Genomic DNA, 139,944 nt, shown 5'->3' with positions numbered 1-139,944 from the left:
AGGCTTTCCCACAGGGCTATCCCACGTGCCACCGTGGTGTGAGTGGATCCTCGGCGTGAAAGATGAGCCAGTGCAGGGCAAAGAGGTTCCTCTGGAATGGACTGAGACATCTGGGGGACTCTTGGAATGGTGGTACGACCATGGAGTTCCTCTCGCCTTTCCTGTTGAGAGTGCCTCCTCTTGAGATGCGACGGGAACGCCGGGAATTCTTTCCCGTTGAAAGCAGGGAAAGGATCCCTCATCTCGAGCTACGAGGGGGAAACGGGGCTCCTCTGGATGTGGGCGGGACCGTCGTGCTTCCTCTCGAGTGGACACGGGTATGGCGGTGAACTTCTTGAGTTGCAGCAAGGGTGTGAAAGACCCTTTCGAAGTTCCAGAGGTTAGGTGTCATTAGTCTCCAGACGCCTCATCGGAAATAGGCCTCATCTCGCCTGGAAGGGAGAATTTCCTGGATTTTCTCGAGTTGCGGCAGGTGTCCTCGAGTTACGACGGGGACCTCAGGGACCCGCCCTGGTGGCCTCAGGAGACGCCAGTCCCCATGCGAGTTGCTAGGGGGCCTCTCGGGATTCCTCTCCCGTCGATACCGTGGCCAAAAACCTTGTGTGGAGTCAGGGCCGGAACCGAGGATTCCTCTCAGGGTCTGATATGGATCTTTGGGTACATCTGGAGTCTCGCCAGGGGAGACAGGCCTCGTCTCGAGTCGGGGCATGCACGTGCACTTTCCTTCCAGGCTGTAGCAGCAATGTCACGCTTCCCGTCGCGTGGATCAAAGGATCTGTGGTTTTCCCTCGAGGCTTTCCCTCGAGGCTTTCCCACAGGGCTGTCCCACGTGCCACCGTGGTGTGAGTCGATCCTCGGCGTGAAAGATGAGCCAGTGCAGGGCAAAGAGGTTCCTCTGGAATGGACTGAGACATCTGGGGGACTCTTGGAATGGTGGTACGACCATGGAGTTCCTCTCGCCTTTCCTGTTGAGAGTGCCTCCTCTTGAGATGCGACGGGAACGCCGGGAATTCTTTCCCGTTGAAAGCAGGGAAAGGATCCCTCATCTCGAGCTACGAGGGGGAAACGGGGCTCCTCTGGATGTGGGCGGGACCATCGTGCTTCCTCTCGAGTGGAGACGGGTATGGCGGTGAACTTCTTGAGTTGCAGCAAGGGTGTGAAAGACCCTTTCGAAGTTCCAGAGTTTAGGTGTCATTAGTCTCCAGACGCCTCATCGGAAATAGGCCTCATCTCGCCTGGAAGGGAGAACTTCCTGGATTTTCTCGAGTTGCGGCAGGTGTTCTCGAGTTACGACGGGGACCTCAGGGACCCGCCCTGGTGGCCTTAGGAGAGGGCAGTCCCCATGCGAGTTGCTAGGAGGCCTCTCGGGATTCCTCTCCCGTCGATACCGGGGCCAAAAACATTTGGTGGAGTCAGGGCCGGAACCGAGGATTCCTCTCAGGGGCTGACATGGATCTTTGAGTACTTCTGGAGTCTCCCCAGGGGAGTCAGGCCACGTCTCGAGTGGGGGCATGCACATGCGCTTTCCTTCCAGGCTGTAGCAGCAATGTCGCGCTTCCCGTCGCGTGGATCAAAGGATCTGTGGTTTTCCCTCGAGGCTTTCCCTTGAGGCTTTCCCACAGGGCTGTCCCACGTGCCACCATGGTGTGAGTCGATCCTCGGCGTGAAAGATGAGCCAGTGCAGGGCAAAGAGGTTCCTCTGGAATGCACTGAGATATCTGGGGGACTCTTGGAATGGTGGTACGACCATGGAGTTCCTCTTGCGTTTCCTGTTGAGAGTGCCTCCTCTTGAGATTCGACGGGAACGCCGGGAATTCTTTCCCGTTGAAAGCATGGAAAGGTTCCCTCATCTCGAGCTACGAGGGGGAAACGGTGCTCCTCTGGATGTGGGCGGGACCATCGTGCTTCCTCTCGAGTGGACACGGGTATGGCGGTGAACTTCTTGAGTTGCAGCAAGGGTGTGAAAGACCCTTTCGAAGTTCCAGAGGTTAGGTGTCATTAGTCTCCAGACGCCTCATCGGAAATAGGCCTCATCTCGCCTGGAAGGGAGAACTTCCTGGATTTTCTCGAGTTGCGGCAGGTGTTCTCGAGTTACGACGGGGACCTCAGGGACCCGCCCTGGTGGCCTCAGGAGACGCCATTCCCCAAGCGAGTTGCTAGGGGGCCTCTCGGGATTCCTCTCCCGTCGATCCCGGGGCCAAAAACCTTGTGTGGAGTCAGGGCCGGAACCGAGGATTCCTCTCAGCGGTTGATATGGATCTTTGGGTACATCTGGAGTCTCGCCAGGGGAGACAGGCCTCGTCTCGAGTCGGGGCATGCACGTGCACTTTCCTTCCAGGCTGTAGCAGCAATGTCACGCTTCCCGTCGCATGGATCAAAGGATCTGTGGTTTTCCCTCGAGGCTTTCCCTCGAGGCTTTCCCACAGGGCTGTCCCACGTGCCACCGTGGTGTGAGTGGATCCTCGGCGTGAAAGATGAGCCAGTGCAGGGCAAAGAGGTTCCTCTGGAATGGACTGAGACATCTGGGGGACTCTTGGAATGGTGGTACGACCATGGAGTTCCTCTCGCCTTTCCTGTTGAGAGTGCCTCCTCTTGAGATGCGACGGGAACACCGGGAATTCTTTCCCGTTGAAAGCAGGGAAAGGATCCCTCATCTCGAGCTACGAGGGGGAAACGGGGCTCCTCTGGATGTGGGCGGGACCATCGTGCTTCCTCTCGAGTGGACACGGGTATGGCGGTGAACTTCTTGAGTTGCAGCAAGGGTGTGAAAGACCCTTTCGAAGTTCCAGAGGTTAGGTGTCTTTAGTCTCCAGACGCCTCATCGGAAATAGGCCTCATCTCGCCTGGAAGGGAGAACTTCCTGGATTTTCTCGAGTTGCGGCAGGTGTTCTCGAGTTACGACGGGGACCTCAGGGACCCGCCCTGGTGGCCTCAGGAGACGCCAGTCCCCATGCGAGTTGCTAGGGGGCCTCTCGGGATTCCTCTCCCGTCGATACCGGGGCCAAAAACCTTTTGTGGAGTCAGGGCCGGAACCGGTGATTCCTCTCAGGGGCTGATATGGATCTTTGGGTACATCTGGAGTCTCGCCAGGGGAGACAGGCCTCGTCTCGAGTCGGGGCATGCACGTGCACTTTCCTTCCAGGCTGTAGCAGCAATGTCACGCTTCCCGTCGCGTGGATCAAAGGATCTGTGGTTTTCCCTCGAGGCTTTCCCTCGAGGCTTTCCCACAGGGCTGTTCCACGTGCCACCGTGGTGTGAGTCGATCCTCGGCGTGAAAGATGAGCCAGTGCAGGGCAAAGAGGTTCCTCTGGAATGGACTGAGACATCTGGGGGACTCTTGGAATGGTGGTACGACCATGGAGTTCCTCTCGCCTTTCCTGTTGAGAGTGCCTCCTCTTGAGATGCGACAGGAACGCCGGGAATTCTTTCCCGTTGAAAGCAGGGAAAGGATCCCTCATCTCGAGCTCCGAGGGGGAAACGGGGCTCCTCTGGATGTGGGCGGGACCATCGTGCTTCCTCTCGAGTGAAGACGGGTATGGCGGTGAACTTCTTGAGTCGCAGCAAGGGTGTGAAAGACCCTTTCGAAGTTCCAGAGGTTAGGTGTCATTAGTCTCCAGACGCCTCATCGGAAATAGGCCTCATCTCGCCTGGAAGGGAGTACTTCCTGGATTTTCTCGAGTTGCGGCAGGTGTTCTCGAGTTACGACGGGGACCTCAGGGACCCGCCCTGGTGGCCTCAGGAGAGGCCAGTCCCCATGCGAGTTGCTAGGGGGCCTCTCGGGATTACTCTTCCGTCGATACCGGGGCCAAAACCCTTTGGTGGAGTCAGGGCCGGAACCGAGGATTCCTCTCAGGGGCTGACATGGATCTTTGAGTACTTCTGGAGTCTCCCCAGGGGAGACAGGCCTCGTCTCGAGTCGGGGCATGCACGTGCGCTTTCCTTCCAGGCTGTAGCAGCAATGTCACGCTTCCCGTCGCGTGGATCAAAGGATCTGTGGTTTTCCCTCGAGGCTTTCCCTCGAGGCTTTCCCACAGGGCTGTCCCACGTGCCACCGTGGTGTGAGTCGATCCTCGGCGTGATAGATGAGCCAGTGCAGGGCAAAGAGGTTCCTCTGGAATGGACTGAGACATCTGGGGGACTCTTGGAATGGTGGTACGACCATGGAGTTCCTCTCGCCTTTCCTGTTGAGAGTGCCTCCTCTTGAGATGCGACGGGAACGCCGGGAATTCTTTCCCGTTGAAAGCAGGGAAAGGATCCCTCATCTTGAGCTACGAGGGGGAAACGGGGCTCCTCTGGATGTGGGCGGGACCATCGTGCTTCCTCTCGAGTGGAGACGGGTATGGCGGTGAACTTCTTGATTTGCAGCAAGGGTGTGAAAGACCCATTCGAAGTTCCAGAGTTTAGGTTTCATTAGTCTCCAGACGCCTCATCGGAAATAGGCCTCATCTCGCCTGGAAGGGAGAACTTTCTGGATCTTCTCGAGTTGCGGCAGGTGTTCTCGAGTTACGACGGGGATCTCAGGGACCCGCCCTGGTGACCTCAGGAGAGGCCAGTCCCCATGCGAGTTGCTAGGGGGCCTCTCGGGATTCCTCTCCCGTCGATACCGGGGCCAAAATCCTTGTGTGGAGTCAGGGCCGGAACCGAGGATTCCTCTCAGGTGCTGACATGGATCTTTGGGTACTTCTGGAGTCTCCCCAGGGGAGTCAGGCCTCGTCTCGAGTGGGGGCATGCACGTGCGCTTTCCTTCCAGGCTGTAGCAGCAATGTCACGCTTCCCGTAGCGTGGATCAAATGATCTGTGGTTTTCCCTCGAGGCTTTCCCTCGAGGCTTTCCCACAGGGCTGTCCCACGTGCCACCATGGTGTGATTCGATCCTCGGCGTGAAAGATGTGCCAGTGCAGGGCAAAGAGGTTCCTTTGGAATGGACTGAGACATCTGGGGGACTCTTGGAATGGTGGTACGACCATGGAGTTCCTCTCGCCTTTCCTGTTGAGAGTGCCTGCTCTTGAGATGCGACGGGAACGCCGGGAATTCTTTCCCGTTGAAAGCAGGGAAAGGATCCCTCATCTCGAGCTACGAGGGGGAAACGGTGCTCCTCTGGATGTGGGCGGGACCATCGTGCTTCCTCTTGAGTGGACACGGGTATGGCGGTGAACTTCTTGAGTTGCAGCAAGGGTGTGAAAGACTCTTTCGAAGTTCCAGAGGTTAGGTGTCATTAGTCTCCAGACGCCTCATCAGAAATAGGCCTCATCTCGCCTGGAAGGGAGAACTTCCTGGATTTTCTCGAGTTGCGGCAGGTGTTCTCGAGTTACGACGGGGACCTCAGGGACCCGCCCTGGTGGCCTCAGGAGACGCCAGTCCCCATGCGAGTTGCTAGGGGGCCTCTCGGGATTCCTCTCCCGTCGATACCGGGGCCAAAAACCTTTGGTGGAGTCAGGGCCGGAACCGAGGATTCCTCTCAGGGGCTGACATGGATCTTTGAGTACTTCTGGAGTCTCCCCAGGGGAGTCAGGCCTCGTCTCGACTGGGGGCATGCACGTGCGCTTTCCTTCCAGGCTGTAGCAGCAATGTCACGCTTCCCGTCGCGTGGATCAAAGGATCTGTGGTTTTCCCTCGAGGCTTTCCATCGAGGCTTTCCCACAGGGCTGTCCCACGTGCCACCATGGTGTGAGTCGATCCTCGGCGTGATAGATGAGCCAGTGCAGGGCAAAGAGGTTCCTCTGGAATGGACTGAGACATCTGGGGGACTCTTGGAATGGTGGTACGACCATGGAGTTCCTCTCGCCTTTCCTGCTGAGAGTGCCTCCTCTTGAGATGCGGCGGGAACGCCGGGAATTCTTTCCCGTTGAAAGCATGGAAAGGTTCCCTCATTTCGAGCTACGAGGGGGAAACGGTGCTCCTCTGGATGTGGGCGGGACCATCGTGCTTCCTCTCGAGTGGAGACGGGTATGGCGGTAAACTTCTTGAGTTGCAGCAAGGGTGTGAAAGACCCTTTCGAAGTTCCAGAGGTTAGGTGTCATTAGTCTCCAGACGCCTCATCGGAAATAGGCCTCATCTCGCCTGGAAGGGAGAACTTCCTGGATTTTCTCGAGTTGCGGCAGGTGTTCTCGAGTTACGACGGGGACCTCAGGGACCCGCCCTGGTGGCCTCAGGAGAGGCCAGTCCCCATGCGAGTTGCTAGGGGGCCTCTCGGGATTCCTCTCCCGTCGATACCGGGTCCAGAAACCTTGTGTGGTGTCAGGGCCGGAACCGAGGATTCCTCTCAGGTGCTGACATGGATCTTTGGGTTCTTGTGGAGTCTCCCCAGGGGAGTCAGGCCTCGTCTCGTGTGGGGGCATGCACTTGCGCTTTCCTTCCAGGCTGTAGCAGCAATGTCACGCTTCCCGTGGCGTGGATCAAAGGATCTGTGGTTTTCCCTTGAGGCTTTCCCTCGAGGCTTTCCCACAGGGCTGTCCCACGTGCCACCGTGGTGTGAGTCGATCCTCGGCGTGCAAGATGAGCCAGTGCAGGGCAAAGAGGTTCCTCTGGAATGGACTGAGACATCTGGGGGACTCTTGGAATGGTGGTACGACCATGGAGTTCCTCTCGCCTTTCCTGTTGAGAGTGCCTCCTCTTGAGATGCGACGGGAACGCCGGGAATTCTTTCCCGTTGAAAGCAGGGAAAGGATCCCTCATCTCGAGCTACGAGGGGGAAACGGTGCTCCTCTGGATGTGGGCGGGACCATCGTGCTTCCTCTTGAGTGGACACGGGTATGGCGGTGAACTTCTTGAGTTGCAGCAAGGGTGTGAAAGACCCTTTCGAAGTTCCAGAGGTTAGGTGTCATTAGTCTCCAGACGCCTCATTGGAAATAGGCCTCATCTCGCCTGGAAGGGAGAATTTCCTGGATTTTCTCGAGTTGCGGCAGGTGTTCTCGAGTTACGACGGGGACCTCAGGAACCCGCCCTGGTGGCCTCAGTAGACGCCAGTCCCCATGTGAGTTGCTAGGGGGCCTCTCGGGATTCCTCTCCCGTCGATACCGGGGCCAAAAACCTTGTGTGGAGTCAGGGCCGGAACCGAGGATTCCTCTCAGGGGCTGCTATGGATCTTTGGGTACATCTGGAGTCTCGCCAGGGGAGACAGGCCTCGTCTCGAGTCGGGGCATGCACGTGCACTTTCCTTCCAGGCTGTAGCAGCAATGTCACGCGTCCCGTCGCGTGGATCAAAGGATCTGTGGTTTTCCCTCGAGGCTTTCCTTCGAGGCTTTCCCACAGGGCTGTCCCACGTGCCACCGTGGTGTGAGTCGATCCTCGGCGTGAAAGATGAGCCAGTGCAGGGCAAAGAGGTTCCTCTGGAATGGACTGAGACATCTGGGGGACTCTTGGAATGGTGGTACGACCATGGAGTTCCTCTCGCCTTTCCTGTTGAGAGTGCCTCCTCTTGAGATGCGACGGGAACGCCGGGAATTCTTTCCCGTTGAAAGCAGGGAAAGGATCCCTCATCTCGAGCTACGAGGGGGAAACGGGGCTCCTCCGGATGTTGGCGGGTCCATCGTGCTTCCTCTCGAGTGGAGACGGGTATGGCGGTGAACTTCTTGAGTTGCAGCAAGGGTGTGAAAGACCCTTTCGAAGTTCCAGAGGTTAGGTGTCATTAGTCTCCAGACGCCTCATCGGAAATAGGCCTCATCTCGCCTGGAAGGGAGAACTTCCTGGATTTTCTCGAGTTGCGGCAGGTGTTCTCGAGTTACGACGGGGACCTCAGGGACCCGCCCTGGTGGCCTCAGGAGATGCCAGTCCCCATGCGAGTTGCTAGGGGGCCTCTCGGGATTCCTCTCCCGTTGATACCAGGGCCAAAAACCTTGTGTGAAGTCAGGGCCGGAAGCGAGGATTCCTCTCAGGGGCTGACATGGATCTTTGGGTACTTCTGCAGTCTCCCCAAGGGAGTCAGGCCTCGTCTCGAGTGGGGGCATGCACGTGCGCTTTCCTTCCAGGCTGTAGCAGCAATGTCACGCTTCCCGTCTCGTGGATCAAAGGATCTGTGGTTTTCCCTCGAGGCTTTCCCTCGAGGCTTTCCCACAGGGCTGTCCCACGTGCCACCGTGGTGTGAGTCGATCCTCGGCGTGAAAGATGAGCCAGTGCAGGGCAAAGAGGTTCCTCTGGAATGGACTGAGACATCTGGGGGACTCTTGGAATGGTGGTACGACCATGGAGTTCCTCTCGCCTTTCCTGTTGAGAGTGCCTCCTCTTGAGATGCGACGGGAACGCCGGGAATTCTTTCCCGTTGAAAGCAGGGAAAGGATCCCTCATCTCGAGCTACGAGGGGGAAACGGGGCTCCTCTGGATGTGGGCGGGACCATCGTGCTTCCTCTCGAGTGGAGACGGGTATGGCGGTGAACTTCTTGAGTTGCAGCAAGGGTGTGAAAGACCCTTTCGAAGTTCCAGAGGTTAGGTGTCATTAGTCTCCAGACGCCTCATCGGAAATAGGCCTCATCTCGCCTGGAAGGGAGAACTTCCTGGATTTTCTCGAGTTGCGGCAGGTGTTCTCGAGTTACGACGGGGACCTCAGGGACCCGCCCTGGTGGCCTCAGGAGAGGCCAGTCCCCATGCGAGTTGCTAGGGGGCCTCTCGGGATTCCTCTCCCGTCGATACCGGGGCCTAAAACCTTGTGTGGAGTCAGGGCCGGAACCGAGGATTCCTCTCAGGGGCTGATATGGATCTTTGGGTACTTCTGGAGTCTCGCCAGGGGACACAGGCCTCGTCTCGAGTGGGGGCATGCACGTGCGCTTTCCTTCCAGGCTGTAGCAGCAATGTCACGCTTCCCGTAGCGTGGATCAAAGGGTCTGTGGTTTTCCCTCGAGGCTTTCCCTCGAGGCTTTCCCACACGGCTGTCCCACGTGCCACCGTGGTGTGAGTCGATCCTCGGCGTGAAAGATGAGCCAGTGCAGGGCAAAGAGGTTCCTCTGGAATGGACTGAGACATCTGGGGGACTCTTGGAATGGTGGTACGACCATGGAGTTCCTCTCGCCTTTCCTGTTGAGAGTGCCTCCTCTTGAGATGCGACGGGAACGCCGGGAATTCTTTCCCGTTGAAAGCAGGGAAAGGATCCCTCATCTCGAGCTACGAGGGGGAAACGGGGCTCCTCTGGATGTGGGCGGGACCCTCGTGCTTCCTCTCGAGTTGAGACGGGTATGGCGGTGAACTTCTTGAGTTGCAGCAAGGGAGTGAAAGACCCTTTCGAAGTTCCAGAGGTTAGGTGTCATTAGTCTCCAGACGCCTCATCGGAAATAGGCCTCATCTCGCCTGGAAGGGAGAACTTCCTGGATTTTCTCGAGTTGCGGCAGGTTATCCCGAGTTACGACGGGGACCTCAGGGACCCGCCCTGGTGGCCTCAGGAGAGGCCAGTCCCCATGCGAGTTGCTAGGGGGCCTCTCGGGATTCCTCTCCCGTCGATACCGGGGCCTAAAACCTTGTGTGGAGTCAGGGCCGGAACCGAGGATTCCTCTCAGGGGCTGATATGGATCTTTGGGTACTTCTGGAGTCTCGCCAGGGGACACAGGCCTCGTCTCGAGTGGGGGCATGCACGTGCGCTTTCCTTCCAGGCTGTAGCAGCAATGTCACGCTTCCCGTAGCGTGGATCAAAGGGTCTGTGGTTTTCCCTCGAGGCTTTCCCTCGAGGCTTTCCCACACGGCTGTCCCACGTGCCACCGTGGTGTGAGTCGATCCTCGGCGTGAAAGATGAGCCAGTGCAGGGCAAAGAGGTTCCTCTGGAATGGACTGAGACATCTGGGGGACTCTTGGAATGGTGGTACGACCATGGAGTTCCTCTCGCCTTTCCTGTTGAGAGTGCCTCCTCTTGAGATGCGACGGGAACGCCGGGAATTCTTTCCCGTTGAAAGCAGGGAAAGGATCCCTCATCTCGAGCTACGAGGGGGAAACGGGGCTCCTCTGGATGTGGGCGTGACCCTCGTGCTTCCTCTCGAGTTGAGACGGGTATGGCGGTGAACTTCTTGAGTTGCAGCAAGGGAGTGAAAGACCCTTTCGAAGTTCCAGAGGTTAGGTGTCATTAGTCTCCAGACGCCTCATCGGAAATAGGCCTCATCTCGCCTGGAAGGGAGAACTTCCTGGATTTTCTCGAGTTGCGGCAGGTGTTCTCGAGTTACGATGGGGACCTCAGGGACCCTCCCTGTTGGCGTCAGGAGAGGCTAGTCCCCATGCGAGTTGCTAGGGGGCCTCTCGGGATTCCCCTCCCGTCGATACCGGGGCCAAAAGCCTTGTATGGAGTCAGGGCCGGAACCGAGCATTCCTCTCAGGGGTTACATGGATCTTTGGGTACTTCTGGAGTCTCGCCAGGGGAGTCAGGCCTCGTCTCGAGTGGGGGCATGCACGTGCGCTTTCCTTCCAGGCTGTAGCAGCAATGTCACGCTTCCCGTGGCCTGGATCAAAGGATCTGTGGTTTTCCCTCGAGGCTTTCCCTCGAGGCTTTCCCACAGGGCTGTCCCACTTGCCACCGTGGTGTGAGTCGATCCTCGGCGTGAAAGATGAGCCAGTGCTGGGCAAAGAGGTTGCTCTGGAATGGACTGAGACATCTGGGGGACTCTTGGAATGGTGGTACGACCATGGAGTTCCTCTCGCCTTTCCTGTTGAGAGTGCCTCCTTTTGAGATGCGACGGGAACGCCGGGAATTCTTTCCCGTTGAAAGCAGGGAAAGGATCCCTCATCTCGAGCTACGAGGGGGAAACGGGGCTCCTCTGGATGTGGGCGGGACCATCGTGCTTCCTCTCGAGTGGAGACGGGTATGGCGGTGAACTTCTTGAGTTGCAGCAAGGGAGTGAAAGACCCTTTCGAAGTTCCAGAGGTTAGGTGTCATTAGTCTCCAGACGCCTCATCGGAAATAGGCCTCATCTCGCCTGGAAGGGAGAACTTCCTGGATTTTCTCGAGTTGCGGCAGGTGTTCTCGAGTTACGATGGGGACCTCAGGGACCCGCCCTGTTGGCGTCAGGAGAGGCTAGTCCCCATGCGAGTTGCTAGGGGGCCTCTCGGGATTCCCCTCCCGTCGATACCGGGGCCAAAAGCCTTGTGTGGAGTCAGGGCCGGAACCGAGCATTCCTCTCAGGGGTTACATGGATCTTTGGGTACTTCTGGAGTCTCGCCAGGGGAGTCAGGCCTCGTCTCGAGTGGGGGCATGCACGTGCGCTTTCCTTCCAGGCTGTAGCAGCAATGTCACGCTTCCCGTGGCCTGGATCAAAGGATCTGTGGTTTTCCCTCGAGGCTTTCCCTCGAGGCTTTCCCACAGGGCTGTCCCACTTGCCACCGTGGTGTGAGTCGATCCTCGGCGTGAAAGATGAGCCAGTGCTGGGCAAAGAGGTTCCTCTGGAATGGACTGAGACATCTGGGGGACTCTTGGAATGGTGGTACGACCATGGAGTTCCTCTCGCCTTTCCTGTTGAGAGTGCCTCCTTTTGAGATGCGACGGGAACGCCGGGAATTCTTTCCCGTTGAAAGCAGGGAAAGGATCCCTCATCTCGAGCTACGAGGGGGAAACGGGGCTCCTCTGGATGTGGGCGGGACCCTCGTGCTTCCTCTCGAGTGGAGACGGGTATGGCGGTGAACTTCTTGAGTTGCAGCAAGGGTGTGAAAGACCCTTTCGAAGTTCCAGAGGTTAGGTGTCATTAGTCTCCAGACGCCTCATCGGAAATAGGCCTCATCTCGCCTGGAAGGGAGAACTTCCTGGATTTTCTCGAGTTGCGGCAGGTGTTCTTGAGTTACGACGGGGACCTCAGGGACCCGCCCTGGTGGCCTCAGGAGAGGCCAGTCCCCATGCGAGTTGCTAGGGGGCCTCTCGGGATTCCTCTCCCGTCGATACCGGGGCCAAAAACCTTGTGTGGAGTCAGGGCCGGAACCGAGGATTCCTCTCAGGGGCTGATATGGATCTTTGGGTACTTCTGGAGTCTCCCCAGGGGAGTCAGGCCTCGTCTCGAGTGGGGGCATGCACGTGCGCTTTCCTTCCAGGCTGTAGCAGCAATGTCACGCTTCCCGTCGCGTGGATCAAAGGATCTGTGGTTTTCCCTCAAGGCTTTCCCTCGAGGCTTTCCCACAGGGCTGTCCCACGTGCCACCGTGGTGTGAGTCGATCCTCGGCGTGAAAGATGAGCCAGTGCAGGGCAAAGAGGTTCCTCTGGAATGGACTGAGACATCTGGGGGACTCTTGGAATGGTGGTACGACCATGGAGTTCCTCTCGCCTTTCCTGTTGAGAGTGCCTCCTCTTGAGATGCGACGGGAACGCCGGGAATTCTTTCCCGTTGAAAGCAGGGAAAGGATCCCTCATCTCGAGCTACGAGGGGGAAACGGGGCTCCTCTGGATGTGGGCGGGACCATCGTGCTTCCTCTCGAGTGGAGACGGGTATGGCAGAGAACTTCTTGAGTTGCAGCAAGGGAGTGAAAGACCCTTTCGAAGTTCCAGAGGTTAGGTGTCATTAGTCTCCAGACGCCTCATCGGAAATAGGCCTCATCTCGCCTGGAAGGGAGAACTTCCTGGATTTTCTCGAGTTGCGGAAGGTGTTCTCCAGTTACGACGGGGACCTCAGGTACCAGCCCTTGTGGCCTCAGGAAAGGCCAATCCCCATGCGAGTTGCTAGAGGGACTCTGGGATTCCTCTCCCGTCTATACCGGGTCCAAAAACCTTGTGTGGAGTCAGGGCCGGAACCGAGGTTTCCTCTCTGGGGCTGACATGGATCTTTGGGTACTTCTGGAGTCTCCCCAGGGGAGTCAGGCCTCGTCTCGAGTGGGGACAGGTACGTGCGCTTTCCTTCCAGGCTGTAGCAGCAATGTCACTCTTCCCGTGGCCTGGATCAAAGGATCTGTGGTTTTCCCACGAGGCTTTCCCTCGAGGCTTTCCCACAGGTCTGTCCAACGTTCCACCGTGGTGTGAGTCGATCCTCAGCGTGAAAGATGAGCCAGTGCAGGGCAAAGAGGTTCCTCTGGAATGGACTGAGACATCTGGGGGACTCTTGGAATGGTGGTACCACCATGGAGTTCCTCTCGCCTTTCCTGTTGAGAGTGCCTCCTCTTGAGATGCGACGGGAACGCCGGGAATTCTTTCCCGTTGAAAGCAGGGAAAGGATCCCTCATCTCGAGCTACGAGGGGGAAACGGGGCTCCTCTGGATGTGGGCGGGACCATCGTGCTTCCTCTCGAGTGGAGACGGGTATGGCGGTGAACTTCTTTAGTTGCAGCAAGGGTGTGAAAGACCCTTTCGAAGTTCCAGAGGTTAGGTGTCATTAGTCTCCAAACGCCTCATCGGAAATAGGATTCTTCTCGCCTGGAATGGAGAACTTCCTGGATTTTCTCGAGTTGGGACAGGTGTTCTCGAGTTACGACGGGGACCTCAGGGACCCGCCCTGGTGGCCTCAGGAGAGGCCAGTCCCCATGCGAATTGCTAGGGGGCCTCTCGGGATTCCTCTCCCGTCGATACCGGGGCCAAAAACCTTGTGTGGAGTCAGGGCCGGAACCGAGGATTCCTCTCAGGGGCTGACATAGATCTTTGGGTACTTCTGGAGTCTCCCCAGGGTAGTCAGGCCTCATCTCGAGTGGGGACATGCACGTGCGCTTTCCTTTCAGGCTATAGCAGCAATGTCATGCTTCCCGTCGCCTGGATCAAAGGATCTGTGGTTTTCCCTCGAGGCTTTCCCTTGAGGCTTTCCCACAGGGCTGTCCCACGTGCCACCGTGGTGTGAGTCGATCCTCGGCGTGAAAGATGAGCCAGTGCAGGGCAAAGAGGTTGCTCTGGAATGGACTGAGATATCTGGGGGACTCTTGGAATGGTGGTACGACCATGGAGTTCCTCTCGCCTTTCCTGTTGAGAGTGTCTCCTCTTGAGATGCGACGGGAACGCCGGGAATTCTTTCCCGTTGAAAGCAGGGAAAGGATCCCTCATCTCGAGCTACGAGGGTGAAACGGGGCTCCTCTGGATGTGGGCGGGACCATCGTGCTTCCTCTCGAGTGGAGAAGGGTATGGCGGTGAACTTCTTGAGTTGCAGCAAGGGTGTGAAAGTCCCTTTCGAAGTTCCAGAGGTTAGGTGTCATTAGTCTCCAGACGCCTCATCGGAAATAGGCCTCATCTCGCCTGGAAGGGAGAACTTCCTGGATTTTCTCGAGTTGCGGCAGGTGTTCTCGAGTTACGACGGGGACCTCAGGGACCCGCCCTGGTGGCCTCAGGAGAGGCCAATCCCCATGCGAGTTGCTAGGGGGCCTCTCGGGATTCCTCTCCCGTCGATACCGGGGCCAAAAACCTTGTGTGGAGTCAGGGCCGGAATCGAGGATTCCTCTCAGGGGCTGACATGGATCTTTGGGTACTTGTGGAGTCTCCCCAGGGGAGTCAGGCCTCGTCTCGAGTGGGGGCATGCACGTGCGCTTTCCTTCCAGGCTGTAGCAGGAATGTCACGCTTCCCGTCGCGTGGATCAAAGGATCTGTGGTTTTCCCTCGAGGCTTTCCCTCGAGGCTTTCCCACAGGGCTGTCCCATGTGCCACCGTGGTGTGAGTCGATCCTCGGCGTGAAAGATGAGCCAGTGCAGGGCAAAGAGGTTCCTCTGGAATGGACTGAGACATCTGGGGGACTCTTGGAATGGTGGTACGACCATGGAGTTCCTCTCGCCTTTCCTGTTGAGAGTGCCTCCTCTTGAGATGCGACTGGAACGCCGGGAATTCTTTCCCGTTGAAAGCAGGGAAAGGATCCCTCATCTCGAGCTACGAGGGGGAAACGGGGCTCCTCTGGATGTGGGCGGGACCATCGTGCTTCCTCTCGAGTGGAGACGGGTATGGCAGAGAACTTCTTGAGTTGCAGCAAGGGAGTGAAAGACCCTTTCGAAGTTCCAGAGGTTAGGTGTCATTAGTCTCCAGACGCCTCATCGGAAATAGGCCTCATCTCGCCTGGAAGGGAGAACTTCCTGGATTTTCTCGAGTTGCGGCAGGTGTTCTCGAGTTATGACGGGGACCTCAAGGACCAGCCCTGGTGGCCTCAGGAGAGGCCAATCCCCATGCGAGTTGCTAGGGGGACTCTGGGATTCCTCTCCCGTCGATACCGGGTCCAAAAACCTTGTGTGGAGTCAGGGCCGGAACCGAGGATTCCTCTCAGGGGCTGACATGGATCTTTGGGTACTTCTGGAGTCTCCCCAGGGGAGTCAGGCCTCGTCTCGAGTGGGGACAGGTACGTGCGCTTTCCTTCCAGGCTGTAGCAGCAATGTCACGCTTCCCGTGGCGTGGATCAAAGGATCTGTGGTTTTCCCTCGAGGCTTTGCCTCGAGGCTTTCCCACAGGGCTGTCCCACGTGCCACCGTGGTGTGAGTCGATCCTCGGCGTGAAAGATGAGCCAGTGCAGGGCAAAGAGGTTCCTCTGGAATGGACTGAGACATCTGGGGGACTCTTGGAATGGTGGTACGACCATGGAGTTCCTCTCGCCTTTCCTGTTGAGAGTGCCTCCTCTTGAGATGCGACGGGAATGCCGGGAATTCTTTCCCGTTGAAAGCAGGGAAAGGATCCCTCATCTCGAGCTACGAGGGGGAAACGGGGCTCCTCTGGATGTGGGCGGGACCATCGTGCTTCCTCTCGAGTGGAGACGGGTATGGCGGTGAACTTCTTGAGTTGCAGCAAGGGTGTGAAAGACCCTTTCGAAGTTCCAGAGGTTAGGTGTCGTTAGTCTCCAGACGCCTCATCGGAAATAGTCCTCATCTCGCCTGGAAGGGAGAACTTCCTGGATTATCTCGAGTTGTGGCAGGTGTTCTCGAGTTACGACGGGGACCTCAGGGACCCGCCCTGGTGGCCTCAGGAACGGCCAGTCCCCATGGGAGTTGCTAGGGGGCCTCTCGGGATTCCTCTACCGTCGATACCGGGGCCAGAAACCTTGTGTGGAGTCAGGGCCGGAATCGAGGATTCCTCTCAGGGGCTGACATGGATCTTTGGGTACTTCTGGAGTCTCCCCAGGGCCGTCAGGCCTCGTCTCGAGTTGGGGCATGCACGTGCGCTTTCCTTCCAGGCTGTAGCAGCAATGTCACGCTTCCCGTGGCCTGGATCAAAGGATCTGTGGTTTTCCCTCGAGGCTTTCCCTCGAGGCTTTCACACAGGGCTGTCCCACGTGCCACCGTGGTGTGAGTCCATCGTCGGCGTGAAAGATGAGCCAGTGCAGGGCAAAGAGGTTCCTCTGAAATGGACTGAGACATCTGGGGGACTCGTGGAATGGTGGTACGACCATGGAGTTCCTTTCGCCTTTCCTGTTGAGAGTGCCTCCTCTTGAGATGCGACGGGAATGCCGGGAATTCTTTCCCGTTGAACGCAGGGAAAGGATCCCTCATCTCGAGCTACGAGGGGGAAACGGGGCTCCTCTGGATGTGGGCGGGACCATCGTGCTTCCTCGCGAGTGGAGACGGGTATGGCGATGAACTTCTTGAGTCGCAGCAAGGGTGTGAAAGACCCTTTCGAAGTTCCAGAGTTTAGGTGTCATTAGTCTCCAAACGCCTCATCGGAAATAGGATTCTTCTCGCCTGGAAGGGAGAACTTCCTGGATTTTCTCGAGGTGCGGCAGGTGTTCTCGAGTTACGACGGGTACCACAGGGACCCGCCCTGATGGCCTCAGGAGAGGCCAGTCCCCATGCGAGTTGCTAGGGGGCCTCTCGGGATTCCTCTCCCGTCGATACTGGGGCCAAAAACCTTGTGTGGAGTCAGGGCCGGAACCGAGGATTCCTCTCAGGGGCTGACATGGATCTTTGGGGACTTCTGGAGTCTCCCCAGGGGAGTCAGGCCTCGTCTCGAGTGGGGGCATGGACGTGCGCTTTCCTTCCAGGCTGTAGCAGCAATGTCACGCTTCCCGTCGCGTGGATCAAAGGATCTGTGGTTTTCCCTCGAGGCATTCACTCGAGGCTTTCCCACAGGGCTGTCCCACGTGCCACCGTGGTGTGAGTCGATCCTCGGCGTGAAAGATGAGCCAGTGCAGGGCAAAGAGGTTCCTCTGGAATGGACTGAGACAACTGGGGGACTCTTGGAATGGTGGTACGACCATGGAGTTCCTCTCGCCTTTCCTGTTGAGAGTGCCTCCTCTTGAGATGCGACGGGAATGCCGGGAATTCTTTCCCGTTGAAAGCAGGGAAAGGATCCCTCATCTCAAGCTACGAGGGGGAAACGGGGCTCCTCTGGATGTGGGCGGGACCATCGTGCTTCCTCTCGTGTGGAGACGGGTATGGCGGTAAACTTCTTGAGTTGCTGCAAGGGTGTGAAAGACCCTTTCGAAGTTCCAGAGGTTAGGTGTCATTAGTCTCCAGACGCCTCATCGGAAATAGGCCTCATCTCGCCTGGAAGGGAGAACTTCCTGGATTTTCTCGAGTTGCGGCAGGTGTTCTCGAGTTACGACGGGGACCTCAGGGACCCGCCCTGGTGGCCTCAGGAGAGGCCAGTCCCCATGCGTGTTGCTAGGGGGCCTCTCGGGATTCCTCTCCCGTCGATACCGGGGCCAAAAACCTTGTGTGGAGTCAGGGCCGGAACCGAGGATTCCTCTCAGGGGCTGACATGGATCTTTGGGTACTTCTGGAGTCTCCCCAGGGGAGTCAGGCCTCGTCTCGAGTGGGGGCATGCACGTGTGCTTTCCTTTCAGGCTGTAGCAGCAATGTCACGCTTCCCGTCGCGTGGATCAAAGGATCTGTGGTTTTCCCTCGAGGCTTTCCCTCGAGGCTTTCCCACAGGGCTGTCCCACGTGCCACCGTGGTGTGAGTCGATCCTCGGCGTGAAAGATGAGCCAGTGCAGGGCAAAGAGGTTCCTCTGGAATGGACTGAGACATCTGGGGGACTCTTGGAATGGTGGTACGACCATGGAGTTCCTCTCGCCTTTCCTGTTGAGAGTGCCTCCTTTTGAGATGCGACGGGAACGCCGGGAATTCTTTCCCGTTGGAAGCAGGGAAAGGATCCCTCATCTCGAGCTACGAGGGGGAAACGGGGCTCCTCGGGATGTGGGCGGGACCATCGTGCTTCCTCTCGAGTGGACACGGGTATGTCGGTGAACTTCTTGAGTTGCAGCAAGGGTGTGAAAGACCCTTTCGAAGTTCCAGAGGTTAGGTGTCATTAGTCTCCAGACGCCTCATCGGAAATAGGCCTCATCTCGCCTGGAAGGGGGAACTTCCTGCATTTTCTCGAGGTGCGGCAGGTGTTCTCGAGTTACGACGGGTACCACAGGGACCCGCCCTGATGGCCTCAGGAGAGGCCAGTCCCCATGCGAGTTGCTAGGGGGCCTCTCGGGATTCCTCTCCCGTCAAAACCGGCGCCAAAAACCTTGTGTGGAGTCAGGGCCAGAACCGAGGATTCCTCTCAGGGGCTGCCATGGATCTTTGGGTACTTCTGGAGTCTCCCCAGGGGAGTCAGGCCTCGTCTCCAGTGGGGGCATGCACGTGCGCTTTCCTTCCAGGCTGTAGCAGCAATGTCACGCTTCCCGTAGCGTGGATCAAAGGGTCTGTGGTTTTCCCTCGAGGCTTTCCCTCGAGGCTTTCCCACACGGCTGTCCCACGTGCCACCGTGGTGTGAGTCGATCCTCGGCGTGAAAGATGAGCCAGTGCAGGGCAAAGAGGTTCCTCTGGAATGGACTGAGACATCTGGGGGACTCTTGGAATGGTGGTACGACCATGGAGTTCCTCTCGCCTTTCCTGTTGAGAGTGCCTCCTCTTGAGATGCGACGGGAACGCCGGGAATTCTTTCCCGTTGAAAGCAGGGAAAGGATCCCTCATCTCGAGCTACGAGGGGGAAACGGGGCTCCTCTGGATGTGGGCGGGACCCTCGTGCTTCCTCTCGAGTTGAGACGGGTATGGCGGTGAACTTCTTGAGTTGCAGCAAGGGAGTGAAAGACCCTTTCGAAGTTCCAGAGGTTAGGTGTCATTAGTCTCCAGACGCCTCATCGGAAATAGGCCTCATCTCGCCTGGAAGGGAGAACTTCCTGGATTTTCTCGAGTTGCGGCAGGTTATCCCGAGTTACGACGGGGACCTCAGGGACCCGCCCTGGTGGCCTCAGGAGAGGCCAGTCCCCATGCGAGTTGCTAGGGGGCCTCTCGGGATTCCTCTCCCGTCGATACCGGGGCCTAAAACCTTGTGTGGAGTCAGGGCCGGAACCGAGGATTCCTCTCAGGGGCTGATATGGATCTTTGGGTACTTCTGGAGTCTCGCCAGGGGACACAGGCCTCGTCTCGAGTGGGGGCATGCACGTGCGCTTTCCTTCCAGGCTGTAGCAGCAATGTCACGCTTCCCGTAGCGTGGATCAAAGGGTCTGTGGTTTTCCCTCGAGGCTTTCCCTCGAGGCTTTCCCACACGGCTGTCCCACGTGCCACCGTGGTGTGAGTCGATCCTCGGCGTGAAAGATGAGCCAGTGCAGGGCAAAGAGGTTCCTCTGGAATGGACTGAGACATCTGGGGGACTCTTGGAATGGTGGTACGACCATGGAGTTCCTCTCGCCTTTCCTGTTGAGAGTGCCTCCTCTTGAGATGCGACGGGAACGCCGGGAATTCTTTCCCGTTGAAAGCAGGGAAAGGATCCCTCATCTCGAGCTACGAGGGGGAAACGGGGCTCCTCTGGATGTGGGCGTGACCCTCGTGCTTCCTCTCGAGTTGAGACGGGTATGGCGGTGAACTTCTTGAGTTGCAGCAAGGGAGTGAAAGACCCTTTCGAAGTTCCAGAGGTTAGGTGTCATTAGTCTCCAGACGCCTCATCGGAAATAGGCCTCATCTCGCCTGGAAGGGAGAACTTCCTGGATTTTCTCGAGTTGCGGCAGGTGTTCTCGAGTTACGATGGGGACCTCAGGGACCCTCCCTGTTGGCGTCAGGAGAGGCTAGTCCCCATGCGAGTTGCTAGGGGGCCTCTCGGGATTCCCCTCCCGTCGATACCGGGGCCAAAAGCCTTGTATGGAGTCAGGGCCGGAACCGAGCATTCCTCTCAGGGGTTACATGGATCTTTGGGTACTTCTGGAGTCTCGCCAGGGGAGTCAGGCCTCGTCTCGAGTGGGGGCATGCACGTGCGCTTTCCTTCCAGGCTGTAGCAGCAATGTCACGCTTCCCGTGGCCTGGATCAAAGGATCTGTGGTTTTCCCTCGAGGCTTTCCCTCGAGGCTTTCCCACAGGGCTGTCCCACTTGCCACCGTGGTGTGAGTCGATCCTCGGCGTGAAAGATGAGCCAGTGCTGGGCAAAGAGGTTGCTCTGGAATGGACTGAGACATCTGGGGGACTCTTGGAATGGTGGTACGACCATGGAGTTCCTCTCGCCTTTCCTGTTGAGAGTGCCTCCTTTTGAGATGCGACGGGAACGCCGGGAATTCTTTCCCGTTGAAAGCAGGGAAAGGATCCCTCATCTCGAGCTACGAGGGGGAAACGGGGCTCCTCTGGATGTGGGCGGGACCATCGTGCTTCCTCTCGAGTGGAGACGGGTATGGCGGTGAACTTCTTGAGTTGCAGCAAGGGAGTGAAAGACCCTTTCGAAGTTCCAGAGGTTAGGTGTCATTAGTCTCCAGACGCCTCATCGGAAATAGGCCTCATCTCGCCTGGAAGGGAGAACTTCCTGGATTTTCTCGAGTTGCGGCAGGTGTTCTCGAGTTACGATGGGGACCTCAGGGACCCGCCCTGTTGGCGTCAGGAGAGGCTAGTCCCCATGCGAGTTGCTAGGGGGCCTCTCGGGATTCCCCTCCCGTCGATACCGGGGCCAAAAGCCTTGTGTGGAGTCAGGGCCGGAACCGAGCATTCCTCTCAGGGGTTACATGGATCTTTGGGTACTTCTGGAGTCTCGCCAGGGGAGTCAGGCCTCGTCTCGAGTGGGGGCATGCACGTGCGCTTTCCTTCCAGGCTGTAGCAGCAATGTCACGCTTCCCGTGGCCTGGATCAAAGGATCTGTGGTTTTCCCTCGAGGCTTTCCCTCGAGGCTTTCCCACAGGGCTGTCCCACTTGCCACCGTGGTGTGAGTCGATCCTCGGCGTGAAAGATGAGCCAGTGCTGGGCAAAGAGGTTCCTCTGGAATGGACTGAGACATCTGGGGGACTCTTGGAATGGTGGTACGACCATGGAGTTCCTCTCGCCTTTCCTGTTGAGAGTGCCTCCTTTTGAGATGCGACGGGAACGCCGGGAATTCTTTCCCGTTGAAAGCAGGGAAAGGATCCCTCATCTCGAGCTACGAGGGGGAAACGGGGCTCCTCTGGATGTGGGCGGGACCCTCGTGCTTCCTCTCGAGTGGAGACGGGTATGGCGGTGAACTTCTTGAGTTGCAGCAAGGGTGTGAAAGACCCTTTCGAAGTTCCAGAGGTTAGGTGTCATTAGTCTCCAGACGCCTCATCGGAAATAGGCCTCATCTCGCCTGGAAGGGAGAACTTCCTGGATTTTCTCGAGTTGCGGCAGGTGTTCTTGAGTTACGACGGGGACCTCAGGGACCCGCCCTGGTGGCCTCAGGAGAGGCCAGTCCCCATGCGAGTTGCTAGGGGGCCTCTCGGGATTCCTCTCCCGTCGATACCGGGGCCAAAAACCTTGTGTGGAGTCAGGGCCGGAACCGAGGATTCCTCTCAGGGGCTGATATGGATCTTTGGGTACTTCTGGAGTCTCCCCAGGGGAGTCAGGCCTCGTCTCGAGTGGGGGCATGCACGTGCGCTTTCCTTCCAGGCTGTAGCAGCAATGTCACGCTTCCCGTCGCGTGGATCAAAGGATCTGTGGTTTTCCCTCAAGGCTTTCCCTCGAGGCTTTCCCACAGGGCTGTCCCACGTGCCACCGTGGTGTGAGTCGATCCTCGGCGTGAAAGATGAGCCAGTGCAGGGCAAAGAGGTTCCTCTGGAATGGACTGAGACATCTGGGGGACTCTTGGAATGGTGGTACGACCATGGAGTTCCTCTCGCCTTTCCTGTTGAGAGTGCCTCCTCTTGAGATGCGACGGGAACGCCGGGAATTCTTTCCCGTTGAAAGCAGGGAAAGGATCCCTCATCTCGAGCTACGAGGGGGAAACGGGGCTCCTCTGGATGTGGGCGGGACCATCGTGCTTCCTCTCGAGTGGAGACGGGTATGGCAGAGAACTTCTTGAGTTGCAGCAAGGGAGTGAAAGACCCTTTCGAAGTTCCAGAGGTTAGGTGTCATTAGTCTCCAGACGCCTCATCGGAAATAGGCCTCATCTCGCCTGGAAGGGAGAACTTCCTGGATTTTCTCGAGTTGCGGAAGGTGTTCTCCAGTTACGACGGGGACCTCAGGTACCAGCCCTTGTGGCCTCAGGAAAGGCCAATCCCCATGCGAGTTGCTAGAGGGACTCTGGGATTCCTCTCCCGTCTATACCGGGTCCAAAAACCTTGTGTGGAGTCAGGGCCGGAACCGAGGTTTCCTCTCTGGGGCTGACATGGATCTTTGGGTACTTCTGGAGTCTCCCCAGGGGAGTCAGGCCTCGTCTCGAGTGGGGACAGGTACGTGCGCTTTCCTTCCAGGCTGTAGCAGCAATGTCACTCTTCCCGTGGCCTGGATCAAAGGATCTGTGGTTTTCCCACGAGGCTTTCCCTCGAGGCTTTCCCACAGGTCTGTCCAACGTTCCACCGTGGTGTGAGTCGATCCTCAGCGTGAAAGATGAGCCAGTGCAGGGCAAAGAGGTTCCTCTGGAATGGACTGAGACATCTGGGGGACTCTTGGAATGGTGGTACCACCATGGAGTTCCTCTCGCCTTTCCTGTTGAGAGTGCCTCCTCTTGAGATGCGACGGGAACGCCGGGAATTCTTTCCCGTTGAAAGCAGGGAAAGGATCCCTCATCTCGAGCTACGAGGGGGAAACGGGGCTCCTCTGGATGTGGGCGGGACCATCGTGCTTCCTCTCGAGTGGAGACGGGTATGGCGGTGAACTTCTTTAGTTGCAGCAAGGGTGTGAAAGACCCTTTCGAAGTTCCAGAGGTTAGGTGTCATTAGTCTCCAAACGCCTCATCGGAAATAGGATTCTTCTCGCCTGGAATGGAGAACTTCCTGGATTTTCTCGAGTTGGGACAGGTGTTCTCGAGTTACGACGGGGACCTCAGGGACCCGCCCTGGTGGCCTCAGGAGAGGCCAGTCCCCATGCGAATTGCTAGGGGGCCTCTCGGGATTCCTCTCCCGTCGATACCGGGGCCAAAAACCTTGTGTGGAGTCAGGGCCGGAACCGAGGATTCCTCTCAGGGGCTGACATAGATCTTTGGGTACTTCTGGAGTCTCCCCAGGGTAGTCAGGCCTCATCTCGAGTGGGGACATGCACGTGCGCTTTCCTTTCAGGCTATAGCAGCAATGTCATGCTTCCCGTCGCCTGGATCAAAGGATCTGTGGTTTTCCCTCGAGGCTTTCCCTTGAGGCTTTCCCACAGGGCTGTCCCACGTGCCACCGTGGTGTGAGTCGATCCTCGGCGTGAAAGATGAGCCAGTGCAGGGCAAAGAGGTTGCTCTGGAATGGACTGAGATATCTGGGGGACTCTTGGAATGGTGGTACGACCATGGAGTTCCTCTCGCCTTTCCTGTTGAGAGTGTCTCCTCTTGAGATGCGACGGGAACGCCGGGAATTCTTTCCCGTTGAAAGCAGGGAAAGGATCCCTCATCTCGAGCTACGAGGGTGAAACGGGGCTCCTCTGGATGTGGGCGGGACCATCGTGCTTCCTCTCGAGTGGAGAAGGGTATGGCGGTGAACTTCTTGAGTTGCAGCAAGGGTGTGAAAGTCCCTTTCGAAGTTCCAGAGGTTAGGTGTCATTAGTCTCCAGACGCCTCATCGGAAATAGGCCTCATCTCGCCTGGAAGGGAGAACTTCCTGGATTTTCTCGAGTTGCGGCAGGTGTTCTCGAGTTACGACGGGGACCTCAGGGACCCGCCCTGGTGGCCTCAGGAGAGGCCAATCCCCATGCGAGTTGCTAGGGGGCCTCTCGGGATTCCTCTCCCGTCGATACCGGGGCCAAAAACCTTGTGTGGAGTCAGGGCCGGAATCGAGGATTCCTCTCAGGGGCTGACATGGATCTTTGGGTACTTGTGGAGTCTCCCCAGGGGAGTCAGGCCTCGTCTCGAGTGGGGGCATGCACGTGCGCTTTCCTTCCAGGCTGTAGCAGGAATGTCACGCTTCCCGTCGCGTGGATCAAAGGATCTGTGGTTTTCCCTCGAGGCTTTCCCTCGAGGCTTTCCCACAGGGCTGTCCCATGTGCCACCGTGGTGTGAGTCGATCCTCGGCGTGAAAGATGAGCCAGTGCAGGGCAAAGAGGTTCCTCTGGAATGGACTGAGACATCTGGGGGACTCTTGGAATGGTGGTACGACCATGGAGTTCCTCTCGCCTTTCCTGTTGAGAGTGCCTCCTCTTGAGATGCGACTGGAACGCCGGGAATTCTTTCCCGTTGAAAGCAGGGAAAGGATCCCTCATCTCGAGCTACGAGGGGGAAACGGGGCTCCTCTGGATGTGGGCGGGACCATCGTGCTTCCTCTCGAGTGGAGACGGGTATGGCAGAGAACTTCTTGAGTTGCAGCAAGGGAGTGAAAGACCCTTTCGAAGTTCCAGAGGTTAGGTGTCATTAGTCTCCAGACGCCTCATCGGAAATAGGCCTCATCTCGCCTGGAAGGGAGAACTTCCTGGATTTTCTCGAGTTGCGGCAGGTGTTCTCGAGTTATGACGGGGACCTCAAGGACCAGCCCTGGTGGCCTCAGGAGAGGCCAATCCCCATGCGAGTTGCTAGGGGGACTCTGGGATTCCTCTCCCGTCGATACCGGGTCCAAAAACCTTGTGTGGAGTCAGGGCCGGAACCGAGGATTCCTCTCAGGGGCTGACATGGATCTTTGGGTACTTCTGGAGTCTCCCCAGGGGAGTCAGGCCTCGTCTCGAGTGGGGACAGGTACGTGCGCTTTCCTTCCAGGCTGTAGCAGCAATGTCACGCTTCCCGTGGCGTGGATCAAAGGATCTGTGGTTTTCCCTCGAGGCTTTGCCTCGAGGCTTTCCCACAGGGCTGTCCCACGTGCCACCGTGGTGTGAGTCGATCCTCGGCGTGAAAGATGAGCCAGTGCAGGGCAAAGAGGTTCCTCTGGAATGGACTGAGACATCTGGGGGACTCTTGGAATGGTGGTACGACCATGGAGTTCCTCTCGCCTTTCCTGTTGAGAGTGCCTCCTCTTGAGATGCGACGGGAATGCCGGGAATTCTTTCCCGTTGAAAGCAGGGAAAGGATCCCTCATCTCGAGCTACGAGGGGGAAACGGGGCTCCTCTGGATGTGGGCGGGACCATCGTGCTTCCTCTCGAGTGGAGACGGGTATGGCGGTGAACTTCTTGAGTTGCAGCAAGGGTGTGAAAGACCCTTTCGAAGTTCCAGAGGTTAGGTGTCGTTAGTCTCCAGACGCCTCATCGGAAATAGTCCTCATCTCGCCTGGAAGGGAGAACTTCCTGGATTATCTCGAGTTGTGGCAGGTGTTCTCGAGTTACGACGGGGACCTCAGGGACCCGCCCTGGTGGCCTCAGGAACGGCCAGTCCCCATGGGAGTTGCTAGGGGGCCTCTCGGGATTCCTCTACCGTCGATACCGGGGCCAGAAACCTTGTGTGGAGTCAGGGCCGGAATCGAGGATTCCTCTCAGGGGCTGACATGGATCTTTGGGTACTTCTGGAGTCTCCCCAGGGCCGTCAGGCCTCGTCTCGAGTTGGGGCATGCACGTGCGCTTTCCTTCCAGGCTGTAGCAGCAATGTCACGCTTCCCGTGGCCTGGATCAAAGGATCTGTGGTTTTCCCTCGAGGCTTTCCCTCGAGGCTTTCACACAGGGCTGTCCCACGTGCCACCGTGGTGTGAGTCCATCGTCGGCGTGAAAGATGAGCCAGTGCAGGGCAAAGAGGTTCCTCTGAAATGGACTGAGACATCTGGGGGACTCGTGGAATGGTGGTACGACCATGGAGTTCCTTTCGCCTTTCCTGTTGAGAGTGCCTCCTCTTGAGATGCGACGGGAATGCCGGGAATTCTTTCCCGTTGAACGCAGGGAAAGGATCCCTCATCTCGAGCTACGAGGGGGAAACGGGGCTCCTCTGGATGTGGGCGGGACCATCGTGCTTCCTCGCGAGTGGAGACGGGTATGGCGATGAACTTCTTGAGTCGCAGCAAGGGTGTGAAAGACCCTTTCGAAGTTCCAGAGTTTAGGTGTCATTAGTCTCCAAACGCCTCATCGGAAATAGGATTCTTCTCGCCTGGAAGGGAGAACTTCCTGGATTTTCTCGAGGTGCGGCAGGTGTTCTCGAGTTACGACGGGTACCACAGGGACCCGCCCTGATGGCCTCAGGAGAGGCCAGTCCCCATGCGAGTTGCTAGGGGGCCTCTCGGGATTCCTCTCCCGTCGATACTGGGGCCAAAAACCTTGTGTGGAGTCAGGGCCGGAACCGAGGATTCCTCTCAGGGGCTGACATGGATCTTTGGGGACTTCTGGAGTCTCCCCAGGGGAGTCAGGCCTCGTCTCGAGTGGGGGCATGGACGTGCGCTTTCCTTCCAGGCTGTAGCAGCAATGTCACGCTTCCCGTCGCGTGGATCAAAGGATCTGTGGTTTTCCCTCGAGGCATTCACTCGAGGCTTTCCCACAGGGCTGTCCCACGTGCCACCGTGGTGTGAGTCGATCCTCGGCGTGAAAGATGAGCCAGTGCAGGGCAAAGAGGTTCCTCTGGAATGGACTGAGACAACTGGGGGACTCTTGGAATGGTGGTACGACCATGGAGTTCCTCTCGCCTTTCCTGTTGAGAGTGCCTCCTCTTGAGATGCGACGGGAATGCCGGGAATTCTTTCCCGTTGAAAGCAGGGAAAGGATCCCTCATCTCAAGCTACGAGGGGGAAACGGGGCTCCTCTGGATGTGGGCGGGACCATCGTGCTTCCTCTCGTGTGGAGACGGGTATGGCGGTAAACTTCTTGAGTTGCTGCAAGGGTGTGAAAGACCCTTTCGAAGTTCCAGAGGTTAGGTGTCATTAGTCTCCAGACGCCTCATCGGAAATAGGCCTCATCTCGCCTGGAAGGGAGAACTTCCTGGATTTTCTCGAGTTGCGGCAGGTGTTCTCGAGTTACGACGGGGACCTCAGGGACCCGCCCTGGTGGCCTCAGGAGAGGCCAGTCCCCATGCGTGTTGCTAGGGGGCCTCTCGGGATTCCTCTCCCGTCGATACCGGGGCCAAAAACCTTGTGTGGAGTCAGGGCCGGAACCGAGGATTCCTCTCAGGGGCTGACATGGATCTTTGGGTACTTCTGGAGTCTCCCCAGGGGAGTCAGGCCTCGTCTCGAGTGGGGGCATGCACGTGTGCTTTCCTTTCAGGCTGTAGCAGCAATGTCACGCTTCCCGTCGCGTGGATCAAAGGATCTGTGGTTTTCCCTCGAGGCTTTCCCTCGAGGCTTTCCCACAGGGCTGTCCCACGTGCCACCGTGGTGTGAGTCGATCCTCGGCGTGAAAGATGAGCCAGTGCAGGGCAAAGAGGTTCCTCTGGAATGGACTGAGACATCTGGGGGACTCTTGGAATGGTGGTACGACCATGGAGTTCCTCTCGCCTTTCCTGTTGAGAGTGCCTCCTTTTGAGATGCGACGGGAACGCCGGGAATTCTTTCCCGTTGGAAGCAGGGAAAGGATCCCTCATCTCGAGCTACGAGGGGGAAACGGGGCTCCTCGGGATGTGGGCGGGACCATCGTGCTTCCTCTCGAGTGGACACGGGTATGTCGGTGAACTTCTTGAGTTGCAGCAAGGGTGTGAAAGACCCTTTCGAAGTTCCAGAGGTTAGGTGTCATTAGTCTCCAGACGCCTCATCGGAAATAGGCCTCATCTCGCCTGGAAGGGGGAACTTCCTGCATTTTCTCGAGGTGCGGCAGGTGTTCTCGAGTTACGACGGGTACCACAGGGACCCGCCCTGATGGCCTCAGGAGAGGCCAGTCCCCATGCGAGTTGCTAGGGGGCCTCTCGGGATTCCTCTCCCGTCAAAACCGGCGCCAAAAACCTTGTGTGGAGTCAGGGCCAGAACCGAGGATTCCTCTCAGGGGCTGCCATGGATCTTTGGGTACTTCTGGAGTCTCCCCAGGGGAGTCAGGCCTCGTCTCCAGTGGGGGCATGCACGTGCGCTTTCCTTCCAGGCTGTAGCAGCAATGTCACGCTTCCCGTCGCGTGGATCAAAGGATCTGTGGTTTTCCCTCGAGGCTTTCCCTCGAGGCTTTCCCACAGGGCTGTCCCACGTGCCACCGTGGTGTGAGTCGATCCTCGGCGTGAAAGATGAGCCAGTGCAGGGCAAAGAGGTTCCTCTGGAATGGACTGAGACATCTGGGGGACTCTTGGAATGGTGGTACGACCATGGAGTTCCTCTCGCCTTTCCTGTTGAGAGTGCCTCCTCTTGAGTTGTGACTGGAACGCCGGGAATTCTTTCCCCTTGAAAGCAGGGAAAGGATCCCTCATCTCGAGCTACGAGGGGGAAACGGGGCTCCTCGGGATGTGGGAGGGAACATCGTGCTTCCTCTCGAGTGGACACGGGTATGTCGGTGAACTTCTTGAGTTGCAGCAAGGGTGTGAAAGACCCTTTCGAAGTTCCAGAGGTTAGGTGTCATTAGTCTCCAGACGCCTCATCGGAAATAGGCCTCATCTAGCCTGGAAGGGAGAACTTCCTGTATTTTCTCGAGGTGCGGCAGGTGTTCTCGAGTTACGACGGGTACCACAGGGACCCGCCCTGATGGCCGCAGGAGAGGCCAGTCCCCATGCGAGTTGCTAGGGGGCCTCTCGGGATTCCTCTCCAGTCGATACCGGGGCCAAAAACCTTGTGTGGAGTCAGGGCCAGAACCGAGGATTCCTCTCACGGGCTGACATGGATCTTTGGGTACTTCTAGAGTCTCCTCAGGGGAGTCAGGCCTCGTCTCGAGTGGGGGCATGCACGTGCGCTTTCCTTCCAGGCTGTAGCAGCAATGTCACGCTTCCCGTCGCGTGGATCAAATGATCTGTGGTTTTCCCTCGAGGCTTTCCCTTGAGGCTTTCCCACAGGGCTGTCCCAAGTGCCACCGTGGTGTGAGTCGATCCTCGGCGTGAAAGATGAGCCAGTGCAGGGCAAAGAGGTTCCTCTGGAATGGACTGAGACATCTGGGGGATTCTTGGAATGGTGGTACGACCATGGAGTTCCTCTCGCCTTTCCTGTTGAGAGTGCCTCCTCTTGAGATGCGACGGGAACGCTGGGAATTCTTTCCCGTTGAAAGCAGGGAAAGGATCCCACATCTCGAGCTACGAGGGGGAAACGGGGCTCCTCTGGATGTGGGCGGGACCATCGTGCTTCCTCTCGAGTGGAGACGGGTATGGCGGTGAACTTCTTGAGTTGCAGCAAGGGTGTGAAAGACCCTTTCGAAGTTCCAGAGGTTACGTGTCAGTCTCCAGACGCCTCATCGGAAATATACCTCATCTCGCCTGGAAGGGAGAACTTCCTGGATTATCTCGAGGTGCGGCAGGTGTTCTCGAGTTACGACGGGGACCTCAGGGACCCGCCCTGGTGGCCTCAGGAGAGGCCAGTCCCCATGCGAGTTGCTAAGGGGCCTCTCGGGATTCCTCTCCCGTCGTTACCGGGGCCAAAAACCTTGTGTGGAGTCAGGGCCAGAACCGAGGATTCCTCTCAGGGGCTGACATCGATCTTTGGGTACTTCTGGAGTCTCCCCAGGGGAGTCAGGCCTCGTCTCGAGTGGGGGCATGCACGTGCGCTTTCCTTCCAGGCTGTAGCAGGAATGTCACTCTTCCCGTCGCGTGGATCAAAGGATCTGTGGTTTTCCCTCGAGGCTTTCCCTCGAGGCTTTTCCACAGGGCTGTCCCACGTGCCACCGTGGTGTGAGTCGATCCTCGGCGTGAAAGATGAGCCAGTGCAGGGCAAAGACGTTCCTCTGGAATGGACTGAGACATCTGGGGGACTCTTGGAATGGTGGTACGACCATGGAGTTCCTCTCGCCTTTCCTGTTAAGAGTGCCTCCTCTTGAGATCCGATGGGAACGCCGGGAATTCTTTCCCGTTGAAAGCAGGGAAAGGATCCCTCATCTCGAGCTACGAGGGGGAAACGGGGCTCCTCTGGATGTTCACGGGACCATCGTGCTTCCTCTCGAGTGGAGACGGGTATGGCGGTGAACTTCTTGAGTTGCAGCAAGGGTGTGAAAGACCCTTTCAAAGTTCCAGAGGTTAGGTGTCATTAGTCTCCAGACGCCTCATCGGAAATAGGCCTCATCTAGCCTGGAAGGGAGAACTTCCTGGATTTTCTCGAGGTGCGGCAGGTGTTCTCGAGTTACGACGGGTATCACATGGACCCGCCCTGATGGCCTCAGGAGAGGCCAGTCCCCATGCGAGTTGCTAGGGGGCCTCTCGGGATTCCTCTCCCGTCGATACCGGGGCCAAAATCCTTGTGTGGAGTCAGGGCCGGAACCGAGGATTCCTCTCAGGGGCTGACATGGATCTTTGGGTACTTCTAGAGTCTCCCCAGGAGAGTCAGGCTTCGTCTCGAGAGGGGGCATGCACGTGCGCTTTCCTTTCAGGCTGTAGCAGCAATGTCACGCTTCCCGTCGCGTGGATCAAATGATCTGTGGTTTTCCCTCGAGGCTTTCCCTCGAGGCTTTCCCACAGGGCTGTCCCACGTGCCACCGTGGTGTGAGTCGATCCTCGGCGTGAAAGATGAGCCAGTGCAGGGCAAAGGGGTTCCTCTGGAATGGACTGAGACATCTGGGGGACTCTTTGAATGGTGGTACGACCATGGAGTTCCTCTCGCCTTTCCTGTTGAGAGTGCCTCCTCTTGAGATGCGACGGGAACGCCGGGAATTCTTTCCCGTTGAAAGCAGGGAAAGGATCCCTCATCTCGAGCTCCGAGGGGGAAACGGGGCTCCTCTGGATGTGGGCGGGACCATCGTGCTTCCTCCCGAGTGGACACGGGTATGGCGGTGAACTTCTTGAGTTGCAGCAAGGGTGTGAAAGACCCTTTCGAAGTTCCAGAGGTTAGGTGTCATTAGTCTCCAGACGCCTCATCGGAAATAGGCCTCATCTCGCCTGGAAGGGAGAACTTCCTGGATTTTCTCGAGTTGCGGCAGGTGTTCTCGAGTTACGACGGGGACCTCAGGGACCCGCCCTGGTGGCCTCAGGAGAGGCCAGTCCCCATGCGAGTTGCTAGGGGGCCTCTCGGGATTCTTCTCCCGTCGATACCGGGGCCAAAAGCCTTGTGTGGAGTCAGGGCCGGAACCGAGTATTCCTCTCAGGGGTTACATGGATCTTTGGGTACTTCTGGAGTCTCCCCAGGGGAGTCAGGCCTCGTCTCGAGTGGGGGCATGCACGTGCGCTTTCCTTCCAGGCTGTAGCAGCAATGTCACGCTTCCCATCGCGAGGATTAAAGGATCTGTGGTTTTCCCTCGAGGCTTTCCCTCGAGGCTTTCCCACAGGGCTGTCCCACGTGCCACCGTGGTGTGAGTCGATCCTCGGCGTGAAAGATGAGCCAGTGCAGGGCAAAGAGGTTCCTCTGGAATGGACTGAGACATCTGGGGGACTCTTGGAATGGTGGTACCACCATGGAGTTCCTCTCGCCTTTCCTGTTGAGAGTGCCTCCTCTTGAGATGCGACGGGAATGCCGGGAATTCTTTCCCGTTGAAAGCAGGGAAAGGATCCCTCATCTCAAGCTACGAGGGGGAAACGTGGCTCCTCTGTATGTGGGCGGGCCCATCGTGCTTTCTCTCGTGTGGAGACGGGTATGGCGGTAAACTTCTTGAGTTGCAGCAAGGGTGTGAAAGACCCTTTCGAAGTTCCAGAGGTTAGGTGTCATTAGTCTCCAGACGCCTCATCAGAAATAGGCCTCATCTCGCCTGGAAGGGAGAACTTCCTGGATTTTCTCGAGTTGCGGCAGGTGTTCTCAAGTTACGACGGGGACCTCAGGGACCCGCCCTGGTGGCCTCAGGAGAGGCCAGTCCCCATGCGAGTTGCTAGCGGGGCTCTCGGGATTCCTCTCCCGTCGATACCGGGGCCAAAAACCTTGTGTGGAGTCAGGGCCGGAACCGAGGATTCCTCTCAGGGGCTGACATGGATCTTTGGGTACTTCTGGAGTCTCCCCAGGGGAGTCAGGCCTCGTCTCGAGTGGGGGCATGCACGTGTGCTTTCCTTCAAGGCTGTAGCAGCAATGTCACGCTTCCCGTCGCGTGGATCAAAGGATCTGTGGTTTTCCCTCGAGGCTTTCCCTCGAGGCTTTCCCACAGGGCTGTCCCACGTGCCACCGTGGTGTGAGTCGATCCTCGGCGTGAAAGATGAGCCAGTGCAGGGCAAAGAGGTTCCTCTGGAATGGACTGAGACATCTGGGGGACTCTTGGAATGGTGGTACGACCATGGAGTTCCTCTCGCCTTTCCTGTTGAGAGTGCCTCCTCTTGAGATGCGACGGGAACGCCGGGAATTCTTTCCCGTTGAAAGCAGGGAAAGGATCCCTCATCTCGAGCTACGAGGGGGAAACGGGGCTCCTCGGGATGTGGGCGAGACCATCGTGCTTCCTCTCGAGTGGACACGGGTATGTCGGTGAACTTCTTGAGTTGCAGCAAGGGTGTGAAAGACCCTTTCGAAGTTCCAGAGGTTAGGTGTCATTAGTCTCCAGACGCCTCATCGGAAATAGGCCTCATCTCGCCTGGAAGGGAGAACTTCCCGGATTTTCTCCAGGTGCGCCCGGTGTTTTCGAGTTACGACGGGGACCTCAGGGACCCGCCCTGGTGGCCTCAGGAGAGGCCAGTCCCCATGCGAGTTGCTAGGGGGCCTCTCGGGATTCCACTCCCGTCGATACCGGGGCCAAAAACCTTGTGTGGAGTCAGGGCTGGAACCGAGGATTCCTCTCAGGAGCTGACATGGATCTTTGGGTACTTCTGGAGTCCCACCAGGGGAGTCAGTCTCTTCTCGATTGGGGGCATGCACGTGTGCTTTCCTTCCAGGCTGTAGCAGCAATGTCACGCTTCCCGTCGCGTGGATCAAAGGATCTGTGGTTTTCCCTCGAGGCTTTCCCACAGGGCTGTCCCACGTGCCACCGTGGTGTGAGTCGATCCTCGGCGTGAAAGATGAGCCAGTGCAGGGCAAAGAGGTTCCTCTGGAATGGACTGAGACATCTGGGGGACTCTTGGAATGGTGGTACGACCATGGAGTTCCTCTCGCCTTTCCTGTTGAGAGTGCCTCCTCTTTGGATGCGACGGGAACGCCGGGAATTCTTTCCCGTTGAAACCAGGGAAAGGATCCCTCATCTCGAGCTACGAGGGGGAAACGGGGCTCCTCTGGATGTGGGCGGGACCATCGTGCTTCCTCTCGAGTGGATACGGGTATGGCGGTGAACTTCTTGAGTTGCAGCAAGGGTGTGAAAGACCCTTTCGAAATTCCAGAGGTTAGGTGTCATTAGTCTCCAGACGCCTCATCGGAAATAGGCCTCATCTCGCCTGGAAGGGAGAACTTCCTGGATATTCTCGATTTGCGGCAGGTGTTCTCGAGTTACGACGGGGACCTCAGGGACCCGCCCTGGTGGCCTCAGGAGAGGCCAGTCCCCATGCGAGTTGCTAGGGGGCCTCTCGGGATTCCTCTCCCGTCGATACCGGGGCCAAAAACCTTGTGTGGAGTCAGGGCCGGAACCGAGGATTCCTCTCAGGGGTGACATGGATCTTTGGGTACTTCTGGAGTCTCCCCAGGGGAGTCAGGCCTCGTCTCGACTGGGGGCATGCACATGCGCTTTCCTTCCAGGCTGTAGCAGCAATGTCACGCTTCCCGTCGCGTGCATCAAAGGATCTGTGGTTTTCCCTCGAGGCTTTCCCTCGAGGCTTTCCAGCAGGGCTGTCCCACGTGCCACCGTGGTGTGAGTCGATCCTCGGCGTGAAAGATGAGCCAGTGCAGGGCAAAGAGGTTCCTCTGGAATGGACTGTGACATCTGGGCGACTCTTGGAATGGTGGTACGACCATGGAGTTCCTCTCGCCTTTCCTGTTGAGAGTGCCTCCTCTTGAGATGCGACGGGAACGCCGGGAATTCTTTCCCCTTGAAAGCAGGGAAAGGATCCCTCATCTCGAGCTACGAGGGGGAAACGGGGCTCCTCTGGATGTGGGCGGGACCATCGCGCTTCCTCTCGAGTGGACACCGGTATGGCGCTGAACTTCTTGAGTTGCAGCAAGGGTGTGAAAGACCCTTTCGAAGTTCCAGAGGTTAGGTGTCATTAGTCTCCAGACGCCTCATCGGAAATAGGCCTCATCTCGCCTGGAAGGGAGAACTTCCTGGATTTTATCGATTTGCGGCAGGTGTTCTCGAGTTACGACGGGGACCTCAGGGACCCGCCCTGGTGGCCTCAGGAGAGGCCAGTCCCCATGCGAGTTGCTAGGGGGCCTCTCGGGATTCCTCTCCCGTCGATACCGGGGCCAAAAACCTTGTGTGGAGTCAAGGCCGGAACCGAGGATTCCTCTCAGGGGCTGACATGGATCTTTGGGTACTTCTGGAGTCTCCCCAGGGGAGTCAGGCCTTGTCTCGAGTCGGGGCATGCACGTGCGCTTTCCTTCCAGGCTGTAGCAGCAATGTCATGCTTCCCGTCGCGTGGATCAAAGGATCTGTGGTTTTCCCTCGAGGCTTTCCCTCGAGGCTTTCCCACAGGGCTGTCTCACGTGCCACCGTGGTGTGAGTCGATCCTCGGCGTGAAAGATGAGCCAGTGCAGGGCAAAGAGGTTCCTCTGGAATGGACTGAGACATCTGGGGGACTCTTGGAATGGTGGTACGACCATGGAGTTCCTCTCGCCTTTCCTGTTGAGAGTGCCTCCTCTTGAGATGCGACGGGAACGCCGGGAATTCTTTCCCGTTGAAAGCAGGGAAAGGATCCCACATCTCGAGCTCCGAGGGGGAAACGGGGCTCCTCTGGATGTGGGCGGGACCATCGTGCTTCCTCTCGAGTGGAGACGGGTATGGCGGTGAACTTCTTGAGTTGCAGCAAGGGTGTGAAAGACCCTTTCGAAGTTCCAGAGGTTAGGTGTCATTAGTCTCCAGACGCCTCATCGGAAATACGCCTCATCTAGCCTGGAAGGGAGAACTTCCTGGATTTTCTCGAGTTGCGGCAGGTGTTCTCGAGTTACGACGGGGACCTCAGGGACCCGCCCTGGTGGCCTCAGGAGAGGCCAGTCCCCATGCGAGTTGCTAGGGGGCCTCTCGGGATTCCTCTCCCGTCGATACCGGGGCCAAAAACCTTGTGTGGAGTCAAGGCCGGAACCGAGGATTCCTCTCAGGGGCTGACATGGATCTTTGGGTACTTCTGGAGTCTCCCCAGGGGAGTCAGGCCTTGTCTCGAGTCGGGGCATGCACGTGCGCTTTCCTTCCAGGCTGTAGCAGCAATGTCACGCTTCCCGTCGCGTGGATCAAAGGATCTGTGGTTTTCCCTCGAGGCTTTCCCTCGAGGCTTTCCCACAGGGCTGTCTCACGTGCCACCGTGGTGTGAGTCGATCCTCGGCGTGAAAGATGAGCCAGTGCAGGGCAAAGAGGTTCCTCTGGAATGGACTGAGACATCTGGGGGACTCTTGGAATGGTGGTACGACCATGGAGTTCCTCTCGCCTTTCCTGTTGAGAGTGCCTCCTCTTGAGATGCGACGGGAACGCCGGGAATTCTTTCCCGTTGAAAGCATGGAAAGGATCCCACATCTCGAGCTCCGAGGGGGAAACGGGGCTCCTCTGGATGTGGGCGGGACCATCGTGCTTCCTCTCGAGTGGAGACGGGTATGGCGGCGAACTTCTTGAGTTGCAGCAAGGGTGTGAAAGACCCTTTCGAAGTTCCAGAGGTTAGGTGTCATTAGTCTCCAGACGCCTCATCGGAAATACGCCTCATCTAGCCTGGAAGGGAGAACTTCCTGGATTTTCTCGAGTTGCGGCAGGTGTTCTCGAGTTATGACGGGGACCTCAGGGACCCGCCCTGGTGGCCTCAGGAGAGGCCAGTCCCCATGCGAGTTGCTAGGGGGCCTCTCGGGATTCCTCTCCCGTCGATACCGGGGCCAAAAACCTTGTGTGGAGTCAGGGCCGGAACCGAGGATTCCTCTCAGGTGTGATATGGATCTTTGGGTACTTCTGGAGTCTCCCCAGGGGAGTCAGGCCTCGTCTCGAGTGGGGGCATGCACGTGCGCTTTCCTTCCAGGCTGTAGCAGCAATGTCACGCTTCCCGTCGCGTGGATCAAAGGATCTGTGGTTTTCCCTCGAGGCTTTCCCTCGAGGCTTTCCCACAGGGCTGTCCCACGTGCCACCGTGGTGTGAGTCGATCCTCGGCGCGAAAGATGAGCCAGTGCAGGGCAAAGAGGTTCCTCTGGAATGGACTGAGACATCTGGGGGACTCTTGGAATGGTGGTACGACCATGGAGTTCCTCTCGCCTTTCCTGTTGAGAGTGCCTCCTCTTGAGATGCGACGGGAATGCCGGGAATTCTTTCCCGTTGAAAGCAGGGAAAGGATCCCTCATCTCTAGCTACGAGGGGGAAACGGGGCTCCTCTGGATGTGGGCGGGACCATCGTGCTTCCTATCGAGTGGAGACGGGCAAGGAGGTGAACTTCTTGAGTAGCATCAAGGGTGTGAAAGACCCTTTCGAAGTTCCAGAGGTTGGGTGTCATTAGTCTCCAGACGCCTCATCGGAAATAGGCCTCATCTCGCCTGGAAGGGAAAACTTCCTGGATTTTCTCGCGTTGCGGCAGGTGTTCTCGAGTTACGACGGGGAACTCAGGGACCAGCCCTGGTGGCCTCAGGAGAGGCCAGTCCCCATGCGAGGTGCTAGGGGGCCTCTCGGGATTCCTCTCCCGTCGATACCGGGGCCAAAAACCTTGTGTGCAGTCAGGGCCGGAAACGAGGATTCCTCTCAGGGGCTGACATGGATCTTTGGGTACTTCTGGAGTCTCCCCAGGGGAGTCAGGCCTCGTCTCGAGTGGGGGCATGCACGTGCGCTTTCCTTCCAGGCTGTAGCAGCAATGTCACGCTTCCCGTCGCGTGGATCAAAGGATCTGTGGTTTTCCCTCGAGGCTTTCCCTCGAGGCTTTCCCACATGGCTGTGCCACGTGCCACCGTGGTGTGAGTCGATCCTCGGCGTGAAAGATGAGCCAGTGCAGGGCAAAGAGGTTCCTCTGGAATGGACTGAGACATCTGGGGGACTCTTGGAATGGTGGTACGACCATGGAGTTCCTCTCGCCTTTCCTGTTGAGAGTGCCTCCTCTTGAGATGCGACGGGAATGACGGGAATACTTTCCCGTTGAAAGCAGGGAAAGGATCCCTCATCTCGAGCTACGAGGGGGAAACGGGGCTCCTCTGGATGTGGGCGGGACCATCGTGCTTCCTCTCGAGTGGAGACGGGTATGGCGGTGAACTTCTTGAGTTGCAGCAAGTGTTTGAAAGACCCTTTCGAAGTTCCAGAGGTTAGGTGTCATTAGTCTCCAGACGCCTCATCAGAAATAGGCCTCATCTCGCCTGCAAGGGAGAACTTCCTTGATTTTCTCGAGTTGCGGTAGGTGTTCTCGAGTTACGACGGGGACCTCAGGGACCCGCCCTGGTTGCTTCAAGAGGCCAGTCCCCATGCGATTTGCTACGGGGCCTCTCGGGATTCGTCTCCCGTCGATTCCAGGGCCAAAAACCTTGTGTGGAGTCAGGGCCGTAACCGAGGATTCCTCTCAGGGGCTGACATGGATCTTTGGGTACTTCTGGAGTCTCCCCAGGGGAGTCAGGCCTCGTCTCCAGTGGGGGCATGCACGTGCGCTTTCCTTCCAGGCTGTAGCAGCAATGTCACGCTTCCCGTGGCGTGGATCAAAGGAACTGTGGTTTTCCCTCGAGGCTTTCCCACAGGGCTGTCCCACGTGCCACCGTGGTGTGAGTCGATCCTCGGCGTGAAAGATGAGCCAGTGCAGGGCAAAGAGGTTCCTCTGGAATGGACTGAGACATCTGGGGGACTCTTGGAATGGTGGTACGACCATGGAGTTCCTCTCGCCTTTCCTGTTGAGAGTGCCTCCTCTTGAGATGCGACGGGAACGCCGGGAATTCTTTCCCGTTGAAAGCAGGGAAAGGATCCCTCATCTCGAGCTAGGAGGGGGAAACGGGGCTCCTCTGGATGTGGGCGGGACCATCGTGCTTCCTCTCGAGTGGACACGGGTATGGCGGTGAACTTCTTGAGTTGCAGCAAGGGTGTGAAAGACCCTTTCGAAGTTCGAGAGGTTAGGTGTCATTAGTCTCCAGACGCCTCATCGGAAATAGGCCTCATCTCGCCTGGAAGGGAGAACTTCCTGGATTTTCTCGAGTTGCGGCAGGTGTTCTCGAGTTACGACGGGGACCTCAGGGACCCGCCCTGTTGGCCTCAGGAGAGGCCAGTCCCAATGCGAGGTGCTAGGGGGCCTCTCGGGATTCCTCTCCCGTCGATACCGGGGCCAAAAACCTTGTGTGCAGTCAGGGCCGGAACCGAGGATTCCTCTCAGGGGCTGACATGGATCTTTGGGTACTTCTGGAGTCTCCCCACGGGAGTCAGGCCTCGTCTCGAGTGGGGGCATGCACGTGCGCTTTCCTTCCAGGCTGTAGCAGCAATGTCACGCTTCCCGTCGCGTGGATCAAAGGATCTGTGGTATTCCCTCGAGGCTTTCCCTCGAGGCTTTCCCACAGGGCTGTCCCACGTGCCACCATGGTGTGAGTCGATCCTCGGCGTGAAAGATGAGCCAGTGCAGGGCAAAGAGGTTCCTCTGGAATGGACTGAGACATCTGGGGGACTCATGGAATGGTGGTACGACCATGGAGTTCCTCTCGCCTTTCCTGTTGAGAGTGCCTCCTCTTGAGATACGACGGGAACACCGGGAATTCTTTCCCGTTGAAAGCAGGGAAAGGATCCCTCATCTCGAGCTAAGAGGGGGAAACGGGGCTCCTCTGGATGTGGGCGGGACCATCGTGCTTCCTCTCGAGTGGAGACCGGTATGGCGGTGAAATTCTTGAGTTGCAGCAAGGGTGTGAAAGACCCTTTCGAAGTTCGAGAGGTTAGGTGTCATTAGTCTCCAGACGCCTCATCGGAAATAGGCCTCATCTCGCCTGGAAGGGAGAACTTCCTGGATTTTCTCGAGTTGTGGCAGGTGTTCTCGAGTTACGACGGGGACCTCAGGGACCCGCCCTGGTCGCCTCAGGAGAGGCCAGTCCCCATGCGAGGTGCTAGGGGGCCTCTCGGGATTCCTCTCCCGTCGATACCAAGGCCAAAAACCTTGTGTGGAGTCAGGGTCGGAACCGAGGATTCCTCTCAGGGGCTTATATGGATCTTTGGGTACTTCTGGAGTCTCACCAGGGGAGACAGGCCTCGTCTCGAGTGGGGGCATGCACGTGCGCTTTCCTTCCAGGCTGTAGCAGCAATGTCACGCTTCCCGTCGCGTGGATCAAAGGATCTGTGGTTTTCCCTCGAGGCTTTCCCTCGAGGCTTTCCCACAGGGCTGTCCCACGTGCCTCCGTGGTGTGAGTCGATCCTCGGCGTGAAAGATGAGCCAGTGCAGGGCAAAGAGGTTCCTCTGGAATGGACTGAGACATCTGGGGGACTCTAGGAATGGTGGTACGACCATGGAGTTCCTCTCGCCTTTCCTGTTGAGAGTGCCTCCTCTTGAGATGCGACGGGAATGCCGGGAATTCTTTCCCGTTGAAAGCAGGGAAAGGATCCCTCATCTCGAGCTACGAGGGGGAAACGGGGCTCCTCTGGATGTGGGCGGGACCATCGTGCTTCCTCTGGAGTGGAGACGGGTATGGCGGTGAACTTCTTGAGTTGCAGCAAGGGTGTGAAAGACCCTTTCGAAGTTCCAGAGGTTAGGTGTCATTAGTCTCCAGACGACTCATCGGAAATAGGCCTCATCTCGCCTGCAAGGGAGAACTTCCTGTATTTTCTCGAGTTGCGGCAGGTGTTCTCGAGTTACGACGGGGACCTCAGGGACCCGCCCTGGTGGCCTCAGGAGAGGCCAGTCCCCATACGAGGTGCTAGGGGGCCTCTCGGGATTCCTCTCCCGTCGATACCGGGGCCAAAAACCTTGTGTGGAGTCAGGGTCGGAACCGAGGATTCCTCTCAGGGGCTTATATGGATCTTAGGGTACTTCTGGAGTCTCGCCAGGGGAGACAGGCCTCGTCTCGAGTGGGGGCATGCACGTGCGCTTTCCTTCCAGGCTGTAGCAGCAATGTCACGCTTCCCGTCGCGTGCATCAAAGGATCTGTGGTTTTCCCTCGAGGCTTTCCCTCGAGGCTTTCCCACAGGGCTGTCCCACGTGCCTCCGTGGTGTGAGTCGATCCTCGGCGTGAAAGATGAGCCAGTGCAGGGCAAAGAGGTTCCTCTGGAATGGACTGAGACATCTGGGGGACTCTTTGTATGGTGGTACGACCATGGAGTTCCTCTCGCCTTTCCTGTTGAGAGTGCCTCCTCTTGAGATGCGACGGGAACGCCGGGAATTCCTTCCCGTTGAAAGCAGGAAAGGATCCCTCATCTCGAGCTCCGAGAGGGAAACGGGGCTCCTCTGGATGTGGGCGGGACGATCGTGCTTCCTCTCGTGTGGAGACGGGTATGGCGGTGAACTTCTTGAGTTGCAGCAGGGTGTGAAACACCCTTTCGAAATTCCAGAGGTTAGGTGTCATTTGTCTCCAGACGCCTCATCGGAAATAGGCCTCATCTCGCCTGGAAGGGAGAACTTCCTGGATTTTCTCGAGTTGCGGCAGGTGTTCTCGAGTTAAGACGGGGACCTCAGGGACCCGCCCTGGTGGCCTCAGGAGAGGCCAGTCCCCATGCGAGGTGCTAGGGGGCCTCTCGGGATTCCTCTCCCGTCGATACCGGGGCCAAAAAGCTTGTGTGGAGTCAGGGCCGGAACCGAGGATTCCTCTCAGGGGCTGACATGGATCTTTGGGTACTTCTGGAGTCTCCCCAGGGGAGTCAGGCCTCGAATCGAGTGGGGGCATGCACGTGCGCTTTCCTTCCCGGCTGTAGCAGCAATGTCACGCTTCCTGTTCCGTGGATCAAAGGATCTGTGGTTTTCCCTCGAGGCTTTCCCTCGAGGCTTTCCCACAGGGCTGTCCCACGTGCCACCGTGGTGTGAGTCGATCCTCGGCGTGAAAGATGAGCCAGTGTAGGGCAAAGAGGTTCCTCTGGAATGGACTGAGACATCTGGGGGACTCCTGGAATGGTGGTACGACCATGGAGTTCCTCTCGCCTTTCCTGTTGAGAGTGCCTCCTCTTGAGATGCGACGGGAATGCCGGGAATTCTTTCCCGTCTAAAGCAGGGAAAGGTTCCCTCATCTCGAGCTACGAGGGGGAAACGGGTCTCCTCTGGATGTGGGCGGGACCATCGTGCTTCCTCTCGAGTGGAGAAGGGTATGGCGGTGAACTTCTTGAGTTGCAGCAAGGGTGTGAAAGACCCTTTCTAAGTTCCAGAGGTTAGGTGTCATTAGTCTCCAGACGCCTCATCGGAAATAGGCCTCATCTCGCCTGGAAGAGAGAACTTCCTGGATTTTCTCGAGTTGCGGCAGGTGTTCTCAAGTTACGACGGGGACCTCAGGGACCCGCCCTGGTGGCCTCAGGAGAGGCCAGTCCCCATTCGAGGTGCTAGGGGGCCTTTCGGGATTCCTCTCCCGTCGATACCGGGGCCAAAAACCTTGTGTGGAGTAAGGGCCGGAACCGAGGATTCCTCTCAGGGGCTGACATGGATCTTTGGGTACTTCTGGAGTCTCCCCAGGTGAGTCAGGCCTCGTCTCGAGTGGGGGCATGCACGTGCGCTTTCCTTCCAGGCTGTAGCAGCAATGTCACGCTTCCCGTGGCGTGGATCAAAGGATCTGTGGTTTTCCCTCGAGGCTTTCCCACAGTGCTGTCCCACGTGCCACCGTGGTGTGAGTCGATCCTCGGCGTGAAAGATGAGCCAGTGCAGGGCAAAGAGGTTCCTCTGGAATGGACTGAGACATCTGGGGGACTCTTTGAATGGTGGTACGACCATGGAGTTCCTCTCGCCTTTCCTGTTGAGAGTGCCTCCTCTTGAGATGCGACGGGAACGCCGGGAATTCTTTCCCGTTGAAAGCAGGGAAAGGATCCCTCATCTTGAGCTACGAGGGGGAAACGGGGCTCCTCTGGATGTGGGCGGGACCATCGTGCTTCCTCTCGAGTGGAGACGGGTATGGCGGTGAACTTCTTGAGTTGCAGCAAGGGTGTGAAAGACCCTTTCGAAGTTCGAGAGGTTAGGTGTCATTAGTCTCCAGACGCCTCATCGGAAATAGGCCTCATCTCGCCTGGAAGGGAGAACTTCCTGGATTTTCTCGAGTTGCGGCAGGTGTTCTCGAGTTACGACGGGGACCTCAGGGACCCGCCCTGGTGGCCTCAGGAGAGGCCAGTCCCCATGCGAGGTGCTAGGGGGCCTCTCGGGATTCCTCTCCCGTCGATACCGGGGCCAAAAACCTTGTGTGCAGTCAGGGCCGGAACCGAGGATTCCTCTCAGGGGCTGACATGGATCTTTGGGTACTTCTGGAGTCTCCCCAGGGGAGTCAGGCCTCGTCTCGAGTGGGGGCATGCACGTGCGCTTTCCTTCCAGGCTGTAGCAGCAATGTCACGCTTCCTGTCGCGTGGATCAAAGGATCTGTGGTTTTCCCTCGAGGCTTTCCCTCGAGGCTTTTCCACAGGGCTGTCCCACGTGCCACCGTGGTGTGAGTCGATCCTCGGCGTGAAAGATGAGCCAGTGCAGGGCAAAGAGGTTCCTCTGGAATGGACTGAGACATCTGGGGGATTCTTGGAATGGTGGTACGACCATGGAGTTCCTCTCGCCTTTCCTGTTGAGAGTGCCTCCTCTTGAGATGCGACGGGAACGCTGGGAATTCTTTCCCGTTGAAAGCAGGGAAAGGATCCCACATCTCGAGCTACGAGGGGGAAACGGGGCTCCTCTGGATGTGGGCGGGACCATCGTGCTTCCTCTCGAGTGGAGACGGGTATGGCGGTGAACTTCTTGAGTTGCAGCAAGGGTGTGAAAGACCCTTTCGAAGTTCCAGAGGTTACGTGTCAGTCTCCAGACGCCTCATCGGAAATATACCTCATCTCGCCTGGAAGGGAGAACTTCCTGGATTATCTCGAGGTGCGGCAGGTGTTCTCGAGTTACGACGGGGACCTCAGGGACCCGCCCTGGTGGCCTCAGGAGAGGCCAGTCCCCATGCGAGTTGCTAAGGGGCCTCTCGGGATTCCTCTCCCGTCGTTACCGGGGCCAAAAACCTTGTGTGGAGTCAGGGCCAGAACCGAGGATTCCTCTCAGGGGCTGACATCGATCTTTGGGTACTTCTGGAGTCTCCCCAGGGGAGTCAGGCCTCGTCTCGAGTGGGGGCATGCACGTGCGCTTTCCTTCCAGGCTGTAGCAGGAATGTCACTCTTCCCGTCGCGTGGATCAAAGGATCTGTGGTTTTCCCTCGAGGCTTTCCCTCGAGGCTTTTCCACAGGGCTGTCCCACGTGCCACCGTGGTGTGAGTCGATCCTCGGCGTGAAAGATGAGCCAGTGCAGGGCAAAGACGTTCCTCTGGAATGGACTGAGACATCTGGGGGACTCTTGGAATGGTGGTACGACCATGGAGTTCCTCTCGCCTTTCCTGTTAAGAGTGCCTCCTCTTGAGATCCGATGGGAACGCCGGGAATTCTTTCCCGTTGAAAGCAGGGAAAGGATCCCTCATCTCGAGCTACGAGGGGGAAACGGGGCTCCTCTGGATGTTCACGGGACCATCGTGCTTCCTCTCGAGTGGAGACGGGTATGGCGGTGAACTTCTTGAGTTGCAGCAAGGGTGTGAAAGACCCTTTCAAAGTTCCAGAGGTTAGGTGTCATTAGTCTCCAGACGCCTCATCGGAAATAGGCCTCATCTAGCCTGGAAGGGAGAACTTCCTGGATTTTCTCGAGGTGCGGCAGGTGTTCTCGAGTTACGACGGGTATCACATGGACCCGCCCTGATGGCCTCAGGAGAGGCCAGTCCCCATGCGAGTTGCTAGGGGGCCTCTCGGGATTCCTCTCCCGTCGATACCGGGGCCAAAATCCTTGTGTGGAGTCAGGGCCGGAACCGAGGATTCCTCTCAGGGGCTGACATGGATCTTTGGGTACTTCTAGAGTCTCCCCAGGAGAGTCAGGCTTCGTCTCGAGAGGGGGCATGCACGTGCGCTTTCCTTTCAGGCTGTAGCAGCAATGTCACGCTTCCCGTCGCGTGGATCAAATGATCTGTGGTTTTCCCTCGAGGCTTTCCCTCGAGGCTTTCCCACAGGGCTGTCCCACGTGCCACCGTGGTGTGAGTCGATCCTCGGCGTGAAAGATGAGCCAGTGCAGGGCAAAGGGGTTCCTCTGGAATGGACTGAGACATCTGGGGGACTCTTTGAATGGTGGTACGACCATGGAGTTCCTCTCGCCTTTCCTGTTGAGAGTGCCTCCTCTTGAGATGCGACGGGAACGCCGGGAATTCTTTCCCGTTGAAAGCAGGGAAAGGATCCCTCATCTCGAGCTCCGAGGGGGAAACGGGGCTCCTCTGGATGTGGGCGGGACCATCGTGCTTCCTCCCGAGTGGACACGGGTATGGCGGTGAACTTCTTGAGTTGCAGCAAGGGTGTGAAAGACCCTTTCGAAGTTCCAGAGGTTAGGTGTCATTAGTCTCCAGACGCCTCATCGGAAATAGGCCTCATCTCGCCTGGAAGGGAGAACTTCCTGGATTTTCTCGAGTTGCGGCAGGTGTTCTCGAGTTACGACGGGGACCTCAGGGACCCGCCCTGGTGGCCTCAGGAGAGGCCAGTCCCCATGCGAGTTGCTAGGGGGCCTCTCGGGATTCCTCTCCCGTCGATACCGGGGCCAAAAGCCTTGTGTGGAGTCAGGGCCGGAACCGAGTATTCCTCTCAGGGGTTACATGGATCTTTGGGTACTTCTGGAGTCTCCCCAGGGGAGTCAGGCCTCGTCTCGAGTGGGGGCATGCACGTGCGCTTTCCTTCCAGGCTGTAGCAGCAATGTCACGCTTCCCATCGCGAGGATTAAAGGATCTGTGGTTTTCCCTCGAGGCTTTCCCTCGAGGCTTTCCCACAGGGCTGTCCCACGTGCCACCGTGGTGTGAGTCGATCCTCGGCGTGAAAGATGAGCCAGTGCAGGGCAAAGAGGTTCCTCTGGAATGGACTGAGACATCTGGGGGACTCTTGGAATGGTGGTACCACCATGGAGTTCCTCTCGCCTTTCCTGTTGAGAGTGCCTCCTCTTGAGATGCGACGGGAATGCCGGGAATTCTTTCCCGTTGAAAGCAGGGAAAGGATCCCTCATCTCAAGCTACGAGGGGGAAACGTGGCTCCTCTGTATGTGGGCGGGCCCATCGTGCTTTCTCTCGTGTGGAGACGGGTATGGCGGTAAACTTCTTGAGTTGCAGCAAGGGTGTGAAAGACCCTTTCGAAGTTCCAGAGGTTAGGTGTCATTAGTCTCCAGACGCCTCATCAGAAATAGGCCTCATCTCGCCTGGAAGGGAGAACTTCCTGGATTTTCTCGAGTTGCGGCAGGTGTTCTCAAGTTACGACGGGGACCTCAGGGACCCGCCCTGGTGGCCTCAGGAGAGGCCAGTCCCCATGCGAGTTGCTAGCGGGGCTCTCGGGATTCCTCTCCCGTCGATACCGGGGCCAAAAACCTTGTGTGGAGTCAGGGCCGGAACCGAGGATTCCTCTCAGGGGCTGACATGGATCTTTGGGTACTTCTGGAGTCTCCCCAGGGGAGTCAGGCCTCGTCTCGAGTGGGGGCATGCACGTGTGCTTTCCTTCAAGGCTGTAGCAGCAATGTCACGCTTCCCGTCGCGTGGATCAAAGGATCTGTGGTTTTCCCTCGAGGCTTTCCCTCGAGGCTTTCCCACAGGGCTGTCCCACGTGCCACCGTGGTGTGAGTCGATCCTCGGCGTGAAAGATGAGCCAGTGCAGGGCAAAGAGGTTCCTCTGGAATGGACTGAGACATCTGGGGGACTCTTGGAATGGTGGTACGACCATGGAGTTCCTCTCGCCTTTCCTGTTGAGAGTGCCTCCTCTTGAGATGCGACGGGAACGCCGGGAATTCTTTCCCGTTGAAAGCAGGGAAAGGATCCCTCATCTCGAGCTACGAGGGGGAAACGGGGCTCCTCGGGATGTGGGCGAGACCATCGTGCTTCCTCTCGAGTGGACACGGGTATGTCGGTGAACTTCTTGAGTTGCAGCAAGGGTGTGAAAGACCCTTTCGAAGTTCCAGAGGTTAGGTGTCATTAGTCTCCAGACGCCTCATCGGAAATAGGCCTCATCTCGCCTGGAAGGGAGAACTTCCCGGATTTTCTCCAGGTGCGCCCGGTGTTTTCGAGTTACGACGGGGACCTCAGGGACCCGCCCTGGTGGCCTCAGGAGAGGCCAGTCCCCATGCGAGTTGCTAGGGGGCCTCTCGGGATTCCACTCCCGTCGATACCGGGGCCAAAAACCTTGTGTGGAGTCAGGGCTGGAACCGAGGATTCCTCTCAGGAGCTGACATGGATCTTTGGGTACTTCTGGAGTCCCACCAGGGGAGTCAGTCTCTTCTCGATTGGGGGCATGCACGTGTGCTTTCCTTCCAGGCTGTAGCAGCAATGTCACGCTTCCCGTCGCGTGGATCAAAGGATCTGTGGTTTTCCCTCGAGGCTTTCCCACAGGGCTGTCCCACGTGCCACCGTGGTGTGAGTCGATCCTCGGCGTGAAAGATGAGCCAGTGCAGGGCAAAGAGGTTCCTCTGGAATGGACTGAGACATCTGGGGGACTCTTGGAATGGTGGTACGACCATGGAGTTCCTCTCGCCTTTCCTGTTGAGAGTGCCTCCTCTTTGGATGCGACGGGAACGCCGGGAATTCTTTCCCGTTGAAACCAGGGAAAGGATCCCTCATCTCGAGCTACGAGGGGGAAACGGGGCTCCTCTGGATGTGGGCGGGACCATCGTGCTTCCTCTCGAGTGGATACGGGTATGGCGGTGAACTTCTTGAGTTGCAGCAAGGGTGTGAAAGACCCTTTCGAAATTCCAGAGGTTAGGTGTCATTAGTCTCCAGACGCCTCATCGGAAATAGGCCTCATCTCGCCTGGAAGGGAGAACTTCCTGGATATTCTCGATTTGCGGCAGGTGTTCTCGAGTTACGACGGGGACCTCAGGGACCCGCCCTGGTGGCCTCAGGAGAGGCCAGTCCCCATGCGAGTTGCTAGGGGGCCTCTCGGGATTCCTCTCCCGTCGATACCGGGGCCAAAAACCTTGTGTGGAGTCAGGGCCGGAACCGAGGATTCCTCTCAGGGGTGACATGGATCTTTGGGTACTTCTGGAGTCTCCCCAGGGGAGTCAGGCCTCGTCTCGACTGGGGGCATGCACATGCGCTTTCCTTCCAGGCTGTAGCAGCAATGTCACGCTTCCCGTCGCGTGCATCAAAGGATCTGTGGTTTTCCCTCGAGGCTTTCCCTCGAGGCTTTCCAGCAGGGCTGTCCCACGTGCCACCGTGGTGTGAGTCGATCCTCGGCGTGAAAGATGAGCCAGTGCAGGGCAAAGAGGTTCCTCTGGAATGGACTGTGACATCTGGGCGACTCTTGGAATGGTGGTACGACCATGGAGTTCCTCTCGCCTTTCCTGTTGAGAGTGCCTCCTCTTGAGATGCGACGGGAACGCCGGGAATTCTTTCCCCTTGAAAGCAGGGAAAGGATCCCTCATCTCGAGCTACGAGGGGGAAACGGGGCTCCTCTGGATGTGGGCGGGACCATCGCGCTTCCTCTCGAGTGGACACCGGTATGGCGCTGAACTTCTTGAGTTGCAGCAAGGGTGTGAAAGACCCTTTCGAAGTTCCAGAGGTTAGGTGTCATTAGTCTCCAGACGCCTCATCGGAAATAGGCCTCATCTCGCCTGGAAGGGAGAACTTCCTGGATTTTATCGATTTGCGGCAGGTGTTCTCGAGTTACGACGGGGACCTCAGGGACCCGCCCTGGTGGCCTCAGGAGAGGCCAGTCCCCATGCGAGTTGCTAGGGGGCCTCTCGGGATTCCTCTCCCGTCGATACCGGGGCCAAAAACCTTGTGTGGAGTCAAGGCCGGAACCGAGGATTCCTCTCAGGGGCTGACATGGATCTTTGGGTACTTCTGGAGTCTCCCCAGGGGAGTCAGGCCTTGTCTCGAGTCGGGGCATGCACGTGCGCTTTCCTTCCAGGCTGTAGCAGGAATGTCACTCTTCCCGTCGCGTGGATCAAAGGATCTGTGGTTTTCCCTCGAGGCTTTCCCTCGAGGCTTTTCCACAGGGCTGTCCCACGTGCCACCGTGGTGTGAGTCGATCCTCGGCGTGAAAGATGAGCCAGTGCAGGGCAAAGACGTTCCTCTGGAATGGACTGAGACATCTGGGGGACTCTTGGAATGGTGGTACGACCATGGAGTTCCTCTCGCCTTTCCTGTTAAGAGTGCCTCCTCTTGAGATCCGATGGGAACGCCGGGAATTCTTTCCCGTTGAAAGCAGGGAAAGGATCCCTCATCTCGAGCTACGAGGGGGAAACGGGGCTCCTCTGGATGTTCACGGGACCATCGTGCTTCCTCTCGAGTGGAGACGGGTATGGCGGTGAACTTCTTGAGTTGCAGCAAGGGTGTGAAAGACCCTTTCAAAGTTCCAGAGGTTAGGTGTCATTAGTCTCCAGACGCCTCATCGGAAATAGGCCTCATCTAGCCTGGAAGGGAGAACTTCCTGGATTTTCTCGAGGTGCGGCAGGTGTTCTCGAGTTACGACGGGTATCACATGGACCCGCCCTGATGGCCTCAGGAGAGGCCAGTCCCCATGCGAGTTGCTAGGGGGCCTCTCGGGATTCCTCTCCCGTCGATACCGGGGCCAAAATCCTTGTGTGGAGTCAGGGCCGGAACCGAGGATTCCTCTCAGGGGCTGACATGGATCTTTGGGTACTTCTAGAGTCTCCCCAGGAGAGTCAGGCTTCGTCTCGAGAGGGGGCATGCACGTGCGCTTTCCTTTCAGGCTGTAGCAGCAATGTCACGCTTCCCGTCGCGTGGATCAAATGATCTGTGGTTTTCCCTCGAGGCTTTCCCTCGAGGCTTTCCCACAGGGCTGTCCCACGTGCCACCGTGGTGTGAGTCGATCCTCGGCGTGAAAGATGAGCCAGTGCAGGGCAAAGGGGTTCCTCTGGAATGGACTGAGACATCTGGGGGACTCTTTGAATGGTGGTACGACCATGGAGTTCCTCTCGCCTTTCCTGTTGAGAGTGCCTCCTCTTGAGATGCGACGGGAACGCCGGGAATTCTTTCCCGTTGAAAGCAGGGAAAGGATCCCTCATCTCGAGCTCCGAGGGGGAAACGGGGCTCCTCTGGATGTGGGCGGGACCATCGTGCTTCCTCCCGAGTGGACACGGGTATGGCGGTGAACTTCTTGAGTTGCAGCAAGGGTGTGAAAGACCCTTTCGAAGTTCCAGAGGTTAGGTGTCATTAGTCTCCAGACGCCTCATCGGAAATAGGCCTCATCTCGCCTGGAAGGGAGAACTTCCTGGATTTTCTCGAGTTGCGGCAGGTGTTCTCGAGTTACGACGGGGACCTCAGGGACCCGCCCTGGTGGCCTCAGGAGAGGCCAGTCCCCATGCGAGTTGCTAGGGGGCCTCTCGGGATTCCTCTCCCGTCGATACCGGGGCCAAAAGCCTTGTGTGGAGTCAGGGCCGGAACCGAGTATTCCTCTCAGGGGTTACATGGATCTTTGGGTACTTCTGGAGTCTCCCCAGGGGAGTCAGGCCTCGTCTCGAGTGGGGGCATGCACGTGCGCTTTCCTTCCAGGCTGTAGCAGCAATGTCACGCTTCCCATCGCGAGGATTAAAGGATCTGTGGTTTTCCCTCGAGGCTTTCCCTCGAGGCTTTCCCACAGGGCTGTCCCACGTGCCACCGTGGTGTGAGTCGATCCTCGGCGTGAAAGATGAGCCAGTGCAGGGCAAAGAGGTTCCTCTGGAATGGACTGAGACATCTGGGGGACTCTTGGAATGGTGGTACCACCATGGAGTTCCTCTCGCCTTTCCTGTTGAGAGTGCCTCCTCTTGAGATGCGACGGGAATGCCGGGAATTCTTTCCCGTTGAAAGCAGGGAAAGGATCCCTCATCTCAAGCTACGAGGGGGAAACGTGGCTCCTCTGTATGTGGGCGGGCCCATCGTGCTTTCTCTCGTGTGGAGACGGGTATGGCGGTAAACTTCTTGAGTTGCAGCAAGGGTGTGAAAGACCCTTTCGAAGTTCCAGAGGTTAGGTGTCATTAGTCTCCAGACGCCTCATCAGAAATAGGCCTCATCTCGCCTGGAAGGGAGAACTTCCTGGATTTTCTCGAGTTGCGGCAGGTGTTCTCAAGTTACGACGGGGACCTCAGGGACCCGCCCTGGTGGCCTCAGGAGAGGCCAGTCCCCATGCGAGTTGCTAGCGGGGCTCTCGGGATTCCTCTCCCGTCGATACCGGGGCCAAAAACCTTGTGTGGAGTCAGGGCCGGAACCGAGGATTCCTCTCAGGGGCTGACATGGATCTTTGGGTACTTCTGGAGTCTCCCCAGGGGAGTCAGGCCTCGTCTCGAGTGGGGGCATGCACGTGTGCTTTCCTTCAAGGCTGTAGCAGCAATGTCACGCTTCCCGTCGCGTGGATCAAAGGATCTGTGGTTTTCCCTCGAGGCTTTCCCTCGAGGCTTTCCCACAGGGCTGTCCCACGTGCCACCGTGGTGTGAGTCGATCCTCGGCGTGAAAGATGAGCCAGTGCAGGGCAAAGAGGTTCCTCTGGAATGGACTGAGACATCTGGGGGACTCTTGGAATGGTGGTACGACCATGGAGTTCCTCTCGCCTTTCCTGTTGAGAGTGCCTCCTCTTGAGATGCGACGGGAACGCCGGGAATTCTTTCCCGTTGAAAGCAGGGAAAGGATCCCTCATCTCGAGCTACGAGGGGGAAACGGGGCTCCTCGGGATGTGGGCGAGACCATCGTGCTTCCTCTCGAGTGGACACGGGTATGTCGGTGAACTTCTTGAGTTGCAGCAAGGGTGTGAAAGACCCTTTCGAAGTTCCAGAGGTTAGGTGTCATTAGTCTCCAGACGCCTCATCGGAAATAGGCCTCATCTCGCCTGGAAGGGAGAACTTCCCGGATTTTCTCCAGGTGCGCCCGGTGTTTTCGAGTTACGACGGGGACCTCAGGGACCCGCCCTGGTGGCCTCAGGAGAGGCCAGTCCCCATGCGAGTTGCTAGGGGGCCTCTCGGGATTCCACTCCCGTCGATACCGGGGCCAAAAACCTTGTGTGGAGTCAGGGCTGGAACCGAGGATTCCTCTCAGGAGCTGACATGGATCTTTGGGTACTTCTGGAGTCCCACCAGGGGAGTCAGTCTCTTCTCGATTGGGGGCATGCACGTGTGCTTTCCTTCCAGGCTGTAGCAGCAATGTCACGCTTCCCGTCGCGTGGATCAAAGGATCTGTGGTTTTCCCTCGAGGCTTTCCCACAGGGCTGTCCCACGTGCCACCGTGGTGTGAGTCGATCCTCGGCGTGAAAGATGAGCCAGTGCAGGGCAAAGAGGTTCCTCTGGAATGGACTGAGACATCTGGGGGACTCTTGGAATGGTGGTACGACCATGGAGTTCCTCTCGCCTTTCCTGTTGAGAGTGCCTCCTCTTTGGATGCGACGGGAACGCCGGGAATTCTTTCCCGTTGAAACCAGGGAAAGGATCCCTCATCTCGAGCTACGAGGGGGAAACGGGGCTCCTCTGGATGTGGGCGGGACCATCGTGCTTCCTCTCGAGTGGATACGGGTATGGCGGTGAACTTCTTGAGTTGCAGCAAGGGTGTGAAAGACCCTTTCGAAATTCCAGAGGTTAGGTGTCATTAGTCTCCAGACGCCTCATCGGAAATAGGCCTCATCTCGCCTGGAAGGGAGAACTTCCTGGATATTCTCGATTTGCGGCAGGTGTTCTCGAGTTACGACGGGGACCTCAGGGACCCGCCCTGGTGGCCTCAGGAGAGGCCAGTCCCCATGCGAGTTGCTAGGGGGCCTCTCGGGATTCCTCTCCCGTCGATACCGGGGCCAAAAACCTTGTGTGGAGTCAGGGCCGGAACCGAGGATTCCTCTCAGGGGTGACATGGATCTTTGGGTACTTCTGGAGTCTCCCCAGGGGAGTCAGGCCTCGTCTCGACTGGGGGCATGCACATGCGCTTTCCTTCCAGGCTGTAGCAGCAATGTCACGCTTCCCGTCGCGTGCATCAAAGGATCTGTGGTTTTCCCTCGAGGCTTTCCCTCGAGGCTTTCCAGCAGGGCTGTCCCACGTGCCACCGTGGTGTGAGTCGATCCTCGGCGTGAAAGATGAGCCAGTGCAGGGCAAAGAGGTTCCTCTGGAATGGACTGTGACATCTGGGCGACTCTTGGAATGGTGGTACGACCATGGAGTTCCTCTCGCCTTTCCTGTTGAGAGTGCCTCCTCTTGAGATGCGACGGGAACGCCGGGAATTCTTTCCCCTTGAAAGCAGGGAAAGGATCCCTCATCTCGAGCTACGAGGGGGAAACGGGGCTCCTCTGGATGTGGGCGGGACCATCGCGCTTCCTCTCGAGTGGACACCGGTATGGCGCTGAACTTCTTGAGTTGCAGCAAGGGTGTGAAAGACCCTTTCGAAGTTCCAGAGGTTAGGTGTCATTAGTCTCCAGACGCCTCATCGGAAATAGGCCTCATCTCGCCTGGAAGGGAGAACTTCCTGGATTTTATCGATTTGCGGCAGGTGTTCTCGAGTTACGACGGGGACCTCAGGGACCCGCCCTGGTGGCCTCAGGAGAGGCCAGTCCCCATGCGAGTTGCTAGGGGGCCTCTCGGGATTCCTCTCCCGTCGATACCGGGGCCAAAAACCTTGTGTGGAGTCAAGGCCGGAACCGAGGATTCCTCTCAGGGGCTGACATGGATCTTTGGGTACTTCTGGAGTCTCCCCAGGGGAGTCAGGCCTTGTCTCGAGTCGGGGCATGCACGTGCGCTTTCCTTCCAGGCTGTAGCAGCAATGTCATGCTTCCCGTCGCGTGGATCAAAGGATCTGTGGTTTTCCCTCGAGGCTTTCCCTCGAGGCTTTCCCACAGGGCTGTCTCACGTGCCACCGTGGTGTGAGTCGATCCTCGGCGTGAAAGATGAGCCAGTGCAGGGCAAAGAGGTTCCTCTGGAATGGACTGAGACATCTGGGGGACTCTTGGAATGGTGGTACGACCATGGAGTTCCTCTCGCCTTTCCTGTTGAGAGTGCCTCCTCTTGAGATGCGACGGGAACGCCGGGAATTCTTTCCCGTTGAAAGCAGGGAAAGGATCCCACATCTCGAGCTCCGAGGGGGAAACGGGGCTCCTCTGGATGTGGGCGGGACCATCGTGCTTCCTCTCGAGTGGAGACGGGTATGGCGGTGAACTTCTTGAGTTGCAGCAAGGGTGTGAAAGACCCTTTCGAAGTTCCAGAGGTTAGGTGTCATTAGTCTCCAGACGCCTCATCGGAAATACGCCTCATCTAGCCTGGAAGGGAGAACTTCCTGGATTTTCTCGAGTTGCGGCAGGTGTTCTCGAGTTACGACGGGGACCTCAGGGACCCGCCCTGGTGGCCTCAGGAGAGGCCAGTCCCCATGCGAGTTGCTAGAGGGCCTCTCGGGATTCCTCTCCCGTCGATACCGGGGCCAAAAACCTTGTGTGGAGTCAAGGCCGGAACCGAGGATTCCTCTCAGGGGCTGACATGGATCTTTGGGTACTTCTGGAGTCTCCCCAGGGGAGTCAGGCCTTGTCTCGAGTCGGGGCATGCACGTGCGCTTTCCTTCCAGGCTGTAGCAGCAATGTCACGCTTCCCGTCGCGTGGATCAAAGGATCTGTGGTTTTCCCTCGAGGCTTTCCCTCGAGGCTTTCCCACAGGGCTGTCTCACGTGCCACCGTGGTGTGAGTCGATCCTCGGCGTGAAAGATGAGCCAGTGCAGGGCAAAGAGGTTCCTCTGGAATGGACTGAGACATCTGGGGGACTCTTGGAATGGTGGTACGACCATGGAGTTCCTCTCGCCTTTCCTGTTGAGAGTGCCTCCTCTTGAGATGCGACGGGAACGCCGGGAATTCTTTCCCGTTGAAAGCATGGAAAGGATCCCACATCTCGAGCTCCGAGGGGGAAACGGGGCTCCTCTGGATGTGGGCGGGACCATCGTGCTTCCTCTCGAGTGGAGACGGGTATGGCGGCGAACTTCTTGAGTTGCAGCAAGGGTGTGAAAGACCCTTTCGAAGTTCCAGAGGTTAGGTGTCATTAGTCTCCAGACGCCTCATCGGAAATACGCCTCATCTAGCCTGGAAGGGAGAACTTCCTGGATTTTCTCGAGTTGCGGCAGGTGTTCTCGAGTTATGACGGGGACCTCAGGGACCCGCCCTGGTGGCCTCAGGAGAGGCCAGTCCCCATGCGAGTTGCTAGGGGGCCTCTCGGGATTCCTCTCCCGTCGATACCGGGGCCAAAAACCTTGTGTGGAGTCAGGGCCGGAACCGAGGATTCCTCTCAGGTGTGATATGGATCTTTGGGTACTTCTGGAGTCTCCCCAGGGGAGTCAGGCCTCGTCTCGAGTGGGGGCATGCACGTGCGCTTTCCTTCCAGGCTGTAGCAGCAATGTCACGCTTCCCGTCGCGTGGATCAAAGGATCTGTGGTTTTCCCTCGAGGCTTTCCCTCGAGGCTTTCCCACAGGGCTGTCCCACGTGCCACCGTGGTGTGAGTCGATCCTCGGCGCGAAAGATGAGCCAGTGCAGGGCAAAGAGGTTCCTCTGGAATGGACTGAGACATCTGGGGGACTCTTGGAATGGTGGTACGACCATGGAGTTCCTCTCGCCTTTCCTGTTGAGAGTGCCTCCTCTTGAGATGCGACGGGAATGCCGGGAATTCTTTCCCGTTGAAAGCAGGGAAAGGATCCCTCATCTCTAGCTACGAGGGGGAAACGGGGCTCCTCTGGATGTGGGCGGGACCATCGTGCTTCCTATCGAGTGGAGACGGGCAAGGAGGTGAACTTCTTGAGTAGCATCAAGGGTGTGAAAGACCCTTTCGAAGTTCCAGAGGTTGGGTGTCATTAGTCTCCAGACGCCTCATCGGAAATAGGCCTCATCTCGCCTGGAAGGGAAAACTTCCTGGATTTTCTCGCGTTGCGGCAGGTGTTCTCGAGTTACGACGGGGAACTCAGGGACCAGCCCTGGTGGCCTCAGGAGAGGCCAGTCCCCATGCGAGGTGCTAGGGGGCCTCTCGGGATTCATCTCCCGTCGATACCGGGGCCAAAAACCTTGTGTGCAGTCAGGGCCGGAAACGAGGATTCCTCTCAGGGGCTGACATGGATCTTTGGGTACTTCTGGAGTCTCCCCAGGGGAGTCAGGCCTCGTCTCGAGTGGGGGCATGCACGTGCGCTTTCCTTCCAGGCTGTAGCAGCAATGTCACGCTTCCCGTCGCGTGGATCAAAGGATCTGTGGTTTTCCCTCGAGGCTTTCCCTCGAGGCTTTCCCACATGGCTGTGCCACGTGCCACCGTGGTGTGAGTCGATCCTCGGCGTGAAAGATGAGCCAGTGCAGGGCAAAGAGGTTCCTCTGGAATGGACTGAGACATCTGGGGGACTCTTGGAATGGTGGTACGACCATGGAGTTCCTCTCGCCTTTCCTGTTGAGAGTGCCTCCTCTTGAGATGCGACGGGAATGACGGGAATACTTTCCCGTTGAAAGCAGGGAAAGGATCCCTCATCTCGAGCTACGAGGGGGAAACGGGGCTCCTCTGGATGTGGGCGGGACCATCGTGCTTCCTCTCGAGTGGAGACGGGTATGGCGGTGAACTTCTTGAGTTGCAGCAAGTGTGTGAAAGACCCTTTCGAAGTTCCAGAGGTTAGGTGTCATTAGTCTCCAGACGCCTCATCAGAAATAGGCCTCATCTCGCCTGCAAGGGAGAACTTCCTTGATTTTCTCGAGTTGCGGTAGGTGTTCTCGAGTTACGACGGGGACCTCAGGGACCCGCCCTGGTTGCTTCAAGAGGCCAGTCCCCATGCGATTTGCTACGGGGCCTCTCGGGATTCCTCTCCCGTCGATTCCAGGGCCAAAAACCTTGTGTGGAGTCAGGGCCGTAACCGAGGATTCCTCTCAGGGGCTGACATGGATCTTTGGGTACTTCTGGAGTCTCCCCAGGGGAGTCAGGCCTCGTCTCCAGTGGGGGCATGCACGTGCGCTTTCCTTCCAGGCTGTAGCAGCAATGTCACGCTTCCCGTGGCGTGGATCAAAGGAACTGTGGTTTTCCCTCGAGGCTTTCCCACAGGGCTGTCCCACGTGCCACCGTGGTGTGAGTGGATCCTCGGCGTGAAAGATGAGCCAGTGCAGGGCAAAGAGGTTCCTCTGGAATGGACTGAGACATCTGGGGGACTCTTGGAATGGTGGTACGACCATGGAGTTCCTCTCGCCTTTCCTGTTGAGAGTGCCTCCTCTTGAGATGCGACGGGAATGCCGGGAATTCTTTCCCGTTGAAAGCAGGGAAAGGATCCCTCATCTCGAGCTACGAGGGGGAAACGGGGCTCCTCTGGATGTGGGCGGGACCATCGTGCTTCCTCTGGAGTGGAGACGGGTATGGCGGTGAACTTCTTGAGTTGCAGCAAGGGTGTGAAAGACCCTTTCGAAGTTCCAGAGGTTAGGTGTCATTAGTCTCCAGACGACTCATCGGAAATAGGCCTCATCTCGCCTGCAAGGGAGAACTTCCTGTATTTTCTCGAGTTGCGGCAGGTGTTCTCGAGTTACGACGGGGACCTCAGGGACCCGCCCTGGTGGCCTCAGGAGAGGCCAGTCCCCATACGAGGTGCTAGGGGGCCTCTCGGGATTCCTCTCCCGTCGATACCGGGGCCAAAAACCTTGTGTGGAGTCAGGGTCGGAACCGAGGATTCCTCTCAGGGGCTTATATGGATCTTAGGGTACTTCTGGAGTCTCGCCAGGGGAGACAGGCCTCGTCTCGAGTGGGGGCATGCACGTGCGCTTTCCTTCCAGGCTGTAGCAGCAATGTCACGCTTCCCGTCGCGTGCATCAAAGGATCTGTGGTTTTCCCTCGAGGCTTTCCCTCGAGGCTTTCCCACAGGGCTGTCCCACGTGCCTCCGTGGTGTGAGTCGATCCTTGGCGTGAAAGATGAGCCAGTGCAGGGCAAAGAGGTTCCTCTGGAATGGACTGAGACATCTGGGGGACTCTTTGTATGGTGGTACGACCATGGAGTTCCTCTCGCCTTTCCTGTTGAGAGTGCCTCCTCTTGAGATGCGACGGGAACGCCGGGAATTCCTTCCCGTTGAAAGCAGGAAAGGATCCCTCATCTCGAGCTCCGAGAGGGAAACGGGGCTCCTCTGGATGTGGGCGGGACGATCGTGCTTCCTCTCGAGTGGAGACGGGTATGGCGGTGAACTTCTTGAGTTGCAGCAGGGTGTGAAACACCCTTTCGAAATTCCAGAGGTTAGGTGTCATTTGTCTCCAGACGCCTCATCGGAAATAGGCCTCATCTCGCCTGGAAGGGAGAACTTCCTGGATTTTCTCGAGTTGCGGCAGGTGTTCTCGAGTTAAGACGGGGACCTCAGGGACCCGCCCTGGTGGCCTCAGGAGAGGCCAGTCCCCATGCGAGGTGCTAGGGGGCCTCTCGGGATTCCTCTCCCGTCGATACCGGGGCCAAAAAGCTTGTGTGGAGTCAGGGCCGGAACCGAGGATTCCTCTCAGGGGCTGACATGGATCTTTGGGTACTTCTGGAGTCTCCCCAGGGGAGTCAGGCCTCGAATCGAGTGGGGGCATGCACGTGCGCTTTCCTTCCCGGCTGTAGCAGCAATGTCACGCTTCCTGTTCCGTGGATCAAAGGATCTGTGGTTTTCCCTCGAGGCTTTCCCTCGAGGCTTTCCCACAGGGCTGTCCCACGTGCCACCGTGGTGTGAGTCGATCCTCGGCGTGAAAGATGAGCCAGTGTAGGGCAAAGAGGTTCCTCTGGAATGGACTGAGACATCTGGGGGACTCCTGGAATGGTGGTACGACCATGGAGTTCCTCTCGCCTTTCCTGTTGAGAGTGCCTCCTCTTGAGATGCGACGGGAATGCCGGGAATTCTTTCCCGTCTAAAGCAGGGAAAGGTTCCCTCATCTCGAGCTACGAGGGGGAAACGGGTCTCCTCTGGATGTGGGCGGGACCATCGTGCTTCCTCTCGAGTGGAGAAGGGTATGGCGGTGAACTTCTTGAGTTGCAGCAAGGGTGTGAAAGACCCTTTCTAAGTTCCAGAGGTTAGGTGTCATTAGTCTCCAGACGCCTCATCGGAAATAGGCCTCATCTCGCCTGGAAGAGAGAACTTCCTGGATTTTCTCGAGTTGCGGCAGGTGTTCTCAAGTTACGACGGGGACCTCAGGGACCCGCCCTGGTGGCCTCAGGAGAGGCCAGTCCCCATTCGAGGTGCTAGGGGGCCTTTCGGGATTCCTCTCCCGTCGATACCGGGGCCAAAAACCTTGTGTGGAGTAAGGGCCGGAACCGAGGATTCCTCTCAGGGGCTGACATGGATCTTTGGGTACTTCTGGAGTCTCCCCAGGTGAGTCAGGCCTCGTCTCGAGTGGGGGCATGCACGTGCGCTTTCCTTCCAGGCTGTAGCAGCAATGTCACGCTTCCCGTGGCGTGGATCAAAGGATCTGTGGTTTTCCCTCGAGGCTTTCCCACAGTGCTGTCCCACGTGCCACCGTGGTGTGAGTCGATCCTCGGCGTGAAAGATGAGCCAGTGCAGGGCAAAGAGGTTCCTCTGGAATGGACTGAGACATCTGGGGGACTCTTTGAATGGTGGTACGACCATGGAGTTCCTCTCGCCTTTCCTGTTGAGAGTGCCTCCTCTTGAGATGCGACGGGAACGCCGGGAATTCTTTCCCGTTGAAAGCAGGGAAAGGATCCCTCATCTTGAGCTACGAGGGGGAAACGGGGCTCCTCTGGATGTGGGCGGGACCATCGTGCTTCCTCTCGAGTGGAGACGGGTATGGCGGTGAACTTCTTGAGTTGCAGCAAGGGTGTGAAAGACCCTTTCGAAGTTCGAGAGGTTAGGTGTCATTAGTCTCCAGACGCCTCATCGGAAATAGGCCTCATCTCGCCTGGAAGGGAGAACTTCCTGGATTTTCTCGAGTTGCGGCAGGTGTTCTCGAGTTACGACGGGGACCTCAGGGACCCGCCCTGGTGGCCTCAGGAGAGGCCAGTCCCCATGCGAGGTGCTAGGGGGCCTCTCGGGATTCCTCTCCCGTCGATACCGGGGCCAAAAACCTTGTGTGCAGTCAGGGCCGGAACCGAGGATTCCTCTCAGGGGCTGACATGGATCTTTGGGTACTTCTGGAGTCTCCCCAGGGGAGTCAGGCCTCGTCTCGAGTGGGGGCATGCACGTGCGCTTTCCTTCCAGGCTGTAGCAGCAATGTCACGCTTCCTGTCGCGTGGATCAAAGGATCTGTGGTTTTCCCTCGAGGCTTTCCCTCGAGGCTTTTCCACAGGGCTGTCCCACGTGCCACCGTGGTGTGAGTCGATCCTCGGCGTGAATGATGAGCCAGTGCAGGGCAAAGAGGTTTCTCTGGAATGGACTGAGACATCTGGGGGACTCCTGGAATGGTGGTACGACCATCGAGTTCCTCTCGCCTTTCCTGTTGAGAGTGCCTCCTCTTGAGATGCGACGGGAACGCCGGGAATTCTTTCCCGTCTAAAGCAGGGAAAGGTTCCCTCATCTCGAGATACGAGGGGGAAACGGGGCTCCTCTGGATGTGGGCGGGACCATCGTGCTTCCTCTCGAGTGGAGACGGGTATGGCGGTGAACTTCTTGAGTTGCAGCAAGGGTGTGAAAGACCCTTTCGAAGTCCCATAGGTTAGGTGTCATTAGTCTCCAGACGCCTCATCGGAAATAGGCCTCATCTCGCGTGGAAGGGAGAACTTCCTGGATTTTCTCGAGTTGCGGCAGGTGTTCTCGAGTTACAACGGGGACCTCAGGGACCCGCCCTGGTGGCCTCAGGAGAGGCCAGTCCCCATGCGAGTTGCTAGGGGGCCTCTCGGGATTCCTCTCCCGTCGATACCGGGGCCAAAAACTTTGTATGGAGTCAGGGTCGGAACCGAGGATTCCTCTCAGGGGCTTATATGGATCTTAGGGTACTTCTGGAGTCTCGCCAGGGGAGACAGGCCTCGTCTCGAGTGGGGGCATGCACGTGCGCTTTCCTTCCAGGCTGTAGCAGCAATGTCACGCTTCCCGTCGCGTGCATCAAAGGATCTGTGGTTTTCCCTCGAGGCTTTCCCTCGAGGCTTTCCCACAGGGCTGTCCCACGTGCCTCCGTGGTGTGAGTAGATCCTCGGCGTGAAAGATGAGCCAGTGCAGGGCAAAGAGGTTCCTCTGGAATGGACTGAGACATCTGGGGGACTCTTTGTATGGTGGTACGACCATGGAGTTCCTCTCGCCTTTCCTGTTGAGAGTGCCTCCTCTTGAGATGCGACGGGAACGCCGGGAATTCCTTCCCGTTGAAAGCAGGAAAGGATCCCTCATATCGAGCTCCGAGAGGGAAACGGGGCTCCTCTGGATGTGGGCGGGACCATCGTGCTTCCTCTCGAGTGGAGACGGGTATGGCGGTGAACTTCTTGAGTTGCAGCAAGGGTGTGAAACACCCTTTCGAAATTCCAGAGGTTAGGTGTCATTAGTCTCCAGACGCCTCATCGGAAATAGGCCTCATCTCGCCTGGAAGGGAGAACTTCCTGGATTTTCTCGAGTTGCGGCAGGTGTTCTCGAGTTAAGACGGGGACCTCAGGGACCTGCCCTGGTGGCCTCAGGAGAGGCCAGTCCCCATGCGAGGTGCTAGGGGGCCTCTCGGGATTCCTCTCCCGTCGATACCGGGGCCAAAAAGCTTGTGTGGAGTCAGGGCCGGAACCGAGGATTCCTCTCAGGGGCTGACATGGATCTTTGGGTACTTCTGGAGTCTCCCCAGAGGAGTTAGGCCTCGAATCAAGTGGGGGCATGCACGTGCGCTTTCCTTCCAGGCTGTAGCAGCAATGTCACGCTTCCCGTGGCGTGTATCAAAGGATCTGTGGTTTTCCCTCGAGACTTTCCCACAGGGCTGTCCCACGTGCCACCGTGGTGTGAGTCGATCCTCGGCGTGAAAGATGAGCCAGTGCAGGGCAAAGAGGTTCCTCTGGAATGGACTGAGACATCTGGGGGACTCTTGGAATGGTGGTACACCGTGGAGTTCCTCTCGCCTTTCCTGTTGAGAGTGCCTCCTCTTGAGATGCGACAGGAACGCCGGGAATTCTTTCCCGTTGAAAGCAGGGAAAGGATCCCTCATCTCGAGCTACGAGGGGGAAACGGGGCTCCTCTGGATGTGGCCGGGACCTTCGTGCTTCCTCTCGAGTGGACACGGGTATGGCGGTGAACTTCTTGAGTTGCAGCAAGGGTGTGAAAGACCCTTTCGAAGTTCCAGAGGTTAGGTGTCATTAGTCTCCAGACGCCTCATCGGAAATAGGCCTCATCTCGCCTGGAAGGGAGAACTTCCTGGATTTTCTCGAGTTGCGGCAGGTGTTCTCGAGTTACAACGGGGACCTCAGGGACCCGCCCTGGTGGCCTCAGGAGAGGCCAGTCCCCATGCGATGTGCTAGGGGGCCTCTCGGGATTCCTCTCCCGTCGATACCGGGGCCAAAAACCTTGTGTGGAGTCAGGGCCGGAACCGAGGATTCCTCTCAGGGGCTGACATGGATCTTTGGGTACTTCTGGAGTCTCCCCAGGGGAGTCAGGCCTCGTCTCGAGTGGGGGCATGCACGTGCGCTTTCCTTCCAGGCTGTAGCAGCAATGTCACGCTTCCTGTCGCGTGGATCAAAGGATCTGTGGTTTTCCCTCGAGGCTTTCCCTCGAGGCTTTCCCACAGGGCTGTCCCACGTGCCACCGTGGTGTGAGTCGATCCTCGGCGTGAAAGATGAGCCAGTGTAGGGCAAAGCGGTTCCTCTGGAATGGACTGAGACATCTGGGGGACTCCTGGAATGGTGGTACGACCATGGAGTTCCTCTCGCCTTTCCTGTTGAGAGTGCCTCCTCTTGAGATGCGACGGGAACGCCGGGAATTCTTTCCCGTCTAAAGCAGGGAAAGGTTCCCTCATCTCGAGCTACGAGGGGGAAACGGGGCTCCTCTGGATGTGGGCGGGACCATCGTGCTTCCTCTCGAGTGGAGACGGGTATGGCGGTGAACTTCTTGAGTTGCAGCAAGGGTGTGAAAGACCCTTTCGAAGTTCCAGAGGTTAGGTGTCATTAGTCTCCAGACGCCTCATCGGAAATAGGCCTCATCTCGCCTGAAAGGGAGAACTTCCTGGATTTTCTCGAGTTGCGGCAGGTGTTCTCGAGTTACGAAGGGGACCTCAGGGACCCGCCCTGGTGGCCTCAGTAGAGGCCAGTCCCCATGCAAGGTGCTAGGGGGCCTCTCGGGATTCCTCTCCCGTCGATACCGGGGTCAAAAACCTTGTGTGGAGTCAGGGCCGGAACCGAGGATTCCTCTCAGGGGCTGACATGGATCTTTGGGTACTTCTGGAGTCTCCCCAGGGGAGTTAGGCCTCTTCTCGAGTGGGGGCATGCACGTGCGCTTTCCTTCCCGGCTGTAGCAGCAATGTCACGCTTCCCGTCGCATGGATCAAAGGATCTGTGGTTTTCCCTCGAGGCTTTCCCTCGAGGCTTTCCCACAGGGCTGTCCCACGTGCCACCGTGGTGTGAGTCTATCCTCGGCGTGAAAGATGAGCCAGTGCAGGGCAAAGAGGTTCCTCTGGAATGGACTGAGACATCTGGGGGACTCGTGGAATGGTGGTACGACCATGGAGTTCCTCTCGCCTTTCCTGTTGAGAGTGCCACCTCTTGAGATGCGACGGGAACGCCGGGAATTCTTTCCCGTTGAAAGCAGGGAAAGGATCCCTCATTTCGAGCTACGAGGGGGAAACGGGGCTCCTCTGGATGTGGGCGGGACCATCGTGCTTCCTCTCGAGTGGAGACGGGTATGGCGGTGAACTTCTTGAGTTGCAGCAAGGGTGTGAAAGACCCTTTCGAAGTCCCAGAGGTTAGGTGTCATTAGTCTCCAGAAGCCTCATCGGAAATAGGCCTCATCTCGCCTGGAAGGGAGAACTTCCTGGATTTTCTCGAGTTGCGGCAGGTGTTCTCGAGTTACAACTGGGACCTCAGGGACACGCCCTGGTGGCCTCAGGAGAGGCCAGTCCCCATGCGAGTTGCTAGGTGGCCTCTCGGGATTCCTCTCCCGTCGATACCGGGGTCAAAAACCTTGTGTGGCATCAGGGCCGGAACCGAGGATTCCTCTCAGGGGCTGACATGGATCTTTGGGTACTTCTGGAGTCTCCCCAGGGGAGTCAGGCCTCGTCTCGAGTCGGGGCATGCACGTGCGCTTTACTTCCAGGCTGTAGCAGCAATGTCACGCTTCCCGTCGCGTGGATCAAAGGATCTGTGGTTTTCCCTCGAGGCTTTCCCTCGAGGCTTTCCCACAGGGCCATCCCACGTCCCACCGTGGTGTGAGTCGATCTTCGGCGTGAAAGATGAGGCAGTGCAGGGCAAAGAGGTTCCTCTGGAATGGACTGAGACATCTGGGGGACTCTTGGAATGGTGGTAAGACCATGGAGTTCCTCTCGCCTTTCCTGTTGAGAGTGCCTCCTCTTGAGATGCGACGGGAAAGCCGGGAATTCCTTCCCGTTGAAAGTAGGGAAAGGATCCTTCATCTCGAGCTACGAGGGGGAAACGGGGCTCCTCTGGATGTGGGCGGGACCATCGTGCTTCCTCTCGAGTGGAGAAGGGTATGGCGGTGAACTTCTTGAGTTGCAGCAAGGGTGTGAAAGACCCTTTCTAAGTTCCAGAGGTTAGGTGTCATTAGTCTCCAGACGCCTCATCGGAAATAGGCCTCATCTCGCCTGGAAGAGAGAACTTCCTGGATTTTCTCGAGTTGCGGCAGGTGTTCTCAAGTTACGACGGGGACCTCAGAGACCCGCCCTGGTGGCCTCAGGAGAGGCCAGTCCCCATTCGAGGTGCTAGGGGGCCTTTCGGGATTCCTCTCCCGTCGATACCGGGGCCAAAAACCTTGTGTGGAGTAAGGGCCGGAACCGAGGATTCCTCTCAGGGGCTGACATGGATCTTTGGGTACTTCTGGAGTCTCCCCAGGTGAGTCAGGCCTCGTCTCGAGTGGGGGCATGCACGTGCGCTTTCCTTCCAGGCTGTAGCAGCAATGTCACGCTTCCCGTGGCGTGGATCAAAGGATCTGTGGTTTTCCCTCGAGGCTTTCCCACAGTGCTGTCCCACGTGCCACCGTGGTGTGAGTCGATCCTCGGCGTGAAAGATGAGCCAGTGCAGGGCAAAGAGGTTCCTCTGGAATGGACTGAGACATCAGGGGGACTCTTTGAATGGTGGTACGACCATGGAGTTCCTCTCGCCTTTCCTGTTGAGAGTGCCTCCTCTTGAGATGCGACGGGAACGCCGGGAATTCTTTCCCGTTGAAAGCAGGGAAAGGATCCCTCATCTTGAGCTACGAGGGGGAAACGGGGCTCCTCTGGATGTGGGCGGGACCATCGTGCTTCCTCTCGAGTGGAGACGGGTATGGCGGTGAACTTCTTGAGTTGCAGCAAGGGTGTGAAAGACCCTTTCGAAGTTCGAGAGGTTAGGTGTCATTAGTCTCCAGACGCCTCATCGGAAATAGGCCTCATCTCGCCTGGAAGGGAGAACTTCCTGGATTTTCTCGAGTTGCGGCAGGTGTTCTCGAGTTACGACGGGGACCTCAGGGACCCGCCCTGGTGGCCTCAGGAGAGGCCAGTCCCCATGCGAGGTGCTAGGGGGCCTCTCGGGATTCCTCTCCCGTCGATACCGGGGCCAAAAACCTTGTGTGCAGTCAGGGCCGGAACCGAGGATTCCTCTCAGGGGCTGACATGGATCTTTGGGTACTTCTGGAGTCTCCCCAGGGGAGTCAGGCCTCGTCTCGAGTGGGGGCATGCACGTGCGCTTTCCTTCCAGGCTGTAGCAGCAATGTCACGCTTCCTGTCGCGTGGATCAAAGGATCTGTGGTTTTCCCTCGAGGCTTTCCCTCGAGGCTTTTCCACAGGGCTGTCCCACGTGCCACCGTGGTGTGAGTCGATCCTCGGCGTGAATGATGAGCCAGTGCAGGGCAAAGAGGTTTCTCTGGAATGGACTGAGACATCTGGGGGACTCCTGGAATGGTGGTACGACCATCGAGTTCCTCTCGCCTTTCCTGTTGAGAGTGCCTCCTCTTGAGATGCGACGGGAACGCCGGGAATTCTTTCCCGTCTAAAGCAGGGAAAGGTTCCCTCATCTCGAGATACGAGGGGGAAACGGGGCTCCTCTGGATGTGGGCGGGACCATCGTGCTTCCTCTCGAGTGGAGACGGGTATGGCGGTGAACTTCTTGAGTTGCAGCAAGGGTGTGAAAGACCCTTTCGAAGTCCCATAGGTTAGGTGTCATTAGTCTCCAGACGCCTCATCGGAAATAGGCCTCATCTCGCGTGGAAGGGAGAACTTCCTGGATTTTCTCGAGTTGCGGCAGGTGTTCTCGAGTTACAACGGGGACCTCAGGGACCCGCCCTGGTGGCCTCAGGAGAGGCCAGTCCCCATGCGAGTTGCTAGGGGGCCTCTCGGGATTCCTCTCCCGTCGATACCGGGGCCAAAAACTTTGTATGGAGTCAGGGTCGGAACCGAGGATTCCTCTCAGGGGCTTATATGGATCTTAGGGTACTTCTGGAGTCTCGCCAGGGGAGACAGGCCTCGTCTCGAGTGGGGGCATGCACGTGCGCTTTCCTTCCAGGCTGTAGCAGCAATGTCACGCTTCCCGTCGCGTGCATCAAAGGATCTGTGGTTTTCCCTCGAGGCTTTCCCTCGAGGCTTTCCCACAGGGCTGTCCCACGTGCCTCCGTGGTGTGAGTAGATCCTCGGCGTGAAAGATGAGCCAGTGCAGGGCAAAGAGGTTCCTCTGGAATGGACTGAGACATCTGGGGGACTCTTTGTATGGTGGTACGACCATGGAGTTCCTCTCGCCTTTCCTGTTGAGAGTGCCTCCTCTTGAGATGCGACGGGAACGCCGGGAATTCCTTCCCGTTGAAAGCAGGAAAGGATCCCTCATATCGAGCTCCGAGAGGGAAACGGGGCTCCTCTGGATGTGGGCGGGACCATCGTGCTTCCTCTCGAGTGGAGACGGGTATGGCGGTGAACTTCTTGAGTTGCAGCAAGGGTGTGAAACACCCTTTCGAAATTCCAGAGGTTAGGTGTCATTAGTCTCCAGACGCCTCATCGGAAATAGGCCTCATCTCGCCTGGAAGGGAGAACTTCCTGGATTTTCTCGAGTTGCGGCAGGTGTTCTCGAGTTAAGACGGGGACCTCAGGGACCTGCCCTGGTGGCCTCAGGAGAGGCCAGTCCCCATGCGAGGTGCTAGGGGGCCTCTCGGGATTCCTCTCCCGTCGATACCGGGGCCAAAAAGCTTGTGTGGAGTCAGGGCCGGAACCGAGGATTCCTCTCAGGGGCTGACATGGATCTTTGGGTACTTCTGGAGTCTCCCCAGAGGAGTTAGGCCTCGAATCAAGTGGGGGCATGCACGTGCGCTTTCCTTCCAGGCTGTAGCAGCAATGTCACGCTTCCCGTGGCGTGTATCAAAGGATCTGTGGTTTTCCCTCGAGACTTTCCCACAGGGCTGTCCCACGTGCCACCGTGGTGTGAGTCGATCCTCGGCGTGAAAGATGAGCCAGTGCAGGGCAAAGAGGTTCCTCTGGAATGGACTGAGACATCTGGGGGACTCTTGGAATGGTGGTACACCGTGGAGTTCCTCTCGCCTTTCCTGTTGAGAGTGCCTCCTCTTGAGATGCGACAGGAACGCCGGGAATTCTTTCCCGTTGAAAGCAGGGAAAGGATCCCTCATCTCGAGCTACGAGGGGGAAACGGGGCTCCTCTGGATGTGGCCGGGACCTTCGTGCTTCCTCTCGAGTGGACACGGGTATGGCGGTGAACTTCTTGAGTTGCAGCAAGGGTGTGAAAGACCCTTTCGAAGTTCCAGAGGTTAGGTGTCATTAGTCTCCAGACGCCTCATCGGAAATAGGCCTCATCTCGCCTGGAAGGGAGAACTTCCTGGATTTTCTCGAGTTGCGGCAGGTGTTCTCGAGTTACAACGGGGACCTCAGGGACCCGCCCTGGTGGCCTCAGGAGAGGCCAGTCCCCATGCGATGTGCTAGGGGGCCTCTCGGGATTCCTCTCCCGTCGATACCGGGGCCAAAAACCTTGTGTGGAGTCAGGGCCGGAACCGAGGATTCCTCTCAGGGGCTGACATGGATCTTTGGGTACTTCTGGAGTCTCCCCAGGGGAGTCAGGCCTCGTCTCGAGTGGGGGCATGCACGTGCGCTTTCCTTCCAGGCTGTAGCAGCAATGTCACGCTTCCTGTCGCGTGGATCAAAGGATCTGTGGTTTTCCCTCGAGGCTTTCCCTCGAGGCTTTCCCACAGGGCTGTCCCACGTGCCACCGTGGTGTGAGTCGATCCTCGGCGTGAAAGATGAGCCAGTGTAGGGCAAAGCGGTTCCTCTGGAATGGACTGAGACATCTGGGGGACTCCTGGAATGGTGGTACGACCATGGAGTTCCTCTCGCCTTTCCTGTTGAGAGTGCCTCCTCTTGAGATGCGACGGGAACGCCGGGAATTCTTTCCCGTCTAAAGCAGGGAAAGGTTCCCTCATCTCGAGCTACGAGGGGGAAACGGGGCTCCTCTGGATGTGGGCGGGACCATCGTGCTTCCTCTCGAGTGGAGACGGGTATGGCGGTGAACTTCTTGAGTTGCAGCAAGGGTGTGAAAGACCCTTTCGAAGTTCCAGAGGTTAGGTGTCATTAGTCTCCAGACGCCTCATCGGAAATAGGCCTCATCTCGCCTGAAAGGGAGAACTTCCTGGATTTTCTCGAGTTGCGGCAGGTGTTCTCGAGTTACGAAGGGGACCTCAGGGACCCGCCCTGGTGGCCTCAGTAGAGGCCAGTCCCCATGCAAGGTGCTAGGGGGCCTCTCGGGATTCCTCTCCCGTCGATACCGGGGTCAAAAACCTTGTGTGGAGTCAGGGCCGGAACCGAGGATTCCTCTCAGGGGCTGACATGGATCTTTGGGTACTTCTGGAGTCTCCCCAGGGGAGTTAGGCCTCTTCTCGAGTGGGGGCATGCACGTGCGCTTTCCTTCCCGGCTGTAGCAGCAATGTCACGCTTCCCGTCGCATGGATCAAAGGATCTGTGGTTTTCCCTCGAGGCTTTCCCTCGAGGCTTTCCCACAGGGCTGTCCCACGTGCCACCGTGGTGTGAGTCTATCCTCGGCGTGAAAGATGAGCCAGTGCAGGGCAAAGAGGTTCCTCTGGAATGGACTGAGACATCTGGGGGACTCGTGGAATGGTGGTACGACCATGGAGTTCCTCTCGCCTTTCCTGTTGAGAGTGCCACCTCTTGAGATGCGACGGGAACGCCGGGAATTCTTTCCCGTTGAAAGCAGGGAAAGGATCCCTCATTTCGAGCTACGAGGGGGAAACGGGGCTCCTCTGGATGTGGGCGGGACCATCGTGCTTCCTCTCGAGTGGAGACGGGTATGGCGGTGAACTTCTTGAGTTGCAGCAAGGGTGTGAAAGACCCTTTCGAAGTCCCAGAGGTTAGGTGTCATTAGTCTCCAGAAGCCTCATCGGAAATAGGCCTCATCTCGCCTGGAAGGGAGAACTTCCTGGATTTTCTCGAGTTGCGGCAGGTGTTCTCGAGTTACAACTGGGACCTCAGGGACACGCCCTGGTGGCCTCAGGAGAGGCCAGTCCCCATGCGAGTTGCTAGGTGGCCTCTCGGGATTCCTCTCCCGTCGATACCGGGGTCAAAAACCTTGTGTGGCATCAGGGCCGGAACCGAGGATTCCTCTCAGGGGCTGACATGGATCTTTGGGTACTTCTGGAGTCTCCCCAGGGGAGTCAGGCCTCGTCTCGAGTCGGGGCATGCACGTGCGCTTTACTTCCAGGCTGTAGCAGCAATGTCACGCTTCCCGTCGCGTGGATCAAAGGATCTGTGGTTTTCCCTCGAGGCTTTCCCTCGAGGCTTTCCCACAGGGCCATCCCACGTCCCACCGTGGTGTGAGTCGATCTTCGGCGTGAAAGATGAGGCAGTGCAGGGCAAAGAGGTTCCTCTGGAATGGACTGAGACATCTGGGGGACTCTTGGAATGGTGGTAAGACCATGGAGTTCCTCTCGCCTTTCCTGTTGAGAGTGCCTCCTCTTGAGATGCGACGGGAAAGCCGGGAATTCCTTCCCGTTGAAAGTAGGGAAAGGATCCTTCATCTCGAGCTACGAGGGGGAAACGGGGCTCCTCTGGATGTGGGCGGGACCATCGTGCTTCCTCTCGAGTGGAGAAGGGTATGGCGGTGAACTTCTTGAGTTGCAGCAAGGGTGTGAAAGACCCTTTCTAAGTTCCAGAGGTTAGGTGTCATTAGTCTCCAGACGCCTCATCGGAAATAGGCCTCATCTCGCCTGGAAGAGAGAACTTCCTGGATTTTCTCGAGTTGCGGCAGGTGTTCTCAAGTTACGACGGGGACCTCAGAGACCCGCCCTGGTGGCCTCAGGAGAGGCCAGTCCCCATTCGAGGTGCTAGGGGGCCTTTCGGGATTCCTCTCCCGTCGATACCGGGGCCAAAAACCTTGTGTGGAGTAAGGGCCGGAACCGAGGATTCCTCTCAGGGGCTGACATGGATCTTTGGGTACTTCTGGAGTCTCCCCAGGTGAGTCAGGCCTCGTCTCGAGTGGGGGCATGCACGTGCGCTTTCCTTCCAGGCTGTAGCAGCAATGTCACGCTTCCCGTGGCGTGGATCAAAGGATCTGTGGTTTTCCCTCGAGGCTTTCCCACAGTGCTGTCCCACGTGCCACCGTGGTGTGAGTCGATCCTCGGCGTGAAAGATGAGCCAGTGCAGGGCAAAGAGGTTCCTCTGGAATGGACTGAGACATCAGGGGGACTCTTTGAATGGTGGTACGACCATGGAGTTCCTCTCGCCTTTCCTGTTGAGAGTGCCTCCTCTTGAGATGCGACGGGAACGCCGGGAATTCTTTCCCGTTGAAAGCAGGGAAAGGATCCCTCATCTTGAGCTACGAGGGGGAAACGGGGCTCCTCTGGATGTGGGCGGGACCATCGTGCTTCCTCTCGAGTGGAGACGGGTATGGCGGTGAACTTCTTGAGTTGCAGCAAGGGTGTGAAAGACCCTTTCGAAGTTCGAGAGGTTAGGTGTCATTAGTCTCCAGACGCCTCATCGGAAATAGGCCTCATCTCGCCTGGAAGGGAGAACTTCCTGGATTTTCTCGAGTTGCGGCAGGTGTTCTCGAGTTACGACGGGGACCTCAGGGACCCGCCCTGTTGGCCTCAGGAGAGGCCAGTCCCAATGCGAGGTGCTAGGGGGCCTCTCGGGATTCCTCTCCCGTCGATACCGGGGCCAAAAACCTTGTGTGCAGTCAGGGCCGGAACCGAGGATTCCTCTCAGGGGCTGACATGGATCTTTGGGTACTTCTGGAGTCTCCCCAGGGGAGTCAGGCCTCGTCTCGAGTGGGGGCATGCACGTGCGCTTTCCTTCCAGGCTGTAGCAGCAATGTCACGCTTCCTGTCGCGTGGATCAAAGGATCTGTGGTTTTCCCTCGAGGCTTTCCCTCGAGGCTTTTCCACAGGGCTGTCCCACGTGCCACCGTGGTGTGAGTCGATCCTCGGCGTGAATGATGAGACAGTGCAGGGCAAAGAGGTTCCTCTGGAATGGACTGAGACATCTGGGGGACTCCTGGAATGGTGGTACGACCATCGAGTTCCTCTCGCCTTTCCTGTTGAGAGTGCCTCCTCTTGAGATGCGACGGGAACGCCGGGAATTCTTTCCCGTCTAAAGCAGGGAAAGGTTCCCTCATCTCGAGATACGAGGGGGAAACGGGGCTCCTCTGGATGTGGGCGGGACCATCGTGCTTCCTCTCGAGTGGAGACGGGTATGGCGGTGAACTTCTTGAGTTGCAGCAAGGGTGTGAAAGACCCTTTCGAATTTCCAGAGGTTAGGTGTCATTAGTCTCCAGACGCCTCATCGGAAATAGGCCTCATCTCGCCTGAAAGGGAGAACTTCCTGGATTTTCTCGAGTTGCGGCAGGTGTTCTCGAGTTACGACGGGGACCTCAGGGACCCGCCCTGGTGGCCTCAGGAGAGGCCAGTCCCCATGCGAGGTGCTAGGGGGCCTCTCGGGATTCCTCTCCCGTCGATACCGGGGCCAAAAACCTTGTGTGGAGTCAGGGCCGGAACCGAGGATTCCTCTCAGGGGCTGACATGGATCTTTGGGTACTTCTGGAGTCTCCCCAGGGGAGTTAGGCCTCTTCTCGAGTGGGGGCATGCACGTGCGCTTTCCTTCCCGGCTGTAGCAGCAATGTCACGCTTCCCGTCGCATGGATCAAAGGATCTGTGGTTTTCCCTCGAGGCTTTCCCACAGGGCTGTCCCACGTGCCACCGTGGTGTGAGTCGATCCTCGGCGTGAAAGATGAGCCAGTGCAGGGCAAAGAGGATCCTCTGGAATGGACGGAAACATCTGGGGACTCTTGGAATGGTGGTACGACCATGGAGTTCCTCTCGCCTTTCCTGTTGAGAGTGCCTCCTCTTGAGATGCGACGGGAATGCCGGGAATTCTTCCCCGTTGAAAGCAGGGAAAGGATCCATCATCTCGAGCTCCGAGGGGGAAACGGGGCTCCTTTGGATGTGGGCGGGACCATCATGCTTCCTCTCGAGTGGAGACGGGTATGGCGGTGAACTTCTTGAGTTGCAGCAAGGGTGTGAAAGACCCTTTCGAAGTTCCAGAGGTTAGGTGTCATTAGTCTCCAGACGCCTCATCGGAAATAGGCCTCATCTCGCCTGGAAGGGAGAACTTCCTGGATTTTCTCGAGATGCGGCAGGTGTTCTGGAGTTACGACGGGTACCTCAGGGACCCGCCCTGGTGGCCTCAGGAGAGGCCAGTCCCCATGCGAGTTGCTAGGGGGCCTCTCGGGATTCCTCTCCCGTCGATACCGGGGCCAAAAACTTTGTATGGAGTCAGGGCCGGAACCGAGGATTCCTCTCAGGGGCTGACATGGATCTTTGGGTTCTTCTGGAGTCCCCCCAGGGGAGTCAGGCCTCGTCTCGAGTGGGGGCATGCACGTGCGCTTTCCTTCCAGGCTGTAGCAGCAATGTCACGCTTCCCGTCGCGTGGATCAAAGGATCTGTGGATTTCCCTCGAGGCTTTCCCAGAGGGCTGTCCCACGTGCCACCGTGGTGTGAGTCGATCCTCGGCGTGAAAGATGAGCCAGTGCAGGACAAAGAGGTTCCTCTGGAATGGACTGAGATATCTGGGGACTCTTGGAATGGTGGTACGACCATGGAGTTCCTCTCGCCTTTCCTGTTGAGAGTGCCTCCTCTTGAGATGCGACGGGGACGCCGGGAACTCTTTCCCTTTGAAACCAGGGAAAGGATCCCTCATCTCGAGCTACGAGGGGAAAACGGGGCTCCTCTGGATGTGGGCGGGACCATCGTGCTTCCTCTCGAGTGGAGACGGGTATGGCGGTGAACTTCTTGAGTTGCAGCAAGGGTGTGAAAGACCCTTTCGAAGTTCCAGAGGTTAGGTGTCATTAGTCTCCAGACGCCTCATCAGAAATAGGCCTCATCTCGCCTGGAAGGGAGAACTTCCTGGATTTTCTCGAGTTGTGGCAGGTGTTCTCGTGTTACGACGGGGACCTCAGGGACCCGCCCTCGTGGCCTCAGGAGAGGCCAGCCCCTATGCGAGTTGCTAGGGGGCCTCTCGGGATTCCTCTCCCGTCGATACCGGGGCCAACAACCTTGTGTGGAGTCAGGGCCGTAACCGAGGATTCCTCTCATGGGCTGACATGGATCTTTGGGTACGTCTGGAGACTCCCCAGTGGAGTCAGGCCTCGTCTCGAGTGGGGGCATGCACGTGCGCTTTCCTTCCAGGCTGTAGCAGCAATGTCACGCTTCCCGTCGCGTGGATCATAGGATCTGTGGTTTTCCCTCGAGGCTTTCCCTCGAGGCTTTCCCACAGGGCTGTCCCACGTGCCACCGTGGTGTGAGTCGATCCTCGGCGTGAAAGATGAGCCAGTGCAGGGCAAAGAGCTTCCTCTGGAATGGACTGAGACATCTGGGGGACTCTTGGAATGGTGGTACGACCATGGAGTTCCTCTCGCCTTTCCTGTTGAGAGTGCCTCCTCTTGAGATGCGACGGGAACGCCGGGAATTCTTTCCCGTTGAAAGCAGGCAAAGGATCCCTCATCTCGAGCTACGAGGGGGAAACGGGGCTCCTCTGTATGTGGGCGGGACCATCGTGCTTCCTCTCGAGTGGAGACGGGTATGGAAGTGAACTTCTTGAGTTGCAGCAAGGGTGTGAAAGACCCTTTCGAAGTTCCAGAGGTTAGGTGTCATTAGTCTCCAGACGCCTCATCGGAAATAGGCCTCATCTCGCCTGCAAGGGAGAACTTCCTGGATTTTCTCGAGATGCGGCAGGTGTTCTCGAGTTACGACGGGGACCTCAGGGACCCGCCCTGGTGGCCTCAGGAGAGGCCAGTCCACATGCGAGTTGCTAGGGGGCCTCGCGGGATTCCTCTCCCGTCGATACCGGGGCCAAAAACCTTGTGTGGAGTCAGGGCCGGAAACGAGGATTCCTCTCAGGGGCTGACATGGATCTTTGGGTACTTCTGGAGTCTCCGCAGGGGATTCAGGCCTCGTCTCGAGTGGGGGCATGCACGTGCGTTTTCTTTCCAGGCTGTAGCAGCAATGTCACGCTTCCCGTCGCGTGGATCAAAGGATCTGTGGTTTTCCCTCGAGGCTTTCCCACAGGGCTGTCCCACGTTCCACCGTGGTGTGAGTCGATCCTCGGCGTGAAAGATGAGCCAGTGCAGGGCACAGAGGTTCCTCTGGAATGGACTGAGACATCTGGGGGACTCTTGGAATGGTGGTACGACCATGGAGTTCCTCTCGCCTTTCCTGTTGAGAGTGCCTCCTCTTGAGATGCGACGGGAACGCCGGGAATTCTTTCCCGTTGAAAGCAGGGAAAGGATCCCTCATCTCGAGCTACGAGGGGGAAACGGGGCTCCTCTGGATGTGGGCGGGACCATCGTGCTTCCTCTCGAGTGGAGACGGGTATGGCGGTGAACTTCTTGAGTTGCAGCAAGGGTGTGAAAGACCCTTTCGAAGTTCCAGAGGTTAGGTGTCATTAATCTCCAGACGCCTCATCGGAAATAGGCCTCATCTCGCCTGGAAGGGAGAACTTCCTGGATTTTCTCGAGTTGCGGCAGGTGTTCTCGAGTTACGACGGGGACCTCAGGGACCCGCCCTGGTGTCCTCAGGAGAGGCCAGTCCCTAGGCGAGTTGCTAGGGGGCCTCTCGGGATTCCTCTCCCGTTGATACCGGGGCCAAAAACCTTGTGTGGAGTCAGGGCCGGAACCGAGGATTCCTCTCAGGGGCTGACATGGATCTTTGGGTACTTCTGGAGTCTCCCCAGGGGAGTCAGGCCTCGTCTCGAGTGGGGGCATGCACGTGCGCTTTCCTTCCAGGCTGTAGCAGCAATGTCACGCTTCCCGTCGCGTGGATCAAAGGATCTGTGGTTTTCCCTCGAGGCTTTCCCTCGAGGCTTTCCCACAGGGCTGTCCCACGTGCCACCGTGGTGTGAGTCGATCCTCGGCATGAAAGATGAGCCAGTGCAGGGCAAAGAGGTTCCTCTGGAATGGACTGAGACATCTGGGGGACTCTTGGAATGGTGGTACGACCATGGAGTTCCTCTCGCCTTTCCTGTTGAGAGTGCCTCCTCTTGAGATGCGACGGGAACGCCGGGAATTCTTTCCCGTTGAAAGCAGGGAGAGGATCCCTCATCTCGAGCTACGAGGGGGAAACGGGGCTCCTCTGGATGTGGGCGGGACCATCGTGCTTCCTCTCTAGTGGAGACGGGTATTGCCGGGGTCCAGCCCCGGTGGATCCAGGGAATTCGAAGGGTGGACGGCGTTGGCGTGGAAAGACTTGTTTATTTATTAATATAAGATTAGATTAAGAAACTGTAGTGCAGTAGGAAGATTAAGTGGAGAAAGAGGGCTGAATAGCTTGGTTTACGCGGAAGACCAATAAAATTCCAGACAAGGAATTTGCACCATCTACGTTGGGCCTCCGGTGCCCGCTTGAATATCTAAGGGTGCCTCGCCTTAAGCTCCCTTTCTCGCGGATCTTAATAACCAGGGCAAATAAGTAGACCTGGCGAGCCTCCGCGCCCCAGATGGAAATTCAGCCTGAAATTAAAGTAAAGAGCAGAGGGAAGAAAAGGGAGAGAAAAAGAGAGAGAGAGAGAGACACGGGGGGAGCCAGATTCCCAAGAAACCAGGCCGAGACTAGTCCGAGAAACTGGTCTGAGAATCTGGTCCCGTCCTTTATTGTTCAGAAGGCCTTTTATACTTTTGATAAAACATGGAGATCAATGGGTAACACAAAGTTATGCAGCGTTAGCAGTCCAGACTCTTATCAAAACCAGGCTTTTCTCTCTGCATACCTAATTGTATACACAAGTCTTAGGTAATTTACATCATCTTCCAACCAAAAGGGCCAATTAACATTTTACAGCCTTTTTTCTGATAAGGGTTTGTCAACCACAAGACTTATTTGTGTTGATCTTCCCAAGGTCTGGTGCCACTCTCGGAAAGCACTAAAGAAAGTTACATTCTTAGACAGCAAGGATACAGCAACTTATAACAAGTAGAGGGAGTGCAGTGATTTATAGCAAAAGAGAAGCAATTAACTCAAAAGTCTAGTGTTGCTAACATCAAAACTACTATGTATCTTTTTCTACATCCTGCTTACATTAACATCCTTCCAGGTGCCTAAAAGATAAAGAATAAGGAGGTCTGGCAGCAATCCTTGAGTCAACAGTGAAAACCCTCTACCAATATAATTTTTAACTCTTTAGAAAAGGCTCTGTATCTTTAAGATGCTTTTAAGCTTTGTGCCTCCCGCGGTTGGGGGGCTGTAAGCAATTCACAAGCTGTAAGCTTTGTGCCTCTCGCGGTTGGGGGGCTGTAAGCAATTCACAAGCTGTAAGAGGTCTGGGGAACCTGTTAGGCAGACTAGAGAGCTATCAGAGGGGTTTAACTGAAACATCCCTTTCAAATGCAGAAGACTAAAACCCTGAATTGACTTTTTTCCAGAGAATATCAGAAAAGTGGAAAAGCAGAGCACAAAAGCCGGCAGATTTTTGCTGGGGTACATGCTTAGGAATATCCAGAGGGGTCCCTGAAGTCTGAGCACGCCTTGCGTATGTCAGCTTCCTTCCTCATGACCTTGTCACGGGCGGGATTCCTCACACTGGCTTCCGGCAACTCCCCCTTCTTTATTAGTTTTTTAAAAAAATTAGGTGCAGTTCAGTCGCGAGATTCCGAATGCTCTGCCGAAGAGTCCTGACAACACAAGGAAGCACGATTACAAGGAGCAGGATTATGGCACCCACAGCAGCATAGCTAGAGACAGTAGTCAGAAGAGTTTTTCCAGAAATGAAGTCAGAGAAGGTGTGGAAAAAGTCATTGGCTTCTCCTGTGGCGGTAAAATCTAATCGGGAGTGTTCCAAGGTCTGAATCTGATTATGAAGTTTCCCTAAATCTAAACTAATATCTGAGCTGTTCCAGACACCTAAAATATGATTTTTGACCCTCTCCCATTTAAAATCTGTCTCATTTACTTTCAGGGATGTAACACATATCCACCGGTAATCGGCATGACATGAAAGAGCCAATTTCATTTTCAGACTCTGTAATTCATTCCCAATATGCATTACTGCTTCTTCTAAGGCATCAATCCTTATTTCTAGCTTCCTATCTATAATTTCCTGGGTTGCCAGCGTTAGAGAAACATTTTTGGATACGGTGTCAACATATTGGGCAGTATACACTTGTTGAGACAATGATAATGCCGCCACAGTAACAGAAGTAATTGCGGTTATCAAAGCTGATATTCCCAAAACAAGTAAGCCCACAAACCGTCGTGTTCGCATTAAATCTTGTAGCTGTTTCAGTACAGCTAGGCCATGGTTATCATACCAATACGTGGCTACAGTTACAGGTACCATGAGATAGGGCGGACGTTTTAAAACCATGAAAGAGCAAACTTTATATTGAGGAGTTAAACAGGATGAAAGCATACATTGTTCACAAGACACTACATGGGGTCCACCTGTATAATTCAATTGTATGTTAAGTCTTTCAGAATCATTAGTGAAAAGAAAAACATAAGGAGAGAGTAGACAAGCTAAAATAGAGTAAATAGAGGTATTTTTTGGTCGGATTAAAATAATAGGGGCGGTAGCCGCAAGGGCTCTCCAAATTTCTGGCTGCCAAAAGGTTTTACCTCTAGTTATATAAGACAGCATAGGGGGAACAAATTGGTTATGATGCCGTCTGGTGGCAACTAACGGCCAAGAAATTGAATATTCTTTCCAATTATCCAATCTATTGATAAAGTCATCGTCAGACTCAGGGTCTTGACCTGGATTTGGGTTGCTCCAGTCCTGAATCGCACAATTTCTTCCTCCCGGCATATTGTAATCTACTCTCGAATTATAAATACAAGATTTCCAAATCGGATATCCTGAATGATCATCTATAGTTTTCCAAATAACATCTGAGGGAGCAACATCATCACAATTTGGATATTCTGATGGAGTTTTGAGAGACAAAGACTTATAGGGGCCAAGGACCCCAGGCATACGGGCTCGTAATATCCAAGCAGACCGATCCCCTATAGATGCAAATTTAGAGGTTGGGGAATCTGTCATAACTGCTTTTGTGGAGGCTCCAACGCATCCTGTCTTGGTAAAGAAGTCTCCTGTAAGGCCAGGAGGAAAATTAAAGCAGACAGGAAAATCATCTGCTAGTCCTTTAAAGGTATAATTGAAATTAATAGGGTATTGGTCTTTTGTATAGGAAGTATAAGATCCTCCCAAAAGGCGAGGCTGGTCTGTACTAACTCGTATGGGGTCACTGTTCCAAGTAACAACTTGGAAAGTTGGAGGATCCGGGAGAAACGCCCAATATTTGGTTGGAATGGGAGCAGCGCTTACCTGGCAAGAGAGCAAGGCAAGCATGGCAATAAACACCTTTTCAGGAGAGACTGACGATCCCTGTAGGGTAGCTATCCCCTGTGCCTGGCGACAGAGAGCTTTAATCTGTCCCCAGGTGGGCAAGGAGGCTTGTTGGGTTGACTGAGCTGGGCGTCCTAATGGATTCCTGCGAGGCAAAAAATCAGGGGGTGCAATATCCTGTATCTGAAGTCGTGACATCTGTCCAGTGGGTGGCTCCGATCCGCGCCTATCCGGGATCTCCAATGTCAGCTGTCCTGGGGTCAGCGGCGTTTCCCGTGCTGGCGGAGGGAGCGGGGGAAGAGGGAGTTTCTTCCTTTTTAGAGATCGCGGTGGCGGGGGATTCTGGTATCCGGGGAGCTGAGACATGGCGAATTAGTCTGTCTGGAACCCAAATCGGAGCGTCCGCGTCCTGTGGAAAAACACAAGCATACCCTCGCCCATTGGTTAATAAGGGGTCAGGACCTTTCCATTGTCCGGAAAGAAGGTCCCTCCATTTTACTAATGGTTTTGCATTCAATTGCTCTGGGCACCAATGGCGAAGCATTGCAGTGTTTCCGGATGAATCAGCATTTAAGTTATTTATTACGAAAAGAGCATGTTGCAAAATCTGATGGGGGGAACTATATTTAAATTCCCCTTCTTTTAGTTTTTGAATATGGATTTTCAGTGTTTGATGTGCTCTTTCCACAATGGCTTGTCCTTGTGGGTTATAAGGGATGCCGGTGTTATGTTTAATTTGAAATCTTGTACAGAATTGCTGAAAAGATTTAGAAGTGTAAGCAGGAGCATTATCAGTTTTTAAAGCTTTTGGCAAGCCCAGATAGGAAAAGCATGTAAAAAGATGTTGTATTACATCTTTAACTGCTTCCCCTGTACGAGCAGTGGCAATAATAACATGAGAGAAGGTATCTACAGTTACATGAACAAAAGACAGTTTTCCAAATGAAGAGACATGGGTTACATCCATTTGCCAGAGTGCATTAGGTTTGAGACCGCGAGGGTTAACTCCCAGAGGCAAAGCATTCACGGTAGTAGGACAATGTGAACAAGAACGAACAATCTCTCGGGCAGATTCTCGAGGAATTTGAAACTGGTATCGTAAGGCAGTGGCATTTTGGTGATGAAGTGAGTGAGAAGCTCGAGCTTCTTCAAAAACAGAAGCCACTGAAATCCTGGTTAACGAATCTGCCAATTCATTGAGAGCATTTAAAGGGCCAGGCAGGCCGGAATGAGCCCGAATGTGGCCGATAAAGAACGCCCGATTTCTTTTCCATATTTGCTGCTGCAGTTTAGTTAACAAATGGAAGATAGCAGTTTTGTTTTCAGGCAAAACTGCAGTCTCAATGTGTGGAAACAGCCTGACCACATACTGAGAGTCAGAATAAAGGTTAAATTCTTTCTCCGCAAACATAACAAAGGCCTCAATAACAGCTGTGATTTCAGCCCTTTGAGCTGAAGTTTCTTGTGTTTCCAAAAGTTTTTGATGATCTCTTGTGACTATAGAGGCTCTACCGTTAGCCGATCCATCAGTAAAGACTACCTGAGCATCTGAAATAGGGAACTGTTTACACCGGACAGGAAAAATAACTGGATGGTTAGACATAAAATTTAGTAAAACATGCGAGGGTAAATGATGCAAAATTTGACCACAGTAATTCCCTATGGCAATCTGCCAGTCTTCATCAAACATTAAAAGAGCATCAAGCTGCTCCTTATTATATGGAATTACAATCTCTGATGGCTCTTTACCAAACAATTCAATGCTCCGCTTCCTTCCTTTTAGCATTAATGTGGCAATTAAACCAGGATAAGAAGCCACGACTTTTTTAGCTTGGGTAGGAAGATGGATCCATTCTAAAGGGCCGCGTTGCCACAGAACTCCCGTAGGCGCCGTTGGAGTAGCTAGGCAAAGGAACTGCCACGTCATCGTCAAATCAATTCTTTTTACATAGCTATTTGATAAGGCTGCTTCTACTTTGCCTAGGGCTTCTTGAGCCTCAGCTGTTAATTGTCTTTTTGAGGTTGGATCAGGATCCCCGCGTAAAGTGTTAAAAAGAGGTTTTAATTCGGCAGTGGTTAATTTTAAATATGGTCTAATCCAATTAATATCACCTAAGAGTTTTTGATAATCATTTAAAGTAATAAGATGGTCTTTTCTCAATTGCAGCGGGGTATGAGTCACCGTTTCCGAATTTATGACTCTTCCTAAGTAAGTTATGGGCGGATTGATTTGAATTTTTTCTGGGGCAATTTTTAGGCCTCTGTCTGTCAATGCCTGGGTCAGGTCCTGGAGCACAGTCTGCAGGTGAACTCTATCAGGATGAGCTATTAAAATATCATCCATATAGTGAATCATATACACGTGTTCATATTTAGCCCTAGTATCTTCTAGAGCGGCATTAACAAATTTTTGGCATAAAGTAGGGCTATTTTTCATTCCCTGAGGCAGAACCTTCCACTGAAACCGTAAATAAGGCTGTTTAAGATTTTCTGATGGCAGACTAAAGGCAAATCGCTTTTTATCCTCAGGATTTAAGGGAATAGTGAAAAAACAATCTTGTAAATCAATAACAATTATATTATATCCCTCTGGAACGGCTACTGGGGAAGGGAGCCCAGGCTGTAAGGCCCCCATGTCCTCCATGGTGGCATTAATAGCTCTCAAATCCTGTAAAAGTCGCCATTTACCAGATTTTTTCTTAATGACAAAAATAGGAGTGTTCCAGGGGCTATTGGAGGGCTCAATATGTCCCAATTCTAATTGTTCAAAGATTAATGCTTTAGCTGCCAATAATTTTTCCTTATGCAGAGGCCACTGTTCTACCCACACCGGATCTTGAGATTTCCATGTGATGGGGTCGGCAGCAAAAACAATGGCCTCAATTATAAATTTGGATATCCCAATCCAGCACGTAGCTTGCGAGGAGTTGGGCAAATTGGCTCAATTATTCCTGTCTGTTGTTTACCCAATCCTTTTGATGGATCATAGCCCATCTGCAACATCTGAGAGGTCACTTTATCATCAGGGCTAAAAAGTAACACTCCCATTTGAGATAGCACGTCCCTCCCCCACAGGGTAAGGGGGAGCGAAGGAACGACATAAGGTTGGAAAGTTCCACGGGTATCCTCAAATTGCCAATCTAAAATTTTTGCACTTTTGGCTATTGTGGGGGCTCTTCCTATCCCCACCAAGTTATTTTCAGTAGTATGTGTGGGCCAGGAGCTGGGCCAGTCTTTTCCTGAAATGCAAGAAACATCTGCTCCTGTGTCTAATAACCCCACAATAGACTTGCCATTAATCAGGATAGTCTTCATAGGACGTTTCTGAGTAATTTCTGTTATCCAAAAAACCATATCACTAGACCCAAATCCTTTATCCTGCCTTTCATTTTGAGTAGCTGTGCGCCCAATTGCAGTGTGGTAAGGCAAAAGCAAAAGTTGGGCTATTCTTTGTCCCTGATGTATTTGGAAAGTTTTAGTTGGGGGTGAAATCATTATCTGGATTTCTCCTGTATAATCTGAGTCAATTACTCCAGGGATGATTGTGAGACCTTGCATAGCTAAGGAACTTCTGCCTAGTATAATTCCTACTAAACCTGTTGGTAATGGGCCTTTAACTCCTGTAGGTATTTTTACAGTGGGGCTATCTGGTGTTAATATTGCTGAGGTGGTGGAACTGAGGTCCAGTCCTGCGCTGCCTGGGGTTGCTCTGATGAGTTCTGCGATGGGACGAAGGGAATGAATGGGTTCAGTGAGGCTGCCCCAATTGTTGTCGGGGCCTGAGGCTGGCCCCTCAATCCGTTTCCCGACTGCTGGTCGGGGCCCAAAAAGGCTCCATTTCTATGGAATTGTGACCTACATTCTTTTGCCCAGTGATATCCTTTTTGACAACGAGGGCAGAGAGATCTAGGGAGATTAGTAGGCACAGCCGGGGAGGGAGAATTCGGCAGAGAAGAACCGGCTGCTTTTTGGGGACAAGCTCGCATAAGGTGCCCTTCCCGTCCGCAAGAGAAGCAGGCCTTGGATAAACCAATATTCTGGCCTGGACTACTGGAATGACTCTTTGACGGGTTATTTCTATTTGTAAAAAAGGACTGTACTGCCTGCTGGTAAGAATTTCCCTTTATGGCTGCAGCTATGGCAACGCCCTGCATCATCGCTGGTCCTACATCTGCACATTGCCTGATATAATCTATTATTTCCCCAGTTTTTTTAATAGGACGTAAAATGGCCTGGCAGGTAGAATTAGCATTTTCAAATACCAGTTGTTTTATCAATATACTAGCTGCCTCAGTGTTGGAAATTACTCTGTTGACTGCCTATGCAAGTCTTGATATAAAGTCTTCATATGGCTCTTCTGGTTTTTGTTTAACATTTGAGAAGGAAGAGGTAGATTCTTTCCCTTCAGGCAACAAACGCCAAGCCCCAAGGGCGCAGGCGGTTACTTGATCTAAAGTGGTTTTATCTAATCCCATTTGATCTCTAAGTGTTCCAAAATCATTAGTCCCTGCCAACATATTTTTTATAATATATCTTGGGCCATATTTTTGGTTAGCATCAGCCTGTTTTTGGGCTAGATCTTCATATTCAGTTCTCCAAAGTACATATTGACCTCCAGACAGACAAGCTTTAGCGACTGTCTTCCAGTCATGGGGTGTCATCCATCTGCCCGCTAAAGCTTCCACCAATGATACAGTGTACGGGGCTTTAGGCCCATACAAAGCACAAGCCTGTTTGAGTTCTTTAATCATTTTCATTGGAATGGGTTCCCAGTGGGGGGCTGTTCTCCCACCACTTCCACCAAATATTATGGGGAAACAAGCCTCAAGGTGGGGATCAAGTTCATCATCTGGGCTAGAGAAAACTCTTCTTCGGGGAGCTTCTAGTGGAGGCCCCTCACCCTTATAGGGAGGGGGGGGGCAAGGGGTGTCCTATGTCACTTTCTTCGTACTTTGGGAATTTTTTATCCGTTCTGTGTTTAGGTCTTACGGATGTTTTATCTGGGGAATCTGGCCTTAAACTCTCAGGTGCATATAATCTGATGGGGGACATTTGTCTTGAGCCTCTGGAAGCAGAAGGCTTAATTAAGGAAATTTCTCTTGAATTTGTGGAAGCAGGTGGTCTGGTTGGGGAAGTTTTTATTAAGCTCTTTGGAGCAGATAATCTAATTGGAGAAGTTTCTCTTAAACTCCTTGGAGCATCTTTATTTAATAAAGACCAGTCCTCATCAGAATGATCTTGACTTACTTCCTCTTCCAAATCTTCCTCATCTGAAAGCTGCTCTTTTTTGTCATCTCTATCTATTACCTTTTCTTGGGCAGTCATTGCAGCTATCATTTGACTCAACTGCCAATAGTTAGGTGTAGCCTCCTTTTCATCACTCTCCTCTTCGATAGATACCTTTTTCTCTGCACTTTCCTCTTTAAGATGTACCTTTTCAGATTCAGGGGCAGGGTCTAGAGCGTCCCTAATTATATTCCATAAGGAAAAGGCGTCAGTAGGCACCTTTTGTGAGCCATGTTCAGCATGGTAAGTTTTTAGTTGTTTTCCTACTCTCTCCCAGGTGTCTAAGTTAACAGTGCCTTCTTCTGGAAACCAGGGACACTGTTCTTGTACAAAGGAAAAAAATGAATGAATATTGGATTTTTTAACTTTAATTCCTCGTTTAGTTATTAACTGCAAGATTACTCCTGTAAAAAGCTGTCTTTCTTTTGATTCACTGTTACCCATGTCAGAAAATTAAGTCTTATAGAAAAGTCTACCTCAACAAAAAGGTTTTACCTTTGGCGAGGGGGGTTTTGTTTTCAACCCTAAGATAGCAGGTTTCTTTTCAACCTCTAGAGCACCAGGTTTCTCTTAAACCCTTGAACACTTCCCACTCCTCCTCACCCTGTCTATCCTACAGGGGGGTCCGCGGCACCCTGAGTGGGGTCCTAGCCGTCCCGAACACTCAACACTGGGGGAGTACCCGAAAGTACTCCGGGGGGAGTGATTAAGTCACTCCGGGGGGGAGCAACAGAGAGTGCTCCGGGGGGAGCAACAGAGAGTGCTCCGGGGGGAGCTACAGAGAGTGCTCCGGGGGGAGCTTTTGCTCCGAGGAACCTACCTTCGAATAGCCTGTTCCGGGCGCCACTTGCCGGGGTCCAGCCCCGGTGGATCCAGGGAATTCGAAGGGTGGACGGCGTTGGCGTGGAAAGACTTGTTTATTTATTAATATAAGATTAGATTAAGAAACTGTAGTGCAGTAGGAAGATTAAGTGGAGAAAGAGGGCTGAATAGCTTGGTTTACGCGGAAGACCAATAAAATTCCAGACAAGGAATTTGCACCATCTACGTTGGGCCACCGGTGCCCGCTTGAATATCTAAGGGTGCCTCGCCTTAAGCTCCCTTTCTCGCGGATCTTAATAACCAGGGCAAATAAGTAGACCTGGTGAGCCTCCGCGCCCCAGATGGAAATTCAGCCTGAAATTAAAGTAAAGAGCAGAGGGAAGAAAAGGGAGAGAAAAAGAGAGAGAGAGAGAGACACGGGGGGAGCCATATTCCCAAGACACCAGGCCGAGACTAGTCCGAGAAACTGGTCTGAGAATCTGGTCCCGTCCTTTATTGTTCAGAAGGCCTTTTATACTTTTGATAAAACATGGAGATCAATGGGTAACACAAAGTTATGCAGCGTTAGCAGTCCAGACTCTTATCAAAACCAGGCTTTTCTCTCTGCATACCTAATTGTATACACAAGTCTTAGGTAATTTACATCATCTTCCAACCAAAAGGGCCAATTAACATTTTACAGCCTTTTTTCTGATAAGGGTTTGTCAACCACAAGACTTATTTGTGTTGATCTTCCCAAGGTCTGGTGCCACTCTCGGAAAGCACTAAAGAAAGTTACATTCTTAGACAGCAAGGATACAGCAACTTATAACAAGTAGAGGGAGTGCAGTGATTTATAGCAAAAGAGAAGCAATTAACTCAAAAGTCTAGTGTTGCTAACATCAAAACTACTATGTATCTTTTTCTACATCCTGCTTACATTAACATCCTTCCAGGTGCCTAAAAGATAAAGAATAAGGAGGTCTGGCAGCAATCCTTGAGTCAACAGTGAAAACCCTCTACCAATATAATTTTTAACTCTTTAGAAAAGGCTCTGTATCTTTAAGATGCTTTTAAGCTTTGTGCCTCCCGCGGTTGGGGGGCTGTAAGCAATTCACAAGCTGTAAGCTTTGTGCCTCTCGCGGTTGGGGGGCTGTAAGCAATTCACAAGCTGTAAGAGGTCTGGGGAACCTGTTAGGCAGACTAGAGAGCTATCAGAGGGGTTTAACTGAAACATCCCTTTCAAATGCAGAAGACTAAAACCCTGAATTGACTTTTTTCCAGAGAATATCAGAAAAGTGGAAAAGCAGAGCACAAAAGCCAGCAGATTTTTGCTGGGGTACATGCTTAGGAATATCCAGAGGGGTCCCTGAAGTCTGAGCACGCCTTGCGTATGTCAGCTTCCTTCCTCATGACCTTGTCACGGGCGGGATTCCTCACACTGGCTTCCGGCAGGGTATGGTGGTGAACTTCTTGAGTTGCAGCAAGGCTGTGAAAGACCCTTTCGAAGTTCCAGAGGTAAGGTGTCATTAGTCTCCAGACGCCTCATCGGAAATAGGCCTCATCTCGCCTGGAAGGGAGAACTTCCTGGATTTTCTCAAGTTGCGGCAGGTGTTCTCGAGTTACGACGGGGACCTCAGGGACCCGCCCTGGTGGCCTCAGGAGAGGCCAGTCCCTATGCGAGTTGCTAGGGGGCCTCTCGGGATTCCTCTCCCGTCGATACCGGGGCCAAAAACCTTGTGTGGAGTCAGGGCCGGAACCGAGGATTCCTCTCAGGGGCTGACATGGATCTTTGGGTACTTCTGGAGTCTCCCCAGGGGAGTCAGGCCTCGTCTCGAGTGGGGGCATGCACGTGCACTTTCCTTCCAGGCTGTAGCAGCAATGTCACGCTTCCCGTCGCGTGGATCAAATGATGTGTGGTTTTCCCTCGAGGCTTTCCCACAGGGCTGTCCCACGTGCCACCGTGGTGTGAGTCGATCCTCGGCGTGAAAGATGAGCCAGTGCAGGGCAAAGAGGTTCCTCTGGAATGGACTGAGACATCTGGGGGACTCTTGGAATGGTGGTACGACCATGGAGTTCCTCTCGCCTTTCCTGTTGAGAGTGCCACCTCTTGAGATGCGACGGGAACGCCGGGAATTTTTTCCCGTTGAAAGCAGGGAAAGGATCCCTCATCTCGAGCTACGAGGGGGAAACGGGGCTCCTCTGGATGTAGGCGGGACCATCGTGCTTTCTCTCGAGTGGAGACGGGTATGGCGGTGAACTTCTTGAGTTGCAGCAAGGGTGTGAAAGACCCTTTCGAAGTTCCAGAGGTTAGGTGTCATTAGTCTCCAGACGCCTCATCGGAAATAGGCCTCATCTCGCCTGGAAGGGAGAACTTCCTTGATTTTCTCGAGTTGCGGCAGGTGTTCTCGAGTTACGACGGGGACCTCAGGGACCCGCCCTGTTGGCCTCAGGAGAGGCCAGTCCCTATGCGTGTTGCTAGGGGGCCCCTCGGTATTCCTCTCCCGTCAATACCGGGGCCAAAAAACTTGTGTGGAGTCAGGGCCGGAACCGAGGATTCCTCTCAGGGACTGATATGGATCTTTGGGTACTTCTGGAGTCTCGCCAGGGGAGACAGGCCTCGTCTCGTGTGGGGGCATGCACGTGCCCTTTCCTTAAAGGCTGTAGCAGCAATGTCACGCTTCCCGTCGCGTGGATCAAAGGATCTATGGTTTTCCCTCGAGGCTTTCCCTCGAGGCTTTCTCACAGGGCTGTCCCACGTGACACCGTGGTGTGAGTCGATTCTCGGCGTGAAAAATGAGCCAGTGCAGGGCAAAGAGGTTCCTCTGGAATGGACTGAGACATCTGGGGGACTCTTGGAATGGTGGTACGACCATGGAGTTCCTTTCGCCTTTCCTGTTGAGAGTGCCTCCTCTTGAGATGCGACGGGAACGCCGGGAATTCTTTCCCGTTGAAAGCAGGGAAAGGATCCCTCATCTCGAGCTCCGAGGGGGAAACGGGGCTCCTCTGGATGTGGGCGGGACCATCGTGCTTCCTCTCGAGTGGAGACGGGTATGGCGCTGAACTTCTTGAGTTGCAGCAAGGGTGTGAAAGACCCTTTCGAAGTTCCAGAGGTTAGGTGTCATTAGTCTCCAGACGCCTCATCGGAAATTGGCCTCATCTCGCCTGGAAGGGAGAACTTCCTGGATTTTCTCGAGTTGCGGCAGGTGTTCTCGAGTTACGACGGGGACCTCAGGGACCCGCCATGGTGGCCTCAGGAGAGGCCCGTCCCCATGCGAGTTGCTAGGGGGCCTCACGGGATTCCTCTCCCGTCGATACCGGGGCCAAAAACCTTGTGTGGAGTCAGGGCCGGAACCGAGGATTCCTCTCAGGGGCTGACATGGATCTTTGGGTACTTCTGGAGTCTCCCCAGGGGAGTCAGGCCTCGTCTCGAGTGGGGGCATGCACGTGCGCTTTCCTTCCAGGCTGTAGCAGCAATGTCACGCTTCCCGTCGCGTGGATCAAAGGATCTGTGGTTTTCCCTCGAGGTTTTCCCTCGAGCCTTTCCCACAGGGCTGTCCCACGTGCCACCGTGGTGTGAGTCGATCCTCGGCGTGAAAGATGAGCCAGTGCAGGGCAAAGAGGTTCCTCTGGAATGGACTGAGACATCTGGGGGACTCTTGGAATGGTGGTACGACCATGGAGTTCCTCTCGCCTTTCCTGTTGAGAGTGCCTCCTCTTGAGATGCGACGGGAACGCCGGGAATTCTTTCCCGTTGAAAGCAGGGAAAGGATCCCTCATCTCGAGCTACGAGGGGGAAACGGGGCTCCTCTGGATGTGGGCGGGACCATCGTGCTTCCTCTCTAGTGGAGATGGGTATGGTGGTGAACTTCTTGAGTTGCAGCAAGGCTGTGAAGACCCTTTCGAAGTTCCAGAGGTAAGGTGTCATTAGTCTCCAGACGCCTCATCGGAAATAGGCCTCATCTCGCCTGGAAGGGAGAACTTCCTGGATTTTCTCGAGTTGCGGCAGGTGTTCTCGAGTTACGACGGGGACCTCAAGGACCCGCCCTGGTGGCCTCAGGAGAGGCCAGTCCCTATGCGAGTTGCTAGGGGGCCTCTCGGGATTCCTCTCCCGTCGATACCGGGGCCAAAAACCTTGTGAGGAGTCAGGGCCGGAACCGAGGATTCCTCTCAGGGGCTGACATGGATCTTTGGGTACTTCTGGAGTCTCCCCAGGGGAGTCAGGCCTCGTCTCGAGTGGGGGCATGCACGTGCACTTTCCTTCCAGGCTGTAGCAGCAATGTCACGCTTCCCGTCGCGTGGATCAAATGATGTGTGGTTTTCCCTCGAGGCTTTCCCACAGGGCTGTCCCACGTGCCACCGTGGTGTGAGTCGATCCTCGGCGTGAAAGATGAGCCAGTGCAGGGCAAAGAGGTTCCTCTGGAATGGACTGAGACATCTGGGGGACTCTTGGAATGGTGGTACGACCATGGAGTTCCTCTCGCCTTTCCTGTTGAGAGTGCCACCGCTTGAGATGCGACGGGAACGCCGGGAATTTTTTCCCGATGAAAGCAGGGAAAGGATCCCTCATCTCGAGCTACGAGGGGGAAACGGGGCTCCTCTGGATGTAGGCGGGACCATCGTGCTTTCTCTCGAGTGGAGACGGGTATGGCGCTGAACTTCTTGAGTTGCAGCAAGGGTGTGAAAGACCCTTTCGAAGTTCCAGAGGTTAGGTGTCATTAGTCTCCAGACGCCTCATCGGAAATAGGCCTCATCTCGCCTGGAAGGGAGAACTTCCTGGATTTTCTCGAGTTGCGGCAGGTGTTCTCGAGTTACGACGGGGACCTCAGGGACCCGCCATGGTGGCCTCAGGAGAGGCCCGTCCCCATGCGAGTTGCTAGGGGGCCTCTCGGGATTCCTCTCCCGTCGATACGGGGGCCAAAAACCTTGTGTGGAGTCAGGGCCGGAACCGAGGATTCCTCTCAGGGGCTGACATGGATCTTTGGGTACTTCTGGAGTCTCCCCAGGGGAGTCAGGCCTCGTCTCGAGTGGGGGCATGCACGTGCGCTTTCCTTCCAGGCTGTAGCAGCAATGTCACGCTTCCCGTCGCGTGGATCAAAGGATCTGTGGTTTTCCCTCGAGGCTTTCCCTCGAGGCTTTCCCACAGGGCTGTCCCACGTGCCACCGTGTTGTGAGTCGATCCTCGGCGTGAAAGATGAGCCAGTGCAGGGCAAAGAGGTTCCTCTGGAATGGACTGAGACATCTGGGGGACTCTTGGAATTGTGGTACGACCATGGAGTTCTTCTCGCCTTTCCTGTTGAGAGTGCCTCCTCTTGAGATGCGACGGGAACGCCGGGAATACTTTCCCGTTGAAAGCAGGGAAAGGATCCCTTATCTCGAGCTACGAGGGGGATACGGGGCTCCTCTGGATGTGGGCGGGACCATCGTGCTTTCTCTCGAGTGGAGACGGGTATGGCGGTGAACTTCTTGAGTTGCAGCAAGGGTGTGAAAGACCCTTTCGAAGTTCCAGAGGTTTGGTGTCATTAGTCTCCAGAGGCCTCATCGGAAATAGGCCTCATCTCGCCTGGAAGGGAGAACTTCCTGGATTTTCTCGAGTTGCGGCAGGTGTTCTCGAGTTACGACGGGGACCTCAGGGACCCGCCCTGGTGGCCTCAGGAGAGGCCAGTCCCCATGAGAGTTGCTAGGGGGCCTCTCGGGATTCCTCTCCCGTCGATTCCGGGGCCAAAAAGCTTGTGTGGAGTCAGGGCCGGAACCGAGAATTCCTCTCAGGGGCTGACATGGATCTTTGGGTACTTCTGGAGTCTCCCCAGGGGAGTCAAGCCTCGTCTCGAGTGGGGGCATGCACGTGCGCTTTCCTTCCAGGCTGTAGCAGCAATGTCACGCTTCCCGGCGCGTGGATCAAAGGATCTCTGGTTTTCCCTCGAGGCTTTCCCTCGAGGCTTTCCCACAGGGCTGTCCCACGTGCCACCGTGTTGTGAGTCGATCCTCGGCGTGAAAGATGAGCCAGTGCAGGGCAAAGAGGTTCCTCTGGAATGGACTGAGACATCTGGGGGACTCTTGGAATGGTGGTACGACCATGGAGTTCCTCTCGCCTTTCCTGTTGAGAGTGCCTCCTATTGAGATGCGACGGGAACGCCGGGAATTCTTTCCCGTTGAAAGCAGGGAAAGGATCCCTCATCTCGAGCTCCGAGGGGGAAACTGGGCTCCTCTGGATGTGGGCGGGACCATCGTGCTTCCTCTCGAGTGGAGACGGGTATGGCGGTGAACTTCTTGAGTTGCAGCAAGGGTGTGAAAGACCCTTTCGAAGTTCCAGAGGTTAGGTGTCATTAGTCTCCAGAGGCCTCATCGGAAATAGGCCTCATCTCGCCTGGAAGGGAGAACTTCCTGGATTTTCTCGAGTTGCGGCAGGTGTTCTCGAGTTACGACGGGGACCTCAGGGACCCGCCCTGGTGGCCTCAGGAGAGGCCAGTCCCCATGCGAGTTGCTAGGGGGTCTCTCGGGATTCCTCTCCCGTCGATACCGGGGCCAAAAAGCTTGTGTGGAGTCAGGGTCGGAACCGAGGATTCCTCTCAGGGGTTGACATGGATCTTTGGGTACTTCTGGAGTCTCCCCAGGGGAGTCAGGCCTCGTCTCGAGTGGGGGCATGCACGTGCGCTTTCCTTCCAGGCTGTAGCAGCAATGTCACGCTTCCCATCGCGTGGATCAAAGGATCTGTGGTTTTCCCTCGAGGCTTTCCCTCGAGGCTTTCCCACAGGGCTGTCCCACGTGCCACCGTGTTGTGAGTCGATCCTCGGCGTGAAAGATGAGCCAGTGCAGGGCAAAGAGGTTCCTCTGGAATGGACTGAGACATCTGGGGGACTCTTGGAATGGTGGTACGACCATGGAGTTCCTCTCGCCTTTCCTGTTGAGAGTGCCTCCTCTTGAGATGCGACGGGAACGCCGGGAATTCTTTCCCTTTGAAACCAGGGAAAGGATCCCTCATCTCGAGCTACGAGGGGGAAACGGGGCTCCTCTGGATGTGGGCGGGACCATCGTGCTTCCTCTCGAGTGGAGACGGGTATGGCGGTGAACTTCTTGAGTTGCAGCAAGGGTGTGAAAGACCCTTTCGAAGTTCCAGAGGTTTGGTGTCATTAGTCTCCAGAGGCTTCATCGGAAATAGGCCTCATCTCGCCTGGAAGGGAGAACTTCCTGGATTTTCTCGAGTTGCGGCAGGAGTACTCGAGTTACGACGGGGACCTCAGGGACCCGCCCTGGTGGCCCCGGAGAGGCCAGTCCCCATGCGAGTTGCTAGGGGGCCTCTCGGGATTCCTCTCCCGTCGATACCGGGGCCAAAAACCTTGTGTGGAGTCAGGGCCGGAACCGAGGATTCCTCTCAGGGGCTGACATGGATCTTTGGGTACTTCTGGAGTCTCCCCAGGGGAGTCAGGCCTCGTCTCGAGTGGGGGCATGCACGTGCGCTTTCCTTCCAGGCTGTAGCAGCAATGTCACGCTTCCCGTCGCGTGGATCAAAGGATCTGTGGTTTTCCCTCGAGGCTTTCCCTCGAGGCTTTCCCACAGGGCTGTCCCACGTACCACCGTGTTGTGAGTCGATCCTCGGCGTGAAAGATGAGCCAGTGCAGGGCAAAGAGGTTCCTCTGGAATGGACTGAGACATCTGGGGGACTCTTGGAATGGTGGTACGACCATGGAGTTCCTCTCGCCTTTCCTGTTGAGAGTGCCTCCTCTTGAGATGCGACGGGAACGCCGGGAATTCTTTCCCGTTGAAAGCAGGGAAAGGATCCCTCATCTCGAGCTACGAGGGGGAAACGGGGCTCCTCTGGATGTGGGCGGGACCATCGTGCTTCCTCTCGAGTGGAGACGGGTATGGCGGTGAACTTCTTGAGTCGCAGCAAGGGTGTGAAAGACCCTTTCGAAGTTCCAGAGGTTAGGTGTCATTAGTCTCCAGACGCCTCATCAGAAATAGGCCTCATCTCGCCTGGAAGGGAGAACTTCCTGGATTTTCTCGAGTTGCGGCAGGTGCCTTCGAGTTACGACGAGGACCTCAGGGACCCGCCCTGGTGGCCTCAGGAGAGGCCAGTCCCCATGCGAGTTGCTAGGGGGCCTCTCGGGATTCCTCTCCCGTCGATACCGGGGCCAAAAACCTTGTGTGGAGTCAGAGCCGGAACCGAGGATTCCTCTCAGGGGCTGACATGGATCTTTGGGTACTTCTGGAGTCTCCCCAGGGGAGTCAGGCCTCGTCTCGAGTGGGGGCATGCACGTGCGCTTTCCTTCCAGGCTGTAGCAGCAATGTCACGCTTCCCGTCGCGTGGATCAAAGGATCTGTGGTTTTCCCTCGAGGCTTTCCCTCGAGGCTTTCCCTCGAGGCTTTCCCACAGGGCTGTCCCACGTGCCACCGTGGTGTGAGTCGATCCTCGGCGTGAAAGATGAGCCAGTGCAGGGCAAAGAGGTTCCTCTGGAATGGACTGAGACATCTGGGGGACTCTTGGAATGGTGGTACGACCATGGAGTTCCTCTCGCCTTTCCTGTTGAGAGTGCCTCCTCTTGAGATGCGACGGGAACGCAGGGAATTCTTTCCCGTTGAAAGCAGGGAAAGGATCCCTCATCTCGAGCTACGAGGGGGAAACGGGGCTCCTCTGGATGTGGTCGGGACCATCGTGCTTCCTCTCGAGTGGAGACGGGTATGGTGGTGAACTTCTTGAGTCGCAACAAGGGTGTGAAAGACCCTTTCGAAGTTCCAGAGGTTAGGTGTCATTAGTCTCCAGACGCCTCATCGGAAATAGGCCTCATTTCGCCTGGAAGGGAGAACTTCCTGGATTTTCTCGAGGTGCGGCAGGTGTTCTCGAGTTACGACGGGGACCTCAGGGATCGGCCCTGGTGGCCTCAGGAGAGGCCAGTCCCCATGCGAGTTGCTAGGGGGCCTCTCGGGATTCCTCTCCCGTCGATACCGGGGCCAAAAAGCTTGTGTGCAGTCAGGGCCGGAACCAAGGATTCCTCTCAGGGGCTGACATGGATCTTTGGGTACTTCTGGAGTCTCCCCAGGGGAGTCAGGCCTCGTCTCGAGTGGGGGCATGCACGTGCGCTTTCCTTCCAGGCTGTAGAAGCAATGTCACGCTTCCCGTCGCGTGGATCAAAGGATCTGTGGTTTTCCCTCGAGGCTTTCCCTCGAGGCTTTCCCACAGGGCTGTCCCACGTGCCACCGTGTTGTGAGTCGATCCTCGGCGTGAAAGATGAGCCAGTGCAGGGCAAAGAGTTTCCTCTGGAATGGACTGAGACATCTGGGGGACTCTTGGAATGGTGGTACGACCATGGAGTTCCTCTCGCCTTTCCTGTTGAGAGTGCCTCCTCTTGAGATGCGACGGGAACGCCGGGAATTCTTTCCCGTTGAAAGCAGGGAAAGGATCCCTCATCTCGAGCTAGGAGGGGGAAACGGGGCTCCTCTGGATGTGGGCGGGACCATCGTGCTTCCTCTCGAGTGGAGACGGGTATGGCGGTGAACTTCTTGAGTTGCAGCAAGGGTGTGAAAGACCCTTTCGAAGTTTCAGAGGTTTGGTGTCATTAGTCTCCAGAGGCCTCATCGGAAATAGGCCTCATCTCGCCTGGAAGGGAGAACTTCCTGGATTTTCTCGAGTTCCGGCAGGTGTTCTCGAGTTACGACGGGGACCTCAGGGACCGGCCCTGGTGGCCTCAGGAGAGGCCAGTCCCCATGCGAGTTGCTAGGGGGCCTCTCGGGATTCCTCTCCCGTCGATACCGGGGCCAAAAAGCTTGTGTGGAGTCAGGGCCGGAACCGAGGATTCCTCTCAGGGGCTGACATGGATCTTTGGGTACTTCTGGAGTCTCCCCAGGGGAGTCAGGCCTCGTCTCGAGTGGGAGCATGCACGTGCGCTTTCCTTCCAGGCTGTAGCAGCAATGTCATGCTTCCCGTCGCGTGGATCAAAGGATCTGTGGTTTTCCCTCGAGGCTTTCCCTCGAGGCTTTCCCACAGGGCTGTCCCACGTGCCACCGTGTTGTGAGTCGATCCTCGGCGTGAAAGATGAGCCAGTGCAGGGCAAAGAGGTTCCTCTGGAATGGACTGAGACATCTGGGGGACTCTTGGAATGGTGGTACGACCATGGAGTTCCTCTCGCCTTTCCTGTTGAGAGTGCCTCCTCTTGAGATGCGACGTGAACGCCGGGAATTCGTTCCCGTTGAAAGCAGGGAAAGGATCCCTCATCTCGAGCTACGAGGGGGAAACGGGGCTCCTCTGGATGTGGGCGGGACCATCGTGCTTCCTCTTGAGTGGAGACGGGTATGGCGGTGAACTTCTTGAGTTGCAGCAAGGGTGTGAAAGACCCTTTCGAAGTTCCAGAGGTTACGTGTCATTAGTCTCCAGACGCCTCATCGGAAATAGGCCTCATCTCGCCTGGAAGGGAGAACTTCCTGGATTTTCTCGAGTTGCGGCAGGAGTTCTCGAGTTACGACGCGGACCTCAGGGACCCGCCCTGGTGGACTCAGGAGAGGCCAGTCCCCATGCGAGGTGCTAGGGGGCCTCTCGGGATTCCTCTCCCGTCGATACCGGGGCCAAAAACCTTGTGCGGAGTTAGGGTCAGAATCGAGGATTCCTCTCAGGGGCTGACATGGATCTTTGTGTACTTGTGGAGTCTCCTCAGGGGAGTCAGGCCTCTTCTCGAGTGGGGGCATGCATGTGCGCTTTCCTTCCAGGCTGTAGCAGCAATGTCACGCTTCCCGTCGCGTGGATCAAAGGATCTGTGGTTTTCCCTCGAGGCTTTCCCTCGAGGCTTTCCCACAAGGCTGTCCCATGTGCCACCCTGGTGTGAGTCGATCCTCGGCGTGAAAGATGAGCCAGTGCAGGGCAAAGAGGTTCCTCTGGAATGGACTGAGACATCTGGGGGACTCTTGGAATGGTGGTACGACCATGGAGTTCCTCTCGCCTTTCCTGTTGAGAGTGCCTCCTCTTGAGATGCGACGGGAACGCCGGGAATTCGTTCCCGTTGAAAGCAGGGAAAGGATCCCTCATCTCGAGCTACGAGGGGGAAACGGGGCTCCTCTGGATGTGGGCGGGACCATCGTGCTTCCTCTCGTGTGGAGACGGGTATGGCGGTGAACTTCTTGAGTTGCAGCAAGGGTGTGAAAGACCCTTTCAAAGTTCCAGAGGTTAGGTGTCATTAGTCTCCAGACGCCTCATCGGAAATAGGCCTCATCTCGCCTGGAAGGGAGAACTTCCTGGATTTTCTCGAGTTGCGGCAGGTGTTCTCGAGTTACGACGCGGACCTCAGGGACCCGCCCTGGTGGCCTCAGGAGAGGCCAGTCCCCATGCGAGGTGCTAGGGGGCCTCTCGGGATTCCTCTCCCGTCGATACCGGGGCCAAAAACCTTGTGCGGAGTCAGGGCCAGAACCGAGGATTCCACTCAGGGGCTGACATGGATCTTTGTGTACTTGTGGAGTCTCCCCAGGGGAGTCAGGCCTCGTCTCGAGTGGGGGCATGCATGTGCGCTTTCCTTCCAGGCTGTAGCAGCAATGTCACGCTTCCCGTCGCGTGGATCAAAGGATCTGTGATTTTCCCTCGAGGCTTTCCCTCGAGGCTTTCCCACAGGGCTGTCCCACGTGCCACCGTGGTGTGAGTCGATCCTTGGCGTGAAAGATCAGCCAGTGCAGGGCAAAGAGGTTCCTCTGGAATGGACTGAGACATCTGGGGGACTCTTGGAATGGTGGTACGACCATGGAGTTCCTCTCGCCTTTCCTGTTGAGAGTGCCTCCTCTTGAGATGCGACGTGAACGCCGGGAATTCTTTCCCGTTGAAAGCAGGGAAAGGATCCCTCATCTCGAGCTACGAGGGGGAAACGGGGCTCCTCTTAATGTGGGCGGGACAATCGTGCTTCCTCTCGAGTGGAGACGGGTATGGCAGTGAACTTCTTGAGTTGCAGCAAGGGTGTGAAAGACCCTTTCGAAGTTCCAGAGGTTAGGTGTCATTAGTCTCCAGACGCCTCATCGGAAATAGGCCTCATCTCGCCTGGAAGGGAGAACTTCCTGGATTTTCTCGAGTTGCGGCAGGTGTTCTCGAGTTACGACGGGGACCTCAGGGACCCGCCCTGGTGGCCTCAGGAGAGGCCAGTCCCCATGCGAGTTGCTAGGGGGCCTCTCGAGATTCCTCTCCCGTCGATACCGGGGCCAAAAACCTTGTGTGGAGTCAGGGCCGGAACCGAGGATTCCTCTCAGGGGCTGACATGTATCTTTGGGTACTTCTGGAGTCTCCCCAGGGAAGTCAGGCCTCGTCTCGAGTGGGGGCATGCACGTGCGCTTTCCTTCCAGGCTGTAGCAGCAATGTCACGCTTCCCGTCGCGTGGATCAAAGGATCTGTGGTTTTCCCTCGAGGCTTTCCCTCGAGGCTTTCCCACAGGGCTGTCCCACGTGCCACCGTGGTGTGAGTCGATCCTCGGCGTGAAAGATGAGCCAGTGCAGGGCAAAGAGGTTCCTCTGGAATGGACTGAGACTTCTGGGGGACTCTTAGAATGGTGGTACGACCATGGAGTTCCTCTCGCCTTTCCTGTTGAGAGTGCCTCCTCTTGAGATGCGACGGGAACGCCGGGAATTCTTTCCCGTTGAAAGCAGGGAAAGGATCCCTCATCTCGAGCTACGAGGGGGAAACGGGGATCCTCTGGATGTGGGCGGGACCATCGTGCTTCCTCTCCAGTGGAGACGGGTATGGCGGTGAACTTCTTGAGTCGCAGCAAGGGTGTGAAAGACCCTTTCGAAGTTCCAGAGGTTAGGTGTCATTAGGCTCCAGACGCCTCATCGGAAATACGCCTCATCTCGCCTGGAAGGGAGAACTTCCTGGATTTTCTCGAGTTGCGGCAGGTGCTCTCGAGTTACGACGGGAACCTCAGGGACCCGCTCTGGTGGCCGCAGGAGAGGCCAGTCCCCATGCGAGTTGCTAGGGGGCCTCTCGGGATTCCTCTCCCGTCGATACCGGGGCCAAAAACTTTGTGTGGAGTCAGGGCCGGAAACGAGGATTCCTCTCAGGGGCTGACATGGATCTTTGGGTACTTCTGGAGTCTCCCCAGGGGAGTCAGGCCTCGTCTCGAGTGGGGGCATGCACGTGTGCTTTCCTTCCAGGCTGTAGCAGCAATGTCACGCTTCCCGTCGCGTGGATCAAAGGATCTGCGGTATTCCCTCGAGGATTTCCCTCGAGGCTTTCCCACAGGGCTGTCCCACGTGCCACCGTGGTGTGAGTCGATCCTCGGCATGAAAGATGAGCCAGTGCAGGGCAAAGAGGTTCCTCTGGAATGGACTGAGACATCTGGGGGACTCTTGGAATGGTGGTACGACCATGGAGTTCCTCTCGCCTTTCCTGTTGAGAATGCCTCCTCTTGAGATGCGACGGGAACGCCGGGAATTCTTTCCCGTTGAAAGCAGGGAAAGGATCCCTCATCTCGAGCTACGAGGGGGAAACGGGGATCCTCTGGATGTGGGCGGGACCATCGTGCTTCCTCTCGAGTGGAGACGGGTATGGCGGTGAACTTCTTGAGTTGCAGCAAGGGTGTGAAAGACCCTTTCGAAGTTCCAGAGGTTAGGTGTCATTAATCTCCAGACGCCTCATCGGAAATAGGCCTCATCTCGCCTGGAAAGGAGAACTTCCTGGATTTTCTCGAGTTGCGGCAGGTGTTCTCGAGTTACGACGGGGACCTCAGGGACCCGCCCTGGTGGCCTCAGGAGAGGCCAGTCCCCATGCGATTTGCTAGGGGGCCTCTCGGGATTCCTCTCCCGTCGATACCGGGGCCAAAAACCTTGTGTGGAGTCAGGGCCGGAACCGAGGATTCCTCTCAGGGGCTGACATGGATCTTTGGGTACTTCTGGAGTCTCCCCAGGGGAGTCAGGCCTCGTCTCGAGTGGGGGCATGCACGTGCGCTTTCCTTCCAGGCTGTAGCAGCAATGTCACGCTTCCCGTCGCGTCGATCAAAGGATCTGTGGTTTTCCCTCGAGGCTTTCCCACAGGGCTGTCCCACGTGCCACCGTGGTGTGAGTCGATCCTCGGCGTGAAAGATGAGCCAGTGCAGGGCAAAGAGGTTCCTCTGGAATGGACTGAGAAATCTGGGGGACTCTTGGAATGGTGGTACGACCATGGAGTTCCTCTCGCCTTTCCTGTTGAGAGTGCCTCCTCTTGAGATGCGACGGGAACGCCGGGAATTCTTTCCCGTTGAAAGCAGGGAAAGGATCCCTCATCTTGATCTACGAGGGGGAAACGGGGCTCCTCTGGATGTGGGCGGGACCATCGTGCTTCCTCTCGAGTGGAGACGGGTATGGCGGTGAACTTCTTGAGTTGCAGCAAGGGTGTGAAAGACCCTTTCGAAGTTTCAGAGGTTAGGTGTCATTAGTCTCCAGACGCCTCATCGGAAATAGGCCTCATCTCGCCTGGAAGGGAGAACTTCCTGGATTTTCTCGAGTTGCGGCAGGTGTTCTCGAGTTACGACGGTGACCTCAGGGACCCGACCTGGTGGCCTCAGGAGAGGCCAGTCCCCATGCGAGGTGCTAGGGGACCTCTTGGGGTTCCTTTCCCGTCAATTCCGGGGCCAAAAACCTTGTGTGTAGTCAGGGCCGGAACCGAGGATTCCTCTCAGGGGCTGACATGGATCTTTGGGTACTTCTGGAGTCTCCCCAGGGGAGTCAGGCCTCGTCTCGAGTGGGGGCATGCACGTGCGCTTTCCTTCCAGGCTGTAGCAGCAATGTCACGCTTCCCGTCGCGTGGATTAAAGGATCTGTGGTTTTCCCTCGAGGCTTTCCCTCGAGGCTTTCCCACAAGCCTCTCCCACGTGCCACCGTGGTGTGAGTCGATCCTCGGCGTGAAAGATGAGCCAGTGCAGGGCAAAGAGGTTCCTCTGGAATGGACTGAGACATCTGGGGGACTCTTGGAATGGTGGTACGACCATGGAGTTCCTCTCGCCTTTCCTGTTGAGAGTGCCTCCTCTTGAGATGCGACGGGAACGCCGGGAATTCTTTCCCGTTGAAAGCAGGGAAAGGATCCCTCATCTCGAGCTACGAGGGGGAAACGGGGCTCCTCTGGATTTGGGAGGGACCTTCGTGCTTCCTCGCGAGTGGAGACGGGTATGGCGGTGAACTTCTTGAGTTGCAGCAAGGGTGTGAAAGACCCTTTCGAAGTTCCAGAGGTTAAGTGTCATTAGTCTCCAGACGCCTCATCGGAAATAGGCCTCATCTAGCCTGCAAGGGAGAATTTCCTGGATTTTCTCGAGTTGCAGCCGGTGTTCTCGAGTTATGATGGGGACCTCAGGGACCCGCCCTGGTGGCCTCAGGAGAGGCCAGTCCCCATGCGAGTTGCTAGGGGGCCTCTCGGGATTCCTCTCCCTTCGATACCGGGGCCAAAAACCTTGTGTGGAGTCAGGGCCGGAACCGAGGATTCCTCTCAGGGGCTGACATGGATCTTTGGGTACTTGTGGAGTCTCCACAGGGGAGTCAGGCCTCGTCTCGAGTGGGGGCATGCACGTGTGCTTTCCTTCCAGGCTGTAGCAGTAATGTCACGCTTCCCGTGGCCTGGATCAAAGGATCTGTGGTTTTCCCTCGAGGCTTTCCCTCGAGGCATTCCCACAGGGCTGTCCCACGTGCCACCGTGGTGTGAGTCGATCCTCGGCGTGAAAGATGAGCCAGTGCAGGGCAAAGAGGTTCCTCTGGAATGGACTGAGACTTCTGGGGGACTCTTAGAATGGTGGTACGACCATGGAGTTCCTCTCGCCTTTCCTGTTGAGAGTGCCTCCTCTTGAGATGCGACGGGAACGCCGGGAATTCTTTCCCGTTGAAAGCAGGGAAAGGATCCCTCATCTCGAGCTACGAGGGGGAAACGGGGATCCTCTGGATGTGGGCGGGACCATCGTGCTTCCTCTCCAGTGGAGACGGGTATGGCGGTGAACTTCTTGAGTCGCAGCAAGGGTGTGAAAGACCCTTTCGAAGTTCCAGAGGTTAGGTGTCATTAGTCTCCAGACGCCTCATCGGAAATACGCCTCATCTCGCCTGGAAGGGAGAACTTCCTGGATTTTCTCGAGTTGCGACAGGTGCTCTCGAGTTACGACGGGAACCTCAGGGACCCGCTCTGGTGGCCTCAGGAGAGGCCAGTCCCCATGCGAGTTGCTAGGGGGCCTCTCGGGATTCCTCTCCCGTCGATACCGGGGCCAAAAACTTTGTGTGGAGTCAGGGCCGGAACCGAGGATTCCTCTCAGGGGCTGACATGGATCTTTGGGTACTTCTGGAGTCTCCCCAGGGGAGTCAGGCCTCGTCTCGAGTGGGGGCATGCACGTGCGCTTTCCTTCCAGGCTGTAGCAGCAATGTCACGCTTCCCGTCGCGTGGATTAAAGGATCTGCGGTATTCCCTCGAGGCTTTCCCTCGAGGCTTTCGCACAGGGCTGTCCCACGTGCCACCGTGGTGTGAGTCGATCCTCGGCATGAAAGATGAGCCATTGCAGGGCAAAGAGGTTCCTCTGGAATGGACTGAGACATCTGGGGGACTCTTGGAATGGTGGTACGACCATGGAGTTCCTCTCGCCTTTCCTGTTGAGAATGCCTCCTCTTGAGATGCGACGGGAACGCCGGGAATTCTATCCCGTTGAAAGCAGGGAAAGGATCCCTCATCTCGAGCTACGAGGGGGAAACGGGGATCCTCTGGATGTGGGCGGGACCATCGTGCTTCCTCTCGAGTGGAGACGGGTATGGCGGTGAATTTCTTGAGTTTCAGCAAGGGTGTGAAAGACCCTTTCGAAGTTCCAGAGGTTAGGTGTCATTAATCTCCAGACGCCTCATCGGAAATAGGCCTCATCTCGCCTGGAAAGGAGAACTTCCTGGATTTTCTCGAGTTGAGGCAGGTGTTCTCGAGTTACGACGGGGACCTCAGGGACCCGCCCTGGTGGCCTCAGGAGAGGCCAGTCCCCATGCGAGTTACTAGGGGGCCTCTCGGGATTCCTCTCCCGTCGATACCGGGGCCAAAAACCTTGTGTGGAGTCAGGGCCGGAACCGAGGATTCCTCTCAGGGGCTGACATGGATCTTTGGGTACTTCTGGAGTCTCCTCAGGGGAGTCAGGCCTCGTCTCGAGTGGGGGCATGCACGTGCGCTTTCCTTCCAGGCTGTAGCAGCAATGTCACGCTTCCCGTCGCGTGGATCAAAGGATCTGTGGTTTTCTCTCGAGGCTTTCCCACAGGGCTGTCCCACGTGACACCGTGGTGTGAGTCGATCCTCGGCGTGAAAGATGAGCCAGTGCAGGGCAAAGAGGTTCCTCTGGAATGGACTGAGACATCTGGGGGACTCTTGGAATGGTGGTACGACCATGGAGTTCCTCTCGCCTTTCCTGTTGAGAGTGCCTCCTCTTGAGATGCGACGGGAACGCCGGCAAATCTTTCCCGTGGAAAGCAGGGAAAGGATCCCTCATCTCGAGCTACGAGGGGGACACGGGGCTCGTCTGGATCTGGGCGGGACCATCGTGCTTCCCTTCGAGTGGAGACGGGTATGGCGGTGAACTTCTTGAGTTGCAGCAAGGGTGTGAAAGACCCTTTCGAAGTTCCAGAGGTTAGGTGTCATTAGTCTCCAGACGCCTCATCGGAAATAGGCCTCATCTCGCCTGGAAGGGAGAACTTCCTGGATTTTCTCGAGTTGCGGCAGGTGTTCTCGAGTTACGACGGTGACCTCAGGGACCCGACCTGGTGGCCTCAGGAGAGGCCAGTCCCCATGCGAGGTGCTAGGGGACCTCTTGGGGTTCCTCTCCCGTCAATTCCGGGGCCAAAAACCTTGTGTGTAGTCAGGGCCGGAACCGAGGATTCCTCTCAGGGGCTGACATGGATCTTTGGGTACTTCTGGAGTCTCCCCAGGGGAGTCAGGCCTCGTCTCGAGTGGGGGCATGCACGTGCGCTTTCCTTCCAGGCTGTAGCAGTAATGTCACGCTTCCCGTGGCCTGGATCAAAGGATCTGTGGTTTTCCCTCGAGGCTTTCCCTCGAGGCATTCCCACAGGGCTGTCCCACGTGCCACCGTGGTGTGAGTCGATCCTCGGCGTGAAAGATGAGCCAGTGCAGGGCAAAGAGGTTCCTCTGGAATGGACTGAGACTTCTGGGGGACTCTTAGAATGGTGGTACGACCATGGAGTTCCTCTCGCCTTTCCTGTTGAGATTGCCTCCTCTTGAGATGCGACGGGAACGCCGGCAATTCTTTCCCGTGGAAAGCAGGGAAAGGATCCCTCATCTCGAGCTACGAGGGGGACACGGGGCTCGTCTGGATCTGGGCGGGACCATCGTGCTTCCCTTCGAGTGGAGACGGGTATGGCGGTGAACTTCTTGAGTTGCAGCAAGGGTGTGAAAGACCCTTTCGAAGTTCCAGAGGTTAGGTGTCATTAGTCTCCAGACGCCTCATCGGAAATAGGCCTAATCTCGCCTGGAAGGGAGAACTTCCTGGATTTTCTCGAGTTGCGGCAGGTGTTCTCGAGTTACGACGGGGACCTCAGGGACCCGCCCTGGTGGCCTAAGGAGAGGCCAGTCCCCATGCGAGTTGCTAGGGGGCCTCTTGGGGTTCCTCTCCCGTCAATTCCGGGGCCATAAACCTTGTGTGTAGTCAGGGCCGGAACCGAGGATTCCTCTCAGGGGCTGACATGGATCTTTGGGTACTTATGGAGTCTCCCCAGGGGAGTCAGGCCTCGTCTCGAGTGGGCCCATGCACGTGCGCTTTCCTTCGAGGCTGTAGCAGCAATGTCACGCTTCTTGTGGCGTGGATCAAAGGTTCTGTGGTTTTCCCTCGAGGCTTTCCCTCGAGGCTTTCCCACAGGGCTGTCCCACGTGCCACCGTGGTGTGAATCGATCCTCGGTGTGAAAGATGAGCCAGTGCAGGGCAAAGAAGTTCCTCTGGAATGGACTGAGACATCTGGGGGACTCTTGGAATGGTGGTACGACCATGGAGTTCCTCTCGCCTTTCCTGTTGAGAGTGCCTCCTCTTGAGATGCGATGGGAACGCCGGGAATTCTTTCCCGTTGAAAGCAGGGAAAGGATACGTCATCTCGAGCTCCGAGGAGTAAACGGGGCTCCTATAGATGTGGGCGGGACCATCGTGCTTCCTCTCGAGTGGAGACGGGTATGGCGGTGAACTTCTTGAGTTGCAGCAAGGGTGTGAAAGACCCTTTCGAAGTTCCAAACGTTAGGGGTCATTAGTCTCCAGACGCCTCATCGCAAATAGGCCTCATCTCGCCTGGAAGGGAGAACTTCCTGGATTTTCTCGAGTTGCGGCAGGTGTTCTCGAGTTACGACGGGGACCTCAGGGACCCGCCCTGGTGGCCTCAGGAGAGGCCAGTCCCCATGCGAGGTGATAGGGTTCCTCTCGGGATTCCTCTCCCGTCGATACCGGGGCCATAAACCTTGTGTGGAGTCAGGGCCGGAACCGAGGATTCTTCTCAGGGGCTGAGATGGATCTTTGGGTACTTCTGAGGTCTCCCCAGCGGAGTCAGGCCTCGTCTCGAGTGGGGGCATGCACGTGCGCTTTCCTTCCAGGCTGTAGCAGCAATGTCACGCTTCTCGTGGCGTGGATCAAAGGATCTGTGGTTTTCCCTCGAGGCTTTCCCACAGGGCTGTCCCACGTGCCACCGTGGTGTGAGTCGATCCTAGGCGTGAAAGATGAGCCAGTGCAGGGCAAAGAGGTTCCTATGGAATGGACTGAGACATCTGGGGGACTCTTGGAATGATGGTACGACCATGGAGTTCCTCTCGCCTTTCCTGTTGAGAGTGCCTCCTCTTGAGATGCGACGGGAACGCCGGGAATTCTTTCCCGTTGAATGCAGGGAAAGGATCCCTCATCTCGAGCTACGAGGGGGAAACGGGGATCCTCTGGATGTGGGCGGGACCGTCGTGCTTCCTCTCGAGTGGACACGGGTATGGCGGTGAACTTCTTGAGTTGCAGCAAGGGTGTGAAAGACCCTTTCGAAGTTCCAGAGGTTAGGTGTCATTAGTCTCCAGAAGCCTCATCGGAAATAGGCCTCATCTCGCCTGGAAGGGAGAACTTCCTGGATTTTCTCGAGTTGCGGAAGGTGTTCTCGAGTTACGACGGGGACCTCAGGGACCCGCCCTGATGGCCTCAGGAGAGGCCAGGCCCATGCGAGTTGCTAGGGGGCCTTTCGGGATTCCTCTCCCGTGGATACCGGGGCCAAAAACCTTGTGTGGATTCAGGGCCGGAACCGAGGATTCCTCTCAGGGGTGACATGGATCTTTGGGTACTTCTGGAGTCTCCCCAGGGGAGTCAGGCCTCGTCTCGAATGGGGGCATGCACGTGCGCTTTCCTTCCAGGCTGTAGCAGCAATGTCACGCTTCCCGTCGCGTGGATCAAAGGATCTGTGGTTTTCCCCCGAGGCTTTCCCACAGGGCTGTCCCACGTGCCACCGTGGTGTGAGTCGATCCTCGGCGTGAAAGATGAGCCAGTGCAGGGCAAAGAGGTTCCTCTGGAATGGACTGAGACATCTGGGGGACTCTTGGAATGGTGGTACGACCATGGAGTTCCTCTCGCCTTTCCTGTTGAGAGTGCCTCCTCTTGAGATGCGACGGGAACGCCGGCAATTCTTTCCCGTGGAAAGCAGGGAAAGGATCCCTCATCTCGAGCTACGAGGGGGACACTGGGCTACTCTGGATCTGGGCGGGACCATCGTGCTTCCCTTCGAGTGGAGACGGGTATGGCGGTGAACTTCTTGAGTTGCAGCAAGGGTGTGAAAGACCCTTTCGAAGTTCCAGAGGTTAGGTGTCATTAGTCTCCAGACGCCTCATCGGAAATAGGCCTCATCTCGCCTGGAAGGGAGAACTTCCTGGATTTTCTCGAGTTGCGGCAGGTGTTCTCGAGTTACGACGGGGACCTCAGGGACCCGCCCTGGTGGCCTAAGGAGAGGCCAGTCCCCATGCGAGTTGCTAAGGGGCCTCTTGGGGTTCCTCTCCCGTCAATTCCGGGGCCATAAACCTTGTGTGTAGTCAGGGCCGGAACCGAGGATTCCTCTCAGGGGCTGACATGGATCTTTGGGTACTTCTGGAGTCTCCCCAGGGGAGTCAGGCCTCGTCTCGATTGGGCGCATGCACGTGCGCTTTCCTTCGAGGCTGTAGCAGCAATGTCACGCTTCTTGTGGCGTGGATCAAAGGATCTGTGGTTTTCCCTCGAGGCTTTCCCTCGAGGCTTTCCCACAGGGCTGTCCCACGTGCCACCGTGGTGTGAATCGATCCTCGGGGTGAAAGATGAGCCAGTGCAGGGCAAAGAAGTTCCTCTGGAATGGACTGAGACATCTGGGGGACTCTTGGAATGGTGGTACGACCATGGAGTTCCTCTCGCCTTTCCTGTTGAGAGTGCCTCCTCTTGAGATGCGATGGGAACGCCGGGAATTCTTTCCCGTTGAAAGCAGGGAAAGGATCCGTCATCTCGAGCTCCGAGGAGGAAACGGGGCTCCTATAGATGTGGGCGGGACCATCGTGCTTCCTCTCGAGTGGAGACGGGTATGGCGGTGAACTTCTTGAGTTGCAGCAAGGGTGTGAAAGACCCTTTCGAAGTTCCAAACGTTAGGGGTCATTAGTCTCCAGACGCCTCATCGCAAATAGGCCTCATCTAGCCTGGAAGGGAGAACTTCCTGCATTTTCTCGAGTTGCGGCAGGTGTTCTCGAGTTACGACGGGGACCTCAGGGACCCGCCCTGGTGGCCTCAGGAGAGGCCAGTCCCCATGCGAGGTGATAGGGGGCCTCTCGGGATTCCTCTCCCGTCGATACCGGGGCCATAAACCTTGTGTGGAGTCAGGGCCGGAACCGAGGATTCTTCTCAGGGGCTGAGATGGATCTTTGGGTACTTCTGAGGTCTCCCCAGCGGAGTCAGGCCTCGTCTCGAGTGGGGGCATGCACGTGCGCTTTCCTTCCAGGCTGTAGCAGCAATGTCACGCTTCCCGTGGCGTGGATCAAAGGATCTGTGGTTTTTCCTCGAGGCTTTCCCACAGGGCTGTCCCACGTGCCACCGTGGTGTGAGTCGATCCTAGGCGTGAAAGATGAGCCAATGCAGGGCAAAGAGGTTCCTCTGGAATGGACTGAGACATCTGGGGGACTCTTGGCATGGTGGTACGACCATGGAGTTATTCTCGCCTTTCCTGTTGAGAGTGCCTCCTCTTGAGATGCGATGGGAACGCTGGGAATTCTTTCCCGTTGAAAGCAGGGAAAGGATCCCTCATCTCGAGCTACGAGGGGGAAACGGGGCTCCTCTGGATGTGGGCGGGACCATCGTGCTTCCTTTCGAGTGGAGACGGGTATGGCGGTGAACTTCTTGAGTTGCAGCAAGGGTGTGAAAGACCCTTTCGAAGTTGCAGAGGTTAGGTGTCATTAGTCTCCAGATGCCTCATCGGAAACAGGCCTCATCTCGCCTGGAAGGGAGAACTTCCTGGATATTCTCGAGTTGCGACAGGTGTTCTCGAGTTACGACGGGGACCTCAGGGACCCGCCCTGGTGGCCTCAGGAGAGGCCAGTCCCCATGCGAGTTGCTAGGGGGCCTCTCGGGATTTCTCTCTCGTCGATACCGGGGCCAAAAACCTTGTGTGGAGTCAGGGCCGGAACCGAGGATTCCTCTCATGGGTGACATGGATCTTTGGGTACTTCTGGAGTCTCCCCAGGGGAGTCAGGCCTCGTCTCGAGTGGGGGCATGCACGTGCGCTTTCCTTCCAGGCTGTAGCAGCAATGTCACGCTTCCCGTCGCGTGGATCAAAGGATCTGTGGTTTTCCCTCGAGGCTTTCCCTCGAGGCTTTCCCACAGGGCTGTCCCACGTGCCACCGTGGTGTGAGTCGATCCTAGGCGTGAAAGATGAGCCAGTGCAGGGCAAAGAGGTTCCTCTGGAATGGACTGAGACATCTGGGGGACTCTTGGAATGATGGTACGACCATGGAGTTCCTCTCGCCTTTCCTGTTGAGAGTGCCTCCTCTTGAGATGCGACGGGAACGCCGGGAATTCTTTCCCGTTGAATGCAGGGAAAGGATCCCTCATCTCGAGCTACGAGGGGGAAACGGGGCTCCTCTGGATGTGGGCGGGACCGTCGTGCTTCCTCTCGAGTGGACACGGGTATGGCGGTGAACTTCTTGAGTTGCAGCAAGGGTGTGAAAGACCCTTTCGAAGTTCCAGAGGTTAGGTGTCATTAGTCTCCAGACGCCTCATCGGAAATAGGCCTCATCTCGCCTGGAAGGGAGAACTTCCTGGATTTTCTCGAGTTGCGGCAGGTGTTCTCGAGTTACGACGGGGACCTCAGGGACCCGCCCTGATGGCCTCAGGAGAGGCCAGGCCCATGCGAGTTGCTAGGGGGCCTCTCGGGATTCCTCTCCCGTGGATACCGGGGCCAAAAACCTTGTGTGGATTCAGGGCCGGAACCGAGGATTCCTCTCAGGGGTGACATGGATCTTTGGGTACTTCTGGAGTCTCCCCAGGGCGGTCAGGCCTCGTCTCGACTGGGGGCATGCACGTGCGCTTTCCTTCCAGGCTGTAGCAGCAATGTCACGCTTCCCGTCGCGTGGATCAAAGGATTTGTGGTTTTCCCCCGAGGCTTTCCCACAGGGCTGTTCCACGTGCCACCGTGGTGTGAGTCGATCCTCGGCGTGAAAGATGAGCCAGTGCATGGCAAAGAGGTTCCTCTGGAATGGACTGAAACATCTGGGGGACTCTTGGAATGGTGGTACGACCATGGAGTTCCTCTCGCCTTTCCTGTTGAGAGTGCCTCCTCTTGAGATGCGACGGGAACGCCGGGAATTCTTTCCCGTTGAAAGCAGGGAAAGGATCCCTCATCTCGAACTCCGAGGGGGAAACGGGGCTCCTCTGGATGTGGGCGGGACCATCGTGCTTCCTCTGGAGTGGAGACGGGTATGGCGGTGAACTTCTTGAGTTGCAGCAAGGGTGTGAAAGACCCTTTCGAAGTTCCAGAGGTTAGGTGTCATTAGTCTCCAGACGCCTCATCGGAAATAGGCCTCATCTCGCCTGGAAGGGAGAACTTCCTGGGTTTTCTCGAGTTTCGGGAGGTGTTCTCGAGTTAAGACGGGGACCTCAGAGACCCGTCCTGGTGGCCTCAGGAGAGGCCAGTCCCCATGCGAGTTGCTAGGGGGCCTCTCGGTATTCCTCTCCCGCCGATACCGGGGCCAAAAACCTTGTGTGGAGTCAGGGCCGGAACCGAGGATTCCTCTCACGGGTGACATGGATCTTGGGTACTTCTGGAGTCTCCCCAGGGGAGTCAGGCCTCGTCTCGAGTGGGGGCATGCACGTGCGCTTTCCTTCCAGGCTGTAGCAGCAATGGCACGCTTCCCGTCGTGTGGATCAAAGGATCTGTGGTTTTCCCTCGAGGCTTTCCCTCGAGGCTTTCCCACAGGGCTGTCCCACGTGCCACCGTGGTGTGAGTCGATCCTAGGCGTGAAAGATGAGCCAGTGCAGGGCAAAGAGGTTCCTCTGGAATGGACTGAGAAATCTGGGGGACTCTTGGAATGGTGGTACGACCATGGAGTTCCTCTCGCCTTTCCTGTTGAGAGTGCCTCCTCTTGAGATGCGACGGGAACGCCGGGAATTCTTTCCCGTCGAATGCAGGGAAAGGATCCCTCATCTCGAGCTACGAGGGGGAAAGGGGGCTCCTCTGGATGTGGGCGGGACGATCGTGCTTCCTCTCGAGTGGAGACGGGTATGGCGGTGAACTTCTTGAGTTGCAGCAAGGGTGTGAAAGACCCTTTCGAAGTTCCAGAGGTTAGGTGTCATTAGTCTCCAGACGCCTCATCGGAAATAGGCCTCATCCTGCCTGGAAGGGAGAACTTCCTGGATTTTCTCGAGTTGCGGCAGGTGTTCTCGAGTTACGACGGGGACCTCAGGGACCCGCCCTGGTGGCCTCAGGAGAGGCCAGTCCCCATGCAAGTTGCTAGGGGGCCTCTCGGGATTCCTCTCCCGTCGATACCCGGGCCAAAAACCTTGTGTGGAGTCAGGGCCGGAACCGAGGATTCCTCTCACGGGCTGATATGGATCTTTGGGTACTCTGGAGTCTCGCCAGGGGAGACAGGCCTCATCTCGAGTGGGGGCATGCACGTGCGCTTTCCTTCCAGGCTGTAGCAGCAATGTCATGCTTCCCATCGCGTGGATCAAAGGATCTGTGGTTTTCCCTCGAGGCTTTCCCTCGAGGCTTCCCACAGGGCTGTCCCACGTGCCACCGTGGTGTGAGTCGATCCTCGGCGTGAAAGATGAGCCAGTGCAGGGCAAAGAGGTTCCTCTGGAATGGACTGAGACATCTGCGGGACTCTTGGAATGGTGGTACGACCATGGAGTTCCTCTCGCCTTTCCTGTTGAGAGTGCCTCCTCTTGAGATGCGACGGGAACGCCGGGAATTCTTTCCCGTTGAAAGCAGGGAAAGGATCGCTCATCTCGAGCTAGGAGGGGGAAACGGGGCTCCTCTTGATGTGGGCGGGACCATCGTGCTTCCTCTCGAGTGGAGACGGGTATGGCGGTGAACTTCTTGAGTTGCAGCAAGGGTGTGAAAGACCCTTTCGAAGTTCCAGAGTTTAGGTGTCATTAGTCTCCAGACGCCTCATTGGAAATAGGCCTCATCTCGCCTGGAAGGGAGAACTTCCTGGATTTTCTCGAGTTGCGGCAGGTGTTCTCGAGTTACGACGGGGACCTCAGGGACCCGCCCTGGTGGCCTCAGGAGAGGCCAGTCCCCATGCGAGTTGCTAGGGGGCCTCTCGGGATTCCTCTCCCGTCGATACCGGGGCCAAAAACCTTGTGTGGAGTCAGGGCCGGAACCGAGGATTCCTCTCACGGGCTGACATGGATCTTTGGGTACTTCTGGAGTCTCCCCAGGGGAGTCAGGCCTCGTCTCGAGTCGGGGCATGCACGTGCACTTTCCTTCCAGGCTGTAGCAGCAATGTCACGCTTCCCGTGGCGTGGATCAAAGGATCTGTGGTTTTCCCTCGAGGCTTACCCTCGAGGCTTTCCCACAGGGCTGTCCCACGTGCCACCGTGGTGTGAGTCGATCCTCGGCGTGAAAGATGAGCCAGTGCAGGGCAAAGAGCTTCCTCTGGAATGGACTGAGACATCTGGGGGACTCTTGGAATGGTGGTACGACCATGGAGTTCCTCTCGCCTTTCCTGTTGAGAGTGCCTCCGCTTGAGATGCGACGGGAAAGCCGGGAACACTTTCCCATTGAAAGCAGGGAAAGGATTCCTCATCTCGAGCTACGAGGGGGAAAGGGGGCTCCTCTGGATGTGGGCGGGACGATCGTGCTTCCTCTCGAGTGGAGACGGGTATGGCGGTGAACTTCTTGAGTTGCAGCAAGGGTGTGAAAGACCCTTTCGAAGTTCCAGAGGTTAGGTGTCATTAGTCTCCAGACGCCTCATCGGAAATAGGCCTCATCCTGCCTGGAAGGGAGAACTTCCTGGATTTTCTCGAGTTGCGGCAGGTGTTCTCGAGTTACGACGGGGACCTCAGGGACCCGCCCTGGTGGCCTCAGGAGAGGCCAGTCACCATGCGAGTTGCTAGGGGGCCTCTCGGGATTCCTCTCCCGTCGATACCCGGGCCAAAAACCTTGTGTGGAGTCAGGGCCGGAACCGAGGATTCCTCTCACGGGCTGATATGCATCTTTGGGTACTTCTGGAGTCTCGCCAGGGGAGACAGGCCTCATCTCGAGTGGGGGCATGCACGTGCGCTTTCCTTCCAGGCTGTAGCAGCAATGTCACGCTTCCCATCGCGTGGATCAAAGGATCTGTGGTTTTCCCTCGAGGCTTTCCCTCGAGGCTTCCCACAGGGCTGTCCCACGTGCCACCGTGGTGTGAGTCGATCCTCGGCGTGAAAGATGAGCCAGTGCAGGGCAAAGAGGTTCCTCTGGAATGGACTGAGACATCTGCGGGACTCTTGGAATGGTGGTACGACCATGGAGTTCCTCTCGCCTTTCCTGTTGAGAGTGCCTCCTCTTGAGATGCGACGGGAACGCCGGGAATTCTTTCCCGTTGAAAGCAGGGAAAGGATTCCTCATCTCGAGCTAGGAGGGGGAAACGGGGCTCCTTTGGATGTGGGCGGGACCATCGTGCTTCCTCTCGAGTGGAGACGGGTATGGCGGTGAACTTCTTGAGTTGCAGCCAGGGTGTGAAAGACCCTTTCGAAGTTCCAGAGTTTAGGTGTCATTAGTCTCCAGACGCCTCATCGGAAATAGGCCTCATCTCGCCTGGAAGGGAGAACTTCCTGGATTTTCTCGAGTTGCGGCAGGTGTTCTCGAGTTACGACGGGGACCTCAGGGACCCGCCCTGGTGGCCTCAGGAGAGGCCAGTCCCCATGCGAGTTGCTAGGGGGCCTCTCGGGATTCCTCTCCCGTCGATACCGGGGCCAAAAACCTTGTGTGGAGTCAGGGCCTGAACCGAGGATTCCTCTCAGGGGCTGACATGGATCTTTGGGTACTTCTGGAGTCTCCCCAGGGGAGTCAGGCCTCGTCTCGAGTCGGGGCATGCACGTGCACTTTCCTTCCAGGCTGTAGCAGCAATGTCACGCTTCCCGTGGCGTGGATCAAAGGATCTGTGGTTTTCCCTCGAGGCTTTCCCTCGAGGCTTTCCCACATGGCTGTCCCACGTGCCACCGTGGTGTGAGTCGATCCTCGGCGTGAAAGATGAGCCAGTGCAGGGCAAAGAGCTTCCTCTGGAATGGACTGAGACATCTGGGGGACTCTTGGAATGGTGGTACGACCATGGAGTTCCTCTCGCCTTTCCTGTTGAGAGTGCCTCCGCTTGAGATGCGACGGGAACGCCGGGAATTCTTTCCCATTGAAAGCAGGGAAAGGATTCCTCATCTCGAGCTACGAGGGGGAAAGGGGGCTCCTCTGGATGTGGGCGGGAGGATCGTGCTTCCTCTCGAGTGGAGACGGGTATGGCGGTGAACTTCTTGAGTTGCAGCAAGGGTGTGAAAGACCCTTTCGAAGTTCCAGAGGTTAGGTGTCATTAGTCTCCAGACGCCTCATCGGAAATAGGCCTCATCTCGCCTGGAAGGGGGAACTTCCTGGAATTTCTCGAGTTGTGGCAGGTGTTCTCGAGTTACGACGGGGACCTCAGGGACCCGCCCTGGTGGCCTCAGGAGAGGCCAGTCCCCATGCGAGTTGCTAGGGGGCCTCTCGGGATTCCTCTCCCGTCGATACCGGGGCCAAAAACCTTGTGTGGAGTCAGGGCCGGAACCGAGGATTCCTCTCACGGGCTGACATGGATCTTTGGGTACTTCTAGAGTCTCCCCAGGGGAGTCAGGCCTCGTCTCGAGTCGGGGCATCCACGTGCACTTTCCTTCCAGGCTGTAACAGCAATGTAACGCTTCCCGTGGCGTGGATCAAAGGATCTGTGGTTTTCCCTCGAGGCTTTCCCTCGAGGCTTTCCCACAGGGCTGTCCCACGTGCCACCGTGGTGTGAGTCGATCCTCGGCGTGAAAGATGAGCCAGTGCAGGGCAAAGAGCTTCCTCTGGAATGGACTGAGACATCTGGGGGACTCTTGGAATGGTGGTACGACCATGGAGTTCCTCTCGCCTTTCCTGTTGAGAGTGCCTCCTCTTGAGATGCGACGGGAACGCCGGGAATTCTTTCCCGTTGAAAGCAGGGAAAGGATCGCTCATCTCGAGCTAGGAGGGGGAAACGGGGCTCCTCTTGATGTGGGCGGGACCATCGTGCTTCCTCTCGAGTGGAGACGGGTGTGGCGGTGAACTTCTTGAGTTGCAGCAAGGGTGTGAAAGACCCTTTCGAAGTTCCAGAGTTTAGGTGTCATTAGTCTCCAGACGCCTCATCGGAAATAGGCCTCATCTCGCCTGGAAGGGAGAACTTCCTGGATTTTCTCGAGTTGCGGCAGGTGTTCTCGAGTTACGACGGGGACCTCAGGGACCCGCCCTGGTGGCCTCAGGAGAGGCCAGTCCCCATGCGAGTTGCTAGGGGGCCTCTCGGGATTCCTCTCCCGTCGATACCGGGGCCAAAAACCTTGTGTGGAGTCAGGGCCGGAACCGAGGATTCCTCTCACGGGCTGACATGGATCTTTGGGTACTTCTGGAGTCTCCCCAGGGGAGTCAGGCCTCGTCTCGAGTCGGGGCATGCACGTGCACTTTCCTTCCAGGCTGTAGCAGCAATGTCACGCTTCCCGTGGCGTGGATCAAAGGATCTGTGGTTTTCCCTCGAGGCTTACCCTCGAGGCTTTCCCACAGGGCTGTCCCACGTGCCACCGTGGTGTGAGTCGATCCTCGGCGTGAAAGATGAGCCAGTGCAGGGCAAAGAGCTTCCTCTGGAATGGACTGAGACATCTGGGGGACTCTTGGAATGGTGGTACGACCATGGAGTTCCTCTCGCCTTTCCTGTTGAGAGTGCCTCCGCTTGAGATGCGACGGGAAAGCCGGGAACTCTTTCCCATTGAAAGCAGGGAAAGGATTCCTCATCTCGAGCTACGAGGGGGAAAGGGGGCTCCTCTGGATGTGGTCGGGACGATCGTGCTTCCTCTCGAGTGGAGACGGGTATGGCGGTGAACTTCTTGAGTTGCAGCAAGGGTGTGAAAGACCCTTTCGAAGTTCCAGAGGTTAGGTGTCATTAGTATCCAGACGCCTCATCGGAAATAGGCCTCATCCTGCCTGGAAGGGAGAACTTCCTGGATTTTCTCGAGTTGCGGCAGGTGTTCTCGAGTTACGACGGGGACCTCAGGGACCCGCCTTGGTGGCCTCAGGAGAGGCCAGTCACCATGCGAGTTGCTAGGGGGCCTCTCGGGATTCCTCTCCCGTCGATACCCGGGCCAAAAACCTTGTGTGGAGTCAGGGTCGGAACCGAGGATTCCTCTCACGGGCTGATATGCATCTTTGGGTACTTCTGGAGTCTCGCCAGGGGAGACAGGCCTCATCTCGAGTGGGGGCATGCACGTGCGCTTTCCTTCCAGGCTGTAGCAGCAATGTCACGCTTCCCATCGCGTGGATCAAAGGATCTGTGGTTTTCCCTCGAGGCTTTCCCTCGAGGCTTCCCACAGGGCTGTCCCACGTGCCACCGTGGTGTGAGTCGATCCTCGGCGTGAAAGATGAGCCAGTGCAGGGCAAAGAAGTTCCTCTGGAATGGACTGAGACATCTGCGGGACTCTTGGAATGGTGGTACGACCATGGAGTTCCTCTCGCCTTTCCTGTTGAGAGTGCCTCCTCTTGAGATGCGACGGGAACGCCGGGAATTCTTTCCCGTTGAAAGCAGGGAAAGGATCGCTCATCTCGAGCTAGGAGGGGGAACCGGGGCTCCTCTGGATGTGGGCGGGACCATCGTGCTTCCTCTCGAGTGGAGACGGGTATGGCGGTGAACTTCTTGAGTTGCAGCCAGGGTGTGAAAGACCCTTTCGAAGTTCCAGAGTTTAGGTGTCATTAGTCTCCAGACGCCTCATCGGAAATAGGCCTCATCTCGCCTGGAAGGGAGAACTTCCTGGATTTTCTCGAGTTGCGGCAGGTGTTCTCGAGTTACGACGGGGACCTCAGGGACCCGCCCTGGTGGCCTCAGGAGAGGCCAGTCCCCATGCGAGTTGCTAGGGGGCCTCTCGGGATTCCTCTCCCGTCGATACCGGGGCCAAAAACCTTGTGTGGAGTCAGGGCCTGAACCGAGGATTCCTCTCAGGGGCTGACATGGATCTTTGGGTACTTCTGGAGTCTCCCCAGGGGAGTCAGGCCTCGTCTCGAGTCGGGGCATGCACGTGCACTTTCCTTCCAGGCTGTAGCAGCAATGTCACGCTTCCCGTGGCGTGGATCAAAGGATCTGTGGTTTTCCCTCGAGGCTTTCCCTCGAGGCTTTCCCACAGGGCTGTCCCACGTGCCACCGTGGTGTGAGTCGATCCTCGGCGTGAAAGATGAGCCAGTGCAGGGCAAAGAGCTTCCTCTGGAATGGACTGAGACATCTGGGGGACTCTTGGAATGGTGGTACGACCATGGAGTTCCTCTCGCCTTTCCTGTTGAGAGTGCCTCCGCTTGAGATGCGACGGGAACGCCGGGAATTCTTTCCCATTGAAAGCAGGGAAAGGATTCCTCATCTCGAGCTACGAGGGGGAAAGGGGGCTCCTCTGGATGTGGGCGGGACGATCGTGCTTCCTCTCGAGTGGAGACGGGTAAGGCGGTGAACTTCTTGAGTTGCAGCAAGGGTGTGAAAGACCCTTTCGAAGTTCCAGAGGTTAGGTGTCATTAGTCTCCAGACGCCTCATCGGAAATAGGCCTCATCTCGCCTGGAAGGGGGAACTTCCTGGAATTTCTCGAGTTGTGGCAGGTGTTCTCGAGTTACGACGGGGACCTCAGGGACCCGCCCTGGTGGCCTCAGGAGAGGCCAGTCCCCATGCGACTTGCTAGGGGGCCTCTCGGGATTCCTCTCCCGTCGATACCGGGGCCAAAAACCTTGTGTGGAGTCAGGGCCGGAACCGAGGATTCCTCTCACGGGCTGACAGGGATCTTTGGGTTCTTCTGGAGTCTCCCCAGGGGAGTCAGGCCTCGTCTCGAGTCGGGGCATACACGTGCACTTTCCTTCCAGGCTGTAGCAGCAATGTCACGCTTCCCGTGGCGTGGATCAAAGGATCTGTGGTTTGCCCTCGAGGCTTTCCCTCGAGGCTTACCCACAAGGGTGTCCCACGTGCCACCGTGGTGTGAGTCGATCCTCGGCGTGAAAGATGAGCCACTGTAGGGCAAAGAGCTTCCTCTGGAATGGACTGAGACATCTGGGGGACTCTTGGAATGGTGGTACGACCATGGAGTTCCTCTCGCCTTTCCTGTTGAGAGTGCCTCCGCTTGAGATGCGACGGGAACGCCGGGAACTCTTTCCCATTGAAAGCAGGGAAAGGATTCCTCATCTCGAGCTACGAGGGGGAAAGGGGGCTCCTCTGGATGTGGGCGGGACGATCGTGTTTCCTCTCGAGTGGAGACGGGTGTGGCGGTGAACTTCTTGAGTTGCAGCAAGGGTGTGAAAGACCCTTTCGAAGTTCCAGAGGTTAGGTGTCATTAGTCTCCAGACGCCTCATCGGAAATAGGCTTCATCCTGCCTGGAAGGGAGAACTTCCTGGATTTTCTCGAGTTGCGGCAGGTGTTCTCGAGTTACGACGGGGACCTCAGGGACCCGCCCTGGTGGCCTCAGGAGAGGCCAGTCCCCATGCGAGTTGCTAGGGGGCATCTCGGAATTCCTCTCCCGTCGATACCCGGGCCAAAAACCTTGTGTGGAGTCAGGGCCGGAACCGAGGATTCCTCTCACGGGCTGATATGGATCTTTGGGTACTTCTGGAGTCTCGCCAGGGGAGAGAGGACCCATCTCGAGTGGGGGCATGCACGTGCGCTTTCCTTCCAGGCTGTAGCAGCAATGTCACGCTTCCCATCGCGTGGATCAAAGGATCTGTGGTTTTCCCACAGGGCTCTCCCACGTGCCACCGTGGTGTGAGTCGATCCTCGGCGTGAAAGATGAGCCAGTGCAGGGCAAAGAGGTTCCTCTGGAATGGACTGAGACATCTGGGGGACTCTTGGAATGGTGGTACAACCATGGAGTTCCTCTCGCCTTTCCTGTTGAGAGTGCCTCCTCTTGAGATGCGACGGGAACGCCGGGAATCCTTTCCCGTTGAAAGCAGGGAAAGGATTCCTCATCTCGAGCTACGAGGGGGAAACGGGGCTCCGCTGGATGTGGGCGGGACCATCGTGCTTCCTCTAGAGTGGAGACGGGTATGGCGGTGAACTTCTTGAGTTGCAGCAAGGGTGTGAAAGACCCTTTCGAAGTTCCAGAGGTTAGGTGTCATTAGTCTCCAGACGCCTCATCGGAAATAGGCCTCATCTCGCCTGGAAGGGAGAACTTCCTGGATTTTCTCGAGTTGCGGCAGGTGTTCTCGAGTTACGACGGGGACCTCAGGGACCCGCCCTGGTGGCCTCAGGAGAGGCCAGTCCCCATGCGAGTTGCTAGGGGCCCTCTCGGGATTCCTCTCCCGTCGATACCGGGGCCAAAAACCTTGTGTGTTGTCAGGGCCGGAACCGAGAATTTCTCTCAGGGGCTGACATGGATCTTTGGGTACTTCTGGAGTCTCCCCATGGGAGTCAGGCCTTGTCTCGAGTCGGGACATGCACGTGCGCTTTCCTTCCAGGCTGTAGCAGCAATGTCACGCTTCCCGTCGCGGGGATCAAAGGATCTGTGGTTTTCCCTCGAGGCTTTCCCTCGAGGCTTTCCCACAGGGCTGTCCCACGTGCCACCGTGGTGTGAGTCGATCCTCGGAGTGAAAGATGAGTCTGTGTAGGGCAAAGAGCTTCCTCTGGAATGGACTGAGACATCTGGGGGACTCTTGGAATGGTGGTACGACCATGGAGTTCCTCTCGCCTTTCCTGTTGAGAGTGCCTCCTCTTGAGATGCGACGGGAACGCCGGGAATTCTTTCCCGTTGAAAGCAGGGAAAGGATCCCTCATCTCGAGCTACGAGGGGGAAACGGGGCTCCTCTGGATGTGGGCGGGACCATCGTGCTTCCTCTCGAGTGGAGACGGGTGTGGCGGTGAACTTCTTGAGTTGCAGCAAGGGTGTGAAAGACCCTTTCGAAGTTCCAGAGGTTAGGTGTCATTAGTCTCCAGACGCCTCATCGGAAATAGGCCTCATCTCGCCTGGAAGGGGGAACTTCCTGGAATTTCTCGAGTTGTGGCAGGTGTTCTCGAGTTACGACGGGGACCTCAGGGACCCGCCCTGGTGGCCTCAGGAGAGGCCAGTCCCCATGCGAGTTGCTAGGGGGCCTCTCGGGATTCCTCTCCCGTCGATACCAGGGCCAAAAACCTTGTGTGGAGTCAGGGCCGGAACCGAGGATTCCTCTCAGGGGCTGACATGGATCTTTGGGTACTTCTAGAGTCTCCCCAGGGGAGTCAGGCCTCGTCTCGAGTCGGGGCATGCACGTGCACTTTCCTTCCAGGCTGTAGCAGCAATGTCACGCTTCCCGTGGCGTGGATCAAAGAATCTGTGGTTTTCCCTCGAGGCTTTCCCTCGAGGCTTTCCCACAGGGCTGTCCCACGTGCCACCGTGGTGTGAGTCGATCCTCGGCGTGAAAGATGAGCCAGTGCAGGGCAAAGATCTTCCTCTGGAATGGACTGAGACATCTGGGGGACTCTTGGAATGGTGGTACGACCATGGAGTTCCTCTCTCCTTTCCTGTTGAGAGTGCCTCCGCTTCAGATGCGACGGGAACGCCGGGAATTCTTTCCCATTGAAAGCAGGGATAGGATTCCTCATCTCGAGCTACGAGGGGGAAAGGGGGCTCCTCTGGATGTGGGCGGGACGATCGTGCTTCCTCTCGAGTGGAGACGGGTATGGCGGTGAACTTCTTGAGTTGCAGCAAGGGTGTGAAAGACCCTTTCGAAGTTCCAGAGGTTAGGTGTCATTAGTCTCCAGAGGCCTCATCGGAAATAGGCCTCATCTCGCCTGGAAGGGAGAACTTCCTGAATCTTCTCGAGTTGCGGCAGGTGTTCTCGAGTTACGACGGGGACCTCAGGGACCCGCCCTGGGGGCCTCAGGAGAGGCCATTCCCCATGCGAGTTGCTAGGGGGCCTCTAGGGATTCCTCTCCCGTCGATACCGGGGCCAAAAACCTTGTGTGGAGTCAGGGCCGGAACCGAGGATTCCTCTCACGGGCTGATATGGATCTTTGGGTACTTCTGGAGACTCGCCAGGGGAGACAGGCCTCATCTCGAGTGGGGGCATGCACGTGCGCTTTCCTTCCAGGCTGTAGCAGCAATGTCACGCTTCTCGTCGCGTGGATCAAAGGGTCTGTGGTTTTCCCTCGAGGCTTTCCCTCGAGGCTTTCCCACAGGGCTGTCCCACGTGCCACCGTGGTGTGAGTCGATCCTCGGCGTGAAAGATGAGCCAGTGCAGGGCAAAGAGGTTCCTCTGGAATGGACTGAGACATCTGGGGGACTCTTGGAATGGTGGTACGACCATGGAGTTCCTCTCGCCTTTCCTTTGAGAGTGCCTCCTCCTGAGATGCGACGGGAACGCCGGGAATTCTTTCCCGTTGAATGCAGGGAAAGGATCCCTCATCTCGAGCTACGAGGGGGAAACGGGGCTCCTCTGGATGTGGGCGGGACCATCGTGCTTCCTCTCGAGTGGAGACGGGTGTGGCGGTGAACTTCTTGAGTTGCAGCAAGGGTGTGAAAGACCCTTTCGAAGTTCCAGAGGTTAGGTGTCATTAGTCTCCAGACGCCTCATCGGAAATAGGCCTCATCTCTCCTGGAAGGGGGAACTTCCTGGAATATCTCGAGTTGCGGCAGGTGTTCTCGAGTTAAGACGGGGACCTCAGGGACCCGCCCTGGTGGCCTCAGGAGAGGCCAGTCCCCATGCGAGTTGCTAGGGGGCCTCACGGGATTCCTCTCCCGTCGATACCGGGGCCAAAAACCTTGTGTGGAGTCAGGGCCGTAACCGAGGATTCCTCTCAGGGGCTGACATGGATCTTTGGGTACTTCTGGAGTCTCCCCAGGGGAGTCTGGCCTCGTCTCGAGTCGGGGCATGCACGTGCACTTTCCTTCCAGGCTGTAGCAGCAATGTCACGCTTCCCGTGGCGTGGATCAAAGGATCTGTGGTTTTCCCTCGAAGCTTTCCCTCGAGGCTTTCCCACAGGGCTGTCCCACGTGCCACCGTGGTGTGAGTCGATCCTCGGCGTGAAAGATGAGCCAGTGCAGGGCAAAGAGCTTCCTCTGGAATGGACTGAGACATCTGGGGGACTCTTGGAATGGTGGTACAACCATGGAGTTCCTCTCGCCTTTCCTGTTGAGAGTACCTCCGCTTGAAATGCGACGGGAACGCCGGGAATTCTTTCCCATTGAAAGCAGGGAAAGGATTCCTCATCTCGAGCTACGAGGGGGAAAGGGGGCTCCTCTGGATGTGGGCGGGACGATCGTGCTTCCTCTCGAGTGGAGCCGGGTATGGCGGTGAACTTCTTGAGTTGCAACAAGGGTGTGAAAGACCCTTTCGAAGTTCCAGAGGTTAGGTGTCATTAGTCTCCAGACGCCTCATCGGAAATAGGCCTCATCTCGCCTGGAAGGGAGAACTTCCTGGATTTTCTCGAGTTGCGGCAGGTGTTCTCGAGTTACGACGGGGACCTCAGGGACCGGCCCTGGTGGCCTCAGGAGAGGCCAGTCCCCATGCGAGTTGCTAGGGGGCCTCTCGGGATTCCTCTCCCGTCGATACCCGGGTCAAAAACCTTGTGTGGAGTCAGGGCCGGAACCGAGGATTCCTCTCACGGGCTGATATGGATCTTTGGGTACTTCTGGAGTCTCGCCAGGGGAGAGAGGCCTCATCTCGAGTGGGGGCATGCACGTGCGCTTTCCTTCCAGGCTGTAGCAGCAATGTCAAGCTTCCCATCGCGTGGATCAAAGGATCTGTGGTTTTCCCTCGAGGCTTTCCCTCGAGGCTTTCCCACAGGGCTGTCCCACGTGCCACCGTGGTGTGAGTCGATCCTCGGCGTGAAAGATGAGCCAGTGCAGGGCAAAGAGGTTCCTCTGGAATGGACTGAGACATCTGGGGGACTCTTGGAATGGTGGTACGACCATGGAGTTCCTCTCGCCTTTCCTGTTGAGAGTGCCTCCTCTTGAGATGCGACGGGAACGCCGGGAATTCTTTCCCGTTGAAAGCAGGGAAAGGATCCCTCATCTCGAGCTACGAGGGGGAAACGGGGCTCCTCTGGATGTGGGCGGGACCATCGTGCTTCCTCTCGAGTCGAGACGGGTATGGCGGTGAACTTCTTGAGTTGCAGCAAGGGTGTGAAAGACCCTTTCGAAGTTCCAGAGGTTAGGTGTCATTAGTCTCCAGACGCCTCATCGGAAATAGGCCTCATCTCGCCTGGAAAGGAGAACTTCCTGGATTTTCTCGAGTTGCGGCAGGTGTTCTCGAGTTACGACGGGGACCTCAGGGACCCGCCCTGGTGGCCTCAGGAGAGGCCAGTCCCCATGCGACTTGCTAGGGGGCCTCTCGGGATTCCTCTCCCGTCGATAACGGAGCCAAAAACCTTGTGTGGAGTCAGGGCCGGAACCGAGGATTCCTCTCAGGGGCTGACATGGATCTGTGGGTACTTCTGGAGTCTCCCCATGGGAGTCAGGCCTCGTCTCGAGTGGGGGCATGCACGTGCGCTTTCCTTCCAGGCTGTAGCAGCAATGTCACGCTTCCCGTGGCGTGGATCAAAGGATCTGTGGTTTTCCCTCGAGGCTTTCCCTCGTGGCTTTCCCACAGGGCTGTCCCACGTGCCACCGTGGTGTGAGTCGATCCTCGGCATGAAAGATGAGCCAGTGCAGGGCAAAGAGTTTCCTCTGGAATGGACTGAGAAATCTGGTGGACTCTTGGAATGGTGGTACGACCATGGAGTTCCTCTCGCCTTTCCTGTTGAGAGTGCCTCCTCTTGAGATGCGACGGGAACGCCGGGAATTCTTTCCCGTTGAAAGCAGGGAAAGGATCCCTCATCTCGAGCTACGAGGGGGAAACGGGGCTCCTCTGGATGTGGGCGGGACCATCGTGCTTCCTCTCGAGTGGAGACGGGTATGGCGGTGAACTTCTTGAGTTGCAGCAAGGGTGTGAAAGACCCTTTCGAAGTTCCAGAGGTTAGGTGTCATTAGTCTCCAGACGCCGGATCGGAAATAGGCCTCATCTCGCCTGGAAGGGAGAACTTCCTGGATTTTCTCGAGTTGCGGCAGGTGTTCTCGAGTTACGACGGGGACCTCAGGGACCCGACCTGGTGGCCTCAGGAGAGGCCAGTCCCCATGCGACTTGCTAGGGGGCCTCTCGGGATTCCTCTCCCGTCGATACCGGGGCCAAAAACCTTGTGTGGAGTCAGGGCCGGAACCGAGGATTCCTCTCAGGGGCTGACATGGATCTTTGGGTACTTCTGGAGTCTCCCCAGGGGAGTCAGGCCTCGTCTCGAATCGGGGCATGCACGTGCACTTTCCTTCCAGGCTGTAGCAGCAATGTCACGCTTCCCGTGGCGTGGATCAAAGGATCTGTGGTTTTCCCTCGAGGCTTTCCCTCGAGGCTTTCCCACAGGGCTGTCCCACGTGCCACCGTGGTGTGAGTCGATCCTCGGCGTGAAAGATGAGCCAGTGCAGGGCAAAGAGCTTCCTCTGGAATGGACTGAGACATCTGGGGGACTCTTGGAATGGTGGTACGACCATGGAGTTCCTCTCGCCTTTCCTGTTGAGAGTGCCTCCGCTTGAGATGTGACGGGAACGCCGGGAATTCTTTCCCATTGAAAGCAGAGAAAGGATTCCTCATCTCGAGCTACGAGGGGGAAAGGGGGCTCCTCTGGATGTGGGCGGGACGATCGTGCTTCCTCTCGAGTGGAGACGGGTATGGCGGTGAACTTCTTGAGTTGCAGCAAGGGTGTGAAAGACCCTTTCGAAGTTCCAGAGGTTAGGTGTCATTAGTCTCCAGACGCCTCATCGGAAATAGGCCTCATCTCACCTGGAAGGGGGAACTTCCTGGAATTTCTCGAATTGCGGCAGGTGTTCTCGAGTTACGACGGGGACCTCAGGGACCCGCCCTGGTGGCCTCAGGAGAGGCCAGTCCCCATGCGAGTTGCTAGGGGGCCTCTCGGGATTCCTCTCCCATCGATACCGGGGCCAAAAACCTTGTGTGGAGTTAGGGCCGGAACCGAGGATTCCTTTCAGGGGCTGATATGCATCTTTGGGTACTTCTGGAGTCTCGCCAGGGGAGACAGGCCTCATCTCGAGTGGGGGCATGCACGTGCGCTTTCCTTCCAGGCTGTAGCAGCAATGTCACGCTTCCCGTGGCGTCGATCAAAGGATCTGTGGTTTTCCCTCGAGGCTTTCCCTCGAGGCTTTACCACAGGGCTGTCCCACGTGCCACCGTGGTGTGATTCGATCCTCGGCATGAAAGATGAGCCAGTGCAGGGCAAAGAGGTTCCTCTGGAATGGACTGAGACATCTGGGGGACTCTTGGAATGGTGGTACGACCATGGAGTTCCTCTCGCCTTTCCTGTTGAGAGTGCCTCCTTTTGAGATGCGACGGGAACGCCGGGAATTCTTTCCCGTTGAAAGCAGGGAAAGGATCGCTCATCTCGAGCTAGGAGGGGGAAACGGGGCTCCTCTGGATGTGGGCGGGACGATCGTGCTTCCTCTCGAGTGGAGACGGGTATGGCGGTGAACTTCTTGAGTTGCAGCAAGGGTGTGAAAGACCCTTTCGAAGTTCCAGAGGTTAGGTGTCATTAGTCTCCAGACGCCTCATCGGAAATAGGCCTCATCTCGCCTGGAAGGGAGAACTTCCTGGATTTTCTCGAGTTGCGGCAGGTGTTCTCGAGTTACGACGGGGACCTCAGGGACCCGCCCTGGTGGCCTCAGGAGAGGCCAGTCCCCATGCGAGTTGCTAGGGGGCCTCTCGGTATTCCTCTCCCATCGATACCGGGGCCAAAAATCTTGTGTGGAGTTAGGGCCGGAACCGAGGATTCCTTACAGTGGCTGATATGGAACTTTGGGTACTTCTGGAGTCTCGCCAGGGGAGACAGGCCTCATCTCGAGTGGGGGCATGCACGTGCGCTTTCCTACCAGGCTGTAGCAGCAATGTCACGCTTCCCATCGCGTGGATCAAAGGATCTGTGGTTTTCCCTCGAGGCTTTCCCACAGGGCTGTCCCACGTGCCACCGTGGTGTGAGTCGATCCTCGGCGTGAAAGATGAGCCAGTGCAGGGCAAAGAGGTTCCTCTGGAATGGACTGAGACATCTGGGGGACTCTTGGAATGGTGGTACGACCATGGATTCCCCCTCGCCTTTCCTGTTGAGAGTGCCTCCTCTTGAGATGCGACGGGAACGCCGGGAATTCTTTCCCGTTGAAAGCAGGGAAAGGATCCCTCATCTCGAGCTACGAGGGGGAAACGGGGCTCCTCTGGATGTGGGCGGGACCATCGTGCTTCCTCTCGAGTGGAGACGGGTGTGGCGGTGAACTTCTTGAGTTGCAGCAAGGGTGTGAAAGACCCTTTCGAAGTTCCAGAGGTTAGGTGTCATTAGTCTCCAGACGCCTAATCGGAAATAGGCCTCATCTCGCCTGGAAGGGGGAACTTCCTGGAATTTCTCGAGTTGTGGCAGGTGTTCTCGAGTTATGACGGGGACCTCAGGGACCCGCCCTGGTGGCCTCAGGAGAGGCCAGTCCCCATGCGAGTTGCTAGGGGGCCTCTCGGGATTCCTCTCCCGTCGATACCGGGGCAAAAACCTTGTGTGGAGTCAGGGCCGGAACCGAGGATTCCTCTCAGGGGCTGACATGGATCTTTGGGTACTTCTGAAGTCTCCCCAGGGGAGTCAGGCCTCGTCTCGAGTAGGGGCATGCACGTGCACTTTCCTTCCAGGCTGTAGCAGCAATGTCACTCTTCCCATCGCGTGGATCAAAGGATCTGTGGTTTTCCCTCGAGGCTTTCCCTCGAGGCTTTCCCACAGGGCTGTCCCACGTGCCACCGTGGTGTGAGTCGATCCTCGGCGTGAAAGATGAGCCAGTGCAGGGCAAAGAGCTTCCTCTGGAATGGACTGAGACATCTGGGGGACTCTTGGAATGGTGGTACGACCATGGAGTTCCTCTCGCCTTTCCTGTTGAGAGTGCCTCCTTTTGAGATGCGACGGGAACGCTGGGAATTCTTTCCCGTTGAAAGCAGGGAAAGGATCGCTCATCTCGAGCTAGGAGGGGGAAACGGGGCTCCTCTGGATGTGGGCGGGACGATCGTGCTTCCTCTCGAGTGGAGACGGGTATGGCGGTGAACTTCTTGAGTTGCAGCAAGGGTGTGAAAGACCCTTTCGAAGTTCCAGAGTTTAGGTGTCATTAGTCTCCAGACGCCTCATCGGAAATAGGCCTCATCTCGCCTGGAAGGGAGAACTTCCTGGATTTTCTCGAGTTGCGGCAGGTGTTCTCGAGTTACGACGGGGACCTGAGGGACCCGACCTGGTGGCCTCAGGAGAGGCCAGTCCCCATGCGAGTTGCTAGGGGGCCTCTCGGGATTCCTCTCCCGTCGATACCGGGGCCAAAAACCTTGTGTGGAGTCACGGCCGGAACCGAGGATTCCTCTCAGGGGCTGACATGGATCTTTGGGTACTTCTGGAGTCTCCCCATGGGAGTATGGCCTCGTCTCGAGTAGGGGCATGCACGTGCGCTTTCCTTCCAGGCTGTAGCAGCAATGTCACGCTTCCCGTGGCGTGGATCAAAGGATCTGTGGTTTTCCCTCGAGGCTTTCCCTCGAGGCTTTCCCACAGGGCTGTCCCACGTGCCTCCGTGGTGTGAATCGATCCTCGGCGTGAAAGATGAGCCAGTGCAGGGCAAAGAGGTTCCTCTGGAATGGACTGAGACATCTGGGGGACTCTTGGAATGGTGGTACGACCATGGAGTTCCCCTCGCCTTTCCTGTTGAGAGTGCCTCCTCTTGAGATGCGACGGGAACGCCGGGAATTCTTTCCCGTTGAAAGCAGGGAAAGGATCCCTCATCTCGAGCTACGAGGGGGAAACGGGGCTCCTCTGGATGTGGGCGGGACCATCGTGCTTCCTCTCGAGTGGAGACGGGTGTGGCGGTGAACTTCTTGAGTTGCAGCAAGGGTGTGAAAGACCCTTTCGAAGTTCCAGAGGTTAGGTGTCATTAGTCTCCAGACGCCTAATCGGAAATAGGCCTCATCTCGCCTGGAAGGGGGAACTTCCTGGAATTTCTCGAGTTGTGGCAGGTGTTCTCGAGTTATGACGGGGACCTCAGGGACCCGCCCTGGTGGCCTCAGGAGAGGCCAGTCCCCATGCGAGTTGCTAGGGGGCCTCTCGGGATTCCTCTCCCGTCGATACCGGGGCAAAAACCTTGTGTGGAGTCAGGGCCGGAACCGAGGATTCCTCTCAGGGGCTGACATGGATCTTTGGGTACTTCTGAAGTCTCCCCAGGGGAGTCAGGCCTCGTGTCGAGTCGGGGCATGCACGTGCACTTTCCTTCCAGGCTGTAGCAGCAATGTCACTCTTCCCATCGCGTGGATCAAAGGATCTGTGGTTTTCCCTCGAGGCTTTCCCTCGAGGCTTTCCCACAGGGCTGTCCCACGTGCCACCGTGGTGTGAGTCGATCCTCGGCGTGAAAGATGAGCCAGTGCAGGGCAAAGAGCTTCCTCTGGAATGGACTGAGACATCTGGGGGACTCTTGGAATGGTGGTACGACCATGGAGTTCCTCTCGCCTTTCCTGTTGAGAGTGCCTCCTTTTGAGATGCGACGGGAACGCTGGGAATTCTTTCCCGTTGAAAGCAGGGAAAGGATCGCTCATCTCGAGCTAGGAGGGGGAAACGGGGCTCCTCTGGATGTGGGCGGGACGATCGTGCTTCCTCTCGAGTGGAGACGGGTATGGCGGTGAACTTCTTGAGTTGCAGCAAGGGTGTGAAAGACCCTTTCGAAGTTCCAGAGTTTAGGTGTCATTAGTCTCCAGACGCCTCATCGGAAATAGGCCTCATCTCCCCTGGAAGGGACAACTTCCTGGATTTTCTCGAGTTGCGGCAGGTGTTCTCGAGTTACGACGGGGACCTGAGGGACCCGCCCTGGTGGCCTCAGGAGAGGCCAGTCCCCATGCGAGTTGCTAGGGGGCCTCTCGGGATTCCTCTCCCGTCGATACCGGGGCCAAAAACCTTGTGTGGAGTCACGGCCGGAACCGAGAATTCCTCTCAGGGGCTGACATGGATCTTTGGGTACTTCTGGAGTCTCCCCATGGGAGTATGGCCTCGTCTCGAGTAGGGGCATGCACGTGCGCTTTCCTTCCAGGCTGTAGCAGCAATGTCACGCTTCCCGTGGCGTGGATCAAAGGATCTGTGGTTTTCCCTCGAGGCTTTCCCTCGAGGCTTTCCCACAGGGCTGTCCCACGTGCCTCCGTGGTGTGAATCGATCCTCGGCGTGAAAGATGAGCCAGTGCAGGGCAAAGAGGTTCCTCTGGAATGGACTGAGACATCTGGGGGACTCTTGGAATGGTGGTACGACCATGGAGTTCCCCTCGCCTTTCCTGTTGAGAGTGCCTCCTCTTGAGATGCGACGGGAACGCCGGGAATTCTTTCCCGTTGAAAGCAGGGAAAGGATCCCTCATCTCGAGCTACGAGGGGGAAACGGGGCTCCTCTGGATGTGGGCGGGACCATCGTGCTTCCTCTCGAGTGGAGACGGGTGTGGCGGTGAACTTCTTGAGTTGCAGCAAGGGTGTGAAAGACCCTTTCGAAGTTCCAGAGGTTAGGTGTCATTAGTCTCCAGACGCCTAATCGGAAATAGGCCTCATCTCGCCTGGAAGGGGGAACTTCCTGGAATTTCTCGAGTTGTGGCAGGTGTTCTCGAGTTATGACGGGGACCTCAGGGACCCGCCCTGGTGGCCTCAGGAGAGGCCAGTCCCCATGCGACTTGCTAGGGGGCCTCTCGGGATTCCTCTCCCGTCGATACCGGGGCCAAAAACCTTGTGTGGAGTCAGGGCCGGAACCGAGGATTCCTCTCAGGGGCTGACATGGATCTTTGGGTACTTCTGGAGTCTCCCCAGGGGAGTCAGGCCTCGTCTCGAGTCGGGGCATGCACGTGCACTTTCCTTCCAGGATGTAGCAGCAATGTCACGCTTCCCGTGGCGTGGATCAAAGGATCTGTGGTTTTCCCTCGAGGCTTTCCCTCGAGGCTTTCCCACAGGGCTGTCCCACGTGCCACCGTGGTGTGAGTCGATCCTCGGCGTGAAAGATGAGCCAGTGCAGGGCAAAGAGTTTCCTCTGGAATGGACTGAGACATCTGGGGGACTCTTGGAATGGTGGTACGACCATGGAGTTCCTCTCGCCTTTCCTGTTGAGAGTGCCTCCGCTTGAGATGCGACGGGAACGCCGGGAATTCTTTCCCATTGAAAGCAGGGAAAGGATTCCTCATCTCGAGCTACGAGGGGGAAAGGGGGATCCTCTGGATGTGGGCGGGACGATCGTGCTTCCTCTCGAGTGGAGACGGGTATGGCGGTGAACTTCTTGAGTTGCAGCAAGGGTGTGAAAGACCCTTTCGAAGTTCCAGAGGTTAGGTGTCATTAGTCTCCAGACGCCTCATCGGAAATTGGCCTCATCTCGCCTGGAAGGGAGAACTTCCTGGATTTTCTCGAGTTGCGGCAGGTGTTCTCGAGTTACGACGGGGACCTCAGGGACCCGCCCTGGTTGCCTCAGGAGAGGCCAGTCCCCATGCGACTTGCTAGGGGGCCTCTCGGGATTCCTCTCCCGTCGATACCGGGGCCAAAAACCTTGTGTGGAGTCAGGGCCGGAACCGAGAATTCCTCTCAGGGGCTGACATGGATCTTTGGGTACTTCTGGAGTCTCCCCAGGGGAGTCAGGCCTCGTCTCGTGTCGGGGCATGCACGGGCACTTTCCTTCCAGGCTGTAGCAGCAATGTCACACTTCCCGTGGCGTGGATCAAAGGATCTGTGGTTTTCCCTCGAGGCTTTCCCTCGAGGCTTTCCCACAGGGCTGTCCCACGTGCCACCGTGGTGTGAGTCGATCCTCGGCGTGAAAGATGAGCCAGTGCAGGGCAAAGAGGTTCCTCTGGAATGGACTGAGACATCTGGGGGACTCTTGGAATGGTGGTACGACCATGGAGTTCCTCTCGCCTTTCCTGTTGAGAGTGCCTCCGCTTGAGATGCGACGGGAACGCCGGGAATTCTTTCCCATTGAAAGCAGGGAAAGGATTCCTCATCTTGAGCTACGAGGGGGAAAGGGGGCTCCTCTGGATGTGGGCGGGACGATCATGCTTCCTCTCGAGTGGAGACGGGTATGGCGGTGAACTTCTTGAGTTGCAGCAAGGGTGTGAAAGACCCTTTCGAAGTTCCAGAGGTTAGGTGTCATTACTCTCCAGACGCCTCATCGGAAATAGGCCTCATCTCGCCTGGAAGGGAGAACTTCCTGGATTTTCTCGAGTTGCGGCAGGTGTTCTCGAGTTACGACGGGGACCTCAGGGACCCGCCCTGGTGGCCTCAGGAGAGGCCAGTCCCCATGCGAGTTGCTAGGGGGCCTCTCGGGATTCCTCTCCCGTCGATACCCGGGCCAAAAACCTTGTGTGGAGTCAGGGCCGGAACCGAGGATTCCTCTCACGGGCTGATATGGATCTTTGGGTACTTCTGGAGTCTCGCCAGGGGAGACAGGCCTTATCTCGAGTGGGTGCATGCACGTGCGCTTTCCTTCCAGGCTGTAGCAGCAATGTCACGCTTCCCATCGCCTGGATCAAAGGATCTGTGGTTTTCCCTCGAGGCTTTCCCTCGATGCTTTCCCACAGGGCTGTCCCACGTGCCACCGTGGTGTGAGTCGATCCTCGGCGTGAAAGATGAGCCAGTGCAGGGCAAAGAGGTTCCTCTGAAATGGACTGAGACATCTGGGGGACTCTTGGAATGGTGGTACGACCATGGAGTTCCTCTCGCCTTTCCTGTTGAGAGTGCCTCCTCTTGAGATGCGACGGGAACGCCGGGAATTCTTTCCCGTTGAAAGCAGGGAAAGGATCGCTCATCTCGAGCTAGGAGGGGGAAACGGGGCTCCTCTGGATGTGGGCGGGACCATCGTAATTCCTCTAGAGTGGAGACGGGTATGGCGGTGAACTTCTTGAGTTGCAGCAAGGGTGTGAAAGACCCTTTCGAAGTTCCAGAGGTTAGGTGTCATTAGTCTCCAGACGCCTCATCGGAAATAGGCCTCATCTCGCCTGGAAGGGAGAACTTCCTGGATTTTCTCGAGTTGCGGCAGGTGTTCTCGAGTTACGACGGGGACCTCAGGGACCCGCCCTGTTGGCCTCAGGAGAGGCCAGTCCCCATGCGAGTTGCTAGGGGGCCTCTCGGGATTCCTCTCCCGTCGATACCGGGGCCAAAAACCTTGTGTGGAGTCACGGCCGGAACCGAGGATTCCTCTCAGGGGCTGACATGGATCTTTGGGTACTTCTGGAGTCTCCCCATGGGAGTATGGCCTCGTCTCGAGTGGGGGCATGCACGTGCGCTTTCCTTCCAGGCTGTAGCAGCAATGTCACGCTTCCCGTGGCGTGGATCAAAGGATCTGTGGTTTTCCCTCGAGGCTTTCCCTCGAGGCTTTCCCACAGGGCTGTCCCACGTGCCACCGTGGTGTGAGTCGATCCTCGGCGTGAAAGATGAGCCAGTGCAGGGCAAAGAGGTTCCTCTGGAATGGACTGAGACATCTGGGGGACTCTTGGAATGGTGGTACGACCATGGAGTTCCCCTCGCCTTTCCTGTTGAGAGTGCCTCCTCTTGAGATGCGACGGGAACGCCGGGAATTCTTTCCCGTTGAAAGCAGGGAAAGGATCCCTCATCTCGAGCTACGAGGGGGAAACGGGGCTCCTCTGGATGTGGGCGGGACCATCGTGCTTCCTCTCGAGTGGAGACGGGTGTGGCGGTGAACTTCTTGAGTTGCAGCAAGGGTGTGAAAGACCCTTTCGAAGTTCCAGAGGTTAGGTGTCATTAGTCTCCAGACGCCTCATCGGAAATAGGCCTCATCTCGCCTGGAAGGGGGAACTTCCTGGAATTTCTCGAGTTGTGGCAGGTGTTCTCGAGTTACGACGGGGACCTCAGGGACCCGCCCTGGTGGCCTCAGGAGAGGCCAGTCCCCATGCGAGTTGCTAGGGGGCTTCTCGGGATTCCTCTCCCGTCGATACCGGGGCAAAAACCTTGTGTGGAGTCAGGGCCGGAACCGAGGATTCCTCTCAGGGGCTGACATGGATCTTTGGGTACTTCTGGAGTCTCCCCAGGGGAGTCTGGCCTCGTCTCGAGTCGGGGCATGCACGTGCACTTTCCTTCCAGGCTGTAGCAGCAATGTCACGCTTCCCGTGGCGTGGATCAAAGGATCTGTGGTTTTCCCTCGAGGATTTCCCTCGAGGCTTTCCCACAGGGCTGTCCCACGTGCCACCGTGGTGTGAGTCGATCCTCGGCGTGAAAGATGAGCCAGTGCAGGGCAAAGAGGTTCCTCTGGAATGGACTGAGACATCTGGGGGACTATTGGAATGGTGGTACGACCATGGAGTTCCTCTCCCCTTTCCTGTTGAGAGTGTCTCCTCTTGAGATGCGACGGGAACGCCGGGAATTCTTTCCCGTTGAAAGCAGGGAAAGGATCCCTCATCTCGAGCTACGAGGGGAAACGGGGCTCCTCTGGATGAGGGCGGGACTATCGTGCTTCCTCTCGAGTGGAGAAGGGTATGGCGGTGAACTTCTTGAGTTGCAGCAAGGGTGTGAAAGATACTTTCGAAGTTCCAGAGGTTAGGTGTCATTAGTCTCCAGACGCCTCATCGGAAATAGGCCTCATCTCGCCTGGAAGGGAGAATTCCTGGATTTTCCCGAGTTGCGGCAGGTGTTCTCGAGTTACGACGGGGACCTCAGGGACCCGCCCTGGTGGCCTCAGAAGAGGCCAGTCCCCATGCGAGTTGCTAGGGGGCCTCTCGGTATTCCTCTCCCATCGATACCGGGGCCAAAAACCTTGTGTGGAGTTAGGGCCCGAACCGAGGATTCCTTTCAGTGGCTGATATGGATCTTAGGGTACTTCTGGAGTCCCGCCAGGGGAGACAGGCCTCATCTCGAGTGGGGGCATGCACGTGCGCTTTCCTTTCAGGCTGTAGCAGCAATGTCACGCTTCCCATCGCGTGGATCAAAGGATCTGTGGTTTTCCCTCGAGGCTTTCCCACAGGGCTGTCCCACGTGCCACCGTGGTGTGAGTCGATCCTCGGCGTGAAAGATGAGCCAGTGCAGGGCAAAGAGGTTCCTCTGGAATGGACTGAGACATCTGGGGGACTCTTGAAATGGTGGTACGACCATGCAGTTCCTCTCGCCTTTCTTGTTGAGAGTGCCTCCTCTTGAGATGCGACGGGAACGCCGGGAATTCTTTCCCGTTGAAAGCAGGGAAAGGATCCCTCATCTCGAGCTACGAGGGGGAAACGGGGCTCCTCTGGATGTGGGCGGGACCATCGTGCTTCCTCTCGAGTGGAGACGGGTATGGCGGTGAACTTCTTGAGTTGCAGCAAGGGTGTGAAAAACCCTTTCGAAGTTCCAGAGGTTAGGTGTCATTAGTCTCCAGACGCCTGATCGGAAATAGGCCTCATCTCGCCTGGAAGGGAGAAATTCCTGGATTTTCTCGAGTTGCGGCAGGTGTTCTCGAGTTACGACGGGGACCACAGGGACCCGCCCTGATGGCCTCAGGAGAGGCCAGTCCCCATGCGAGTTGCTAGGGGGCCTCTCGGGATTCCTCTCCCGTCGATACCGGGGCCAAAAACCTTGTGTGGAGTCAGGGCCGGAACCGAGGATTCCTCTCAGGGGCTGACATGGATGTTTGGGTACTTCTGGAGTCTCCCCAGGGGAGTCAGGCCTCGGCTCGAGTGGGGGCATGCACGTGCGCTTTCCTTCCAGGCTGTAGCAGCAATGTCACGCTTCCCGTGGCGTGGATCAAAGGATCTGTGGTTTTCCCTCGAGGCTTTCCCACTGGGCTGTATCACGTGCCACCGTGGTGTGAGTCGATCCTTGGCGTGAAAGATGAGCCAGTGCAGGGCAAAGAGGTTCCTCTGGAATGGACTGAGACATCTGGGGGACTCTTGGAATGGTGGTAAGACCATGGAGTTCCTCTCGCCTTTCCTGTTGAGAGTGCCTCCTCTTGAGATGCGACGGGAACGCCGGGAATTCTTTCCCGTTGAAAGCAGGGAAAGGATCGCTCATCTCGAGCTAGGAGGGGGAAAGGGGGCTCCTCTGGATGTGGGCGGGACGATCGTGCTTCCTCTCGAGTGGAGACGGGTATGGCGGTGAACTTCTTGAGTTGCAGCAAGGGTGTGAAAGACCCTTTCGAAGTTCCAGAGTTTAGGTGTCATTAGTCTCCAGACGCCTCATCGGAAATAGGACTCATCTCGCCTGGAAGGGAGAACTTCCTGGATTTTCTCGAGTTGCGGCAGGTGTTCTCGAGTTACGACGGGGACATCAGGGACCCGCCCTGGTGGCCTCAGGAGAGGCCAGTCCCCGGCGAGTTGCTAGGGGCCCTCTCGGGATTCCTCTCCCGTCGATACCGGGGCCAAAATCCTCGTGTGGAGTCAGGGCCGGAAACGAGGATTCCTCTCAGGGGCTGACATGGATCTTTGGGTACTTCTGGAGTCTCCCCAGGGGAGTCAGGCCTCGGCTCGAGTGGGGCCATGCACGTGCGCTTTCCTTCCAGGCTGTAGCAGCAATGTCACGCTTCCCATCGCGTGGATCAAAGGATCTGTGGTTTTCCCTCGAGGCTTTCCCTCGAGTCTTTCCCACAGGGCTGTCCCACGTGCCACCGTGGTGTGAGTCTATCCTCGGCGTGAAAAATGAGCCAGTGCAGGGCAAAGAGGTTCCTCTGGAATGGACTGAGACATCTGGGGGACTCTTGGAATGGTGGTACGACCATGGAGTTCCTCTCGCCTTTTCTGTTGAGAGTGCCTCCTCTTGAGAAGCGACGGGAACGCCTGGAATTCTTTCCCGTTGAAAGCAGGGAAAGGATCGCTCATCTCGAGCTACGAGGGGGAAACGGGGCTCCTCTGGATGTGGGCGGGACCATCGTGCTTCCTCTAGAGTGGAGACGGGTATGGCGGTGAACTTCTTGAGTTGCAGCAAGGGTGTGAAAGACCCTTTCGAAGTTCCAGAGGTTAGGTGTCATTAGTCTCCAGACGCCTCATCGGAAATAGGCCTCATCTCGCCTGGAAGGGAGAACTTCCTGGATTTTCTCGAGTTGCCGCAGGTGTGCTCGAGTTACGACGGGGACCTCAGGGACCCGCCCTGGTGGCCTCAGGAGAGGCGAGTCCCCATGCGAGTTGCTAGGGGGCCTCTCGGTATTCCTCTCCCGTCGATACCCGGGCCAAAAACCTTGTGTGGAGTCAGGGCCGGAACCGAGGATTCCTCTCACGGGCTGATATGGATCTTTGGGTACTTCTGGAGTCTCGCCAGGGGAGACAGGCCTTATCTCGAGTGGGTGCATGCACGTGCGCTTTCCTTCCAGGCTGTAGCAGCAATGTCACGCTTCCCATCGCCTGGATCAAAGGATCTGTGGTTTTCCCTCGAGGCTTTCCCTCGAGGCTTTCCCACAGGGCTGTCCCACGTGCCACCGTGGTGTGAGTCGATCCTCGGCGTGAAAGATGAGCCAGTGCAGGGCAAAGAGGTTCCTCTGAAATGGACTGAGACATCTGGGGGACTCTTGGAATGGTGGTACGACCATGGAGTTCCTCTCGCCTTTCCTGTTGAGAGTGCCTCCTCTTGAGATGCGACGGGAACGCCGGGAATTCTTTCCCGTTGAAAGCAGGGAAAGGATCGCTCATCTCGAGCTAGGAGGGGGAAACGGGGCTCCTCTGGATGTGGGCGGGACCATCGTGCTTCCTCTCGAGTGGAGACGGGTGTGGCGGTGAACTTCTTGAGTTGCAGCAAGGGTGTGAAAGACCCTTTCAAAGTTCCAGAGGTTAGGTGTCATTAGTCTCCAGACGCCTCATCGGAAATAGGCCTCATCTCGCCTGGAAGGGGGAACTTCCTGGAATTTCTCGAGTTGTGGCAGGTGTTCTCGAGTTACGACGGGGACCTCAGGGACCCGCCCTGGTGGCCTCAGGAGAGGCCAGTCCCCATGCGAGTTGCTAGGGGGCCTCTCGGGATTCCTCTCCCGTCGATACCGGGGCCAAAAACCTTGTGTGGAGTCAGGGCCGGAACCGAGGATTCCTCTCAGGGGCTGACATGGATCTTTGGGTACTTCTGGAGTCTCCCCAGGGGAGTCAGGCCTCGTCTCGAGTCGGGGCATGCACGTGCACTTTCCTTCCAGGCTGTAGCAGCAATGTCACGCTTCCCGTGGCGTGGATCAAAGGATCTGTGGTTTTCCCTCGAGGCTTTCCCTCGAGGATTTCCCACAGGGCTGTCCCACGTGCCACCGTGGTGTGAGTCGATCCTCGGCGTGAAAGATGAGCCAGTGCAGGGCAAAGATCTTCCTCTGGAATGGACTGAGACATCTGGGGGACTCTTGGAATGGTGGTACGACCATGGAGTTCCTCTCTCCTTTCCTGTTGAGAGTGCCTCCGCTTCAGATGCGACGGGAACGCCGGGAATTCTTTCCCATTGAAAGCAGGGATAGGATTCCTCATCTCGAGCTACGAGGGGGAAAGGGGGCTCCTCTGGATGTGGGCGGGACGATCGTGCTTCCTCTCGAGTGGAGACGGGTATGGCGGTGAACTTCTTGAGTTGCAGCAAGGGTGTGAAAGACCCTTTCGAAGTTCCAGAGGTTAGGTGTCATTAGTCTCCAGAGGCCTCATCGGAAATAGGCCTCATCTCGCCTGGAAGGGAGAACTTCCTGAATTTTCTCGAGTTGCGGCAGGTGTTCTCGAGTTACGACGGGGACCTCAGGGACCCGCCCTGGGGGCCTCAGGAGAGGCCAGTCCCCATGCGAGTTGCTAGGGGGCCTCTAGGGATTCCTCTCCCGTCGATACCGGGGCCAAAAACCTTGTGTGGAGTCAGGGCCGGAACCGAGGATTCCTCTCACGGGCTGATATGGATCTTTGGGTACTTCTGGAGACTCGCCAGGGGAGACAGGCCTCATCTCGAGTGGGGGCATGCACGTGCGCTTTCCTTCCAGGCTGTAGCAGCAATGTCACGCTTCTCGTCGCGTGGATCAAAGGGTCTGTGGTTTTCCCTCGAGGCTTTCCCTCGAGGCTTTCCCACAGGGCTGTCCCACGTGCCACCGTGGTGTGAGTCGATCCTCGGCGTGAAAGATGAGCCAGTGCAGGGCAAAGAGGTTCCTCTGGAATGGACTGAGACATCTGGGGGACTCTTGGAATGGTGGTACGACCATGGAGTTCCTCTCGCCTTTCCTTTGAGAGTGCCTCCTCCTGAGATGCGACGGGAACGCCGGGAATTCTTTCCCGTTGAAAGCAGGGAAAGGATCCCTCATCTCGAGCTACGAGGGGGAAACGGGGCTCCTCTGGATGTGGGCGGGACCATCGTGCTTCCTCTCGAGTGGAGACGGGTGTGGCGGTGAACTTCTTGAGTTGCAGCAAGGGTGTGAAAGACCCTTTCGAAGTTCCAGAGGTTAGGTGTCATTAGTCTCCAGACGCCTCATCGGAAATAGGCCTCATCTCTCCTGGAAGGGGGAACTTCCTGGAATATCTCGAGTTGCGGCAGGTGTTCTCGAGTTAAGACGGGGACCTCAGGGACCCGCCCTGGTGGCCTCAGGAGAGGCCAGTCCCCATGCGAGTTGCTAGGGGGCCTCACGGGATTCCTCTCCCGTCGATACCGGGGCCAAAAACCTTGTGTGGAGTCAGGGCCGTAACCGAGGATTCCTCTCAGGGGCTGACATGGATCTTTGGGTACTTCTGGAGTCTCCCCAGGGGAGTCTGGCCTCGTCTCGAGTCGGGGCATGCACGTGCACTTTCCTTCCAGGCTGTAGCAGCAATGTCACGCTTCCCGTGGCGTGGATCAAAGGATCTGTGGTTTTCCCTCGAAGCTTTCCCACGAGGCTTTCCCACAGGGCTGTCCCACGTGCCACCGTGGTGTGAGTCGATCCTCGGCGTGAAAGATGAGCCAGTGCAGGGCAAAGAGCTTCCTCTGGAATGGACTGAGACATCTGGGGGACTCTTGGAATGGTGGTACAACCATGGAGTTCCTCTCGCCTTTCCTGTTGAGAGTACCTCCGCTTGAAATGCGACGGGAACGCCGGGAATTCTTTCCCATTGAAAGCAGGGAAAGGATTCCTCATCTCGAGCTACGAGGGGGAAAGGGGGCTCCTCTGGATGTGGGCGGGACGATCGTGCTTCCTCTCGAGTGGAGCCGGGTATGGCGGTGAACTTCTTGAGTTGCAACAAGGGTGTGAAAGACCCTTTCGAAGTTCCAGAGGTTAGGTGTCATTAGTCTCCAGACGCCTCATCGGAAATAGGCCTCATCTCGCCTGGAAGGGAGAACTTCCTGGATTTTCTCGAGTTGCGGCAGGTGTTCTCGAGTTACGACGGGGACCTCAGGGACCGGCCCTGGTGGCCTCAGGAGAGGCCAGTCCCCATGCGAGTTGCTAGGGGGCCTCTCGGGATTCCTCTCCCATCGATACCGGGGCCAAAAACCTTGTGTGGAGTTAGGGCCGGAACCGAGGATTCCTTTCAGGGGCTGATATGCATCTTTGGGTACTTCTGGAGTCTCGCCAGGGGAGACAGGCCTCATCTCGAGTGGGGGCATGCACGTGCGCTTTCCTTCCAGGCTGTAGCAGCAATGTCACGCTTCCCGTGGCGTGGATCAAAGGATCTGTGGTTTTCCCTCGAGGCTTTCCCTCGAGGCTTTACCACAGGGCTGTCCCACGTGCCACCGTGGTGTGATTCGATCCTCGGCATGAAAGATGAGCCAGTGCAGGGCAAAGAGGTTCCTCTGGAATGGACTGAGACATCTGGGGGACTCTTGGAATGGTGGTACGACCATGGAGTTCCTCTCGCCTTTCCTGTTGAGAGTGCCTCCTTTTGAGATGCGACGGGAACGCCGGGAATTCTTTCCCGTTGAAAGCAGGGAAAGGATCGCTCATCTCGAGCTAGGAGGGGGAAACGGGGCTCCTCTGGATGTGGGCGGGACGATCGTGCTTCCTCTCGAGTGGAGACGGGTATGGCGGTGAACTTCTTGAGTTGCAGCAAGGGTGTGAAAGACCCTTTCGAAGTTCCAGAGGTTAGGTGTCATTAGTCTCCAGACGCCTCATCGGAAATAGGCCTCATCTCGCCTGGAAGGGAGAACTTCCTGGATTTTCTCGAGTTGCGGCAGGTGTTCTCGAGTTACGACGGGGACCTCAGGGACCCGCCCTGGTGGCCTCAGGAGAGGCCAGTCCCCATGCGAGTTGCTAGGGGGCCTCTCGGTATTCCTCTCCCATCGATACCGGGGCCAAAAATCTTGTGTGGAGTTAGGGCCGGAACCGAGGATTCCTTACAGTGGCTGATATGGAACTTTGGGTACTTCTGGAGTCTCGCCAGGGGAGACAGGCCTCATCTCGAGTGGGGGCATGCACGTGCGCTTTCCTACCAGGCTGTAGCAGCAATGTCACGCTTCCCATCGCGTGGATCAAAGGATCTGTGGTTTTCCCTCGAGGCTTTCCCACAGGGCTGTCCCACGTGCCACCGTGGTGTGAGTCGATCCTCGGCGTGTAAGATGAGCCAGTGCAGGGCAAAGAGGTTCCTCTGGAATGGACTGAGACATCTGGGGGACTCTTGGAATGGTGGTACGACCATGGAGTTCCCCTCGCCTTTCCTGTTGAGAGTGCCTCCTCTTGAGATGCGACGGGAACGCCGGGAATTCTTTCCCGTTGAAAGCAGGGAAAGGATCCCTCATCTCGAGCTACGAGGGGGAAACGGGGCTCCTCTGGATGTGGGCGGGACCATCGTGCTTCCTCTCGAGTGGAGACGGGTGTGGCGGTGAACTTCTTGAGTTGCAGCAAGGGTGTGAAAGACCCTTTCGAAGTTCCAGAGGTTAGGTGTCATTAGTCTCCAGACGCCTAATCGGAAATAGGCCTCATCTCGCCTGGAAGGGGGAACTTCCTGGAATTTCTCGAGTTGTGGCAGGTGTTCTCGAGTTATGACGGGGACCTCAGGGACCCGCCCTGGTGGCCTCAGGAGAGGCCAGTCCCCATGCGAGTTGCTAGGGGGCCTCTCGGGATTCCTCTCCCGTCGATACCGGGGCAAAAACCTTGTGTGGAGTCAGGGCCGGAACCGAGGATTCCTCTCAGGGGCTGACATGGATCTTTGGGTACTTCTGAAGTCTCCCCAGGGGAGTCAGGCCTCGTCTCGAGTCGGGGCATGCACGTGCACTTTCCTTCCAGGCTGTAGCAGCAATGTCACTCTTCCCATCGCGTGGATCAAAGGATCTGTGGTTTTCCCTCGAGGCTTTCCCTCGAGGCTTTCCCACAGGGCTGTCCCACGTGCCACCGTGGTGTGAGTCGATCCTCGGCGTGAAAGATGAGCCAGTGCAGGGCAAAGAGCTTCCTCTGGAATGGACTGAGACATCTGGGGGACTCTTGGAATGGTGGTACGACCATGGAGTTCCTCTCGCCTTTCCTGTTGAGAGTGCCTCCTTTTGAGATGCGACGGGAACGCTGGGAATTCTTTCCCGTTGAAAGCAGGGAAAGGATCGCTCATCTCGAGCTAGGAGGGGGAAACGGGGCTCCTCTGGATGTGGGCGGGACGATCGTGCTTCCTCTCGAGTGGAGACGGGTATGGCGGTGAACTTCTTGAGTTGCAGCAAGGGTGTGAAAGACCCTTTCGAAGTTCCAGAGTTTAGGTGTCATTAGTCTCCAGACGCCTCATCGGAAATAGGCCTCATCTCGCCTGGAAGGGAGAACTTCCTGGATTTTCTCGAGTTGCGGCAGGTGTTCTCGAGTTACGACGGGGACCTGAGGGACCCGCCCTGGTGGCCTCAGGAGAGGCCAGTCCCCATGCGAGTTGCTAGGGGGCCTCTCGGGATTCCTCTCCCGTCGATACCGGGGCCAAAAACCTTGTGTGGAGTCACGGCCGGAACCGAGGATTCCTCTCAGGGGCTGACATGGATCTTTGGGTACTTCTGGAGTCTCCCCATGGGAGTATGGCCTCGTCTCGAGTAGGGGCATGCACGTGCGCTTTCCTTCCAGGCTGTAGCAGCAATGTCACGCTTCCCGTGGCGTGGATCAAAGGATCTGTGGTTTTCCCTCGAGGCTTTCCCTCGAGGCTTTCCCACAGGGCTGTCCCACGTGCCTCCGTGGTGTGAATCGATCCTCGGCGTGAAAGATGAGCCAGTGCAGGGCAAAGAGGTTCCTCTGGAATGGACTGAGACATCTGGGGGACTCTTGGAATGGTGGTACGACCATGGAGTTCCCCTCGCCTTTCCTGTTGAGAGTGCCTCCTCTTGAGATGCGACGGGAACGCCGG

Source organism: Capricornis sumatraensis, chromosome 19, assembly GCF_032405125.1.
Source record: "Capricornis sumatraensis isolate serow.1 chromosome 19, serow.2, whole genome shotgun sequence".
NCBI lineage: Eukaryota > Metazoa > Chordata > Mammalia > Artiodactyla > Bovidae > Capricornis > Capricornis sumatraensis.
Note: the sequence above shows the minus strand (reverse complement) of the source record.